Raw genomic sequence first — 144,179 nt, 5'->3', positions numbered from 1 at the left:
GAATGTGCCGTGACGTCACATCGGTCTGGATCTCACACATTTGGGGGAATCATTTTGTTCCGTTTGCTGTCCCGTGTATTTAGAAAACGTTACGTTTATAGTGTTAGTTCGATTAACATCGCTGAGGCCAATCCAAATTTCGGATGTAGCGGTTCTGAATGGATTCTTTGCCAAAAGTTAGCCGTGAGGTAAGAGACATTGCATTAATCCTTCCCGTTATTTTAGCGGCCGATGTGTGAGTCGCCGAAACTTTTTTGGTTTGCTTAAAAATGGCTGGTAACGAACTTTATAAGATATTTATGGATCACGTAGTTGCATGGGATTTAAATGTAGTACATTTCTTCCCTTTTAACGCTCTTCTCTTTAACATGGGCTTGCATGCGTTCTCCTTTTGTTCTTAAAAGGAGCTTGCCCTAACTTGAGATGTTTTGAAGGGGCAGTAATCTGAGAAGCAGGCTGTTGAAAAATGCTCAAGAGAGACTCCGAGTGCAGCACATGAAGCAGGAAATTTCTCGATGTTTATGGGTGAATCTCATTAAAAATGTATTGGTTACATTCAACCCCAAAATAAAAACAAAACAAAAGTACATTTTTGCTAAAAGAACATTTACCATATTTATAGGGTCATTAAGTATAGATGCGTTTGTGACAATTTTATTACAATGAAGTACTTTTAAACCACCAAATCATCATGATAGAAATGCAGAAATGAATAATTAAATAAAATAAAACATTTATAAATCGAATTTTCATTACTGCAATGTGAAAACGAAATATCAGTGTTTGTTGTACAGCCTTTGTTGTTCGCTGATTTCAATACAAAATCTTTGTTTTTAAGTGTAATTCGGATTTAAAAAATCCAGTATAGCCGAACATCTAATTAGATTTATAGGCTTAACTGTCTTTCAATAAAATATAGCATCAAAACAAAATGTAATTTTGCAGCCTTCGTGTTCCAATCTTTTTGAAGTGTAATTATACAAACTATATTTTGTACAAAATGCTGTTAATGCAGTCTGTTTATTTCGTTGCCAAACCGTTTAGGAGAAAATAATCACAAATGAAAAATATTTTAATTTAATCTCTTTGCTAATAAATGTCAGATTACATTTAATAGGTGTGTGCTTTGCATTAAAAAGGCCTTTAACATTCACGTGCACTTTCCTCCTTTCTGTTGTAGTGTGCTGTGCAAACTGGGACACGCGCTCTTGTTTCCATAGAAATGTACAGGACGCGCTGATACTGCTGTGCCGCGCGCCGCTCTGATCATTCATCAAGACTTGACAAAAACAGCAAGATGGTAAGGAGACAACCAACACCACGAATCAGCAAATTAAGGTGGAATTTACTATATGTCGTCGATTAAATCAAGTTGTTGTTGTTGTTTATTACCTGTTTTCTGAATGATTATAGTCATGTGAACATGTTGCTGTTGTTAGCTGGTAACCTTTAGCTGCAGTGGTGGAATCAATGACGAAAAATCTGGATGTTCTTGTGTGTGACCTTCAGAATTGAACTGGTTTGTTGGTTAAAGGGATATTTCACTGAAAAATGAAAATGTTTTTATCGTTTACTCACCCGTATGTTGTTAGAAACTCATATAATTTTATGTTTAGCAGAATGTTAGCCCCAGTCACTATTCATTTTCATTGCATCTTTTTTACTATAATGAAAGTGAATTGTGGTTAACTTAACGAAAGTCCCCTTTTGGGTTTGGAACAACATGAGGATGAGTAAATAATTGTAGAGATATATATTTTTGGGTGAACTATCCCTTTAAATGTCATGTCACTGGGATTCCCTGTAGAATTCAACTAGCTCTCTGTTTTCTCTGCAGCCGTTTTACGACAACATCTACTACCCATACCCGTCAGATCCCCCGGGAACTCATTCCTCAGCAGGGCTCCCGTCCCTCTTGAACTCTCCTCAGAGTCAGCCCTCATCCGGGAGCCAGAACAGACCAGTGACCACATCTGCCATGTCCGGACCTCTCACCTCCTCTGGAGTCGCAACCTCCATCAGCATCCCCCCACCCTTCAAATTCCGAGTCCGCCGTGAAAATGTTGACTGGCGTCGGATCAATGCTGTGGACGTGGACAGGGTCGCTTGCGAATTGGACTTCCATGCTTTACAGGAACACATCACTGCAGTGACATTCTGCAACGTGGAGGGCGAGCGCTGCCACCGCTGTCAGAGTCCCGTGGATCCGGCCCTGATTAAGCTCTTCCGGTTGGCCCAGCTCACAGTGGAATACCTGCTCCATTCCCAGGACTGCCTCAGCGTTAGCCTGCAGGCGGCCGAGGAGAGGCTGCTGGTGGAGGCGCGAGAGAGGGAGCAGATCTGCGTCCAGCTGCAGACAAAAACACAGGATGCCAAAGCCTTAAAGGAGGAACTAAAGCAGAGGAAGAAGATCATTGCCTCTCAGCAAGCCATGTTTAGTGCAGGGATCAGTGCCAATTACCACAAGGTCTGTGCAGCTCAATGCTGGAGTGTGAATGTGTGTATTAGCATTTTCATTGTCGCTTTCACCTCCCCCAGGGCAAGGCTCTGTTCCGCCAGTCTCACAGTTAATTTATTCCAGTATATGGAAGGGTAGTGTGTTTGTCACCTTTTGATGGTGTGAAGGACCAACAATAAGGCTGAATCGCAATTCGCATACTAGTATGCAAGAGGATTGGTGCATCCCAAATCATAGTACGTTAAAAATATTACACCAACAGTTCCTGGATTGAAGACTATTTCTGGTTGATTTTATTGCATCTGTGTGCATGCATTTGAGCTAATGTTGCACACAACTCCTTGCGCTACACAAGATAACTGTTTTGTTGTAATATAGTTAAATAACAATTTGCATACTAGCTTATTCTTTTTTATATAGTGCAAACAGTGCCTGACCACTTTTGCAGCCACCTTGGTTTCAGAAGTACACTCAATAAGCACTTTATTAGGAATACCTGTACACCTACTTATTCATGCGATTATCTAATCAGCCAATCGTGTGGCAAAAGTGCAGTGCATAAAATCATTCAGATACGGGTCAGGAGCTTCAGTTAATGTTACAATCAACCATCAAAATAGAGAAAAAAATGTGATCTCTGTACAATTGTAATGAGTAGAATATCATCTCAGAGTGCACAACACAGCGAACCTTGAGGCGGATGGGTTACAACAGCAGAAGACCATGCTGGGCACTTTATTAGGGCCATAGTGTTAATAATAAAGTGCTTAGTGAGTGTGCAGTATATGTAGTTGAGTGTGTAGTAAGACAGACTTGATTGCGTCATTCATAGTGCATTATGGGAGTGGGTGTCGCTGCAGTTTGTTTGCTGCGATTCTCTGATTGGTGAAACGTTTCTCTTCAGGATCATGGGTAGTATAGTTATTCACCAGAGTTTCCTCTATTAAACACGAATCTTCACTATAAAGTTGAAATAACGCAGACTGATGGACTAAGATGCATATACTGTTGAATAACATCCTCAGAGCTTATGGTAGGTCTGTCTTTAAAGGTTTATAGGTTATTGTTAAAAATCTATTTGCCTATGGAAAAAATTTATGGGAGTTTTACTTCCGGAACCAGACTGTTGCACTCTATATTATGCAAGTTGACCAGAACATGTCAAATCATAGTATGTTGAAATAGTGCCTGGGTGGCATATATTTTCTTTGTGGATTTTTGTAGTATGCATCCGTGTATATTTTGGACTAATGTTGCACACGACCCCTTGTGCTACACTACTTTATTGTGACAGTTTTCATTTTATGCTGTTGTAGTGGGTCCCAATACTAGTAATTTAGCTTAATGTATGCTGACTTAAATACCACATAAAATGGCTTGACGAGTGCAGTTTTCTTTCTTTCTCTAATGAAACAGGAAATTGGGGTGGGCTGCATTTCTATTTTTTTTTATGTTTTGTGACAACCATGATTTGCTACTTGCTGAGGGAGGGACATTCCGATTCATGAGAATATTTAATTGGACAAAAATATGTGTAGTGGAGCATGAGTCATCAATATTTTTGGTTTGTTTTCTTGGAAGAGAAAGACTAAATTGAAATCTGCTTAAAGTTAATGTTGTCAACTGTTAGGTGTAAACTAGCACATAGATGGCTTCAAAGCTAACAAACATGGACTAAAAGCTTCTAAACTCCGATTTTGATTGTTTGATCTTTTGAAGGATGTAATTGAGCATTTTCAGCATAATACACTGAAAACCTTAATGAGTGGACTACTCAATTGATTTAGTAAACTCGTTCCCTCAATTGAAGTATTTACATCTCCAAAGTTGTGCAATGAAGTTCACTTAGTTTGGTGATCATATAGAAAGAACTTAACTATTTAAGTTAAGGTAACTAGATGCAAGTAGACTTTCATCTATTTACATAATAACTTAATAATTTTTTAGTGTAATATATTTTATAGAATTGACTCAAATTTAGGTCATACAATAACAGCCTAAATAATGGTTCTAACTTTTTAGGTCAATCATTAAATAAACATATTTCTCCACAGAAATGCACAGACGCATGTACTTCAGTTGCACATGCACAAGGAGAACTGAGATAAACAGGGTCCAACTTGATCAAAGGGGGCCACAGATCACCCTAATAGTGACATCACACAAAACAGCTATTTGCAGCAAAACAACATTAACAATACTACAAGAGAGCTAAAACCTCTATGAATTCTTAATAACAACTATTTAAATGCCCCCAAATTTTTCATTTGACCAGGGAAGCATAATTAAATAATCCAAGAGCAAGGCATTGTGGGTATTTCTCTTAGCCTCAATTTAAAGGAACTTAGCTATTTGAGTTATGAGCCAAAAACTTGATATTTCAAGTAACGTTTAATTAAGACAACTTGATTCTTTTGAGCAATGACAACAAGGGTTTACAGTGCTTTTCGCACCTTGAAGAGTAGGCGAATTAGGATGCAGCCCAAACTAAATGTTGTCTAACACTTTTAAGTCCATAATCAGGCTTGCAGGCTGGGCCAGGATTAGCTAATCAGCAGGCACTTTGTTTTTCGGACATGGCATTCAGGATTCTGCGAATGGAGCAGATGGTGTCAGCTGGTGACAATGACTTCTACTCAACTTTAAAAGAGCTATAAGTGGAGGACACAAATCAAAGTGCCCATCCCCCTCATCCTGTTTCATTGAAATTAAACTGCATGTTGCATTCATTTGTGAAAATTCTCTCTCTGGAGAATGTTCAAGTCTTTCTCCCACTGTAATGATGATAAAGCTGTTTGCTTATTTGCAGTCATGTTGCCGTTGCACTTGATTGTGGCCAGCTGTTGCCAAGGCAACACTTGGTGTTTCATTGTTGCTAGGAGAAGGACAGGTACCTAACAGCAGCATCTAATTGAAAGTGCTGCACATGGTTTTCTATATCATTCAGGAGAATGGAGTGTTGTAATCTGATAGAGAGCTGTAAAGCATCTGAAATACTAAAAGATTACCTAAATGTAGTTGGGTGAATCTAATGAAGAAATGTTCACGTCATATTTCACCCCAAAATCAAAAGAAAAATAAGACATTATGTTGCATATAGAATATCAAGGATATTTTTGTACCATTGTAATTTTTTGCGTTGTGACATTAAACTCCCCCAAATTTGTATTACTGTAATGCAAAATCGTCAGCACTCTGACCCGAGCTTAGCTGGGATATGTGAAAACTAATACATTTCACTGTATATATGCAAAAAACTGTGTATAATGTCTGACGAAAATAAAGGATTCTACATCTCATTCTCATTACTATAAGGCCTTGTTCAGACTGCCACTAAAAATCTGATTTTTTTTGCATATCCAGATTGTAACCAGTTGAGTGTTTGATAGTATGGTCAGCAACAACCACATTGGGAGGTGGTTTCAAAGGCGATTGAAATCTGATTTTTTCAGACGCTCTGGCTGCTCAATTTGGATTTAAAATGGTATTTTGCGTCACTCTTAACACGACACACAATGATGACGTCAAAAACTGTGACTGCAGCACGGAACATCACAATATTTACCAGTCTCCTCCGTCACTGAGTTTTTCTTGTGTGACAGGGGAGTTCTGAACCACGACTGGACAGGACACTTATTTGGAGAGCGAGATGATGCACCTCCATTTTTCCTTCTTGCACATTCTTTTTTGAAAGGATCGTCATGTAACGCCTACGTCGTTACCAAAGCAACCCATGCAGATAGGTTGGTTATGTCTGAACGTGCAAATCTGATTTGATCACTTGTAATTAATAGTGCGGACAGTCTGCCTGAAAGATCTGATTTGAGAAAAAAATCAGATTTGCCTGCAGTCTGAACACAGCCTAATTAATGGTCGATATGGGATTTGTAATGGCCTATGTTGATACCAATATCTAAAGCAGGGTGGTTAATCTATATATTTTAGTGTGATACAATAAATCAAATAAATTTAGACAAAATTGCTGCATTTAAATGAACACAATATTTACACAAAATAAAAACATTTGAAAACAGATAATGTGCGCAGTCTATTGACAAGGCTGTTGGAACTGAATTTAGACAGAATGACAAATTATTTTGTCAGTCTCTAATTTCACTTTAGAAAAATCACAGCATTAAAATAAGACAAATACAACCAAGATGAATATTTACACTTTAAATAATATTTAATTTTAAATTGAAAATGTAATGTATTTATGTAAACTTATTTTATTTAATAAATGTATTTAAATTTTGCATAACAGTAGGCTACTGAGAGTTGGGAGAGAGAGGTTCAAATGTGCTTAATGGTCATGAAAATAATGTCACAATGCCAACAATCTTTTTAATGGTTTAATAAGTAGTCTTCATTTCATTATCCAAAACTTATATTTTTTCCTTTTGATTTTGTGGTGAAATATGATCCAAACATTTCTTGACAGCTTTCATGAAGTTCACCCCGTTCTGCAGTACTTCTTTCAACACCTGCTGAGGTTGCAGATTGACACCAATGAATCCCTGTTTGCTTGGATCCTTTTAACACATAATTGCATTTCACAGTTGATTTGGGAAGTTATGTTTGTGCAGCAATGCAATTATGTCACACTGTGAGTGCCTTAAGCAGGCAGTCTGTATCTTGTTGCACTTGTCACAGAAAAAACACAGAATGCGGGTTTGTATGGGTATAATTTGCAGTGCGGTTAAATTTGAATGAGCAAACCAGACGGGCATTTTTGCTGCTAAATGTGGTGTGTGATGTGCAGTGCTGTGGATTTTCTCTCCTCTGTCTGCGTTTCCATGAACTGGAGCGTGCAGCGAGAGGTAGAGCAGAGAAAAAGATGTAACATCATCCCTGCACCACCAGGTGTTTCCATGGCAACATGCCCACAGTGTCTCTTGGTATCATTTGTGAGTGAAAGCTGTGTTGAGCGCTGCCGGGACCTGTTTGTCACCTGAGCAGGCCTTGTGTTCACTCTTACCTTAAAAATAAGCACCATTAAAATAGTCTATAGGCCCATATTCGAAGTCTTCTGAAGCCATCCAATAACTTTGTGTGAGGAACATAGACAGTCATACAGGTTTTCAACAAGGGTGAGAATTTTAAGTTCATCATTGTCATGTTGAAAAGTGGGTGAAAATAAGGCACTCGCATCAGCAGAATGATTGCTCTTATTTTTTTGTCATTATTGGAGACTGACACGTCAGTCTCCATTCACTTTTTATGTATGGGTAAAACAGCATCTAATACAAGAAGAAAGAAAATCATATAGGTTTGAAATTACATGAGGATGAGTAAACAATGACAGATGAAACATAAATTAATAAAGCCCCTGATTTTGTTTCTTTTCAGTGCCAACATTGTGAGAAAGCCTTCATGAACGGCTCTTTCCTTCAAAGTCACATGCAACGCAGACATCCAACAGAGTTTGACATCAGTAAGTAAACTCTACGTGCTGAATCATTTCACAGCAAACTGTGAAAAATGTTTTGCTTGATTTGAGCATTTCAAACTTTCCAGAGCTCATAACAGATAATCAGAAAAAAATTCAAACAATGAAATTGCAAGATGAGATCAACAAACTGCAGGAGCAGCTGACACTGGTCACATCCCAAATGGAGATGCAGCAGAAAGACTACTCTGCCAAACAGGTTTGACATATCTCAACACGTTCTCACCAAACACATGTTGAATATACTCAGGCCAAAACCAACAAAGTGTTTATTATATTTATTTATCTAAACCATTGTTTTAAACTATCTTTCTTCTAGGAGAAAGAGCTCATTCAAAGGCAGGATGAGTTTAAAAGACAGTTAGAAATCTGGAAAGAAGATGAGAAAATACGGATGAACAACAAAATAGATGAAGTGAAACAAGCGTGTCAGCAGGACATGGATTCCATCCACCAAAGGAATAGAAATCTAGAAAATGTATGTTTTTATTTCAGACAAAGCTAATTTGTTTAAAGGGATAGTTCACCCAAACATGAAAGTTCTGTCAGCGTTAACTCACTTTCAAAACCTGTATGATTTTATTTTTAAGAATGTTCACGTGCTTAATGTGCATTGGGATGGTAGTTGTCAAGTTCCATAAATGACAAAAAAAGCACCATAAAGATACCTTTAATATAGTCCACAGGATTAGTGAATGACTGATAAGGGTTTTCTAGTGACAAATGCCAATACAGATATCCAAAGATCAAGCTGGCCAACAGCTGATATATTTAATAAAACTTAATGGTTGGATATAAGATGTACACAAAGTTGCTGAATTTAAATAAACACTTATTTTACACAATAATTACTAAAAATAACAAAATATACATATATTGAAACTATCCATTGACAAGGTACGTCTCCTGCACTATATTTCTAGAAATGCAGTCGTTATTTGCTGAAAAGTGTCCCCTCGGCCTTTGCTCTGAAATCTAATTTGTGCTTGCATACATTCAAACATGTTCCATGGATGAAAGAAGTTTGGTTTAGTATGACAAAAGGATTCCTTTAAATATCTTACATAATTTCATTATGGAAAAACTGAGATGTGAGATGATATTGAAATTGCTTTTGTATGGTACTTTTTTGCTTAAGGAGCTGATGAAATTGAAGCAGAAAAATATGCTGGAAATCGCACAGCCAGTACAGATACAACCCAGTGCACCAGCTAGCAGTGAACATTGGCAGGAAGTAGTTAAACTTCAACAAAAACTCCACAAACAAGTAAGAAATGCAACACTCAGATGGATAAAGACTAGGGATGTACTGATTCTGGTTTCGTAATCGGATCCGATACCACACTCATGTGCTTGTGCTCTAAAAAAAGCTTTGATACCAAAAACCAATAATATCTGATATACAAATACCAATACGTAAACATTCAGCGCAAAAAGTTTTATCTTTTAATGTCATAGTGTGATTACTAAACTGCAAAGACTACGATTTAATTTGATAAATATATAGTTTGCATGTTCTGCGTGCTTCAAATGTGAGCATTTGAATGTGTGTTTTTAGCAGATCACAGCAAGCAGAGTGTTAATTCACTTTGTAGCATGGGGCACATACAGACTACATTTTTATTTTATTTTATTGCAGCCTTTTGCGGTTTAATAATCCCATTGGTCATGTAGTGACCTGCTTTTGCAGAAGTGAAGCTACTGTCAAAAACACACAGAAACAGAAAGGGCTTCACTCCAAAATAAAAGCTTTTGCCAAAATAAAAGCTCAATTTAAATGGCAAAAAGTACATTTGCTTTAGCCATTACTGTGGCTAAATTGACAAGGAACAGATCTTCGATTGAACCATATATTCCATAGCAGCACAATAGTAATGACTTTATACATTTCTTACTGATAAAATTGAAATCATCAGAAACAAAATTGGAATTATGCAACTGTCAGCCACAGCACTTCAGAAGACAGTGACTCATATTATTCCCTAGGAGCAGCTTCAGTCCTTTGCAATCATAGGTCAGGAAGAGCTAACAACTTGTTAAAACATCAAAAGCAATGACATGTTTGCTAAACCCAGTACCTGCTAAGCTCCTAAAAGAGGTGTTTCCTGTAATCTCAGAATCTCTTCTATATATTATTAACTCCTTGTTATACGTAAGGCATGTCCAAAGAAACTTTAAGCTGGGAGTTATCAAACCCCTTATCAAGAACCACAGCTTGATCCTGGAGATTTGCCTAATTATAGACCGATCTCAAATCACCCACTTATGTCAAAAATACTAGAAAAGGTAGTATCCTCCTAACAATGTTAATTTTTACAGAGAAATGGTAAATGTGAAGAATGTTAGTCAGGATTTAGGCCCCGTCATAGTACAGAGACTGTACTTATCAAAGTTACAAATGACTTACTCTTATCATCTGATCGCGGCAGCATTTCTCTTCTAGTGCTTTTAGATCTTAGTGTTGCCTTCGACACCGTAGATCACAACATACTTTTTATATGATAGAAACATATCACCACTGTATAGTTATGTAATATTCACAATAATACTAATACTACTAATAATAATGATAAATAAATAGAAGTTGTATTATATTTAAGCAATACCACACATCTGTGATGCGCTGTTATGCAGCACTTTATTTGACAAAAATAGCTCCAATGTTGTATTTTGGATTGTGCTGAGGTTCTGTATAAAAGCACTTAATTTGATACAAATAATACAATATTATTTTGAAAATTAATTGTTCTATTTTTTTTAATGTTTACATTTTTTAAACATTCAAATTTTAATGAATTTATTTATTTAGACACCATTTTGATTATAAAATTGAAATAACCTTTTAATACAGAATTCAGAAAAAATAAAACAAAAAACAGGTATCAGTATTGGCAAGTACTGAAAAAGAAGTATTGGGAAATACACCCAAGGTGAGCTCTTTAGTATTCATAAGTATTCGTGCAAAACATCTACTCCATTTTAATATTAAGTAATTGACAGTATCTAAACCATGCGCAACTTTAGAGACAGAAATGTATAATTTATATGTAAATGATAGAGAAGCTTTGATAAAGAAAGACCTTAATGTCATTCACTTGGTATTTAAATGAAGTATAAATGTTGAATCATGAATTGATTCATCATGGCTTTTTATGAATACAGTTGAAATTGAGGCAGTTTTAAAGCTGATGCAGTAATGAGGGTTTTTGTTATTGTACAGGAAGTGAAGTGGGCGGGGAAAATGCAAAAAATGAAGGAGGACCATGACAGTGAAAAAAGTGTGGTAGGTGTTATAAGCATCTTATTGCTTTTTAATTATAGGGCTTAGCTCATATGTCAGTTTTTTTTATAAGTTTTTATCTCTGTCTTGTCCTTTAGCTTCAGGAGGAACTCGCCAAAGTGCGCTCTGCTGTGTCAGAAGGGAGGGAGGAATCACGGAGACAGGTGCAGGAGCTGAGTCACAGACTGCAGGAGCAGCAGCAAATTGTTGCCTCCCAAAGTAAAAAGGTCAGTACTGTAGCCCTGCACAGGAAGAGGCTCCATTATTCAGGAAATCCTGTATTAGTGCAGCCGTTCACAGCGTAATCTGGTGTTTGAGCTGAAGGAGAGTACAATCAGGAAATTTGAACAATTATCATCAAATTGATTATACTGTCATTACACAGGTTATCTTTCAAATGAACAATTTAAAAGCAAAGATGTTTTCAGATTTAAATTGGGGCTTAATGTGTTACTGACCAGAACTGCTGTTATAACAAATAACATACAGGTCTGTTTGTCTCACAGATGAAACAGCTCTCATCAAAGCCACCAACAATAACTGTTCAACGGGAAGGTATGTAGACATAAGCTCTTTTCTAAAACCTAGTGCCTACATAGCCATCTGTCTTTCAGGCAGTATCCTAACTGAAATCTAGTATAAGTATTATTATATTAGAAAGATAATTGATAGTTTTCATAATTTATTAATATACATACACGATATTTCTAAATGTATTTTTATTAATTTATTTTCATTTTAGTGGCTGCTGTCCCGGCTCCTGAGATTAAAGCTAAAGTAGTGGTCAGTGGTAAGTCATTTCCACATTACCTAGATCCTGTGAAGTCCATCACCTTTACCATTTTACCATTACGATTTCTATTTACTGTAGCTAGCTACCAAGAGTTGTTATTATCAAAGTTCCTGCATAACATGATAAATAACAGCGGCTGAGTTAATTCTCATCAATTGTCTTACAACATCTCCTTACTAGGTGTGACCTGATTGAGTGTCAAACAATAAATAACTTCTCTTCCTCAAGATTTTGTCCTAACTTGCCACCACCATTAACATGCATTGTTGCATGCATCGCATTGTTGTGTTGCGCTTGGTAACCCAACTCACTGTAAAATCGCATTAGTTCAAAATCCCAACGCAACTCATTTAAAAGGGTAGATCAAGTAGAAATAGCTACTTAAGGTAACATTTTCAGGTTACCACTCTTTACAGTCCAGTTCATCCGTAACCCCATCCTCTCTTCTTTTACCTTTTTGCGTTGTTTGTTAGAGCAGTACAACTTAGTCCATAAACTGGATCCTATAGTAGAGCTGTCTGAGGACGATAAAGGTAAAGCAGTAAAAGTGATGGATTTAGTGGTCTGTGGCATGCTTGCAACCTATCTGCATGGATTTGACACTCAGGTCTGTTGCTGTGTTTAGTCTGTGAGCATGTGTCCATGAGCCAGCAAGCTAAAGGCATGAGTTGCACTGCAGCCTTTGTATGCTGAATAAACGCCAAAGTTTGCGCATGCATGTAATCATTTGAGAGCTCAGGGTAAGAGGAAGAAAATCTAAATATGGTGCTAAAAGAAAAAAATGTTTTGAATGATTTTCCTTCTCTGCTGCTTTTGGGTTTTTGAAAAACATGAAAATGGGTCATTCTATAATTGCAATGTAATTTCCATCTGAATCTAGGCTTCTGGCAAACTAGCAACATATTTGTCACACTCATTATTCTCACATGCAAATGAGCTTCTGATTTGTCACAAATGTTTGCCAGAAGTTTGCAGCTCTTCACCGGTAGTGTTGAACCTGTAGCAAACCTTTGGGAACAATGGATAATTTGCTGCAAAGCCCATTTTCATGTGAAAATAATCAGTGGCGAATTTGTGGCAAGTTTGCAGAAAATTTGCCATGAATTCTACATTTTTGTAAGTGATCATAAAAAGTACATTGAAACTTAAGCCACACTTAAATGTCTGAATGTAATTTTATTAGGTAACAAAATATCAAAGGCACCTGCAAACAAATGATGCTAGACCTTTTCGCAGTTAACTTCTCTTTTCTGCTGCATTTTTGCAGTAGAACGGCAACTTTGTCAGTCATCCATAAGTAAAAATCCAATTACCAGTAATTTCTCCCATAGAGGAACTGACCTACTCTAAGTTTTGAGGTTTTTCATTGATGTCAATCAACTTTAAAAAAAAAATTAAAACTTAGGCTTACTAGCGGAATTTGAAGTGAATAAACTCACTTGATAATCCTGCACAAAATATCCACCAATCAGTGAAATGCTGTAGATAAATAGTGGGCCCAAAGAGCACAGCAGAGATCACCCAGTCCCACTGTGAATAATGTGATCGAGTCGATCTTCCTACACTCTTAAACTTCTTATACACCCATCAGCCCAATATTAAAACCACCTGCCTAAAATTATGTAGTTCCCCCTCATGCTTCCAAAACAGCACCAACCCACATCTCAGAATAGCATTCTGAGATGATATTCTTCTCTCCACAATTGTACAGAGCGGTTATCTGCGTTACCGTAGACTTTGTCAGTTCGAACCAGTCTGGCCATTCTCTGTTGACCTCTCTCATTAACAAGGCATTTCTGTCTGCTGTGGTCTCCCATTCACCGCTATAGATGTTTACGTCCGCATTCCAAATCCGTTAGATACCTTGAAGTTTGGCTTTTTCCATCTGAAAAAAGTGACATCATCCGCCACTGCAATTGTAGATTGACCAAAAGTTTATTCCACAAGTGCTAGTTGCCATGGTGTGTCTGATTGTCATTCATCTTATGTTTTTAGATTCTTCTAGCTTCTCTGAAAGTAACCCGGAGGGCCATTCATGGCAACAAGGGGTGGAGGAGCTGTTGAAGAACCCGGGTTTGAGGAGAGACATGCGTCTGGCAGCTCAGCAGAGCCTTGATGATAGACTACTGAGCTTGGGCATCAAGGTAGTGTGTGTCAAACCACAGGCTCTATATGATAAAGGTGCTGAAAGTGATTTTTTTCTGTAATAGTATGCAGAAAATTTTCCTTCTCCCTGAAATACATTACTGAAATAAGTGTCCTGAGATATCTCACCAGTCTCTGTGACTTTCCTAGACTGGGTAAACGGCAAACAAAAATGATTTGATCAGCTAATCAGAAGACTTACGAATAATTGTACGCGTTCTCATAGTTGAAGCAGATCATTCAAGTTTAATGCCATATTCAGATTCCTAACAGTTGTCAGCTGAGGGCACTATTTTAATACTGTTGTATTTGACAACCTAAGGAGACGTACTGATGCTCTACTGTTCGGTAACAGCCTCAACGCTATCTTTGGAGGGCGGTGTTTTGGAAAGAGGGGGTGTGTCTAATTCAACAGCTCAGTCTCATAGAAGTTCCAGAACGGCTAAAATCACTTACAACACCTTTAAATATATGCTCATTCTACAGTTGCACAGCAATGGATGCATGACACTTTAACCTCCATTTCTCTGTGATGTTCAGGGAGTCAGTGGTCTCTCTAATGGGGTGTTTAAGAACGCCATGTCTCAGATTATCACTGACCGTCAGAAGAGACATGAAGAGGATCCAGCATATCGGAGGGCACAGAAAGACATCAACCGTAAACTGGAACAGAAAGTGAAGGAGTGGAACACAGAGCAACCAGCTAAAGCCAAACAACAAGATCAAGGTCAGGATTTAGCTCTACAGTTTCAAGGCTGAGAAGAAGGGATTAAATATAACCATTCCAAACCAAATATGACATACTAATAACTGTCAGCACACTACTTGAAAGTGACTACAGCTCCGTTGCAAAACTAAGAAACATTTGAGGTATCATAGATGCTTCAGACGTGAAAGCTGTTTTAAACAGTAAGCACATTATTATGCTGCTGAAGGGTCTGTTCACACTGGGCGCGTTTTTGCGTCCATCTGCGCTGCTTTTTAATATTTTTTTCTATTTAAACGTTCAAGGTGGATGACTTTGACCGTTGTGCTGCATCCCACTCTTTTTGCAGTGTCTCACAATAGAGTACCGTGTCTTTAAACACAGTGTCAAGTTAAAAAAACTTCATTATATTAGTCATTAGACACTTGCATTCTGTTGTATTTGTTGTGGTGCATCTAGATATATATCTTCAGAATGCATGTGGATGCACTTGTTCCATGGAATTAAAGTGCACTCTTTCACCCAATATTTCTGTGATGCTCTTACTATTATTATTTATTTATTTTATGTGCTAATTAGAGTATAAAGTTTTCTAAAGTTTCTCTTATTTCTCATTGTCTTGCAGTTGTTCAGTCCAGACCCAGATCCAGCAGTTTTCCTTCTACAGTGACTCGTGTGGTGTCAGGCCCTGCTCCCAAACATCAGCACACTCCACAACCAGCTTCACGCAGCAGAACAAGCACCCTGCCTAAGACCTCCACACCTCTACAACATTGCAAGTATGGACAAACAGGAATGTGGGTGCTTGAATGTATTAGAAAGTTTTGATTTTAATTCCAATAAATTACTTAAAGACAACATGTATATACAAGTTAAGCTTAATTAACAGAATTTTGGCATAATGTTGATTACCATAAAAAAATTATTTCAACTCATCCCTCCTTCTCTTTAAAAAAGAAAAGCAAAAATCAGGGAGTCGCGTGGTGCCATGCGAGGTTTGGACATTTGAACAGTGAGCTCTGTGCACTTTGCTAGTTTTTACACCTTTAATGATATAAACCGGTGAGATTCGATACACCCTGAGTCTTAATTGTTCAACATAACATAATATGTCAAAGACTTCAAAATCGTCAGACTCTGGAGACATTAAAAGACACTTACGTTCTCAAGCGGACGCCCCTGAGCAGCAGGCCACAAGCCCGGGAGACAATTTGGCCAGTGAAGTGAAGAAAATTTGCAGAGAATTGTTGAACGCATCGGCAATGGTGACAAAGTTCTTTGCTGACTTGGAGGATCTTGCTGTAATACGTCAATCGATCACTGCCACGGAGACAAATTTCACTCAGGTGGTTACAAGAGTGGGGGATGTCGAGAAACGGAACGATTATCGGAGTCATCTGAGAGAGAATTAGCTGCTAATTCGCTAGCGGCCAAGGTGGATTTGGAGCGCATTTGGGAGAAGCTGGAAGATTAGGAGAACCGTAACGCTCCTGGACGAGTCTGCTCGGGAAGACATAACAGGCCATAAGCTGGAAATCGAGCGAGCTCACAGGGTTCCGACTCAGCGATCCGCTGAGGGAGACAAGCCCCGAACCATTCTGGCCAAATTTCTGAGATCATCCAATAAAGATCTCGTGTTACACGAGGCAAGGAGTAAAGGAAGGCTTTCTTGGAAGAATCACAGCATTTTGTTGTTACCAGAATTTGCGAGTTCGACGAGAGAAATGTGATCAATTCAAGGAATGCAAGAAACATCAACAGAAGGTCGTTTTTGCACTGATGTTACTGGCAAAATTGAGAATAGATGCTAATGATGGCCGCAAAATATTTACATATGTCCCCAGCAAGCGATGTCCTTTATAAAGTCAATGGACTGATTAATTTATTTTGTGGTACTCACGTTGCTGCCAAGTATGCCTGACTCACTGAAGATTCACCACCCGAGGAAACTGAGTGCCTTTTTTGTTTCTTTTTGTGCTGGTTCTGCCTAGCGGCTGTAGTTTTTTGTGTGTAGTAGCACTCCTTTGGGACAGTGTTGTGGATGAATCTGCATGTTCTTTGTGCTTATGCCTCCTATTGGTTGAAGTTTGTTTTGTGATTTTCTGTTGTGTAATTCTGTCTCACAAAATAACACCGGACTTGAGCAATCCGACAGCACAGTTGCCGGGGGGGGGCTCTCGTAGGCGTAGATGGACTGTTTGAGTTTAGAGGGATAGTGCTGTGGTGCATGGGGTTAATGCTCACGTTATTCTTTTTTTCTGTTTGTTTGTTTGTTTGGTTCGGGGGGAAGTTTGGGGTTTGATTGTTGCACTAATGTTGGAATGTGGTCTTTATAATTTTATTTTTGACACAATCTATTTTTCTAATATGTCAAAATGTCAGATGGTAATATGAGTGTATTGTCTCTAAATACAGATATAATACTATTTTGTCATGGAAATTTTGGCTATTCAGGGCAAGGCAGTCATACTTTTGTGTTGGGGGACAAAGCAGGGAAGCTTTTGGCTAGATATATAAAGCAGAGAGAGTCTTTTTCTACCATTCCCTCAGTGAAATCTGCTGGTAGTAAAATATTTATCTCGACAATTGATAATAATCCCTTTAAAGAATTATATCTTGATCTCTATTGTTCCACGTCTTCGTCTACTGATAAAGATATTACCAACTTTATGGAACCATTAGAACTCCCTAAACTGATGACTGCACAAAAAATTATCTTGATTCTTAGATAACCTTGGAGGAGCTTGGCAAGATAATTAAGGTCTTGCCTACAGGAAAGGCTCCGGGGCCAGAAGTCATTGCCGCTGAATTTTTTAGATCTTGTGCAACAGAATTGGCTCCACATTTGTTAGAAGTTTATATGGAATCATTAAAGAATGGAAAGCTTCCTCCAACCATGACATCAGTCTGATTCTTAAAAAAGACCAAGATCCAAGTGAGTGTAAAAGTTACCGATCAATTTCCCTGATCCAGCTAGATAAATTCTGGCTAACAGATTAAGTAAAGTTATGACATCGCTTATACATATAGATCAGGTGGGGTTTATTCGGGGCCATAGCTCTTCTGATAACATTAGGTGTTTCATCAATATCATGTGGTAAGTGGTGAATGATCAGACTCCGGTCGCTGCCATCTCACTTGATGCTGAAAAGGCATTTGACATGATAGAATAAGATTATCTTTTTAAGATTTTGGAAATATATTGGATTAAGTAACTTTATAAATTACATCCAGTAGCGGTGGTACAAACAAATGGATTAATTTCATTATTCATTATTTTACTCTGAAAAGGGACACCTGGCAGGGTTGCCCTCTTTCCCCATTACTGTTCTGTCTTGCCCTGGAATCCTTAGCAACCACAATAATTAAGGAAGATGATTTTCCAGGGGTGATGTTGGGAGGTATGGCGAATAAACCTTTGCTCTACGCAGATGCTATTTTATTATTCATCTCTGACCCCACTAGATCTATGCCTTGCCTCTACAGAATTATTAATTCCTTTTGTAAATTCTCAGGATACAGAGTCAATTGGTCTAAATTCAAAGCTTTGTCTCTGACAACGTACTGTCCAGCAACAACTTTTCAGCCTGGCGTCTTCCAGTGTCCCAAACTAGGCATAAAGTATTTGGGCATTTTATTCCCAGCAAATTTGTGTGATTTAGTTTATTAATTTTGACCCCTTAATAAAAAGGTTTTCGAGCGATGTGGGCAGGTGGGCTTCATTACATTTAAATATGATTGGGACGGTTAATGTTATCAAAACTAATTGTATTCCAAATTCAACTACCTACTACAGTCTATCCCTGTAGATGTCCCCCTCTCTTATTTCAAGCAATTTGATAGCATAAAGAAGTCCTTCATTTGGAATGGTAAGCATCTCAGATTATATTTCAGAAAGTTACATAGACCGATTGACAAAGGTGGGGTAGGCCTTCCCATGATTTTGTTTTATTATTATGCATTCGGTCTCAGACATTTGGCTCATTAGTCTCTTCAGTCTGAGAGAGCCCCTTCCTGGTTTTGTATTGAACAGGATGTTCCTGCCCCTATTTTGCCATTGCAGAGCCTTTCTATCAAGCTAATCGGAGAAGTTAAGTTGCACCCCGTTATCTGGCAATTAGTCCCCTTTCTGCTGTTAAGACTGGATTGTGAGGGAGGTTAATATGCTCGGTGACCTATATGAGAATGAAGTGTTGAGATACTTTGAAAATTTGGTTCAACATTTTGGAATTCCCAGATCTCAGTTCTTTAGGTATTTACAGCTGTGCCACATGCACTGTACTATTTTTGGGAGTAGCATACACCCCCCTAAAGTGGCAGGGAGTGGGAGTCTGGGAGTGGTGATAACTGCTTTTGGAAAAGGTCACGAGGCATCAGTGTATTACTCCCTGCTAATTCAGTGTCTGGGGATCGAGCTTTAATTTTAATCAAGAGATAATGGGAGAAAGATTTAAACCTGGTACTAGAAAAGGGAGTGTGGGCTAGGATTAAAAAAAAAAGTAAAGTCTCTATCTAGAGATGCAAATAAAAAATTTTAATTGGAAAAAAAGCAAAAACCAAGGTTACTGTTTACATTAAGTGAATGGGGCCCATTTTTGAAGGGTTTAAAGGAAGAAATGTGAAGCTTATAATTTTATAAAAGTACTTACATTAAGTCTTCGTTTAAAACTTGTGTAGTATTAAAGCTTTAAAGTTGTTTAAATCGTTAGTTTTATAGTCATTTTAGGTATTTGGGTTTGGCATTACATTGTCATTTAACAAATTGTAAAATTGGATATAAATGTACACTGAAAATGTAAACGATTTTATCACAGTAAAATCATGTTAACACACATTGCTTATGTCTTCCATTGTAAGTGCCACACTGTAGCCTAGATTTTTCCTTTTCTTTCCTTTGTTTTAGAGGTAATCAATATTATGTCACAAATTATGTTTATTTGTTTATTGAGCCTAGCTTGTATTTAAATGATTCCATTAATGATGTGCTTTCCCCCCCAAGAACCCCTCCATTCAGCTCTGATGAAGAATCATCTGAGGAGGAGTCTGAGGAAGAGGCCCCTGAAATGCAGAAGAAACCTGCCGTGGTCAACAGCACCCCAGTCAAAGCCCATACACCAAATCAGCGCTCGGCCCCTCTCACTCCTGCTGTGCGCTCTGCAGCTCCTGTGATAAGCACGGACCAAACAAACGTGACTGCTCTGAGCGAGAGTGATAGTGAGTGGAGCGATGGCAGTGAGATGGAGGAGCTCAACATCTCACAGCTGCACAAACACAGAGACCAGAATGGAAACGTGAAAAAGATCACGCACAGTAAGTCTCTGATCTGAGAAACCTGCTTTTGGACTTTAAAATTGAAGTGTGTAATTTCTGTGCCACTAGCAGCACAAAACAGAATAAAAAAAATTATGACAGTATACATTTTTTTTTGCTTCACCAAAATGTACATCATGACAGCATGCCAAATTTCTGTAAATAGCAAATCAACTATTGTTTTTTTGTTTTGTTTTTTTGTAGGTAATGTTAAAGCTCTTGGCAAAAGCCTGGAAAGACAGCTGGCGGTGCGAGGCCCAAACAAGCCAGCAGGGAGTGTTAATACATTTCTGGGACAGCCAGCAGTTGTTAAGAATCTAAAGCAAGATGTAAAGAAAGAAGCAAAGGTAAAAAGTGTTTCTTTTTATGCATTTTTTTAAAGGGCATTTTTAGATGAAAATTTTATGTGATGTACCATTTGAAAACAACATGATCTTTTAACGGTACAGCAGTTTGGATGAGCAGACTGTAATTCCCTTAAGACAGCTAATCTCACTGATTACACAGGCTCAGTCTCAGGTCTGAAAGGTGATGTCAGTAAACTGTTATTCAGCAGTGATGTCATCATTCAGGGTGTGTCTCAATCAGCTCCCTATTTCAGTAGTCAAGTGAGTTGGCCATTTCTAGGTGTGTCCCATTTGCAAATCATTCCAGTGCACTGAAACATTTGCTTACAAAAAAGTTCCCAGAATGCACTGTAAAATCCAGGGAGAATCGTTGCTCAAGATGTTCCCTTACTGTCAAGGTTCTGCCCTTAGTTTTTTTCCCCTTTGTGGCAGAGCTCTGACATGTATTATGGCTTTTCCACTGCACAGTACAACTCGACTCAACTCGACTCTGCTTGCTTTTTTGGGGTTTTCCACTGTTGATAGTACCAAGCGAGGCGAGCCAATACTAAATGTGACGTCAAAACCCTGCAGATCACTTATTGTTCAGGGAGAATCGTCACTACCAGCGTCACTGGATTTCTGACACGTGACATCAACCCGCTACTTTTAAAGTTAGCAACAGCGATAACAGTATAATTTGTACATTCGACTTTTGAATTGTGAAAAGAGAAATGGCTATGCGCAAAACCACGCTGTGGTCAATAAACGAGGTGCAGACGGTCCACTCGTTAGCGATGAGCGAAACTAAAAAGTCTCTCAGGAAGTGTCTCAGCTGTTGGCTGCCAAGGCTACCACCGGACCTACCAACAGTGTAGGGAAAAGTAAAAAAAAAAATTCAAAGTGAATACAGAACCATCAAGGAAATTTGGAAGTGGTTCGACCAAATGGACGCTATCTAAACCGGCAAGCAATGGGAGGGAGAGTGCCCTGGACTGGCTTTGATCCACGATGGAGGATGGTATGTTTTGTTATGTTAACTCTATACTCCGCTTGAAAGCTTCACTTTATTTAGTTGACCAGCTACTGGAAGCTTGCTTCTAAAACAACCAGGCCAATTTATCTGTTACACTTGTGTAAAATCACCATGCAACAACTGCATTATGCAGCACAATGAGCTAGTAGCAAACAGCTAGCAGTTGTGTTATTGTTTTGGTCAGTTTGTGTTGTGTTTAAAATTATGTCACAGCAGTCAAGGCGGCAACTATGACGATCAGACTATAATCCCACCCACGTTGAGATGACACTAAACTGCAGTGGAAATACAAGCTCAGAAACGTAAAGCGAGTAGAGCTGAGGCGAGTCAAACTGTAACGTGCAGTGGAAAAGTGCCATATGTGATCCATGTCTGTTTAATGTCTTGTGTCTGGATACATTTGTTTATATATATATATATATATATATATATATATATATATATATTTATAAATAAAGAGCTAATTGCTACTCTGCATTTGAGTCCTGCCATTTCCTCAACCCAAACCTCACAAAATGAACTGGCCATTTTGGACAGAAGTGAAGAGCATCTTCCGGGGATCCATTAGAGAGTGTTCAACCCAGCTCACCCGGTTTCGTTCCCTCCATCAGGGGGAGGCGAACATGAGGGTATTTGCCGGCAAGTTCCTCAGAACAGCAGACGGGCTGAACTACAACGACACTGCTTCTCTAGGACCTTTTTAACACCTGCCTTGAAAGTCCTCTGGGTGCTTGGGATTTGGGAAGTCTGGGGGTCTTGTCGTTCGAGGGGTTTGTTAGTTACCTGTCCCATCAGGTTCATTGGGTCACACCCGATTACGGACAGCTCCCAAGGAGTGACAGTTCCACCGTTGCTCCCTCTGACGATGGGGTTCCCAGACCTCCGATGACTCCTAAGTTGAGGAGGAGAAGGAAGAAAGGCTCAGTTTTCTCTCAGATTTCAGTTTTCAGGTCTTTTCTTAGTTTTATAGATTGTCAATCAAATTAACGACGATACATTTAAATGCATTTACTTAATGCAAGGATTGGTATTTTTTTCTCGACCTTAATAGTTGATTGCCATTTAAAGTAACGTTTTAAATGCATTTAAATAAATGTACTTAAGAAATGTGGGTATTGGTGTTTTCCTTGATGTTTTATTGTTGATTGTCATAAAAATAATCCAATTTAAATACCTTTAGATAATATAATTAATAAATGTGAGTATTGGTATTTTCCTCAACTTTCATAGTTTACTGTCATTCATATTAACGTTTTAATAACACTGGAATTTGTATTTTCTTTGACATTTCAAATTAATTTTACATAATTACACACAATTAATATAATACATTTTGGTGTTTTCCTCTACTTTTTTAAATAGTTGATTGTCATTCAAATGAAAGAATATGCATTTAAATGGAGTGGTGGTGGTGTAGTGGGCTAAAGAACATAACTGTTAATCAGAAGGTTGCTGGCTTGATCCACACTGCCACCACCATTGTGTCCTTGAGCAAGGCAGGTTGCTCCGGGGGGATTGTCCCTGTAATAAGTGCACTGTAAGTCACTTTGGATAAAAGCGTCTGCCAAATGCATAAATGTAAATGTAAATAACAATACTTAAAAAATGTGAGTTTTGGTATTTTCCTCGACATTTCATGGTTGATTGTCATTCAAATTATTGACTTAAATATATTTCATTATATCTATTTTCCTCTTAGTCCATTTTATTTAAATGGCTTAATCCTTTGTCTACTTTGAGTATGAATTTAATTTGTTTAAATACCAATAATGTATTGCTTTATTAATGTATTACTTTTAATATATAATGATTATAGGAAAATATACACATGCAAAAAAGTTAGTTTGGTTTTATTCAAGACAAAAATATCATTTAAAGGAATGTTCTGGGTTCAATACAAGTTAAGCTCAATTGACAGCATTTGTGTCATAATGTTGATTACCACAAATTAATTTCGACTCATTCCTCCTTTTCTTTCAAAAATAGCTAAAACGAGGTTCCAGTGAGGCACTTATAATGGAAATGAATGAGGCCAATTTGTTATGTTAAAATATTCACTTTTTCAATGTATAACCACAGGATATAAAGGACATGTGTGTAAACATGATTTTAGTGTGAGAAAATCACTTACTAACCTCTTCTGTGTAAAGTTATAGCCAATTGTACAACTTTGTTACCATGATGATGTAATGTCAACAAACCCTAAAACGACTGTAAAAATACAATTTAAACAACGTTACAGCTCAAATAATACTTGAGTTTTAACAGAAGAATTAGTGTAAGTACTTTTATGAAATTAAAGCTTCTCATTTCTGCCTTTTAAATCCTCCTAACATTGGCCCCACTCTCTTCCATTTTAAGTGCCTCACTGTAACCTCCATTTGTTTTCTTTTTAAAGATAATGAGGAATGAGTCTTAATAAATGTTTGTGGTAATCAACAATATGCCACAAATGCTGTCGATTGAGCTCAACTTGTATTGAACCCGGAACATTCCTTTAACACTACATTATGTAACACCAACAAAATAATTGTTTAAGGACTAGATCAGATCGAAATAGCTCAGTCTCGTTCTACAATTAAACTTTAGTATGTGGATTGAATTTCAGACATTATTTTAGACTTTAAATGTTAAATATTGACACGCCATCTGAGAACAGAATAGATGTGACATTGTACACTTTAGCTTGATTACTAGATGATGACTGAACTCAACTATCAAAATTAATTACTTAAATTATTATTAATCATTAACATAACACATTTAGTCACTGAGCAGGGATGATGTCATCACTCAGTCTCAGATTAGCAACTTTAGTTTTTGAGCTAAAATTGTTAAAATATGATTGTTTCACTTTACTAAAGACCCACTCACTCACTTTGGGCAAACATCTGTCTTGCAGTACACAGATGAAGATGAGGATGATGACTGGGATATCTCTTCTCTGGAGGATGTGCCCGCTGTACCCAAACCCAGCCGAAGCCCCGCTCCAATCAAGAAGAGCCTGGACAAGAGTCTAGACACCAGCACTAGTGTGTGGGGCTCATCGACAGGCAAAGGGCAGAAACCAGGTACATAATTCTTTGTTTAGAAAACAAAGAAACAGGGCCATTTTGTGTGGAGTTTGCATGTTCTCCCCGTGTTTATGTGGGTTTCCTCTGGGTGCTCCACTTTCCCCACAGTCCAAAAACATGCAGGACTAGTGAATTGGAAATTCCAAATTGCCCATAGGTGTGAATGTGTATGTCTGTGTGTCTTAGCCCTGTGATGGACTGGACACCTGTCCAGGGTGTTTGCCTGCCTTCGACCCAAGAGAGCTGGGATAGGCTCCAGTAATACCCGTGACCCTACATAGGACAAGTGGCTATAGAAATGGATGATAGCTCATTGAACTATTTAGTGTGTACACTTAGATTGCTTGCAGACAAACAAGCTTCTGTGCTTTTCTCATTAGATCCATTTAATCTGGAAACCCACCATAATATTGTCTAATGCATGACACTATGCCTAAAACCCATGGTCATACAAATCAGTGAACAGAGCCTTTTTTCTTCTATGGTTTATGTTTTTAATACTATCTAAATGAAATTCTTTACACTTTAGCTTTATTTATACCCTCAGATTTCAGAATAGTGAAAAATATATTTTTTAGCTTATGTATTGGCTGTGATTCTGATTACATATCTTGGTTTTACCTTTTCAGGTCTCACAGATGCAGGCACCGGCAGCACGCTCAAGAGCAGTTTAGTGACTGTCAGTGACTGGGATGATTCAGATGAGATTTAATTACTTGACCAATAAGGGAATCTAGCAAAGCAATACCAAACACAAACAAGCTAATACACCTTAAAATTGTAAATAATTATAATATCCAATATCTCTTGTATCTCAGGCTAAGTGATTTTTCAGGGACATCAATACAAAAACAGCTTTTCATTCCTTACAAAATGTTTTGATACTGACAGTGTTATATGAAAAAATTAAGTTACAGGTTTTCTCAACAGCCAAGCAATTTTGCACTTTAAAATCATAGCCTCGTGTTTTGTCTGTTATTTGTGTTTTGATAGTTTATGTATTAAATGTCTCACTGCAATTAAAATATATAGCTTCAAATTGACAAGATTTTTATAATATGTAAAATATGGATTTATTAAATTCACATTTTCAATGTAAGATTTGTCTTTCCATTTAGAGTTCAAACACTCATTCCCAAACTTATTTTACACTCTTGGATTAGAGAAGGGCTCTTTTTTTATGACAAAGACATGTCAACAAGTGCCTTTTTTTACTTTTTTCTAAATTGTTTATTTTCATTTTGTATTACACATGGGGGGCCTGGGTAGCTCAGCAAGTAAGACGCTGACTACCACACCTGGAGTCACAAGTTCAAATCTGAGTGACTCCAGTCAGTGTTCCTAAGCATCCAATTGGCCCAGTTGATAGGGAGGGTAGAGTCATGTTGGGTTAACCTCCTCATGGTTACCATAATGTGGTACTCGCTGTTGGTGGGTCACATTGTAAGTTGTGTGTGATGCTGTGGAGAATAGTGTGAACCTTCACACACACTATGTCTCCGCGGTAACGCTCTCAACAAGCCACATGATGAGATGCAGACCTGGAGGCAAAAGAGATTCGTCCTCCGCCATCCGGATTGAGGCCAGTCACTACACCAACATGAAGACTTAGAGTGCATTTGAGAATTGGGCATTCCAAATTGGGGAGAAAAGGGAGGAAAAAAAACTTGTTTTACACAGCCGCGTCTATGGGGGGCCGAGTGAGTCTGACAGTTCTTAGAGATTTAATTTCTTGTGTTCCCTTGGTCCCTCTGCTCTCTCTTCTTTGTCTATTCTCTCTGTTTTGTTGGTATAAAGGAGGCATGATGATTATTGTGGGTCTGTGTGAGCCTGGCAGCATGTATGTATGTCTGTCTGGTATGTGCCGTCATGTAGGTTGTTGGTCTTCTGGGTTTCTTAGTAAACCTGAGTGATACCAAAGAAAACACAGATTCTTATATACTGCTAAAAAACGTCACATGGTCTTCTTTTATGATACTTTTGGTTCCTTTTTTAAGCTTTCAACTGCCTTTGTTTTGACAAGATGGACTGCGATACTCCCAAAATCTCCCATTGTGATCTGCATTAGAGTGAAAGTGATATGGGTTTGGAACGATATGAGGGTGAATAAATGAATTTTTATATGTGGGTGAACTATCCCTTTAATCAGTATTTTTGTTACTTTTCCTAATAAAACTATCTTGTTTTGTAATAAACATTTTTTTATTGATTCAAAGAAAAATAACACAACAGAGAAACACATACACACCAAATCAACATTTAATTTTTAACCCTCACTAATATCCCTCCCCAAACACTAACCCCAAAGAACACCTCTGTGGTCACATAAAATAATAAAAAAAACATAAAAAAATATATATATATATATATATCCCTTCCCCGAGAGTCCCCCAAAACTTCCAAATACCTACCCCACTTCCTGAAAAACAAGTTCCCAAACCCCAGCATTTTACCTGCTATCTCCTCAAAAGCTGCCATGCTCTCCATCTCTGCACACCACTCCGGAAATGTTGGCGCTGTGTCCGACTTCCAACCCCTTAAAATTATTTGTCTGCCAATCATGCTAGACAGAAACCAATTTTTTATATTTGTCCCAAAATACAAAGTCTGGGGCAAAGTAAAATTTGAGTGCCCAAAACGTCACACAAATAATTCTGAACCTTTAACCAAAAATCATGGATCTTAACACACCCCCAATAGACATGGGTTCTGTCTCCAACTTCTGATTGACATCGCCAGCAGGTGGGTGTGTCTTCAAGACTAAGCCTATATAATCTAGAGGGGGTCCAAAAAACTCTTATGTAAACTCTTTAATTTCATAAGGCGAACCCTCTCTAGATGCAGACTTGACATTTTTTAGAATCCTAATCCACACTCCTTCCTCCAATACCAAGTTCAAATCTTGATAGAAGTTAAAGCTCCATCCCCCAGACTCTTTTCCAAAACTTTTCCCAAAGTATCTGCTCCTTTAGGGGTGTATGCTACTCCCAATAACAGATCTGGGAATCCCAAAATGATGACCCAAATTCTCAAAAGATTTTAACACTCCACTCTCACACAGGTCGCCGTGTGTAGTAACCCCCCTCACAATTCACTCTGACCAACAGAAAGGGAATATGTTGATACATAATTTTGGGTTCAGTCATATGCTTGTGGCATCATTTAAATAAATGTCTGAATTAAATATGCTGGCCACTCTTGTCCAAATCACGTCCAAATGTGAGATAACTGGGTGTAACTTAACTTCTCTGGTTAGTTTGATAGAAAGGATTTGCAATGGCGAAATAGGGGCAAGAACTTCCTGTTCAATACAAAACCAAGGAGGGGCTCTCTCTCAGGTGGAAGTGACCAATGAGCCAAATGTCTGAGACTAAATGCATAATAATAAAACAAAATCTTGGGTAGGCCTAGCCAAGCTTTGTCAAACAGCCTATGTAACTTGTTGAAATGTAATCTGGGATGTTTACCATTCCAAATAAAGGACTTCGCTGTGCTATTAAATTGCTTTTTATAAGAGAGGGGGACATCTAAAGGGAGAGATTGTAGCAGGTAGTTTAATTTTGAAATACAATTAATTTTAATAACAAACCTTCCCAATCATAGATACATGTAATGAAGCAAGCAAATGGTTTTTTTTTCTGATTAGACTCACTAACAAGTGGCTTTATTGTGGCCACACAGCTTTTTAGTCCAAATCCTGTAAATTCTCATAGCATTCTGCATGTGGAAATGCTTACTTTCACTATTAAACATAGCCGTGAGTTCTACTGTTGATTTTATAATGATGTGACCACACTTCAAGGTTTTAATAATGTGTTGGACAGTTCTTAACCCAATTCTAGTGATTTCAGCAATCTCCTTGATGCAGGCCAATAATTTGCCCCTTCTGAAACACAGTAACATCTTTTCCACGACCACGGGATACGTCTTCCGTCATGGTTGTTTAAGAAATGAGAAGCTACACACAGCATTAGTTAGGGTTAACAGAATTGTTGCCAGCTGAAATATATTAATCACTGCAATAATGATCCAATCACAGGCTCCTCTGCTTATTTTAATCCAAATGGCGACCTTTTTTTGGCCAGGCAGTGTAGATTGGCGCCAAAGAAATTAAAATCTGCATCTCCTGCTTCCAATCACATGCTGGAGTGCCGTTTCACTGGCTGGAAGAGGAGACAGATAAAATATCTGTGTGGACAGCAGGGCCAGTGCTGGTGGAATTGATGCCTTACGCAGAGCTCTTTTAGTCATTCTAAAGGTATAAACTGAGACAAGATTTCGTGAAAATTTGAATTTACTTTGTAATAATTCACAATTAACATTTAAAATCGCGTGAAAATTTAAAAGTAGAGCAGATCAGTCAACGTATGTGATAAATTAAATATGTTAAATGTAGGGCTGAGAATATAACCGAAATATTTCAAAATATTGAACATGACAGTCTCATCACACGCGGCTGTGAACTTCCGCTCTCGTAAATGTCCCATTCAATAATCTCAATAAATTATACATTAATTCAAATTAAACCCAGTAATGTAACGACAGTAACGCCACACATTGTAAAGAAGTAATAGTAAAAAAAAAAAAATTTGAAATTTACTTTAGTGAGAGTAAAAAGTACCCACTTTTAAACCCACTCTAAATGTGACATTTTCCCAGAAATGTTACTCAAGTAAATGTAACGGAGTAAATGTAACGAGTTACTACCCACTTCTGATTGCCACCATGTGGTGCATGCTAGTGGTGCAAAAAAACACAAGATTACTAATTAATTTGGAAATGTCTATACTCTCTTCATATTTCTTGAGTGATGTAGTGTCCAAATATATCCCATTTGTGTTCCTTTAGTGTAATTATTGGGTAACAGGCACAAACACAATAAGCAATTGTAACGTAGTTTCATGGAAAAGAGGAGGCGAGAACCGGCTTGATAATATAAATAATAGTTTAATATAAAACTTAAAAGACACAAACACACACACATTACAGACATGTCTGTAAATTATCTCTCTCTCGTCACACCACCGTCTGCCATCGGCCTTTATCCCTCTCGGAGGCTTATTTAGCCTGATAAGGGAGCGGGTGTGAATAATCACAACCCGGCCCCGCCCTCTGCCCTGCCACATTCCTCCCTCATTCTCTCAGGCTGGGGAGCCCCCGGCCTGACGTACACCCCCCCCCCCTTTCCATGAGGGAGGGCGTGCCTTTCGCCCCGTCTGCCGACAGGTCATCCCCGTCTACCTGGATGAGGGAGGGGACAAGGGGAGGGAAACAGAAATAATTAAAATGGGGGGGTACTTCCTGTAATAGTGTAGACACCCCCCCAAAAAAAAAAAACACTGTAAAATTTAAACGAGAGGGAAAAGGCCAACGCAGAGTGGCAGTGAGAGAGAGAGAGAGAGAGAGAGAGATGAAAAAAAACTTACTCCCCAGCTTGTTCCTCGGCCATTCCTCCACCCTCAAACGGACTACAGCCGCTCCTCTCCGGGTGGATTGGAGGCAGTCCTCCAGCCCCTGGTGGCCAGAACACCCCGCCGTGTTCTTGGGGAAAAGAAGGGGTCTCCACCGCCCCTGGCTGCGGTTCTCCCACTCCAGGCGGTCGGCAGCAAGCCCCTCCCCACTCGCGGTCGGCGGTCTCAGACCCCGCCGTGTTTCAGCGGCTGGTAGGCGACTCCTCCACACCTGGCAGCGGCCATGACCACTCCAGATGGTCAGTTAGGAGCCCCTACTCCCCTCGCGGTCGGCGGCCGTCCTCTGCTTCCAGGCGGCTGGGCTCCTCGTCCCTCGGCAGATGGCCGCGGCTGCTCCGTTGGGGTGGACGGTAGAGGCGAGAACTCTACTACGGCGTATCCCTCCTCCTTCTCGGAATTCGGCACCAGTGTAACGTAATTTAGATGCAAAGGAGAAGGCGAGAACCGGCTTGACAATATAAATAATAGTTTTAATGATAAACTTAAAAAGACACAACCACACACATGACGATATGTCTGTAAACGATCTCTCTCTCTGCCGCACCACCGCCCGCAATCAGCCTTTATCCCTCTCGGAGGCTTAATTAGCCTGATAAGGGACCGGGTGTGTGTAATCACGACCCGGCCCCGCCCTCCGCCCTGCCACAGCAATACTTTTACATAATTTATTAACCCTCCTATTGCGTTTGGGTCCTTTTTGATCTGGTAAAGGCCAATCATAATTTTTTAATATCACATAAGAAATTATTTAAGAGATATAACCATTTTTTTTTTAAATTACATCTTTTGAGTTCCCGGGTCAATTGTGACATAGGCATCAATTGTGGCAGATATTTTCACACATTTATGAATTCAATTATTTTTTTTTTATATTTACTTACATTTAGCCTCTTTCCCATATTCTCACCCACAATTTTTGTCTCAAAATGGGACTGCTTCTTGTTTATAAACAAGCACACACATACACATACAGTCTCCTGCACACTCACACAAAACAGATGTAAGAAACATATACACTCACCTAAAGGATTATTAGGAACACCTGTTCAAGTTCTCATTAATGCAATTATCTAATCAACCAATCACATGGCAGTTGCTTCAATGAATTTAGGGGTGTGTTCCTGGTCAAGACAATCTCCTGAACTCCAAACTGAATGTCAGAATGGGAAAGAAAGGTGATTTAAGCAATTTTGAGCATGGCATGGTTGTTGGTGCCAGACGGGCCGGTCTGTGTATTTCACAATCTGCTCAGTTACTGGGATTTTCACGCACAACCATTTCTAGGGTTTACAAAGAATGGTGTGAAAAGGGAAAAACATCCAGTATGCGGCAGTCCTGTGGGCAAAAATGCCTTGTTGATGCTAGAGGTCAGAGGAGAATGGGCCGACTGATTCAAGCTGATAGAAGAGCAACTTTGCCTGAAATAACCACTCGTTACAACCGAGGTATGCAGCAAAGCATTTGTGAAGCCACAACACGCACAACCTTGAGGCGGATGGGCTACAACAGAAGACCCCACCGGGTACCACTCATCTCCACTACAAATAGGAAAAAGAGGCTACAATTTGCAAGAGCTCACCAAAATTGGACAGTTGAAGACTGGAAAAATGTTGCCTGGTCTGATGAGTCTCGATTTCTGTTGAGACATTCAGATGGTAGAGTCAGAATTTAGCGTAAACAGAATGAGAACATGGATCCATCATGCCTTGTTACCACTGTGCAGACTGGTGGTGGTGGTGTAATGGTGTGGGGGATGTTTTCTTGGCACACTTTAGGCCCCTTAGTGCCAATTGGGCATCGTTTAAATGCCACGGCCTACCTGAGCATTGTTTCTGACCATGTCCATCCCTTTATGGCCACCATGTACCCATCCTCTGATGGCTACTTCCAGCAGGATAATGCACCATGTCACAAAGCTTGAATCATTTCAAATTGGTTTCTTGAACATGACAATGAGTTCACTGTACTAAAATGGCCCCCACAGTCACCAGATCTCAACCCAAAAGAGCATCTTTGGGATGTTGTTGAACAGGAGCTTCATGCCCTGGATGTGCATCCCACAAATCTCCATCAACTGCAAGATGCTATCCTATCAATATGGGCCAACATTTCTAAAGAATGCTTTCAGCACCTTGTTGAATCAATGGCATGTAGAATTAAGGCAGTTCTGAAGGCGAAAGGGGGTCAAACACAGTATTAGTATGGTGTTCCTAATAATCCTTTAAGTGAGTGTATACTATATAAGGAAAAACTGCCTAAATGAAGGTGGTCTTGCCCATTGGATATGTTTGTATATTTGCCTCCTGTGTTTCTGACACTTACCTGCCTTGATTGTGAAATGAGGTTGCTCCTAATAAAATTCTCTGCACATGGATTCCACCTGATCTCCAGTGTCTTCTGAGGTACAGAATACTTCACCTCCTTCAACAGAGATCCAGCAGTTACATGTAGCTTTTGCTGAATAGGGTGGCCTCCTACAAAGCACCATCAACAACTGAGAAAACTTTCTGAGGTAATGGATGAAATATTTCCAGACCATCCTCTCAGCAAACCCCTCCTCCAACTGATCAAATCCCCCCTTCACAAACGCAATCGACCAACCACTCGCACCTTGCTCTGCCTGAGAAATATGATGGTTCCCCAGACAAGTGCAGTGGCTTTCCACTGCAGTGCTCAATCTACCTCGCACAACAAACTAACTCATTCCAAATTGAGGAATCTAAGGTCGCCTTCATGATTTCCCTATTGACGGCACAGCTCTAGAGTAGGCTACTGTAGTATGTGAAAAAAAATCCGCTTTTTGGAACTCTCTTGCTTTGTTCCAAGCCCAGGTCAAGGAAGTGTTTATCAGCCATAATCAGCCTCAGACAGGGTATATCTGCTGCTGCTTACTATGCTCTATCTTTCAGAACCCTAGCTGAACAAACTGGATGGATGGATGGATGGATAAGCCATTAATGTTGATCTTTTGATGAGTGTTAAATGCCTGCAGAGATGACTGTCTTTCACTTGACCAATACATTCAGCTGACCATTCGAATCAACTATTTGCTCAGAGCTCATCTACCTTCATTTGATCCTTGTCCATTCTCTGCAACAACTTGACTCCTGCTGAACCCATGCAAGTAGGCAAAGACAGACTCCCTCCAGATGAGAGGCTACGAAGAATTCAGCAAGGGTTATGTCTGTATTGTGGACAGTCAGGTCACCTCAATACAGACACCTTGCCTGCCCTGAAAAAATTCCACTCCCTCCTCCTGGGTGAGTACAATGGCCTGTTTGAATCTAGAAAATAGATAGCATACAGTACCTGTTCTTATTCATTCCCAATCCATGCAATCCTCTGTTTCAGCATTAACTGACTCTGGGGCCACTGGAAACTTCATTGACCATGCCCTGGTCACAAAACTCAGCATAAAAACCATCCCCTGCTCTTCACCCATTTTAGTTGCTGCCTTGGATGGCCACCATCTGGGCTCTGAGAGTATCAATGCCCTGTTCCTTCATTTACTCTCTGCAAAGTATTGTTTGCCTCTCATAGCTGCAATTCTGAGCGTTTCTCTTGTACATTGCCTGTTCAGTTATCTTGACCACATGCTCTCTCTTTGGATCTGTCTTGCCATCTGTCTTGCCCATTGGATTTGTTTGTTTGTCTTGCCCATTGGATTTGTTTGTTTCTGACCCTTGCCTGCCTTGACTGTGAATTTGAGTTTGCTCCTTCTAATAAAATTCTCTGCACATGGATTCTACCTGATCTCCAGTGTCTGATTTACAGCAACATAATCACACATTAATATTCAGCAGTTTATGCAATAAACAGAATAAATTGTTTTTAAAATATTGTATAACAAGTACAGATGTTGTGTTGTTTTGATGTTGTTTGGTTGGAAAAATATTATTTGGTTGCATAGATTTTGACTTCTGAGTTGTTTTTCAGCAGTAATGAGTAATTAATAAGGAAGTTAATAGGAGAATGACAAGAAATTCTCTAAGAGTTTCTCTAAACCCAGCTCAGACTCTTTTATTTTCTATAAAAGTAACAAAGGTTTCTGCCACACAGCAAATTAGCTTCACATTAATAATTATCTCTGAGTCCGAAGTCTGCACTCTCTGGCTCAGTCTCTCTCTCTGGATGTCACTTGACCACGCCCCTGCTGCCACATAAATTTAATGCAATGTTATATTCAAATGAAATTTCATATAAACTTTGACAAAATATATATTTTCACATGTATCACACTGGTTTAGCTACAGTTAATGTGTATTTTAAAATGTTAAAGAACTTCTAAAAAAATTATATATAATAATATTTTTCAGTTAACATGCCAAAAATATGGTCAGGTGATGCCATGCAAGAAACAGATGTGTGAGCGTTGAGCTCTGCACAATTTGCTATATTTTTTATTATTCTAATGTTATAATCTGGTGAAATTCGATACACCCAGTTACACATTTGCTCTTTGAGGTAAAATATGGCAAAGAAGTCAAAATCCCCAGCCTCTGGAGACATTTAAAGACACTGTATATGTTCAGGATTAAAGCCCCAAGACCTACAGACCGATTTGATTTGGATGGCGCAGCAGGAGAGGAGATCCAGCGTCAACTGTCCAGCATATCGGTAATGCTGATGAAGGTTCTTGCTGACTTGAAGGATCTTGCTGTAATATGTTGATCGATTACGGTGATGGAAATAAAATTAGAGTTAGTTACAAGAGTGGCAGAAATGTTGAGAAATGAATTAATTATCTGCAGTCATTGGAGAGGGAATTATCCACTAATCCACCCGCAACCAAAGTTGATTTGGAACATGTTCTTGAAAAGCTTGAAGATCTTGAGAATAGAATCCACAGGAATAACGGCCGAATTGTTGGAATTCCTGAGCATGAGGAGTGTAGAGATATGGTGAAATTCCTAGACGAGCTTTTCCTGAGTCAGCTCAAAATAGGACACAAGCTGGAAATTGAGCAAGCTCACAGAGCTCGGAGATCTACTGAGGGAGAAAGGTCCCAATCAATCCTGGCCAAATTTCTGAGATCATCTGATAAATATCTTGTGTTGTGCCAGGCAAGGAGCAAAGGAAAGCTTTCTTGGAAGAATCATAATTTTTTCTTTTTCCCGGACTTTGCAAGTTCGACAAGAGAGAAAGGGATCGGTTCAGGGAATGAAAGAAACTCTTGCATCAATGTAAGATCGCTTTTGCATTGATGTTTCCGGCCAAGCTGAGAATAGAAGCGAAGGATGGTTGCAAGGTATTTACATGTCCTAATCAGGCAAGGTCTTTTATAGAATCAATGGGTGAGTAAACCATTGGATATTTCTTATGTGAGTGGGTCGACTTGCTGTACTTACTCTGGCTTTTGAGGAAGCTGGGCATAATTTTTGTTTCTTTTTGCATTGGCTCCGCTTAGCTGGCATTTCCTTAAAGAAACTTTTGCATTGACAGAAGATCACTTTTTCACTGAAGTTCCTGGCCAGTTTGAGTGTGGACACTAAATATGCAAAATATCTACATGCTCACACAATGGATGTCTTTTATAAAGCTGACGGACTGAGTAAGCCAAGGTATATACTTTTATGCAGCCTCTGAGTGAATTGACTTCACCATCCTGGGGACCGGGATGCCTGTTTTGTTTCTTTTTGTGTTGGTTCCGCCTAGCAGCTGGAGCTGGTTCTGTTGAATAACACTGCTTCGGAACAGCTGTGGATGAATCTGTTCGTTCTTCATGCTTCTGCCTCCAGCTGGCTGAAGTTTGTTTTGTGGAGTATTTTTATGGGACATTGGAATGATTACGTCATCTGCTGAACTCATAACAGCTGGCTCACTGAACATTTGTTTGTCTTTGTCAGGAAACTGAATGGTTTTATATCGGCTGGAATTTGTTTTGTGGAGGATCACACCTTTGAGACAGTTCTTTGAATGAATCTACACATTCTTTGACTATGTATTTTGGGTGATGGGGTGGTCATCGACGTTGAGAATGGGCACACCCCCACAGAGTTGGATCCTAACAAGCGCTATGATCGCCAGACAGGTTATTTTAAGGGGTTGGAGGTCGGATGGAGTGCCCAAATTTCATGAGTGGTGCTCGGAGATGGGGAGAGTGGTGACCTTTGAGGAAGGGATGGCTGGGAAATTTTTTATAGGAAATGGGGCAGATATTTGGCCTTTTTGGAAGGCTTTTAGGAAGGGGTAGTGGAGAGTGATCTCTAGATTTAAACGTGTGTGCAATTTGATTGTTTTTTGAAAGTATGCTTTTTATTGATTTATTTATTTTTGTGTTTTTTTTTTATATTTATGATCACTGGGTTTTCAGCTGAATGCTCGCCTCCACATTCCCCCACCGCCCGACTCAGTCTGGGTAAAATATCCAGCCTGCCCACTCCAACCCCCTTTCTGGAGAGGAAGTCCACAACAGCCATCTGCACCCCCGGCCTGTGGACCACCTCGAACTTAAACAGCTGGCGTGCTACATACCAATGGGTGATCCGGGCGTTGCCATCCTTCATGGGATGGAGCCATTGAGCAGTTTATCAATATGAAGCACTGGATAATCATCAAATTTCGATACCATGTTAACTTTTCTATAATCCATACAGAACCAGAGCGAGCAGTTGCTCTTTGGTAACAACACCACCGGGCTGGCCCAGTCACTGTGGGATTATTTTATTACCCCCATATCGAGCATAGCCTTTAATTCTTCCAGTACTACCTGTTTTACATACCACTACCCCTGGGGTTGTCTCGATGTGGTGTTTTATGAGATTAGTGCAGCCAGGGAGAGGCGAGAACATGTCAGAGAAATTCTTTTGTATTTGGACATGGTGGGGAGTTGAGAGAGTGGTTTGATGTGGGTAAAATTAACCATGCTTTTACTATGCTTTTTTTAGTAGCCTTGCTTTTTGGCAATTTTTTAATGCAGTTAACCATGGTGTTACTTCAGTAATATGGTGTTAATATAGTAACCATGTTTAATTTAGTGGTTATTGTGATTTTACTACAAAATTCCATGGTGATGCTATGGTTACTGTAGTAAAACCATGGTTAGTTTTTGAAATGTAAGGTTAGGGTTAGGTTTAGGGTTAGGGTTTGGTGTAGGGTGTCCATGGGACTCTAAATAAACACAATAAGCATGCTGCTGTGATGCCCCTATACTGTATGTTAATATTTCATTTGGGGTGTAAATAGCATATAACACTATTTGCACAACATTAAACCACCTGCTTAATATTGTGTAGGCCCCCCTCATGCCACCAAAAGAGCACCAACCCACATCTCAGAATAGCATTCTGAGATGATATTCTTCTCACCACAATTGTACAGAGCGGTTATCAGAGTTACCATAGACTTTGTCAGTTTGAAACAGTCTGGCAATTTTCTGTTGACCTCTCTCATCAACAAGGCGTTTCCCTCCACAGAACTGCTTCTCCCTTCTGATTTTTGTTTTTGGCATTCTGAGTAAATTCTAGAGACTTTTGTGCTTGAAAATCCCAGGAGATCAGCAGTTACAGAAATACTCAAACCAGCCCGTCTGGCACCAACAATCCAAACAATCCAATCCACTGTCCAAATCACTGAGATCATATTTTTCCCCATTCTGATGGTTGATGTGAACATTAACTGAAGCTCCGGACCCGTATCTGCATGATTTTATGCACTGCACTGCTGTCACACAATTGGCTGTTTAGATAATCACATTTATTGTTGGTGCCAGACAGACTGGGATGATTATTTCTTTAACTGCTGATCTCCTGGGATTTTCATGAACAACAGTCTCTAGAATTTACTCAGAATGGTGCCAAAAACTAAAAACAGTGAGTTGCAGTTCTGTGGACGGAAACTTGTAAATGAGAGAGATCAACAGAGAATGGCCAGACAGGTTTGAACTGACAAAGTCTACAGTAACTCAGATAACCGCTCTGTACAATTGTGGTGAGAACAATAGCATTCTGAGATGCGGGTTGGCACTGTTTTGGCGGCACAAGGGGGACCTACACAATATTAGACAGGTGGTTTTAATGTTGTGGCTGATCGGTGTATATTGCCTATGTTTTTATTAACCCTACTCCCTAAACCAAACCCCATCCCTAAACCTAACCGTCAGTGTAGCATGTTGATTTCCCTTGCTCCTGTTCCGAACATCAGCTGTCTAATTTCAAAACAATATTGTCCTCATAAATATAAAACATCGTATATCATGTGAGTTGTGGATACATTAGGATATTTGTAGAGCTGCAGAAACAGTGAAAGTGATACTGTTTATGTATAAACAACATTCAGCAATATCAGTGATTCGGAAAAGGAGACAAGGAGAGTGAACTAGCACTTTATAAAAACTAAAAGATGAGTCAACTGCACAGAAAATCCAGATGTCAGTCAGATAACAATTGACACTCCTATACAGCTCAAAAAGCAGGAACCTAAATGGAAAACAGTCAAGTATTTTACCACTAGAGCACCTATGATAGTGATGATAGGACACTTTTACAACTTGTTTAGATATCCTTACCAGCATTACACTGGAGAAGATCAAGTCAAGTCCCCTATATAGGATGGGATTTTGTATTATTATTATTATTATTATTTTATTTAGACTTCACAACACATAAGAAGTCATAAGAATGTAAAGGAACGTAAAATCAAAGGGTAAAATATGGTGCAAGTCCTATCATACTGAACTTTCAGATGTCATCAATGCCTTTATGGTCATCTTTTATTACGTCAACCACATAAAGCAGTGTAAAATCATACAAAAATATTCTTCAATGTCAACGCCAGACTCTCAAAATCCATGCTTGACCAAAATATCCTTAAAATCAAACATTGAAATGTATTACAGTAATATTGCCATGAATGGTTTAGGCATAACAATATGCAAAATATGAACATGTCATAAGCTGAATAGGAAAACTGACTATTTTGTTAATACATAAAAAAATCACCAATGTGTTACCAGCCTAACGCATAGAACAAACTATTAAAAGTATAAAGATTAGCCATATTACCAAGTTAAAGCTGAAGTATGTTACTATTTCTGTGTTAAATACTTTCTCCTATCCCAGCTTAATATGCAGAGACAACTATAATTAAGCCACGCTTAGATCAATTTTATCAAAAAACTATAAGCACCGTGCTCCTGTGTTACTTAGAAAATTTGTTTTGAGTGACCCGCTTAGACACGCCTCAACAACGTTAGTCAACCAATGGTGTGAGTTTGGGGTGGGACTATCCCTTTGTTTGACCAATGGCAGATGGGGGGCATATTCAAAAAGCTATTTGAAACAGAAGTAAAAATCCCATTAATTTATCTCATAGACAAATTGATATAACAGACCTACCTTGAGCTCAAGCCATTGGTCTGCATTATTTTAACTTCATTATTTAAAAATCGAGTTTGATAGTGGAATTAATGGCAAACAACTACATTACCCATGGTACAGCAGAGAATGATCCACCAATCAGAGAGTTATGGCCAACGAAATCCGCGAAACATGCCTCGGAACGACCACCCACTTCCATGATGCACTGTGAATGGCCTAATCAAGTCGGTTTCCCTTCACCCTTAAACTACTTATATATTTGTACATATCGGAATATTTTGCAATAAATGTCAAATATTACAATCAACAACTAAAATCAATAGTTGTAGCGTTTTTTATTTAATTATATCAGTCAATGTGCTTCACGGGATTGTAGTTTGTGCCCTCATGAAAGACAGTAAGTACACAGCCTTGTACCTTTGTCTTTAAGTCCATATGTTTATGTTGTGATTCTGGTTGGTTTGGTTCATGCTCACAACTCTTTTATGAAGGTATAAAAGTCTATGGAAGAAAATACTTCCTAGAACCTAGACAGCTGAAAAAGTGGGTGGACACTGTTCCACTCTATTATGTTCGGTGGCGTTAGCAGTGCAAAAATTATATACTTAGTGTAAAAAGATCAGATTTACAAACATTCTGAATCATAAACATCTCTAAGACATCTGCTGAATGATTTATTGATATCCGAGAGGAAAAGTCAAACAACCTAAAAAATATGTTTTCAAGATGTAAACACTCACATCAAATAGACATCTGGGTGATGTACCCAGTGTGCTCTCAGGGTTGATTTGAGCTTGTTTGCCGTTTGCTTGACATCAACATCAAAAGACATGAAGCTTTTGTCCTCCTTTTAAAGTTGGAAAGCCTGTTTATTTTACTGCTTGATCATATAGTTATTTTATTGGTAGCATTTAGCATCTCTGATAGCACACGTACGTATCGGCCAGAAGTCTATTTGACGTGTGTGTTTACATCTGGAAAATGTTTTTTAACGTTGTTTGCTCATCTGCAATACATCTATATGACGCATGTCAATTACTTTGTCTCGAATGTCAATAAGACCTTTCAGCAGATGTCTTTAAGACGTTTATGATTTAGAATGTTTGTAAATCTGATCTTTTTTAGATGTTACTTAGATTGTGATGCTTTTCAGATGAAAAGATCTGAAACAGAGATATCGGAGACGCACGTGTGCTATTTGGGATCTGATCCCACCAGTTGAGGACCACTGTTATAACCTTTCTGTCCCTTAGCAAGGCTCTGAAGAAATGTCATATTTGCTTCAGAATTTTTTTTTTTAAATAAGATGGATTGAATGCACAGCGCCACTCAAACATCAAGTTAGCAAGCTAATTTACAAGCATGAATCCAGCACACTGTTTCCATTAGGGGGAGTTCTGCTTATCCCCAACATCATTGTTTTTGTCAATTTCATGTAATCACTCTGTGTTTCCAGATCCTGTGGCCCGTATTAGATATCTCAGAGGTAGGAGTTCTTGCTGAAGTGATGTGTAGTGACTCCAGAAGACACTTTCCTGCTGTTTACATCTGATCTGCTCAACCTTGAGGACCATGAAGAGCGCAACGATTGAGACACTTCAGATTTCACAGAGCTTCTTGATTTCTCAGAGGGTCTGAATCTTGAGGAACGTCCAGTTCTTATGATATGTCTGTTCTTAGATGGAACATTTGACACAGCTGATAGTTCAGACTTTGACGAGAGTTCCGATATTGTTGATTCTTTGGACTTTGAGGAAAGTTCAGAGACAATGGAAATATTTGTGTGGGATGAATGTAAGGCTTTGCCCTCCTCGGCAGGAACTGGTGCACTGAAGACAATTTTTTTAATTAAGCATATTGTCTAAATTGTTGCACCAGAAGTTTCCATTATTCTTATACTGATTACTCACCTGCTGTTCACCGGAGACCAGGTCTTGCAAACTGAAACTAGGAAGAAAAATCCACCAGTAATCTGAAAAGCACATCCTGACCATCCAAGGAACAATGGCTTTCCCAAGTCAAAGCTGAAACATTTTCATATTCCCAGTTATTTTATGACATGATAAACAATTGATAATAAAATTATTCAGTGTTTGCATAAAACATGCAGTTGAGGTCCATGCTTAATGTTCTTACTGCAATCCATCAAATTTGGGATCGAAGAACTCTACAGAGACATAATGAGCATATACTGCATAACCAGAGGAAGCCAGCATACCTTAAAGAGTAAAACAGACATATATGTAAATCTAATTTATGATGGTTCTGAAAGAGATGATGCGAGTTTTGATTAAATCTACCACTTATGACATGACAGAAACCTCCGATGAACACAGATCGGTGTTTTTCTTTGTCTTTGCCTCCGATATAAGTGCATTCCATTCCCACAAGACTCAGGATGATCCCCAGCATTCCGACAGCCATCCCGGACATCAACAAAGCCCGCACAATCTGGAGGTAACCTGAATATTCAAAATCCAAAGAACCTGTAATTACTCGTTATATGTAAAAACAACATTAATTTAATACTGTGTGTGAGTTGCAATGGAGGAGTTGGGTGGAACAAAGTTCATTGCAGGCACATTGCATTGCAGTTGATATTGAAACATCCAGAGGACAGGTGGGAAATCAAAAAGGGAACAGAGAACAGATACCTTGATCCTCTGCACTACACACATCCTTGACATTCCCGTCTTGGCTGTCGGCTCTTCGAGTGGAGACTCAAATCACCTGCTCGTCTTTGTATGGCAACGTGATCAATTGAACACCTCCCTCACCGATTAGTGACATTGGCCTCTAATGTGCAAAGGTAATGCATGGTCTACTCTAGACATTCTCACATGCTTCCACTACCTCATTCAACTGAACTATCGTCCCTACACAGAAAATACTCCAAACTCATCTCATTTCAATGAGCTTTTTGATGTTCTCAATTTTCCTCTTTTTCTCTCCGCTGATCTTAAAAATCTACCATCTTTTTTCCTCTTCCACTCTTTCGGCCTCCGCATCAAGATAAATAAAGAAGGTGCTGGTAATTGTGCGAGAGCAATTCTCAGCACTGCCACAAATCCATAAATTAAAATTATGTCATTGTTTACTCAGACCATATTGTTCCAAACCTATACAACCTTTTCTTTTTGTAAAACACAAATAGTAAGTTTCTTTTAGAGTATCCTTAGCCAATCTTTATTTTATACAATAAAAGTTAATGAGAGCTGGGGCTGTCAAACAAAAAGCACCAGAATGTATAAAAGGATAGATTTTATTTTATGTTAACACAAAAGTAGTAGATGAGGTAGATCCTTTACCTGATTGGCTCCTAAACTATGGAATAGTCTTCTTAACATTGTTCGAGACTCAGACACACTCTCTCAGTTTAAGTCTAGACTGAAGACTCATCTCTTCATACAGGCATACACCTAATTTATCCTTCAACTCAAAGTCATGATGCATTAGTCAGGTCTGCCAGAACTTTGCAAAATTTCATATTCTACACTCACTGAGCACTTTAATAGGAAGACTTGTAAACTACTTATTCATGCAATTATATAATCAGCAGATCGTGTGGCAATGCATAAAATCATGCAGATATGGGTCAGAAGCTTCAGTTAACGTCCAAATCAACCATCAGAATGGGGAAAAATGTGATCTCAGGGATTTCGACTGTGGCATGATGTCATTGGTGCCAGACAGGCTGGTTAGAGTATTTCTGTAACTGTTGATCTATTGGTATTTTTATGTACAACAATCTCTAAATTTTACTCAGAATTGTGCAAAAAACTAAAAACATCTAGTGAGCTGCAGTTCTGTGGACGGAAATGCCTTGTTGATAAGAGAGGTCAATGGAGAATGCCCAGAATGGTTCAAGCTGACATAAAGGCTACAGTAACTCAGATAACCTCTCTGTACAATTGTAGGGAGCAGAATAGGATCTCAGGAGTCACAACATGTCGAACCTTGTGGCAGATGGGCTACATCAGGCACTTTACTAGGACCATACTGTTCCTAATAAAGGGCTCAGGGAGTGTATAACTCTACTTTAAAGTGAATGGCATCTACGCTAATATTATTCTATTTTGTTTCCCTGTCTCAACCTCGGGATACACATCCTTATGTTACCAGAGCCTGCCAGATGCAGTTTCAGTCCTGCCTGATGTCCGACTCCCACTGCTACCTGTCGATGTAATGATGACTACTAACTGTGGTCTGAGCCAGCCAGACATCACTTCAGTCTACTACAATGGACTTCACAGAGGACAAACTGATGCCAACTCCAACCGTAAGACATGCCTGCACCTCAGACTTAGGATGGACTTCACTGGAAATGAACTACCACAAGCTTCCAGCCGGACTGCGATGTACTTCACTGACCTCTGCCTGCATCCTCTTTGTCAAAGCATGGACTACATACACAAATGCATTTGTGTGCACTTCCGCAGTTAATTTAGGATGGACTTCAAAGACACTTGGTCAGTAATCTTACAGTTCATACAAAATTGTTTAGTTTAAGCATTTTCCACCAACATCTACTCAGTTTACTAATTAAAACCATGAATTGTACCATACAAAACTATTATTTGCATTAGAATGTATTCATGCTGTTTAGACAGAGGGGAACTGCCGGTGAGCCTGGTTTCTCCCAAGGTTATTTTTATTCAATCACTTTATTCACTGAACCTGAATACATTACATATATTACAGCTTCATTTACTGTTGCAGTATGTTTTTTGTAAAACTGCTTTGAAATTAGGTTTCATTGTGAAAAGCGTTATACAAATAAAAATGATTTAACTTGACTAGTTTTCTGCACTTTGTATGATATTAGTTAATAGATCAAAATGATTCATGCCATTGATTTTTAAAACATCCTTAATATACAAAATTTTTCACAACTGCAGTACTATATACAGTATATTATATCAACTTGAAAAATATGTTTGAAGAATGTGATTAATTTGTGTTGTACATGTACATAAAAGAGCAGTCTAAATATCACATCATGCCCATACCTTCCACAGACCAGAGCACTGGGAAGTCGTAGCAGTTGGATGTGTTAGAGGAGTCTGTGAAGCAGGCTCTCCACAGGCTGGACCAGTACCAGGCCACTCTGATGATGGCACTCCCTCCTTGCCCTCCGATAGAAGTGACCTTCCAGCCCTCCATGGCCATGGAACAAGCGACAAAGATCCAGCCCAGCACAGTCAACAGAAAGCCCCATATCTGCATAACACGAATTCTCATCTTTGCTCTGGCCAAACTTCTAGGCTGTCTATTTACCAGTATATGTGGGCAACGGACTCCCAGTATCTCTCTTTATTTGGCTTTCCTGCCTTTACAGTTTTAACATATCAGTTCTTGATCCATTCCATTTTTCCTCCTTATAGGATTTCGTAAACTGTTCTACAAGCCACACATAACGGCCACTAAACGCATTTCCTCTTCTTTTTGCTGATGTGAATGTATGGATCTCCATGTTCCCATAGACTTGTTTTTATGTCAAGTGGAAAAGAGTAAAAATGCTTACCTCAATTTTTCCAACTCAAATTTCATATAAGGGTATTTGTTCCATTAGTGGAAAAACTGCTTTTCTTTCTTTTTTTAAAGAAAAAAAGTGGAATCATTCTAGTTTTAAATTAAACAGTGTTTAAACTCTTTAATTATCTTTTCCCTTTTTTTCAGAGTGTTGAAAGGTAACATTTTCCAGTCTGTCAAAGTTGATTTAAATCATTAACTTGTTCAATGAGCTTAATATCTTTTCAATCAACTTGAACTTCAACTATTCATATTATAATTTTATTTAATTGCTAACTATAGAAGTAATAAAGGCTATTCCAATTGTCATAAGTAAAATAGATCAGATCAGAGAAGTTGATCAGAGACCAACTTTGGATTCCTCTGTCATATTCAGACTTAATATTATCAAGGAGACACACAAGGCTCAACACTTTACATGCAAATCACAATAATGGTGTCAATAGTCAAATGCGTAAAAAGATGAGCTTTGAATTATTGCTACATGACAAATAACTGAAAGTGACAACATATACAACCAATAGCAAATATAATAGCAGCAAACAATAAAAAATAAAAAAAGACAGTAAAACTTCAAGTTGCATAATTTATTCATACTGCATTGCATGCTAGGTATCAGAATACGTGTGCATGATGTGCGTATTTCTCTTGACTCATATTTTTGATTTCAGCTGAATCGTTCAATAACTTCTCACAGCCAAAAATAACTTGGATAATTTAGTTATCTCAACAAGATCAATTTAGGGCAGTTATTATAACTCTACATTTTAAGTTATGATAGCTCAAAGGCTAAATCATTTTAACAGCTTGGCGAGAATTTTAGAGAACAATTAAGATATCCAAAAAAGTTTATATTTGGTTATCATGGAAGTTAGAAGCACATATCTGCGGGGCCACAGTGTGACAGTTTGAAGATCAGAAATGTTATTCATTTTCAGTTAAGTTCATAGGTAATTAACTGCTAGCTAACTTGTGTTTGCAAGTTTAAGGCTTATCCAGCTTTTACCCAAAAGTGAAAAAAAAGAACATTAGCATCGGACACAATGTATAAAATCCACAATATTACACACACTGTACCAATATTTAAAATTAAACAGTTTAAATGAAACATGTTTAATTTTTTAAGGTTTCAAGTGAAGAATTGCCCATTAGCATCCCAGTTAGTTGCAGGCCATCTAGTTTTAAACTCCTTGATCATCAGGAATTTGGTCAATTTTGAAGTAATACAGTAGTGGGAGTTAGTTGATATGTTTATAGGTGCTGGTCAAATATAGACTAATAGAGTCATATAATAATGGGGTAATATAGAAAGAGAATATAGATAAGGTCTTTCTTATTACATCCATCTGAGTGTATGAAGATCAGTGCTTTCTTCATTGTTTTAAGTGATGAAGCCAGGACGGGGATGTTGAATTACACATTTGTTTGCTAGAAGAAACTCAGCAATTACCAGAACAACACTTTAAAAATAGCACCAAAGAATCTTTAGAGGCAGCAGCAATCAAATCCAAGGATATTCTCTCTTGTTTGTCTGAAAAAAGATAATGGTGCCCTCTTGTGGTCAAAATGGATACTACTGGTTTGAAGCTGGCTATGTCCTATTTATTTGTGGTGCTCTTAAAGGCATAGTTGACCCAAAAATGAAAATGCATGCTGCCTATGTGCTTTTTGGAGATTCAAAGTTCAAAGACCAACAGAGCTGAGATATTCTTCTTTGTTTGTGTTCAGCAGAAGAAAGAAAGTCGTACATATCTGGGATGATAGGGTGAGTAAATGTGGAGAACAGATCTTATCAGCGCCATCTTTGATTTTTGACGGGAATTACAACCAGGTTGTGAGGGATATACAGTTTCTTCAATGGGTTGTACAGTTGTTTAAAATGTTTTTTGGATCATTCTGTTGTCAAAACATTTAAAAAATCTTTACAAGACATTTCAGTTGACAAAAAACTCCAAACAACCTGTGTTGTGGGGGAAAAAGTGATCTAGGGGCTTTTTGATAGCTTTGTCTTTGAAGAGCCTATCCTCACAGATGGTGCTGATAAGATCTGTTGCCTTAAAATGGATTGTTTACCTGAAGGGATGGGCTTTTTTTACATTGTGAGATTATTTTAATTACAGTAAAAGTTTAAATGTTTTACTTAAATATTGTCATATTAATTTATCATTGTAGATCTCTCTTGGTACTGCTTTTCATTTTCATTGATTTTAATTAAAAAAAAATTACAACAGCATCTTGTTTTAATGTGATAAAGTAAAAAATGACTTCAATAAGAATCATTGAAAACAAGAGAAAAGTAATGAAATATCCTGATGCGTTACAGTAATAAGAATTGAGTGGTAAAATGTGCTGAAGTGTCATGAAAATAAGTTACAATGCAGTAAAAAAAATTTACTGGTCCTAAATGTAGCCTTCATTCTCTTTATGCAAAATATGATGTAATTTATGTCTTTATTGATTTGGGGTCAAATATAAATACCCTTAGGTAAAATAAAGGGTAAAATAATACCCTTACAAAAATCGAGAGTTCATGGCAAATTAGCCACTGATCCTTTTCACATGCAAATGAGCTTTGCGGCAAACTGTCCATTGCTGCCAAAGGTTTGTCGGAGGTTCGCCACTACCGGCTAAAATTTGCCAACATTTGCGGCAAGTCAAAAGCTCATTTTTATGTGAAAATAACAACCGGTAAATTTGCAGAAGGTTTGCAGTAGATTTAGATTTAGATTTTTTAGATTTAGTGCAAGTGTTAACAGTTGTGCTTGAAATTAACAGTTTAATATATTCAGATGTAATATGTTGGATGTGCCTTATGTGTAACCTCTGAAATGTAGTTTTATAATATTGTGGAGCTTGTTCATTCTCTTCAAACTGAGTTTCAAAAATAGGGCTGCTCGAAGTTTTAAGGAGGAGCAAATGCTAAAAGAGCATTAAAAAAACGGTACTAACATTATTGGACCTCAGGGAAGATAATACTTTTTTTTTTAAAGACCATTTCGTGACCCCTTTAAGATTACTTGTAGATTTCATGCTTGAACATTTAAAAACACTAATTCCAAAACAATATGTCAATGTCCTTTTGTTAATTGTCTCCAGGTTTGTAATATAAAGCCCACCCACATTTTGAAGCTCAGTCCAAAACTGAAGATTATGCTCTTTTTTTATGTCACAAAATACTTTAAAACCTTCTTACAAAATGAGCACAGAGACATTGAACACTTGTTTTAAGGAAGTATCTGACAGAACTAGAGTACTCTGCCAACCAGCAGCAGCCCACAGACTTGAAAGCTCTGAAAACTGTGGTCAGAGTGTAGGGTTTCACTGATCAGGAGGTGAGGAGAGACTCCATCTCCGGAGCAATATGTGATTTCCGACTCAATTTCCGGAATTGAGACACCATGATCCTGTGGTCAGTGAAGCACAACTGTGGTCCCTGTCTTCTCCGGTAAAGTTTGTCAACAGTTCACCAAACTTAGGGTTAGTTCATAGTGCCAAGAGATGATATTTGGCAATTTGGTTCATGTTGTCAGACTCGGAAAGCTTTCTTGAGGTTTCTGATGGGTAATATAGTGGTGAAATAGAGTGAACTGAAATAATGCAGATCAAAAACCTTCAGTACATAAAGTCATATCTCATCAAAATAACTTTGTGCATTAAAATGCAGTGTTTAAAAGTTCCTTGTGGATTTACCCAGGTAGAAGATATGTTTCAGAAGTTTGCCTATGTGAAATAATCGTGCTATGAAACGATGAAAGCAGCTTAATGTAATGAGATCTTCGGTTCTTCTTTTGAAGATTTGTTTGATAGTAGACTGTACACAGTGAATAGGCTTCATTTGTTATCATTTCCAGGTGTTTTGAGGAACCTTAAATCAAACATATGCATTCCTCCCAAACTGTCTGCCAGAGAAGATCTGTTCTGAAGGATCTTTCTGAAGAGCCTCAGAATTCTTATTGGTCTTGGCAACCTTGTTTCGTGTTGATATGATGGATGTCTCACCATTGTAGGAGTACTCCCTGTCAGAGAAGACAGAGTAATTGCTCAACCTGTAAGAACAACTGCTAAAAAAATAAAATAATAATAATAAAAACAACAACAGGTAGATACTGTAAGAATAAGACTTTCACCTGATTTTGAATCCCTCAGTCATGGAAAAGCAAAAGATGAAGCCTCCAACAATGCCAAGAACAGATCCAGACCAGCCAATAAACAATGCCGCCCCAAGTTCAAACCTAAACACAGAAAGAAACAAATAATTTTGTTATTAGGTGGTCTGCATTAGCACACTGAAACTTGCAGCAACAATTGTACAAATTTGATGGAATTTCTTACTTCTGTTTTACAAATAAGGGGTCAAAGAACTCTGATCTTATTCTGTGTGCATATAGAGAACAGGCCGTCATGGAGCAGATTCCTGCAGAGAGGGTTGGGTGCATATTTACAGGGTACAGCCATGCAGTCAAGTGGGGATTTATCATGATACATCAAATGCAAAGTCTGATACCGCTGAGAATAAAGTGTAGCCCACTTAGGCAGGCGATCCTGGCTTTGGTGGTCTCTGAACCCCCTATCTTGGTACACTTCATGCCCACTAGAGCCAGGATAGCTCCAAAGAATCCCAGACACACAGCTGAGATCATCAGCCCACGACACACCTGGATATAAGCTGAAGGAACAGGAGAGAAGGAGTAATACAAGTCATAGGAAAAATTCATGATTGATTACTTTGAGGGTCTTTCTTAGGAATCAACATAACATGGGAAATCGACCTTTCTAGCTTTCAAATGTACCCCGAAATCAACCCCATACTACCAAATTACTTACAAATAGTTTTACATTATTTTAATGGTTGTCACCCTTCACTCTAATGATGCTAACATGGGTTCTGGTCTTGTGGGAACCAGGACGTTATTGTTTTTACATAAATTCAGAGGTTGCATTTCAGCTCTAAAATTATATTTTTACTCCACTGACGTTTAGGTTTATGGTTGGGTAAAATATGCATTCCTATTGACTGTATTACATAATTTACAACTAAAAATACAACTTGCTATTGGGGCCACACTGCAGACATTTCACATGGAAACTGGAGCTCACATGTGGCCATACGTTCAACAATACTTCCAGCTGTGGGTACAGTGGGGACAGTGAATTGCCAAATTCACAGTGCGATCAGTCTGGAATGTGCCATTTGAGAGCTTTGTGTGATTGTTTAGCACGTCATTCCTTTAAAACCAAATGTTACATTTTTAAATATTAAAAAAATATTTCAAATAGTTTTCCATATTTTCTGGTACTTAGTCCATAGCGACTTATTTACATAATTGATATGCAATTGAAAACATCAATCATAGAGTCAGAAGAAGCTTTTTTATGTAGCCTATACAAAGTATTTTATGCAACCAGTTTAAATGTTCTCTCTATCATTACAATTTTGTATGAACAAACTTTAGACCACTGTCAAATTCAGCTCTTCACCTCCACATATAACACTAACATTTCATCAGACTCTTAGTAAAAAGCACAGTCAGTGAACCGGATAATTAGTGCATTGATAGTGGTTAAAGTTAATGAATACATTAGAATAGAATATACAGTAATACAATATTTATTACAAAACAATAAGCATATTGTTTTACTCAGACTAAAAACCATTTATTTGTCAGGCTACAGCATAAAGTTACATATCCTATAAACAGATGTGGCTTATTTGTTATTTTGTGTGTGTGTGTGTGTGTGTGTGAGAGAGAGAGAGAGAGAGAGAGAGAGAGAGAGAGAGAGAGAGATATACAGTTTTGCAAATAGAGTTTTTATTTTGCACACGCGTCAGATTTCGTGCAAACATGCCAACGTGCTTACATGACGTGAGGCTGTGTTAACTCGTCTCTCTCGTGGGTGTGCATAGGAGATCTGGGCAGAAGCGAAGATTAAGAACATTTTTAAAAGTTTTAAATATTGATCCGTTTCTCTCACACACCTATCGTATCGTAATTAAGCCACTCGGGGTGTATGGATTACTTTTATGCTGCCTTTATGTGCTTTTTGGACCTTCAAAGTTCTGATCACAGTTCGCGTGCATTGTATGGACCTACAGAGCTGAGATATTCTTCTAAAAATCTTAGTTTGTGTTCTGCAGAAGAAAGAAACTCATACACATCTATTCCCTTTAAAGGAATAGTTCACCCAAAAATTCACATTCTCTCATATTCACATAAAACAATAAAAATAGCCAGCTTACAACCATAATCATAAGTCCGACCTAGGCCTAATATTTTATTATAATATTGCAGTAGGTCTGTCTTCAGTGCCCAGTTTTTATTAGCTATTGGCCTCCTTGATATTGCGTGAGATTTATCTAGTCAGTGCAGCTCATTGTTGCTGCCACATCTGTTATACCGATAAAAAATACCAATACCGATTTTTATTTTATTTTGTATTACAAATTGTCTTTTCAGCGTTGCAGGCATCTTACTGATAAAAGATGTATACGACATATCCTGGATTAAGATGGAATTAACATGTTGCAGATTTGTCAGGATAGATGGCTTATGATCAAATGTCTTCCTTATCTGAGAAGTAGCTAACGTTAGCCATGACACAAAACATTTTACATCTTATCTTAATGCTCAAGGGGCCTGTTAATTTTTTTACATTTATGTTAATTAGATAATTAATTGTATTAACAATTAACTGTTTTAATTCAGAAAAAATCAGTTAATTAGTTGCCTATAGTAGTTTATTATTCATCTGCATTTCTCCATTAAAATTACATATAAAAGAGGGTTGACTCAAAACAGGTTTTGAAAAATATATTTTTTTTTTTTATAAATTTCGATACACAGAGATGAAACCAGAATTTCCTTAGTTATCTGATAAATTGAAGGCATATAAAGGCAAGGTGCCCTCAGGCAACCAATGTGTCTGTGTGTTCCCACTGAGCTTTCTGCACTGATGGATGTTTGTGTGTATGTCATCCAAATATAATTATGTCAATGCATGCTAGAGTTGTTAAACCCTCTACTTACTACTTGCCTTTATATTCATTATCTGCAGGTTGTAACAGACGTAATGAGTCGAGATAATTAAGTCAAATCATTGGCAAGTCACAGACTTTCCTAGTTGCACTCTTAAATCTGTGTCATGTAAGATGCATTATGCAACATTTTGGCATAATAAGATCCCTGTTTTAAATGGTCAAGTGAGCTATTTGGCTTCAACTTGTTTGTGTTGTGGTAGTTCCTGCCAAAACAGCATTAGGGCAATCCAATACCATGCTACTCTTTTCCGAACAATTAGATCTGCACTTTTCTGGAGGTAAGGAGCCAATGGATGCCCTGCAATATCATTCTCTTGCTCACTCACTCACATAGCCTACACACACACACACACACACACACACACACACACACACACACACACACACACACACACACACACACACACGTTTTTGTATAATGTTGAGGACTTTTTAACGGCTTATATTGTTTATATACTGATCTAATTATATTTTCTATCCCCTAACCATTCCCTTACCCTGAAACCTAACCACAACTTTCTGCATTTCTTTAAAATACAATGTATTATTTTTATTCCTCATGGGGACCAGCCAATGTCTCTATAGAAATCATAATTATATTTATATATATAATTAAAGATAAATGAATAATATATATAGTAAATATAGTATCATATATATATATATATCATATGAGCTATATATATATATATATATATATATATATATATATAGTATATATCTATAGACTACAGTATATCTGCTATAGACTTACAGCACTTGTGAAAATAGTGAGTATGTCTTCAAAAATAATGCCATAAATAGTTTTCATTTATAAATGAACATCATACAAAGTCTAGTAAACATAAAAAGATAAATCAATATTTGGTGTGACCATCTTTGTCTTTAAAACTTCTCCAATTCTCCTAGGTACACCTGGACACAGTTTTTCTTGGTTTTTGGCAGATAGGATGTTCCAAGCTTCTTGGAGAAATTCCACAGTTCTTCTATCTATTTAGGCTCTCTCAGTTGTTTCCATCTCTTCATGTAATCCCAGACTGACTCGATGTTCAGTGGGGGGCACTGTGGGGGCAGTACCATCTCTTGCAGAGTGTTATTGATGTTAGAGATGTTAGAGATAATTTCTGTAACTGCTATATATATATATATATATATATATATATATATATATATATATATATATATATATATATATATATATATATATATATATTTATTATAATATTTATAAAGCTAATTAAGATCACTATAGACTTGCACTAAAGCACATCTTAATCATGCCGTTAAAAGAAAACGTACTACACTTCACAAATTAAAAAACAGTATTTGCATTATTTATTACTCGATTTTACAATTGAGAGCGTCCCCAAAGGGAGGTTTTGTCAGATTTTGATAACTTTTGTCCAATTTTGTCCATAAACTATACCTATTGATGTACACATACACAAACACCTTCTCCCATTTAGCAGTAAATTTAGATAAACAAAAAAAGTCTACATATAAAGTACCATCCAGTGCGAGCATAGAAGGAAAATCCTTGCAATTGGAAACTCCAGTGGAATCCGTAACACACGTCTTCCAGAGATTGGACCAAAAGGTTGCCGTGGTGATGACTGTCCCATCAACGGATGACACTTTCCAGTAGTCAGTTGGGAGCGTGGAGGAGATCAAAACCCAGCCAGATATGGTAAACAGGAAAGCAACAATCTCTGTCATCATACTGGCCATTTCCCCTAGTGCTATCAAAGTTAGTGGAAAGTCTGCTCAGAGTCAATAATTTCATAAGAGGTGCTCAGTCTGGAGTGATTTGTCTATTGCTGGGTCTTCCCCCCAGAATATATTTATATTCAGCGGGGAGGGCTCTGGCTACTAACCTTTTCAACAGCTGACCAATAGCCTTTTGTTATCACATTAACTACCCACAACACCACACACACTCGCATACACTCACATCCAAACATCACTCTGCAAGAATCATTTTGAGTGAGCCTGCAAAGATGCTGGAGGTCAGGAGGTGAGTACATTAAAGATGAGTACAATTGGAAGGGACTGATATGTCAACACCTTCAGTGGCTGTTGAGGAAATTAGCATTCAGATTTTTTTTATTATTTTGATGTTAGAGATAATATGTAGCATCTTCTAAAACTGTCAGTGTGCATCTAGGATTCATTTGTTGAACCCAGGTTCTACAGTGAGAATACTATGCCATCTATGTAAGTATGTGAATGCACTGTTCCTTAAGAGGATTATTTCTTTCCCCATCAAAATTATTGTGTAATGCTGTATAAGGACTTGTCAAATTAGTGCCAAACCATGTATTTACCATATTGTTTGCTACTTTTAAAATGCCTTGGAATGTCATGGAAATTTCTTATTGAATATGTATTTTTCAAGTTACTTGTATGCTTACTCCCAAATATTTATAGCTAGAAATTGCAATTTGTGCATTCTCTATAAAAAGGTGTTATATAAAGTATAATAATACAATTATTTTACAAAATTTTTATTCCAAACCCAGACTTTTAATCTTAAAGCATGAAAAACCATCATAAAACTACTGTTACATTTTTAGACCTATGTTAAACTAAACAAAGAGTAAATATTAACATTTTAATATTTATTGTGTGAAATTTATTTATTTTGTGTTTTTCTTCAGGAGTTAGTTTACTTGGTGACATAATGAGACCAAAGAGTGGTGAGGACAATGTGTGAGATAAAATATGAGACATGTGATGTGTGAAGAAAGCAAAAACAAAAATGTAAGTAAAGATTGCTTGTGAAAATATATATTTTTTTTATTGTGTGGAAGTTTCAATCAAGCTGTTATTTTGTCAATGTATGCATAACGTGTGAAATTAATTTTATAAAATGCTTTCAATGAAATTTACCCAATAATGACAAATGACAGAATGACAAAAATGACAGGGATGCGTGTATTTCCACTAGGGATCGGACGATATATCGAATTTCGATATACACCGATGAGTCAAAACAATATGACCACTCACAGGTTAAGCAAATAATGTTAATTGTCTCCCAACAAGGCTATATGTCAAGGTCTTGGTAGATTAGATGGTAAGAGAACAATCAGTTCTCGTAGTCAATGTGCTGAATGCAGGACAAATGGACAGGAGTAAAGACCTTTGACAAGGGCCAAATTGTTTTGGCCAGATGACTGGGTCAGAACATCGCTGAAACGGCAAGGCTTGTGGGGTGCTCCCGGTCAGCAGTGGTGAGTACCTACCAACAGAGGTCAGAAAAGGGACAAACCACAACCGGCAACAGGGTGTTGGGCACCAAGTGTCATTGATGCACAAGGGCATTGAAAGCTATCCTGTCTGGTCTGAACCAACAAAAAGGTCTACTGTGGCACGTAACAGAAAAGTTTAAAGACAGTTATGGGAGGAATATGTCACAACACAGTGCAATCCCTGCTGCATATGGGGCAGTGTATCCGCAGATCGTTCAGAGTGTCCATGATGAAGGTCGCCTGGTCCGATTTGTCCGGTTTTCTTTTACATCACGTGGACGGCCATTTACATGTGCGCCATTTACCTGGGGAAGTCATGGAACCAGGATGCACTGTGGGAAGACGATAAGCCGGTGGAGGAAGTGTGATGCTCTGGGCAATGTTCTGCTGGGAAACCCTGGGTTCGGCCATTCATGTGGACGTCAATTTGACACGTGCCACCTACCTAAACATTTGTTGCACACCAGGTACACTCCTTCATGACAATGGTATTCCCTGATGGCAGTGGCCTCTTTCATTATGGCAATGCGCTCTCCCACACTGCACACATTGTTCGGTAATGGTTTGCGGAACATGATGAAGAGTTCAAGGTGTTGCCCTGGACTCCGATTCTCCAGATCTCAATCTGAATGAGCACCTGTGGGATGTGCTGGACCAACAAGTCTGATCCACGGCGGCTCCACCTCATAACTTACATGACTTGAAGGATTTGCTGCTAATGTCATACCATAGGACACCTTTAGGGGTCTTGTAGAGTCCATGCCTCCCAGGTCGGCGCAGTTTTGGCGGCACGCGGAGGACCAACAGCATATTAGGCAGGTGGTCATAATGTTTTGGCTAATCAGTGCATCGCGAACCAAAAAAATCACAAACCATATCGAGGTAAATCTCGATATTTCTAAATGTCCATGTGATCATAAATTCTATGACCATCAAATGTAACGGATCGCGTCATTCTGTTCTGGGGTTTGGTCAGACGGGACCGTGGCATTACGCTTACATCTGGCTGCAGGCACTCACGTCAATAACGTATGCGCGCATGGGTCGCGAGCGGTCTGCATGTTGTGCTGATGTTCCTTCAATTTGGTCTTCGTTATTGGGTTCGTGTGTAGCCGAACTCTCACACAAGTTTCCTGTGTCGTTTTGTCGGCTGTTGCGTGCATCGCGTGGCGTTTCCCTCGCAATGTACGCTCAGGTTTTGCTTTGGGTTAGAATGTGTGGCTATGGCGGGAACTCCGTGCCAAAACCAAACGTCCGATCGATCGATCAACCGACCGAAGGTGTTATCCTTTGAGCGTCATATGGAGCTTTTCCACTGCATGGTACAACTCGTCTCAACTCGACTCTGCTCGCTTTTTGAGGTTTTTCCACTGTGGATAGTACCTGATACCTGATACTTTTTTTAGTACAGCTTCCGTCTAGGTTCCAAGAGAGCCTAGCCCATACTAAATGTGACATCAAAACTCTCTAATCACTGATTGGTCAGGGAGAATCGCCACTACCAGTGTCACTGGATTTCCAATACGCGACATCAACACGCTAGTTTTAAAGTTAGCAACAGCGATAACAGATTTGTTCACGAGACTTTTGAATTGTGAAAAAAATAAATGGCTGTTTTGCGCAAGACCACACCGTGGTAAATAAACGAGGTGCAAACGGTCCACTTGTTAGCGATGAGTGAAATTAAAATGTCTCTCAGGAAGTGTATCAGCTGTTGGCCGCACACGGCTACCACTGGACCGTGTAGGGAAAAGTAAAAAAACTTAAATGTGACTAAAGAACCATCAAGGAAAATTGGAAGTGTTTCGACCAAATGGACGCTATCTAAACCGGCAAGCAATGGGAGGGAGAGTGCCCTGGACTGGCACTGATCCACGATGGAGGATGGTATGTTTTGTTATGTTAACTCTATACTCCGCTTGAAAGCTTCACTTTATTTAGTTGACCAGCTACTGGAAGCTTGCTTCTAAAACAACCAGGCCAATTTAACTGTTACACTTGTGTAAAATCACCATGCAACAACTGCTTTATGCAGCACAATGAGCTAGTAGAAAACAGCTACCGGTTGTGTTATTGTTTTGGTCAGTTTGTGTTGCGTTTAAGATGATGTCACAGCAGTCAAGGTGGCGCAACTATGACGATCAGACTATAATCCCACCCACATTGAGATGACACTAAACTGCATTGGAAATACAAGCTCAGAAAGGTAAAGCGAGTAGAGTTTAGGCGAGTCAAACAGTAACGTGCAGTGGAAAAGTTCCATTACACGGCAGGTGACCCACGTGACGACCTGATGTGACGTCAACATCTTGAAATTAGCTTATTTTTAACCAGGTAAGGGTCCAAGTTCTTGTTTAAAGACTATAAATGGACAAAACGGTCACTAGATGTAGATAATTTATACCTAAAACAATACTCGTTGAAGTTGTTCTGAGTGATGAGCTGATAGCTATAAAAAAGCTACCACCTGTCTATCATGACTTTCTCTGATTATTTTGAAAGAAACTTACATACCACATTCCATGACAAGGATATAAAGTTCTGTTTTCATTTTTCAAAGGCTGTGTGTGTGTGTGTTTGTGCTTGAGAGTGTGTGTGTTACTTAAAGAGAGCAAACATACTGTAGATACATGCATACCTACAGTGAGGAAAATAAGTATTTGAACACCCTGCTATTTTGCAAGTTCTCCCACTTGGAAATCATGGAGGGGTCTGAAATTATCATCGTAGGTGCATGTCCACTGTGAGAGACATAATCTAAAAAAAAAAATCCAGAAATCACAATGTATGATTTTTTAACTATTTATTTGTATGATACAGCTGCAAATAAGTATTTGAACACCTGTCTATCAGCTAGAATTCTGACCCTCAAAGACCTGTTAGTCTGCCTTTAAAATGTCCACCTCCACTCCATTTATTATCCTAAATTAGATGCACCTGTTTGAGGTCGTTAGTTGCATAAAGACACCTGTCCACCCCATACAATCAGTAAGAATCCAACTACTAACATGGCCAAGACCAAAGAGCTGTCCAAAGACACTAGATACAAAATTGTACACCTCCACAAGGCTGGAAAGGGCTACGGGGAAATTGCCAAGCAGCTTGGTGAAAAAAGGTCCACTGTTGGAGCAATCATTAGAAAATGGAAGAAGCTAAACATGACTGTCAATCTCCCTCGGACTGGGGCTCCATGCAAGATCTCACCTCGTGGGGTCTCAATGATCCTAAGGAAGGTGAGAAATCAGCCCAGAACTACAGGGGAGGAGCTGGTCAATGAACTGAAAAGAGCTGGGACCACCGTTTCCAAGGTTACTGTTGGTAATACACTAAGACGTCATGGTTTGAAATCATGCATGGCACGGAAGGTTCCCCTGCTTAAACCAGCACATGTCAAGGCCCGTCTTAAGTTTGCCAATGACCATTTGGATGATCCAGAGGAGTCATGGGAGAAAGTCATGTGGTCAGATGAGACCAAAATAGAACTTTTGGTCATAATTCCACTAACCGTGTTTGGAGGAAGAAGAATGATGAGTACCATCCCAAGAACACCATCCCTACTGTGAAGCATGGGGGTGGTAGCATCATGCTTTGGGGGTGTTTTTCTGCACATGGGACAGGGCTGACTGCACTGTATTAAGGAGAGGATGACCGGGGCCATGTATTGCGAGATTTTGGGGAACAACCTCCTTCCCTCAGTTAGAGCATTGAAGATGGGTCAAGGCTGGGTCTTCCAACATGACAATGACCCGAAGCACACAGCCAGGATAACCAAGGAGTGGCTCTGTAAGAAGCATATCAAGGTTCTGGCGTGGCCTAGCCAGTCTCCAGACCTAAACCCAATAGAGAATCTTTGGAGGGAGCTCAAACTCCGTGTTTCTCAGCGACAGCCCAGAAACCTGACTGATCTAGAGAAGATCTGTGTGGAGGAGTGGGCCAAAATCCCTCCTGCAGTGCGTGCAAACCTGGTGAAAAACTACAGGAAACGTTTAATTGCAAACAAAGGCTACTGTACCAAATATTAACATTGATTTTCTCAGGTGTTCAAATACTTATTTGCAGCTGTATCATACAAATAAATAGTTAAAAAATCATACATTGTGATTTCTGGATTTTTTTTTAGATTATGTCTCTCACAGTGGACATGAACCTACGATGACAATTTCAGACCCCTCCATGATTTCCAAGTGGGAGAACTTGCAAAATAGCAGGGTGTTCAAATACTTATTTTCCTCACTGTACATACAAAGTCTTAATTCATGTCTTTCTATTTTTACATATTATTTTTTATCATCAATTTTCTTCCCAATAATAAACGTTTCTATTATTGTTTACATTTGGACAGTGGCGAATTCTCAAGGTCAGCAAAGCCTTCTCTGCTGACCTAACATGCCAAGTAAATAAATATTTTTCATCCTTTCATTCTCAATCACCTTTTTGCCTTTGTATTTTTAATCGCTTTCCACTCTTAAGTAATCTACAAACAAATAGAGAAAAACGAAATGTTTGTCCAGTCATAATATATTCCTTGATACTCACAAGCAAAGTGTGACAACTGTTTCACAAATCACATGCCCAAAGCAGTGCGTGAGTCTGAGCTACACCCCTACACCCCGTCAGGCCTTCAGAAATTCTTCAGAATCCCTCAACAAATGAATGGGCAACTAAATTGTTTTGGAAACGGTGATTTTACACAAGTGTAACAGTTAAATTGGCCTGGTTGTTTTAGAAGCAAGCTGTAACGTATGTAGATGGCAATGGCAATAATGAAGATGCAAACGAAGACTAATGATTAAGCAGAATCCATGTGCAGTTTATTTTACAAACGTGATGTCCAAAAAACCATAACTCCAAACGTGAACAAAACAAAAACATGAACTTGATTGAACTAGACTAGAACAAAACATAACCATGAACTTGACTTGGCTTAACTATGTACTTGGCATGAACAATAGTAAGACGTTACACAAACAACATCATTACTAGACAAGAGACAATGGCAAACATGACGTGGAACTCTGGCTCGCCGTCTGCCTCCCCCACAGTGAACGTGGAACCAGTGATCTGTAGTGCGAGGTCAATATATTGAGCCAGGTTGAGGGAACTGCGACCTCTAGGCATTAAGGAAGAAACTGACTCAATCAGTCCAAAACAAAAAATGTCTTTGAGGGCCACTTCGTTAAAGTCCACTAGGCCTGACAGAGCACAAAAATCCTCCATGTAATTCTCCAGAGGTTGATTCCCCTGACGAAGATGCAGGAGCCGATCTGCTGGGTCCATAATGGGATGTCTATTATTCTGTAGATGTTACACAAGCTTCCAGTAGCTGGTCAACTAAATAAAGTGAAGCTTTCAAGCAGAGTATAGAGTTAACATAACAAAACATACCATCCTCCATCGTGGATCAACACCAGTCCAGGGCACTCTCCCTCCCATTGCTCGCCGGTTTAGATAGCGTCCATTTGGTCAAACCACTTCCAATTTTCCTTGATGGTTCTGTAGTCACTTTAAAAAAATGTTTTACTTTTCCCTACACTGTTGGTAGGTCCGGTGGTAGCCGTGTGCGGCCAACAGCTGATACACTTCCTGAGAGACTTTTTTGTTTCGTTCATCACTCATTCATAAAACTAGCGGGTTGATGTCGTGTGTCAGAAATTCAGTGATGCTGGTAGTGATGATTCTCCCTGGCCAATCAGTGATCTGCAGGATTTTGAAGTCACATTTAGCATCGGCTCGGCTCGCTTGGACCCTCGACCGAGGTGGAACTAAAAAAGTATCAGGTACCAGGTACTATCCACAGTGGAAAACCCCCAAAAGGTGAGCAGAGTTGAGTTGAGTCAAGTTGTACCGTGCAGTGGAAAAGCCGCATAAGTGATGTAATTTGAAAGCAAAGACTGCAAGATCTTGCTAACAGTCGGCTGTTATTACTGCCACTATCCCCATTGAGAAAGAGATCCTTATGGATTTAAAAACACGAGATGTTCTGCATGACCGTGTGATTGCTTAATTTATTAAACCGGAAAGGAGGACTGATTTTAATTTCAAGTAAATTGGTTAGTGCTTTTTGCATTGTTATAGCAACATCAGGAGTTTTCTATGTGTAAGTTAGGCTGCTTGAGCAATCAGTGTCGGATCAAGTTTTGAAAAGTTGTGCTGTGCTTCATTCAACTCGGAAAGTCGGATTTGACAATTTCCTGCTTTGGAAAAGTGCAATGGAATGCATCTTAAAGTCAGAATTACAACTTCTTAGAAATTAGAATTAGAAATTCTCAACTCCGATTTCGACGAGAAGCAGGAGCATGGTGTCACACAAACATGTCAACACTCAGGGAGATATACAAAATAAGTGATAAAGATTCACTTTTGTAATTTTGATAAATGAGTTTGTTTCCATGTTTCCATATTTCCAGTTTTAAAGGCAAAGGATGGTCACACCAAATATTGATGTAGCCTTTTTATGTTTACTGCACTTTGTATGAAGTTAATTGATAAATAAAAGCTATTTATGACATTAAACACCACCCTTTACAGCATTTTCCAGAAATGCCTAAAACTTTTACACAGTACTGGACATTAAACTTTTCATAAACAGTTTAAAGCAGTTCAGAAAATTTTCAGGATTAATATCAAAGCTAGTACATTGACAATAAAAGCTCTACATTGTACAATTGTACAATAATGTAATTCTTAACTACAGTACATCAAACATATAAGGTAAAACACACAACGTACCAGTTACGTAATTTTTAGGCAACGTAACTGCAACATCACAGGCTCGTAATTTCGTAATTTCCTTTCACTTCACCTTCCAATTCCACTTTTTTACGTTCTCTAATGTGATCCCCAAAAAAAGTCAGTCCAGTCGCAACACAGGAACATTTCTATGACAGATTTGTGTTTTATCAGTTTAATAATTGATACAGTATGATTCAAAGTTCAACAACCACATCAGATTGTAAAATTAAATATTTACCTTCTAGTTGAAGTTCTGTTAATATTTTGTATCTGTGATTATTTAGCAGCTTTAATCACCTGCATGTATCACAGATACATGCAGGTGATTTGCTGTGTCTTTACAGTGCCGGGTATAAACCATATAGGTGATTCACAAACTTTCTTGTGTGTGTCAGGGCTGAGAAATATTTATTAAGTCAAGTCAAGTCATTTTTATTTGTTTAGCACTTTTCAAATTACAATGTCTCAAAGCATCTTTACATAAAATTATGATGTAACAATGGGAGCTTTAATTTCAAAAAGTCTTAAAGGCATCTTTATGCTTTTCGGATGAATAGTGTCTTTATCCGTTGATTCTTCATTTTATTGAAAATGTGACTTGTCTTTAGGCCCCAAAAACAAATCTTTTTTTGAAATGCCTATGGAGAAAATGAATGGGGGATATCTCGTGCTTTTCCTTGGATGTTTGAGCCGGGATGTCCGGAGCGCTCGTTGCCGTGGTTCACTTGTTTAGACCTCTCGAGCTTAGATGATAAAAATGCACTTTTTATTAGTTTGTAGTTATGTATTTGTTATTATGTATTTATATGTTGTTATTTACTTTTAATATATATATATTTACATTTATACAAAAATATATAAATTTGTATTTATTTATTTATTTATTTTACATTTATTTGTAAGTTAAAGCAACTTACAAGTGAGGAACATTGCAAAAACAATTTATCCTAAGAAGGCAATAATATAATATTTGGTTTAATAGAAAGCTTCAAATATTTTCCTTCTTTATAAACTGACTGAAGTTTTATTCATTTTGTTTGTGTGTGTATTTATATCATGTCCAACAGTTCTATAAAGATGAAGCAGATAGACTAAATAAGAATGGCATTCCTCATTTCTTTCACATATGAACAAATATGGACATTATAACTGAAATATACATAAATTAATTGGAATTTAATCAAGAGCTGATGAATCATAACTGAATTTAATCATGATATTGTGATGTATCGTGATATATTGAATTGTGACATATGGTGATACGTATCGTATTGTGAGGTGCCTGGCGATACCTAGCCCTAATGAAGAGACTGAATATATAAAGAATGATGGATTTATAGGCATCAATTTGAGATGTATAATTCTAAATCGCTGCATGTTTCTCTGTCAGGCATCCTAATCCGCCTCCTTGTTTGCTCATTATTGTTTCATTTGTCACACCTGCCTTGTCTGTTTACCTGCTTGATTTCACTCCCTATATTAGGCTCCTCGTGTTTGCTGTCCGTTGTCAGTTCGTCTTGTTTTCAGTTGTGTTCATGTACCTGTCCTGTCTTGTCCCATTCTGTTCTGTTCTGCCCTGCCTGGTCCAGTCGGTCCTGTTCCCAGCCTGGATTTCCCTTTGTCCCCTTTGGGGTTGTTTATGTTTTTATTCCCCCTTGTGGTAGTTTGTTTTATTAAAGCATTTTGGTTTTTGAACTGCGTTTGTGTCCTTACCTCTGCCCCCAACTCGTGACAGTCAAACATCATAATCTCTCTCTGCTTTTTGTTTTTGTTTAATACTCCTACTGCACTTTATTTTTATGCTGTTAACAGGGGTCACACAAGGTCCTTAAAGTGCTTGAATTTAGTTTTCAGAAATGTCAGTACTGGAATACCTGGAAAATCTCCTTGTTTTGGACATTTTTTTTCCATATAATGTGTGTCCATCAAATATGAAATCCACAAACTCGAAATGTATTGAATAATGTCTTTAATATTCCTTTCTGTTCTTTTCCTTTCTGGCAGATAAAAAATACAAATATTATTTCTAATCAGACATTAACCGAGAGACTTCTCTTGTTAACTGTAACACAGTGTGCTAGACCATGCTCGCTGAACTCTGAAAGTGATGGTACCATTTTAGTAATTGTTATAGACTGTGGGAGGAGAGGCAGGGTCCTCCTCGACGACGCCCACAGTGAACGGCGAGCCACAGGCCAGCAGAGTCTCCTCCACGAATTCGAGGAGAGTCGAGCCACGCGTCGCCGGTGGCAACATATCGTATATTGCACAGAATCGTGGGATAACCACATTGTCCCATTCCTAATTTCCACTGTTAAACAAATTAAATAAGTTATCCAGAGTGTGAATACTGTGTGTTATAAGGCATTTTATTTTCTAAAAGTCCACAAGGACATAATTGCCCATAGTTGTTGAAACACCCCTTAATAATTATAATAAATTAAAGAATAAACCTTTAATAATTTGATTTGCACATTAAAGGAGGGATTAAATTGTGGAAGCACTCAAAAGAGAGAGTACAGTGTCTAGAGTTTCAGAAAAGTTTCCTGTGTTCACCAGAAGCTTCGAATAACAACGTCACTTCAGTAAAAGGTAAATGGTGTTCCTCTTCAATGCTGTCTGTAAAGACTATTTGAGTTTAAATGTGTTTGTATATGTGAGTGCAAGTGTATGTTTGTGTTACCAGATGGACTAGTCGATGGAGGTCAAATCAGTCTTCCTTCCTCAGCTTCAGACCCTGAAGGAGCTACAGAAAATAACCCGACCTGACCAAAACATTTAGGCTTCTTCATTCAACAGCTGCAAAGCTCAGCCAAGACCACATACATTACAATTATGTAATGTTTGAAGGTAGTATATGTTACAGGGACATCTCATTTACAGTTTTTCTCAAATGCTAAAACACAAAAGCCAATCCTCTAAACCAAATGACCAGTTGTCTAAACACATTTACTAAATCTAGCCATCATTTTCCAATATCATAAACACATTTCACATGAAGACACAATTCACAAAACACAATCCTCCGTTCTCATAAATCTTAACACATTTTTTCCTTGCTAAAACACAAGTTGCAAAAGAACTCTGCTCATATTCTCAAATGAAAGCTCATGTGATGCAAAATGCTTGCCACAGTCAGCAATATTTGAACACAATGAACACACCTGGCGTCATTCATTACACACAACGACTCAAAATTGAAGACACTTGTTGCTAATGCTGTGACCACATGTATAAAAGCAAGTTCAGAGTGCACAGTTTGCTGAAGATTCCAAACAAACACAATGGATGAAGGCAGAGTCAGGGGAAGAGGAATTCGAGTCAGAGGAGGGAGAAGAGCAGGCCAACGAGGAAGAGGAGGAGGCCAACAAGGGAGAGGAGGAGACCAACAAGGGAGAGGAGAAGGTCCAGAAGGGAGAGCAAGACAACCTCGCAGCATCATTACGGACGAGATGCGAGCAACAGTCATTGACCATGTCATTGTCCATGGCATGACAATGGCTGAAGCAGGACTAAGAGTCAGTCCAAACCTGAGTAGGTTCACTGTGGCCACCATTATCAGGGCATTCAGACAACACAACAGGTATTCTACTCTATTGCTTTCTTTGTCACAATACAATTTTACAAGCCTGTGAAGTAGTCTATTGGTTTCAAATCAGTTGTTACTGTATTGTAAAACATGTCAATTGACAATACATGTTTCTTTCTTTAGAGTTGAAAGAATGCCACATAGAGGTGGTAGGGTTGCCATATTTACAGTGGCACAAGAAACCCTCATTGTGGATATGGTTCGTGAGAACAACCTCATCAGAATCCGGGAGATCAGAGACAAAGTAATTGCCGATAATGTCAACTTTGAGAGCATTGATGATGTCAGCTTGGCCACAATAGACCGAGTTCTTCGGCGCCAAAAGATGCGGATGAAACAGGTCTATAGGGTTCCCTTTGAGCGCAACTCTGCGCGACACAAAGACCTACGTTACGAGTATTTGCAAGTATACATCCATGTTCACAGTACAGTTAGTGGACATACTGTGTTGCTCAGTGGCCTACATTACTTCTGGACAATACTGTGCTACCTGATTGACTGTTGTTCTGAACACCTGTGCACTTTCACATTTTCACAGAGGATATTACAGTTGGACGTGATGGCCAGACCTCATGAGTACCTCTTCCTGGATGAGGCTGGCTTCAACCTGCAGAAACGAAGGCAAAGAGGCCGTAACATCATTGGCCAAAGAGCCATCACTGAGGTTCCTGGCCAACGGGGGGGGTAATATTACTCTTTGTGCGGCCATGGGTTTTGAGGGGCTGTCCTTGGGTCTTACAACACCCAACGTCTCCTCACCTTCCTAGAGGAGCTAAAAGACATCCTCCTGGACCGCCAACAACACCATCCTGGGCCCGCACATCACATTTATGTGATCATTTGGGACAATGTACGCTTCCACAGAACAAACCAAATCAGAGAGTGGTTCACCACCAACAGTAACCACTTTTCGTGGAGATGGAAGGTTTATGACAGACAACCATACACTAGAGAACCTCCTAAGGGCAATGGAGCTGGCCTGTGTTGACATCCCTGTGGAGGCCTTCCAAGGATGGATTCGCCATTCCAGGGCGTTTTTCCCGCGGTGCCTGGCGAGAGACAATATAGCCTGCGATGTGGATGAGGTGATGTGGCCCGATGCAGCTCAGCGACATGATGCCGCACAGTGATTGTGGTGTGTGTGTGGTGTGAATAAAGTAAATAAAAAAACTTCACACCCTGATCATGTTTTCAAGAGTACTGTTGTGTGCAATAGATTCTGTTTTTGCATTGAGTTGTGTTACAGTAGTGTACATGCAGAATTTACTATAGATTTATACTCTTCATATGAAACTCACAAATCTAAATGCCTAATCCTCTGCAGAGATCTAAGAAGATCCATTACTGTAAAGTTTCTAAAAATATGCATTGGCAGTTATGAAACAAAGAACCTGTGTTTTCAATTGTTTTGCTGTAGTGTGTAATGATGTGTATAGTGTTTACATTTTTGAAAGCTTCGAGCTGCTCTTTTGGTGTGAAAGTTTGAGTTTTGAAGTGAGAAGGCGTGGTTGTGTTTATGTAGCTTTAGAAAAGGGTGTTGTGTTTAGACATTGGGGAACATGGAGGAAACGTTTGTGAAATGTGTTTTAGCATTTGAGAAAAACTGTAATAACTTATTATTAACTTTAGGCCATTAGAACAACCTCATTAACCCTAAGACCAATAGTAATAGTGATGCTGGTCCCACTTTATATTAGGTGTCTTTAACTACTATTTACTAACATTAAAATTAATATATTACAATGTATTTAATGTGTAACTACATGTTGTTCTGCAAAATTCTCAAAAGATCCACATTTGCTGCTACTGAGTTTGAGGTACAGGTAGGTTTATAGGTAGAGGTAGGGTTTAGGGTAAGGGTTGGGATAGGGTTAGGTTTAGGGGTAAGGTTAACAATGTAATAAAAGATGTAATTAAATGCAGGTACTTTAAATGTAAGTACAATACAACAAAACGTATGTACATTATAAGGACAGTGTATCAAATGCTTATGTACATAGTAGTCAAAGACACCTAATATAAAGTGGTTATGTGATGCTTGCCTATAAGCTCATAACCGAAGAACAACATTGTTGTCTCAGGAACATAATAAAACCTATACAAAATGAATATGTAACAAAATAGCTATATAAAAAGCAAAATCATTCATAACTTATAAATCACTCATCAACTAAACATGCTAGTGACATCCCTGCTCTTGTTCCCATTGGGATAGATAACACCATAGAACCTTCAATTGTTTTTCAGGTGAGCTGTTGCTGAGTGATACAAGGCCAGCGAGAACAAACAAAATATCTGCTGTCATAGCAACCATGTAGCTTCCCTAGAGGAGACCCCTGTTCCCAGTTTAAAAAAAACACATATAGGCTATCATATTTCCCAAGCAATGATATTGCTCTGTAAATAACATCTGTGGTATTATTCTTGGCATATAAAAGAGAGGAAGAGACTAAATTAGATCATTCAGGAAGTTCAAAAGTCACAAACCTTACATAATGATCATGTAGCATTATGATTCATCAACGAAAACTTGGAAGACCCAGTTGAGTCACATACATCTATCATTAGATAGTTTATATTGGCAAGATAAGTTCAGTTATTAGAGCCAAGAGTGTCCTTAAGTTGAGGTTAATTGAGGTTAACAGATTTACCTATGAGAAATACTCATTCTGAGTTGTTCATGGCAAAGTTCACAAAACATATTACACATAATTTTGAGTTAAATACTGTGACAAAGAATATATTTAAGAATTCTGTAATTCATCCAAAAATGGGATAGTTCACCCAATTTTTTTTAATTCTCTCATCATTTACTGGCTCTCATGCCATCCTAGATGTGTGTGACTTTCTTTCTTCTGAACACAAATATTTTTTGAAGAATATCTCAGCTCTGTAGATCCATAAATTGCAAGTGAATGGTGGCCAGAACTTTGAAGCTCAAAAAAAGCATATAAAAGCAGCATACAAGTAATCCATACGACTCCAATGATTTAATCCATGTCATCAGAAGCAATATGATAGGTGTGGGTGAGAGAGAGATCAATATTAATTTTTATTATCAATCTCCACTTTCACATTCTTCTTTTGTTTTTGGATAGTTGCATTCTTGCATATCAACACCTACTGCGCAGGGAGAAGAATTTATGGTCAAACCCAACTTAAATATTGATCTGTTTCTTACCAAATCTATCATATTAGTTCTAAAGATATTGATTTAACAACTAGAGTCTTATGGATTACTTTATGCTGAACTTTATATGATTTTTGGACCTTTACCATTCACTTGCATTGAGTACACCTATGGAGATGAAATATTCTCCTAAAAATCTTCGTTTGAGTTTAGCAGAAGAAAGTCATACACATCTGGGATGGCATGAGGGTGAGTACATGATGAGAGAATTTTCATTTTTGAGTTAACTATTCCTTTAAGATACTAGAGGCCACGCTATATTGTGAATATGGTCACAACTAAGGGATGTTGTTGCACGGCTCTAGCATAACTTGAGTACCTTATTGCTAAAATGGCTACAACATAATATAAATGTATAAATATTATTACATTCATGTTATTGAAACAATGCAAGATCTCATGTCACTGTGAATGAGCTCTCACACAAAAAAAATTACTTACATTTTGGGGTTGCTTCTCATCGAAACCTTACATATGCCTACAGAAGACTTGGAATATGACATATGAGTCACATAGACTACTTTTGGGCTCTTTTTAAGTTGCAGTAGCCAGGGGAACAGGCTGTCTGTTCAATTTGGGGTGTAATAAGATTCCAAAGTAAATAGTTATTGTAATCGAATTACTTATACAGAAAATAATAGTATTTACAGTATGTTTTTTTTGACAGCAAAAACTATAGCTTTTAGAAAAAAAAAAGCTCTACCAAGTGGATACATTTGGAAATGCCATCTTCGAATTGAAATGTGGATGGGAAAGATGGAGATATCTGAAATCTATGACCTATTTATTGTCATGTGACGCAGTCATGTGATCTATTCAACTCAAAACAATCAAGATGGCAGCCCACATTTTTGCACCGTTATTGTGCCTGTTAATTCATTTTGGGAGCATTGTTAAAGATAATTGTTACTTTGTATAATGTTACTTCACAATGCATTCCTTCATGGCAATGCAAAGTTTACTCAGAATTGCTGTTTGCCAACAAAACACAAGGACAATTGCTGTTCAGCCCATACATGTAATGACGTGATTTTTTGCATGTGCAGTAAGGGGATTTAAGCGTTTTCAAATGTTTTAGAGTGGATGAGCAACTTTGGGAAAACGCTTGAAAACTTCAGTGTGGACAGAGAGCATTTCAAAAATGAAAATGCTGTTTTCAAATGTATATGGATTAATGTGGACATTGCCTGTGACTTCAGAAGGGAGTGTGACAATGAATAAAAAATAACTATAGATGTGATTTTAAACACATTGAGCGGAAAAACAAAAACATTTATTTTAGAAAGTAACTTAAAAGAAAAGTAATTAGTTATGTGATTTCTTTATTGATAAAGTAGTCAGCAAACTAATCTGATTGCAGTTTGAGAGAAGTAATTTGTCAATTGTAGTGGATTACTTTTTTGAGTAACTGGCCCAAATCATGTACCCTATAATCCAATTAGCATCCAGGACTGGAACTATCCATTTTATAACAGAAAATATGGCATACGTTTTATTATCTGACCTGGAATAAAAACATTATTGTCTATAACATTAAGAGGGAACTTTGCTGTATTTTGAGTCAAATGCTGCCTTAAATAATTGTTTTCTACTGGCAATCAATCCCCAGTATTATTTCTAATCATTGGATTCCATTGTAGATGGCCATTGGTCCATTTATTGCTTTTTGCTTAGTCATATTTCCACCAGAAAAAAATGTAATCCCTTTTTGGAGTTTGGCTTTTAGAGTAAAGTTCACATCTAAGAAGTTTAACAAAGTAATAATGACTCAACAGTCTGGTTTTCTTTGAGATACCTTTGGCACGAAAGTCGATCTTTCTTCAGAATTATTATACAGATGTAATACCTCCTTACATACAGTTGGACTTTGTCTTATGGGCTACAGATAAGAGCCTCGCTTCTCATGTGTGTGTGTGTGTGTGTATATTTTTATGCTACAATGTGGGGACCAAATGTTCCCACAAGGATAGTAAAACCTGAGATCACCTACATTGTAAAGCCCAGCCAGCGGTCCCCACGAGGGAAATGGCTTAGTAAACATACTAAACCATGTTTTTTTTTTTTTAAAATGTAAAAATGCAAAAGGTTTTCTGTGAGGGTTAGGTTTAGGGGATATAAATTATCATCAGATCTGTATAAAATTCATGAAAGTCTATGGAGAGTCCCCACAATGATATAAAAACAAATTTGTGTGTGTGTGTGTGTGTGTGTGTGTGTGTGTGTGTGTGTGTGTGTGTGTGTGTGTGTGTGTGTGTGTGTGTGTGTGTGTGTGTGTGTGTGTGTGTGTAAATATGTCTGTCAGCATAGCCTTTTCAGTGTGTAGTGGCCACCTGCTCTGTCTCATTTTGGGTCTTTCATCTTGTGTACTTTCAGTGCTATATCTTATTGGAAATCAAAGAGAAAGAGAGAGAGATGAAGAGAAGGGTATGAGGAAGAGAGAGAAGGAAAAGGGGGAAGTTTTGCATGTGCTGAATGTACTTTCTTAAAGCCTTTATTCATAATTTTACCAGGGTTTGGGCTACAGTGGCAAAAATGTCCCTTATATTTAAATGTTGGGGGAAAATGCCTATGTATCAACATTCCTCTGTAGTTTATCCGTTACCTTGAATTTAATATGTTGTTAGCACTTTACGATATTTTAATTAAAAGATTCAATTGAAAAATTCTACATAAATGGAATGTGCTTTTGTATGGTTAAGACAAAATTGCCCCACGACGGTGAAAATGCCACTGAAAATCAATGTCATGGGCAAATATTGCGCATTAAAAAAATAAAATAAAAAAAAAGGTACATTTCTGACGCTGCTAATTGGCCTACCTCACATATTCATGATAATTTCCTTAGTTTGGGACACTAATTTTAAAACGAAATTCTATCAAGTTTAAAGGGAAGGCTTGTTTTGTGTTACTTTTTATGTTCTCACTCTGTTTAGACACTAATTGAAGATGATTGCTTCCAGCAGACTGCATGAGTGAGTTATATATGCAGAGCTAATAAAGAACAGATGGCAGACAAGAAGGACTCGTCATCCAGAAACATCTACGACGTACAATATACAATAACGCTACAAATGTAATTCTTTCGCTCTCGTGTGTCATAATGGTCGACCACAGTCTTATTTACATAAAAGGTAATATATATATAAAGTTTTATATTTAAGTTTTATCAACACTTCTTTCACGTCACAGTCAATTAATCTGAAAACCTGTGTTTTTTTTTTCTTCTCTAATTTCTTATGCACGTGCCAACTCAAGCCTTTCAACAGCGCAAGAAGTTCTTGCACATGAATATGAATTACGTGCCGTGACGTTCACTCAGTCGGATTTACTGATTGGCTGAATGGAAAAAGTTTGTAAATGAGCTTGCGAAAATAAGGGTCGTTCACACTGAACACAGTTTTGCTTCTTTCTGCGCTATTTTCACATTGTTTTTCTAAGTAAACATGTGATAAACGGGCGTCTTTGACCGTTGCCACGAGTCCAAATGTTTCAGCGTGTTTTTAGACGCTATGTCAGGTCAAACCTAAGAGAACGTCAACTTTTAATAGCGCGTCTTGAGACCAAATAGGCAGACCGGAGTCCTTCAAATGAGGGCGGAAACTCAAAAGAGGCGCCACTTCCACTCACGGTTAAGGTTATGCAAAGAGTTCTGGTAGAAGTTCCTGCCTTTTTTTTTTTACGCTCTGCCTGCAGCTATCTTTCTCCTCGTGACGCCAACGTTGTTATTTGCGTTGCGTCTAGCTTTTTATTGGCGCAAAAACGCGTTCTGTGTGAACGCCCCCAGAATTAGTCTACTTTACTGGACTCTCAAGGATTAACCAAGCAACGGTATTATGATCTAATTAATATTCATTAGTTAAACCTTAGTCGTAGTAATCTCTTGGCCAAATTGTCGTATCTTGACGTTAGATGTAGATTAAGTACCTCCACGCCCTTCTTATTTGCCCCCGTAGAGCCAATCAAAGTGACCTTAGGAGTTTCCGAGCCAATGACTTCTCAGTCGGAGGTATCAGAGGCGGGGCTAAGGCTCTACCAGCGTTGGAGGAAATGAGGGACTTATCTCCGCCTGTAGTTGATGACATGTGCATGTTACAAAGTTATACAACAGTTTATAAGGTAAATTTATCACACGGATCGCAGGTTATGCGAGAGGTACCAGTATCTGAACTGCGGGGAGGCTGGAGACCGACATGGAGCCAATAAACAAAGATGCCAAAACCAACCCGGCTGCCACGGCGAATTTATTATCACAGATATTTTTCTGGTGAGTATTTATTTGTCACGAGCCTTTAATTTACCTCGCCAAATCAATAAAAACTACGAAATAGCCTATAAGATCAATCTAACTGAATCTTTTATTTGAAAACCCTTGTGGAAACTAAAACCAAAAGCCTTCACCGCAGAATTCAAATCATGCGCTTTTTCATTTCCAAGTGGGTATTGTGTAAAACTAAAGATGTGATCTATTCAGCGTTATTTAGAGTGTTTTAAGTGTCTTTCCGTCAGTCGCGTGACTGCTCCAGGGCTTGTTTCTTTTTCTTTTTTAATTTGTGAAAGCTGGTCCAGCTGGCCACCCACTGCTCTTCCTTCCTCACAGCTTCTACATCAGTCTGGTGTTTTCCAGTAATGACGCTTTTTTAAACAATGAAAGCTTTCCTGTCCCGGCAATGGCAGATGAAAGCCCTATGTCAAAAGTGGGTTTTTAGCTTTGTTTTCAAATCCTTGACTCTTAAGAACACCCTGTACAAAACGAATCGAGACGAACATACGTTACTGTCATCGTAAAGAGATTGCCTGTCTGCAAAACATGTAGCCTATATTTGCTTGTTTGGTTTATTACTGTGGTCACTGCTGTGAAACACCATAAGCTTCTGTTATCAGTCATCAATAATTCAGCATCCTTTGGCATGCACATTTAAACAAACATCAAGTCATAATTTATTGTAGGGTTGTCATTTTCTGATCGATTTCTTTATTCCATGGAACACAAAAGAAAACGTCTGGCATCTTTTTGTAGTTTCAGGGACTGAAGCTTTCAAGCTTCAAAAATGATGCAAAATCACCATAAAAGTATCGTAAGAATGGTTCATATGACGTGTACTAGGCTTATTCCAAGTCTTCTGAAGCCAAATGATAGCTTCTTGTGAGATACATACAAAATATAGATTTTCCAATTTGAACAATCTCGATATCGATTCTTAAATGCCAAGATCGATCTTTTACTCTATGCACAACCCTCTACTATAATAAGAAATCAGGAATAGGACATAGGAAATTGCTCGCATTAGCAACCAAATGTCACACTATGTGACTAAAATGTGTTACTATTGGCTGGTAAATGTTTAGATTTCACTTACCAGTGATTGTGTAGTATATTGGTGGAGTACTCAGCTGCGAGATCCTTTCACTGCATGTTGAGAGTAAAAGTTGTTCCGTGTTATGCATGTGTGTCCGAAGACGAGATCCAAGCGACCCATTTGTCACTGAATAATGTCTCTTATAATACCCCTTCGGTTCTCTTTAGTCAGTTGTTGATCAAAAACAACAACAAAGAAATATTTAATTATAATCACGCTTAGGACAGATGAGATAAAGCTGTTGATTCTCTCTCGTTAACATGCGCTAAGACGCTGTTTACAGAAATGCCGTCTTAAAGAGACTGTACCAGTTTTTAACACGTGTTGCTTTGTTGAGCATTTCAATTTCTCCCATTCATTTTAATAGAAGTGGCCCATCTTCTGCAACAGTTTATTAAAGCAGTCCGTTTTCTGTCAGACACCCCAATATAAAAAAAATGTAGTCTATGAGTCTTATTCACCATTCACTCTATGTACAATTGGTTTGATTCTGTATTTTATTTAGTAAATGCGATTGCTAACGTGGACATGCCAGCCATGGTTGCTGGACTACAGCATCAGTGGGGATTTCTTTAAGACTGCAAGGGAAGCTCAGCTTCCCCTATAATGTCAAAAAAATAATGGTCAAATATGTACTATTGTGTAAACAATTTATTGACTAAAAATGCGTTAGAACACGTTCATCTCGAAGACGAGTTCGTTCAGAATCAGCTACATTACATATAGCAGGTCGGCTGACTCGATTTACTTCTCATACATTCCCATAGCGTCAGTGCATTTCCCTGTTGAAGCCGAGCGTCCATTGACTTCAATGGGGCTGCTCTGAACAGTTTTTTTCAGTGCTCTGAAAATAGATGGTTATTGGATAAATGCTGCGATTATGTCCTGCCCAAGGACGCTCAGCGTCTCTGGGGGTGAATGAGGAGTGGGCTGGCCCGACTCGGGCTTCAGCGTGATGATTGGAGGATCTGTCGAAAGACTGCATCTCCTTTTGATTGACAGCTGAATCTGTACTATAAGAAGTCACTGAAGCTATTTCAAGCTCAGTCCCATCGCAGATTTCTCAAGTGTAGTCGAAAGACAAACTGCTGCAACCTATTTCTTTATATTTGTTTGGCTGAAATTGCTAGTCAATTTGCATAATACATTTACACAATTATACACCACATTCCTTGTTTCAGTTTTACCAAGTTTAATATATTTTGTTTTAGAGCGTTCGCTCGTTCGTTCATTCATTCATTCATACAGTAGGCTAGGCTAGCGTCGTGACGGGTGAAACTGCGCACGATGGCAGACGGTGCTAATATTGTCGACCTGATTTTGGCGAAGCCATTTGAAAGTCTTCCTTACGAGGAAAAAATTAGAATTAAACAGCAGGGCAGATCAACACCTAAGACTGATTTAGTGCAAAAAATAGGGAAAAATAACAGGTCTTTTCAGCTCTCCTGGTATGTGGAAGTGGAAGTGCTGTGACAAATAAAATGTACTGCTGGCCATGCCTCTTGATGAAACCATCTCACGGATGTGTTGTTTGGTCAAAAGTGGGGTTTGGAGATCTGTCTAACTTTGACAGGACATATAAAAGACATGAAAAGAGCAATGAACATGTGAGTGCATGTGCAAGATTAAGTTGCATGGGCAGGATCAGGGTTGAGCATGCAATCAATGAAGGTGCTCGCATTCAAGTGACTAAACATAATGAAACAGTCAAACAAAACAGGGCCTTCCTAAACCGCCTTATTGATGTAACATCCTTGCTTGGCCGACAGGAGCTGTCATTTAGGGGACATGATGAGAGTAGTGAATCATCCAACAAGGGCCAAGTAACACAATGGGCCAAGGTCGTTTAAGCAGCCTAGCTCTGCTGGCCATTGAGAAGACACTGGTCAAGTCACTGGAAAAGACGCCTAGTTGGTACGACAGAGTCACAGTGCATTTTCTCGAAAAGGAACGTAGGGCAGAATTTACTTTTAAATAAGTTTATAATGTAGGCCGAAAATGAGCTTCCCCTCTTTGAAAGACCAGCAGCCACCACTGTACAGCATGTACTGTTATTTCCATCTCCCTAATATATTAATAATTTCTTCATGTGTAAATGACAAAAATTTGATGACTAAACAGAAACCAGATCTACCATTTAAAAAAAAAAAAAAAAAAATCTTTTTACATTATTTTTTACAAATTTTTATGAAATTGAGTAAATATAATTGCTAAAAAAAAAAAAAAAGTAGTACAATTTATTTTTAGCAATAATATATTTGTTATTTACTATGTTAAATTATGTGATGTATCGGCCTATCAGCCACCCTGTTCTCTGGACATCAGCCATTAAAAAACCCCATGTCGGTCGACCACTAATAGCTGCTAAGGATAGCAAGGTGTGAGTTTTTGACGGTTAGATTACCGTTTGAGAAACAAATTGTGGTTAAATGGTTTTACGATTAATTAATGCAAAAAATGCATATCATATAACATTATGGGGGATTTGTGGATGCTAAGGACAGCCCTGCAATAAGTATACGGTTAAATACCCCCAAAATTGTAATTTTACCGGAGTGCTTCAAAAGTGTATATGTAACATTATTGTAAGTGTGCAACATGTAGTTCACAGTTTTTTTGTTTTTTCTTCTGCAACAGTTTATTAAAGCAGTCAATTTTCTGTCAGACACCCCAATATAAAGAATTGGCCTCAGACTGTATAAAAGTACTGTCCACAGCATCTCAAAAATAAACCGTTGGACTCTGCATAATAACGGAAACATTGCTTACAAGTCAGATCATGACTAAAATTGACATTTATTGTTGAATGCAGTGAATATACAAAAGCATTTTTTTAAATAACGAGGACGAATTTGACGCAATTTTTCAAATTTTACTCGCTGATAGTAACCACACACAATGCACTTTGCGCTGTCAGCACGCTTACACATTACAAAAATGTCATCTTTTAATTCATCACTTAAAAATCACCACAGCTAGAAATATTTAAGTAGCTAGTTTGTTGTTGGATGACTAGTGGAGAGCATCCTGGTCCCATTTGTAGGATGTTTATCTTTCTAGGACTTCTTTCTGCTTGTTTCACATCTTTCAGTTATTTAAATGCTCCCAAACAGCCAATTTAAGTCACTTTTTCTGATGGATATGAGTCTGATTGATCGAATTCTTCTGTTATATTTTGGAATTCTCTTCAGTTTCAAGTGAATTGAACGTTCACGTTCAGTCCGCATCACCTGGCCATTTTAGCACCACGTGACCACCGTCCATATCCATAGCAACTGCTCCGGTACCCACACTGACTCAAGAGTTTTCACATTTAGGCTTACAAAATCTTATGAAAAGCTTGTTTATTTTATACATTAGATATACGTGTAAATAAAGCATTTCACGTTTTTTAACCATGGCTTCTAAATTCTTACGGTTAAATTAACTGTGACATTTTTATAGTAACAATAGTAAAACTGTATAATTACAGTATCCCTAATAGCTATTTCTCTTATTAACATGCAAAGGAAATGTAGTTTGTTACATTTTGATCTGTTCCTCACACAAAGCTCTCATATGTCTTCAGAAGACTTGGAATATAGCACAGGAGTCATACGAGTATTTTTGTCTTGTTTTCCTGTAAAAATATCAAAACATTCTTAAAACAAGAAATTTCTTTAATTGAATTTTAGTAATGTTTATGCATATAACAAGAAAACAACAACAAGCATAAACCCCACATAATTGTGTTGAATTTCTTTAATACAAGGCTTAGGCTAATATCTTTTTCATTCTGCTTCTCTTTGCTTTATCTTATTTTAAGGATGTTTAAATATTCTTTTACCGGAAAATATGACAAAAATACTCATTTAAAAATATTTGACAAAAGCAACCACAAAATTTCTCATTGTGCGTTCCATGGAAGAAAGAGAGTCAGATGGGTTTTAAATTACAGGGTGAGTGAGTACATTTTGACAGAATGTTCATTTTTTGGGTGAACTGTTACTTTAAAGCTTAAAATTCTTGATCAAGTCCTCTCATCTTATCTCCTTTGATATGTCTTTGATATCAGGTGGCTGAACCCTCTTTTCCGTATTGGATCTAAGAGAAGACTTGAAGAAGATGACATGTACACGGTGCTTCCCGAGGATCGCTCTAAGAAACTTGGGGAGGAGCTGCAGAGGTGAGTGAGCCTCAGGGAATAAACTGTGACTCAACAAAAAACTGTTTTACACAACTCAGACTTTGCAGGCTGCGTGATTCCCATTAAGTTATGGGAAGGTGAATGTACTTGCCAATTTATTTATTCATTGAGTGAATTATGTGATGTTAGGTTCTTGTGAACGTCAGGAGTCAGAGTTAAAGTATGCATGCAGCAAGGAATGTAAATTGATCTTGTTTATTTTGTTGGCTGGATTTATTCACAATTCCTGACTTTCCCGCAGTGTCACTAGTGAAATTGGATCTGTTTGTTCAGACAATGTGGTCTATAGTATTTCTATTAAATATCTACAAAGTCCCTTTAAGTCAAATCAGGTCACTCTGCGGCCTTATTCGTAACTGCTCCTGGCATACTGCTGACAAAAATCTCAAACGGCATCACACTTCAAAATGCAATTTTTCCAGTTACAGTTATCAAAGGTGATTAATTGCAATAGCAAAATGCAGTTGACACAAAGAAATTAATTCAACTCCTTATCTATAACTAACATGTTTTCAATTTCTGGGTTGTCATTCAGATTTCTTTTTTCTTAATCTAAAAAAATGCGTGTCACTAAAAATTTACTGTCTGGAAACAGTAAAAATAATATCAAAGTCTCATTAAAAGCAGATATTCTTTAAAAAAAAAAAAAAAAAGAAACATTGGCATGAGTAGTGCAAAATAAAATGTTATTGTTATTTCTTGGAAAAAGCAGCAGTGCATTTTTTTTAAATATTGTTAAGATTTGAAAAGCTTTGTCCACCAAATCAATGACCGGGTGTAACCAACAGGTAAGTTACCTGACCAAAAAAAGAAAACTATTGTAGACTCATGTATTTCAAGGTGTAAGGAATGTATTTTAATACCTTTTACTTAAAGGGATTGTTCACCCCAAAATTAAGTTTCTCACCATTTACTTACCCTGATGCTATCCCAGATGTGTATGACTTTCTGTCTTCTGCTGAACACAAATGAACATTTTTAGAAAAATATTTCAGCACTGTAGTTCCATATAATGCAAGTGAATGGTGAATAAAACTTTGAAGGTCCAAAAAAAAAAAAACAAAGGCAGTATTAATGTAATGTATTTGGCTCCATTGATTAAATCCATGTCTTCAGAAGTGATACGATTGGTGTGGGTGAGAAACAGAGCAATATTTAAGTCCTTTTTTTTTTTTTTTTTACTATAAACCACTTTCACATTCTTCTTTTGTTTTTGGCGATTCACATTCTTTGTGCATATCGCCACCTAATGGGCAGGGAGGGGAATTTATAGTAAAAAGGACTCACAAATTGATCTGTTTCTTACCCACACCTATCATATAGCTTCTGTTTGACTGAAAATGGAAGTATTGTACATTCTGAAAATGTTTTTCAAAAATGTATGAAACTAAATTGGAACGTAAATATTACATTTCTGCTAACATGACACATATGTTTTTAACTTTATTTTTAATAGATTTAGCATTTGTATCACCTTGGACGACCTTATTTGACCCTTTAGGGAGAGCAAATGAGATGTATACAAATTGCTGAAATTTTGGGCAGATATCAGTCTACCATTAGTCACAGCACTTAAGATATCATATTTGTTCTTTTAATATTGCTTTGGTGGTTATTTGAATTTCTGTCTGAACAATATATACTGTAACAAAGTTTACTGCTTAATTCTGAGATGTTACTTTTCCAGTAAGATTAGCCTATCATGTTGTTTAAATTTCATTTAAATATTTTTAACCTTGAGCTTTTATTACATCGGAAGGGATAAGCAGATAAACTAATGGTCCGCTTACTCTGTGTGGAATTGAGGAAACCATCACAAGTCTCGCAAAGTTTCATTACCAACTGTAGAAGAAGCATTCATAACAAAACACTTCCATGGTCAGACAGATTCTCCAGCTTTTAATCAGGCACTTTAAAATGGATCAGTGCTGGTTCATTTAGCACAGTGCTCTGGGCTAATTTATGAGGCTTTTACTGCAATCCACATTGTGGTGGGAGCTTGGGCCAAGGCATAAACACAAATGTTCTGCCTTGAAGTAAACTGTTATTTGCAGATGTAGAATTTACTGCTGAGGGAGCTGGATGTTGTGCTGCACTTGAAGACATCCACTGAAGATGCTCAACAGCTTTTTCTGGTGGAACACTTTTGGGCTGTGTCCACAGAACACGCTTTTGTGCTTGCCAGCAGTGCATTTTGAATAGTTTTGTTATTAATAATTTTACTATTAATTGTTAATACATTTTTCAGTTTTAATTTCTTAAGGCTTTTGAAAGTATGGCGCCGAGCTTGCCAGGATGTCTGTGTTTGAGTGTTTGTTTGTAGGCTAATTCACATAGTGTAATACGCTTCTCATTCAACATCTGGTAAAATGCTTGTCCAGTGTCGTTCTCAATGCATGTTATAGGCAGACCAAACTATTGGTTATTACATCTGAGATGAAATTGTCTGGAGCGACCATATATTGCACTGAGCAGCGCATCACAAGCCTCTGCACCAGGGGCGAGGCCAGAAATCTCAGAATGAGTGGACTTTGGTGAAACAGGGTGGACCTCTATTCTGTGCCTATTTTCATCATGAATATAAGGAAGCGCGCACCTTTCCTCAGCCTTAATGAGTCAATATTCGCCATTTACCTATGTTGCATAATAACATGTACAATAACAATAGTTGTTTTACATTTATTAATTTTATTATTAGAAATTTACATTTTAATAGGTCTTTTTCTTTATTATTGTTTCTTTATTAGTTTTCATTATAACAACTACAGAATTCAAAACCATTAAAATATATTGCAATTAACCGTATCAGAGAGAAAAATAAAAAAAACATTAAAACAGAAAGGGGAAACATAAAAATAACCAAACATAGGTGGTCAGTGTATTAACCCTCTGGGGTCGACGAACGCGCCCTGCTGGATATTTTCGTCATTACAGCGGAAACAGCTTAAAATACTTATACCCAAAAATAACTTATTTTTGGGTATACAGCTAAGTGTAAGACATCATTAGAAACTACACTCTACTTTTATTTGTGTACGCTTACAATAACCACAAAATCTTGTGCTTTTGTAAAATAAAGAAAATAAAAAGGATGAGCTTTCAGCTGTCTCTGTGTTCACGAGCATATTTCTGAAACCCGTCACAAAAAAGATCTGAAACTCCGTAAATACTTATCACACAAACATGAAACATATGTCTAGAGAAAGCTTAAAATGTCTAATTTTAAATAAAACAATTCAAATTTAAAACAAATATTCTCCTGCAATGCAATCTGTTTGAAACAAAGCGATGTACAGTTTTTTGCCGGTCCATCTCATTATCTGTAATGTGATCACACCCACCAGCAGAGCGCACCATTCATATGCTAATGTGCTGAGGCGATCAATGCAAATGGTGCACGCCCCGACAGTGAGGTTTAATGTAAACACAACACAACTCAACTTTTCTGCGTGTTTGTAATGATACACAGGTGATCAAACTCCTGGATATTACGGAAGAGTTAACATTTTCCTCAGAAGAAGAGCGGGACGCCGATGAACATTTGTATTTTGAAGGGAGACTTGATCCAGCCGAGGATACAATTTCGGACGAGTAAGTCATTTAGTTTTCATTAGCTGACATTAGTGCTGCACGATAAATCATATCGCAATCGTGATGTCAGCCTGTGCGATTATATGACGGCAAAATGCTGCGATTATATTAAATAAATAAGTGCATGTGTGGACATGACAGCCCATTCTCTCTGAGAGCTGTTTGCCCATTTTCTACACCGCTAATTAAGAATGACCAGTCAGTCTCAGTTTAGGGAGTGGCATGTGTAGTCATGTCATGTGAGTTTCCGGTGTGCAGCGTGGAAATCAGGTGAAAATGGATGCCGATCAGACGACACTAAACTGGTGGCCAGAAAAAATAACACAGATCATAACTTGGTGATATAGCTTCATATAATATGGGAGTGTACCATGTAAATAAACACAAACTCCAAAACTCTCATTCTCGGTGCGGTCAGAGCCACTTCAACCAGTCGTGGAAGACACAATCTGAGTGGGAGTCGAGACCGGGAGAGCTTTAAAGTTCTGCCGGGTGATGCACACTCTAACACGGAGTCGCTCGTCTCTCACCCCCTCAACGTGTAGCATCATTGATGAGATCATCATGATAAGGTCAATCTTATGTGAAAAATGACAACAACAATAAAGTGTGTGTGTGTGTGTGTGTGTGTGTGTGTGTGTGTGTGTGTGTGTGTGTGTGTGTGTGTGTGTGTGTGTGTGTGTGTGTGTGTGTATATGTATATGTATATGTATGTATATATATATATATATATATATATATATATATATATATATATTAGGTTTTGGTTAGACAAGATTGGCAAATGCTTATCAATAATACTCCTATGGCTAAAATGTTTACAGTGTTCAGTGGCTAAAATAACAATATGACTAAATGTCAACAGTTTTCATTGACTAAAACTACATTAGAAAGCCCAGTAAGCCAAACAAAGCACAATTACAGATGTGTTTGCAAGTGTCATATGACAAGTCTTCACAGAGATATAAAGAGACACGATGCACTGTTAGGAAAGTGGGATTTCAGAAAATGATCCACACACTGAACAAGAGGTACCAGTGATAAGTAGAACTTTTTAGAAAGAGGATTTGGAAATACCAGTTGGTCATTAAAAAAAAACAACAACAACAGTTTTATATAACAACTACCTTTGCAGTAGGGCTCCACCCAAGGATTATTAATTTTATCGATTAATCTAACGACTGATTTGCAGATTTTTCTTATTTTGTTGTTGGATTGCTAAATGTAGATTACTTCAATTTTATTTTGGAGAGATTTTAAGAAAGAATGTGTTCAATTCGAGTAAAAGGAATGTGCAATATACATTTAGCAATCCAACAACAAAATAAATTAAACAAAATGTAAAATTCAAGTCACTTTCAGGAGGAATATCAAAACATTGTGCCACCTTGAGTTTAGCAGTCCAACATAAAATTATTTTACAGTAAAATTAGTGCAATTTGAGAAACACTTAAATGTTTTTCTAACAGGAAAAACTAAAACTTGTTCATTCTTAATCAACTCTCTGTAAAATAAACATTTGTAACAAAACAATTCACAAGGTAGGAACCTAATAATGAAAATTAGGGGTCACGATTGTGAAATTTGTCTGACAATTAATTGTCAAACAAATAATTGTGATTTTATACGATTACTGTTTTAGGACTATTATGATAAATTGTCTGAATAAAGGTGTTTCACAGATATGATGATTGATTACCATACAAACTCACTATGTTTGCTTCATGCACACAACAAAGTCATTTATACAAATTTAGCTTGGGTCATATAATAAAATAAGGGTATATGATTTCCTTTTCAGGCTTCAAAAACGTATGAATGACAGTCAAATAAAATAATTACAATTATATTTTAATTATCAAAATATGTCTAAATAACTAAAATCTCTCTTATTTGTCCGATTTACGTTTGATCCATTGGATCCATTTCAATGTTTTGTTTTGTTTTTTTTTTTTTTAACCCAGTTAACCTGTATAGCTATAATATTATGCAATAGTAAAATATATCTGCCTTAAATTCTTCACTTCTACACATTATTTTAAGGCTCTCTGATTAACTCACAATCCCTTATTTCTCATGAGGGAAGACTTTGAGATTCTGTTTCTTGCATTGTATCATCTCTGCAGAAATAGAGCAGGGCATCTCCTCTCTCTCACTGCCTAGTAATAAACCCACAATGACCACGGATATTTGACATTACATGGCCGTAAAGTTAAACTGGAGCACTTTGCGCTCACAAAACAAATCAGTTTATACCATGTTTATATTTTCATTGGAGTTTTGCGCACGCCTCTGTAGGTGGCGTGCACATCAGTGCGCATGAGAAGTGGTTCATCTTTACACGCTCTCAAGAGAGCTGCTGTTGTGACGTCCGCGGTGCGGTTCCCGGTGATGCTCTGTTCTGTTACCACTTAATGTGTTAGAAGACTTGTTTCCATTCTTCAAGTATTCTTTGTGGTTTTTTTTATGTGGCCGTGTTCCCTTTAAGTATCTATATTTTCAGTAAGGACTTATGTCATGTGACCGTTAATCAGGAAGTAAGCAAGTATTGCAGAGTGCAGTATGTTTATTGTATCTGGGCTAATCCTGTGATATCTGCATACATCTTATGTCTGTTGTAGCATCGTGTGTATGTATTGATTGTTTTAACAATATTTACGATTGTAGATCATTATTTGGGGACTATGTTACGTTTCATAAGTTAACCTTTTAGAAGTCTGTTATTTACTATCTGCATCGCTGTTGTTGATGTTCATATCCTTATGTGCTAATGGATGTGCTGTTTCTAGATCATTGAAAGTTCATATTACAAGTACAGATAAATAAGTGATTTGATAATTGTCTTCAGGTTAAAATATAATGTCATATTACATACAGAAATGTCTACTAAATATTTAAAACTTGTAATGATACAAACTCAGGGATCTAATTAATATAATTTGAGTTAAATGTATTTCTGTGCATGTTAAAGGGTTTCAGTTTCACTCTTTCCTTGCAATGTCAATAAACCTGTGGACAAGGAGCTAACTGTCTTCAGAGTCTTGATGTTAGGAAGAATTTACCTGGCTGTCAAGTTATATACAGAACATATAGCGAGGACAGCACATGCTCAACTGAATGAGACACAAGTGCTTTTTCCTCCACGCTCATGAGACCTCATGCAGGGAAATGCTTGGCTGAATCCAGCTTCTTAGTCAACTGCTTTTTATTCTGTAAAGGGGCCTCGGCCACTACACAACTCTATCACTGGCGAGTGAAATGTTAAAATGTACTTGCCAGTGGCTAATAACAGACGTTTTTTGGTCGCATAGTGCGAAATTTACTCGCGGTGCAGAAATGGCCATATTTTCCAAAATGATCAGCACCTATGGACCGGACAGCTCCCGTATCGAAGCAATTAAGTTCAACTTTATAATGTCGAAAAATAACAAACGATGTCAGTTAAGATGATTGTAAATGCTTGTTACAATGTTATCGAGAAACCGATTCGAAGTTCGAATCTTTAAGATCTGACAACTCTCTTTTGGCTGATGTTCTGTGCTTCACGGAGTTGCTGCCATGTTGCAAAAAATTTATTTTGAATAGTAGTCTCTGTAAAATAAGAGGTCTGATGAAAAACAAGAGTGAATCAGATGTTCTATTTAAAAGCTGTCCTATAGAGTTGTGGAATGTTACATTCAAATGGAGGCTAAAGATTAGACAAGTATAGAAGAGAAACTTCTTGTTCAAGAACTATTTCTGAGGTTGTAGCTACTGAATTATGACATGTATGACAGTTCCCAATATCCTTACATCCTGAGATGGTCTGAGATCATATTGAGCATTATCATAGATGACACTATTCCTGCAAATTGTTCCCAGATTACGAACAGGGAAGAAACGGTGAGAACTCCTCATATGCGCATGTTCCGCGAGCCACAGCGTGAGCGCCATCATACCAATAAACTTCTAAACATCCAGGGTGTACTGAGTAACTCCAGCCAGGTCTCCTTTAGTTAAGATTTCATTTATTTATTTTTTATTAATATTTTCCACCAAATCTAATTGTAACAACACCCCCCACCCCCCCCAAATACATTTATTGTCTTTGTTGAACATTTACTTAGTAAAACAAGTTCCTATGTATCTGTAATGTAAAATAGCTAAAACGTACACATTTTCAAAGTGATACAAGCCAAAATAAAATGCAATTAAAAATCAGTTTGTTGTTACTTTTTAGTAATTTTGCCAATAAAAGTCAACAATCTCTCTGATGAGAGATGCCACAGGGAGATTCAGACTGATGCTTTTTCTTTGCATCCTCTTTCCAGATTTTTGGCTGATGTGTTACTTTGATTGCTATTTGGTGCCATCAGGGTTGATTCTCAGAATGAACCTGCAAGCACAAGAAAAAATACATTATTTATCAAACCAGTGTTTCTCCATCTGTCATAACTCCGTAATGTATGCACTTTGGGGCCAATAATAGCCATATATACTGAATACCTACAGGTAAAGAGCATAATTAGTTGATGATCCATGACATTCAAATCACCATTACAACAAAATATATATACTTATGCTGCAACCGTCATTTGGAAAAAATATATATAAAAAGATTTATAGACTCTCTAATTAACCTAACATACATGTGGGAAAAAGTATAGCAATGGGAGGAAACTCAAAGAAAGGCCCTAGCTGGCCAGCACATGCATACACAGGATGTTCTTACTTCGAGGCAACAATTCTTACCACTGAGCTGCCCTTTTTCAGCCTAGACAGGTTGGCATTACAACAAAATCGCTGTCCATTTTCCCATCAATACACTTCACATCCCTCATCTACTACATTGATGGTTAATATCAAAATGAGAATCAACTTTAATGGCCAAGTATTTGTACACATACAAGGAATTTGACCAGTTTTTTTTCATTGCTCTCAATGTGCTTACACAGGATTTACATTATATTTGATCAATAAAATGTATATCAAAGTGGATTGACCCCAACCCAAATTAGGAATATAAATTCTGCGCAATTTGTTGTCACACTGTCATTTAACAATTGCTGTTATATTGCTTTTGAAGTATTTAATGATGTACGAACCTCCGAATAAACTCCAGTGTACTGGCTGCTTCTTCCTGGTACTGCACATTGAATACATGGTAGCAGCCAAACAGGACAGCAAATGCTGATGAACAATCTGTTAGCTCCTGCGGCTGGATGATGACTCTTAGCATCCATGTTTTTGCTTGGAGAACAGAATCTCCTGTAACAAACACCATCACAGCAGCTTTTTAATATCGTCACAGGCTATGTTCAGCCTATGCGTAAGAACTTAAAGCTGGTGTTGTACAGACCCACCATCTGATCATAATCTCAGCCATGGTTTCAATTAATTAAATTATTTTCATAGCCTTACCAAGTGAAATCACCTTGGGATGCTGAGAACAGTGAAGCTTCTCTCTACATCTGCTGGAGTTGCAGTGACCTAAGTGCAGCAATTAACAAAAAGTAGGAAGAAATTCATTAAATATATAGAGAACATAATTGTGTCTTTCTTTACAATACTTTCTAATAGGCTCCTCTATAGACGTTATGCTTATATGTCACTATGTGTTATATCTTGTGATACAACCCCTTGACCAGCTCACGTATACTCAAGTATATCTTGCAATTCACAATTAAATTATATTACAGGTTTATTACCTGTAAAGATTGATTTTTGAGTGATGCAAATAAAATGGACCCTCAAATGCATGACACATACAAAACAGGAATAGTCTTTGAAATGTCAAACTTTGATCCTAATTGCAATCAATATTCAATAGAAACAGCTGTTCAAATTAGTATATATACTTACATCAGCCAAAAGAAAGAGTGAATCCTCCCTCTCTCTGAAGTACGTTATTGTGGTAATCATAGATGAAAACTGCAAGGTCAAGTTGGCAAATCTAGAATTACGACGGAAACACTAGAAAAGACAAAATACACCTCCGATCTGGGATTCAAACACGATCCAGACTACAACCTTGAAAACAAAAAAAAAGATGCACTTGAAAACACTGTCTCATAAAATAATAATAATAATAAAATCGTAACTTGAACATCGGTGTTGCCTAACACTCTTTAGTATTTCACATTATTTACGTTGAGGTAAACACTCCTCCTCCTGGTTAGCTAACGTTAAAGCGACAGAGGAACTCACAAAAGTTGCGTTTCTCTGTTTAACTAAGGGTTTATTCAGCTAATTTAATTGATATTAACATATTCACAAGTTGATAATATCACCGTTATGACGGCAATCACCGACAACAAAAAACGGGCGCCAAAAGACAAAAAGTTACTGTTAATAAAACTTTCTTTAATCAGGTGACGCACGTTAGTATGCTGTTAACATTACAAATCAATTAATTTGAAAATGTCTCTTTTATATAATTAAATATAATAATACAAACAATATACTAACCTTTTCAATGAATCACCGTTGTAAAATGTCATTCCCAGTTTGTGTTCCTTTATCTCACTTTCACCAAACAGTATGGAAAAAAATATTTGAAAAGAAATCTCTCTTGCCATTGGTCAGTTTTTTGTGGGCAGGTTCACTACTGTAAATGGATTTACAGTACAGAAAATTACTGTAGATTTACAGTAATGACCATATATTTTCCCATAATCCTTTGCTATTTACAGTAATGTACTGTATACACATTTTACAGTATCTTGCTGTACGTATTACAGTAAAATACTGTTCAAATTACAAAAATCATTTACAGTATAGTGTTAACTTAAATGATAGCTGTTGACTCATGAAACAGCAGCAAAGATTAATGGATCCCCTGGGTATTATGTAGAGCATTAATAAAAAATAAAAAGCAGCAAAGATTAGCTTACTGCCTTGCAGTTACAACACAGGTTTCAAATGATCAAATGTTGATCTGATAAAGTAAGCACATCAGAAATCGGATGACTGATAAACATTTATTTCATGCATCATGCCTGTTTACCAATTACTAAGTAATTCTGGAGTTTGCATCAGGGTAGAACAAGTAACTTATGCTAGAGAGGTGGTGGCTCTCATTCAGCCATGATCCCACATTGGCACTATTTCACAGCGGACCCTTCCTTTTCTAAATGTGAACTGTGAGCTACGTTGTGATTGGTCAAGAAGGAGTTTGATTACATAAAGGCTTGATTGCTTTTCCCGAGTACCCCGGATATCTTTGTAAAATGTCCCCAAATCTGAATATAAAACCTGAATTAGTGTATTAAATGCAATCAGAATTTTTGCCACGTACATTTGAATTTCAGGTTTGATGTAATTCAAGTTCAAGTCCTAAATTTCAAGTTCAAGTCCCAATGGTATTTCATTCCATAAAAAACTACTTGCCAGGCAGCAGCTTTTTTTATTCAGAAAATTGAGTGAAGTTATAAAGAAACTCATCGCTTAAATTATTTCCTTAAAATAATTCACTTCCAAAAAAATATGTCCATTGTGAACACTCAGTGTAGCTACAAATGAAGCACTCCCCACAAAGAGGTCACTACCAAGACATCAGATCATCTTCCTATTGGTCAACGTTGCAAATTCACATGTCAAAGTTCACCAGACTTGAACCCCACATGAAATTTGCATAGGGAAATTCTTCACCACCGGAAGACCATCAGGCAAAATTCCTGAACACACGGATTCCCGTTGAGATGACCATTTGAGATGACTTTAGTAGTTTTCCTGATTTGACTTATACGTTTAAAAAAAAAATCTGCTTTTACTTAAAAAAAAAAATCTGTTTGTTCTTGTAGCAATGTACACTCACCTAAAGGATTATTAGGAACACCATACTAATACTGTGTTTGAACCCCTTTCGCCTTCAGAACTGCCTTAATTCTACGTGGCATTGATTCAACAAGGTGCTGAAAGCATTCTTTAGAAATGTTGGCCCATATTGATAGGATAGCATCTTGCAGTTGATGGAGATTTGTGGGATGCACATCCAGGGCACGAAGCTCCCGTTCCACCACATCCCAAAGATGCTCTATTGGGTTGAGATCTGGTGACTGTGGGGGCCATTTTTGTACAGTGAACTCATTGTCATGTTCAAGAAACCAATTTGAAATGATTCGAGCTTTGTGACATGGTGCATTATCCTGCTGGAAGTAGCCATCAGAGGATGGGTACATGGTGGCCATAAAGGGATGGACATGGTCAGAAACAATGCTCAGGTAGGCCGTGGCATATAAACGATGCACAATTGGCACTAAGGGGCTTAAAGTGTGCCAAGAAAACATCCCCCACACCATTACACCACCACCAGCAGCCTGCACAGTGGTAACAAGGCATGATGGATCCATGTTCTCATTCTGTTTATGCCAAATTCTGACTCTACCATCTGAATGTCTCAACAGAAATCGAGACTCATCAGACCAGACAACATTTTTCCAGTCTTCAACTGTCCAATTTTGGTGAGCTCTTGCAAATTGTAGCCTCTTTTTCCTATTTGTAGTGGAGATGAGTGGTACCCAGTGGGATCTTCTGCTGTTGAAGCCCATCCGCCTCAAGGTTGTGCGTGTTGTGGCTTCACAAATGCTTTGCTGCATACCTCGGTTGTAACGAGTGGTTATTTCAGGCAAAGTTGCTCTTCTATCAGCTTGAATCAGTCGGCCCATTCTCCTCTGACCTCTAGCATCAACAAGGCATTTTCAGCCCACAGGACTGCCGCATACTGGATGTTTTTCCCTTTTCACACCATTCTTTGTAAACCCTAGAAATGGTTGTGCGTGAAAATCCCAGTAACTGAGCAGATTGTGAAATACTCAGACCGGCCCGTCTGGCACCAACAACCATGCCACGCTCAAAATTGCTTAAATCACCTTTCTTTCCCATTCTGACATTCAGTTTGGAGTTCAGGAGATTGTCTTGACCAAGACCACACCCCTAAATGCATTGAAGCAACTGCCATGTGATTGGTTGATTAGATAATTGCATTAATGAGAAATTGAACAGGTGTTCCTAATAATCCTTTAGGTGAGTATATGTTTTGTAAGGAATAGGAAGGATGTATACTGCATATTACATGTTTTCTATGTGTCCTGAATGCTATATATATTCATATGATATGTAGATGAGTTGTGTAATATGCACCCGTAACCTGTCACCATGTGGCCCTTGTGGACTGAACCTTATTTGAAGGCAGAATTTCTCATCTTACATGCTGTGTTAAAAGAATTGAAGTAGGTGTGTTTCTACTTCTGCCAATTTTTTTTTCTCACAGATACTGGGACCAAGAAGTGGAGAAAGCAACCAATGATCTCAGGACACCCAAACTCAGTAAAGCCATTATCAGGTGTTACTGGAAGCCTTATGCAGTACTGGGAGTATTTACCTTTATAGAGGTATGTTCTGATTATGACATAACTTTGTCTGATTCAGTTTTTATTACACAGAATTAAGGCAGTGAAGCCCTAATCTAGGCAACTAGAAATCTGTTGTTTGTGCATTCACACTTCATTTAGTTTAATTTGTAAACCAAAACTACTGGCATCTCTGTAGAATGACACAGTAGACCCTATAAATTCTGTTGATGATTCACTATCTTATGTGAGTCACCTCCTGAAGTGTTGTTTAAACAAAAGTATCACACGGGAATCACGTTTATGTGTGTTGATAGAAAATGTATAAAGATTTAGTTTGAAGCACATCCAGTTGCATCTTTGAGAATTAATGGTTAGATATTCACTGTTTCAGGGGCACAGAAACAATTAATGTAGAAATGTGTAAGTTATTCTCATTGCTATGCTTATGCACTTTTCACCTCACTTTAATGTGACATTTTTCCATATCAAATGTTTGCTGCAAATGTTGACAAGTGTGTCACTTGCTTTTAGGAATGTTTTAGATCTAATCCATTGAACCTCATATTGTCTTACAGGCACAACATGTCAAATAATTTATCATTGTTACTCTGTCATTTTCTCCCTTGCATAGGAGACTATTAAAGTGGTGCAGCCAGTGTTTTTGGGAAAACTTATTCAGTATTTTGAGAACTATAAACCTGAAGACATGCCAGCATTATACGAGGCTTATGGGTACGCAGTGGGCATCTCTCTCTCGACCCTGGCTCTGGCTTTACTGCACCACCTCTACTTTTACCACGTCCTGAGGGCTGGAATGAAAATCCGCATTGCAATGTGTCACATGATCTACAAGAAGGTGAAACTTTCCAAAACAAATAAGCCTTTAGCAAAAAAGTTATTTGGTGGTACTGTTTTAGAATGATTTTATCAGAAGGTAATGTTATGGTACTTTAATATATATCATGTAGGGAGGTTAATGAATAATAGATTATGGATTATTTGTCATTAATAATTTGATCGATTAGTCTTATTGATTAATAAATTTGAGCACAAATGCCTTCAGTAATCATGCCAGCAGTCTAATCCAGTGTTACGCTGCTAGAGGGTGCACTACCATTTGCGTGCTGCATGTCATGTCCTACTACATGCTACAAAAAAAATGCTCGCAATGCTTAGCGACATGCTAAAACCTGCTAGCAAAACCTAGCTATATGCTAAAACATGTTAGCGATTCCTAGCTTGATGTTAAAACATGCTAGCAACCCCTAGCTCGTAAAGAGGAAGCATTTGTCAATGTAATTATGGAGTGTTTCTTTATAGATTAACTATACACAGTGCCGGTCCTAGCCTATTGCGTGGGGGCCACTGTCAGATTTTCAACACTACTAATAATGTCTTTGTCAGTGTGGGGGGCCCCTGGCGGATCAGGGGCCATAATAAGTCAAAATAATTTTTAGTGGTAATCAGCATTTAAGCTTAACTTGTCTTGAACCCAGAATATTTTGTTGATATTCCGTCAAATTTAGATTTTCTATCATTAACGTTAACAATTGTTTATTAAGAAAATATCTTAAAATTTGCAACCCTAATATCACAGTACTGATTGATTACATGATTCATAAACCATGTTATTTACATGGTAGTACAGCATTCTGTAAAGAATACCATAGGATTATCATGGTACATTTTCAAAAAGCCTTTATTTTGAAGTGTACCTCATTTCACCTCATTTGATTTTTGTGTGTCTGTAGATATATAAGCAACAGAAGTCATTTGTTTGTTTATTTATTAATTTTTATCTCCCTATGCTATGAAAATATCTCCCACAAACAGTTTTTAAATGTTTTCTTTTTTTAGGCACTGTGTCTTAGTTCCTCTGCTATGGGCCACACCACCACAGGGCAGATTGTTAACCTCTTGTCCAATGATGTCAACAAGTTTGATGAGGTACTTCTGACAAACTTCTTTTGTCTTCCTCTTTAAGAGTCATGGGCACAGTTTGTCCATTTCCTTTGATTTAATCGGATCTCTTGTGGATTGTGCTTGTTTGAACTGTGAACTGTTTTGTGTTGTTCACTTTCAAGTTAAATCAGAACCTTTCTGGTTGTGAGCCAGAGGGTGTATATTTGGCAGCGAAAGTGATTTACTGTAAAGGGTTTTTGTTACTGGGGTAACAAATTGGCCCACATTCAGAACCTCAGAAAAGGATGCAAGCAGGTCACTGTAACCTTGCCATTGGTGGTCTAACTTTTTATGGAGATTATGGAGAAATTAACACTACTAGCAATACAGTTTTAAACTGGTCTCAATATAAATTTTTTCTGATTCATTCTGAAAAAATAAGCCAAATTTCATAATCGTGAAAGCGCTGTCATTTTAAGGCATTCCTATGAAATCCATGAGCCTCCACACAGTTTCTGTGTGTATTTGAAAATAGTGTTTCTAATATATTTTTAATTCTCCATAGAAATAGAGTGAGCAGGTCATCTCCTTCTGTGCGTCATTAACCTTTTATGACCGTAATAACCTAAATTGTATTGCCATTGCGCAAATGCTTAAATAAAGTAAAAACCTGAGTTCTTCACGAAAAGCCTCGTTTATATGTTTGAGTGTAGTTCATTGCGCTCCAGAAGCATTTATAATTGACACTTTCTTCAGGAAGTTCTCTTAAGTGTGGGTTACCCACACAAAGCTGTAGACATACATGTACATGGCATTTCTTTGGGTATATTTGGTTGGAATTTAAAGTGCGCAACAAATAATTGTGATTAGTTCAAATAATCGTGACTGGGTTTCCTACGCCCTTTATAACTCTACTGTTAACCTTTTGTCAAGCTTGTGAAGTCACCGGTTTTTAATGATTTTCTATTGCGATTACTTAAACCGTGTCCAGGTTTCACACTCACCATTACATGATGGATAATTGTGTCATTTGTTGGCTGTGTGCCATGTAATAAAACTTTCACAGATCTAGTGCTGCTTCATAAACCATACACTGATGACAGATGAACATGTTCAGACCGATCAGCTGACGTAAACCACGTTCATTCAAGTCAAGCAGTTATTCTTTCTAATCTAGGTAAGAATGTCTTTGTTCCCTATCTACCCACAGAGGCGTTGCTGTGTTTACTTAGGAAACTTCAGACGGACTATGAAGAATTGGAGGAAGTGCAGGTTTTGTTTTGAAACATTTAGACAAAAGTAGAATACTGAAATTCAAGCTCTTTGTTATGTGATTATTCTAAACATTTATCGCAGGGGCTGTTTGAAATGCGAGTTACAACAAGATTTCTACATTTTCAAGTGAGTGGAAATGAGTGGAGCATGCCTGTACAAAAGTCATCGCCACAGTGCAAGGGTGTTCTGGGTTGTTGTCTGAGCATTGCTAGGTGGTTGCTTGATGTTTATGGTTGTTGCTACAGTAGGTGGTTGCTTACTGGTTTAAGTCTCTTATATTAAGGTCCCTATATATGTCTCAGGTTCCTCCAGTGTAGTTCAATGGGATATTTTTATCATCCTCCACGTGAAATTGTAAGGTATCATTGACATCTGTAATGAGCAATAGTAACAGTGATGCTTGCTTGCCTTGGCAAGCACTACTATGTACAGTACACAGAATTCTCCATAAATTGATCAAATTGCCACCACACTGCGAAATGTTATGAATGTTAAATACTGAATTTTAGCATTTTAGGGAAGGAGATCTGCATGTGGGCTGAAAATGTGAATGCTATGCAATCTACAATTCAAGCTAAAGAATAGTGTGCTGTTTATTTTCCAGGTGACTATTTTTCTACACTTCCTGTGGGTGGGGCCTCTGCAAGCTGCAGCTGTGGTTGGTCTGCTTTGGTATGAAATCGGACCATCATGTCTTGCGGGAATGGCAGTTTTGCTCTTTCTTATGCCACTTCAGACCATGTTTGGAAAACTGTTTTCAAAGTTCAGGTACATTTATCCTCACTAGTTTGCTCTTATCTGGAATATTAAATGAATGTAGGAAGTTTATAGTTTAAAACCAAAAATAACAATGTTGTTTGTCAAATGTCAGTTTCGATTGTGCTGAAGTACCGCTCAAGCTCACCTGTAAAAAAACAAATTTGCTCAAATCCCACTCCAACATGAAATTACTCTTTCCAAGCACGTATACAGGGGGGTAGCTTCAGTGGCCGAACAACTGCCCCTTTGCCCACATGTGCTGAGGTGCCCCTCTGGGTGAAATATAGGATATTTGCCGACATTTATTGAATTATCAAATGCTTAGTAATGAACGCATCTCGCTGTTTATTTTGTACTAGTTTACAATCGGTTCTACCAGACCTTCGTTATCATTTGTAATCAGTCAAAGATTTCTGTGTTAGCACATATGCCATTGGCATTTTTCAGTTCTAAATGACCTTAATTTTATTTGATAGTCCCATACGCACAAATTCACGTTTTTCAGATTAAACTGGATCTGAGTGACACAACTGACCCAGAAAAACACAATAGTTTCAACTTTAAAGTTTGTTTGATTCTTTTATGACAATAATGAAAACTTAGACAGGTACCAGGAAAAATATTACAGGTAAAAGTGAAATTCATAATTGTTGTTCAGTTGTCTCCACGGAATGATTATTAGGCTACTGTAGCATCAAAAGATCATGTGTTGTGCATGCGCTCTTTATATGTAAACTACTTTTCAGGGTTTAACTGGATATACCAAATGCAAATATTCATCTTGCATAAAGTGAAATTTCACTTTATGAAGGAAGAATATTTTTCATCAGTGACGCTCCGCACAATGTTCTGCACTTTTGCGAATGCTCTCATTAAAAACAAAGCTGTCTAATCACCATAATGAATCAATTATTTACGTCTATGACTTGATTAGAATGGGAGCATTTTAGTTTTGTCATGTTGCTCATTTGCAGTGTATTTAACATCTACATTCAAAGTTAGCAGTGCAATATGCAATGAATTGAAAATAATTACAAAGTGCTTTTTGCTCTTGTTCTATAGCTTCTTTTCAAGTGTCAGGTGATGTTTCTTCAGTATTCATTTTCGTGCGCCACCGTGAACATAGCAAGAACATAAAGCAAGCACCCGAGCATTCAGATGGTTTAAAACTTGCACATTAGGATCAGTTATCATAACTGATATGACGGAGGACTAATTTAAGTGGCTCTGATTGGCCATTGCTATTTCAGTGCTCAACGGACATGTTAGTGATTGGTGAGAATACTCAACCACTACAAAAACACATTGTAAATAGAAACCATTGACGCAAAAGGAGCAGACTTAAATTAAGCACTGTAACCATCAGTTTACTTGATTACGATTTCTCTTCAATGGTAAAGATTGATAAAAAGTTATTTATATGCAATATTTGAGAAATATGTCAGAAACCATTTATTTCTTTTCATTTAAATGCATTCAACATAGATTGACTGCTAGCTAACTTGTTGTGTTTGCAAGTCTGTGGATGATCCATCTTTTTCTCCAAAAATGGAAAAATGTCATCAGTCACGATTGTCATCAAACACAATATTAAAACAAATTCACTTGAAAGTTGATCAAAGTCACAATCATGTTATAAAAATGATATCATAGATTAAACTTCTTTCTTTCATTCTTTCTTTCTCTTTTCTTTTAGGGGTAAGACCGCTGTATTCACTGACACTAGGATACGCACCATGAATGAGGTTGTATCTGGTATACGTATCATTAAGATGTATGCATGGGAGAAGCCATTCGCAGCGCTGGTTAATGATGTACGAAGGTAAACGACACTCTTTAGGTTTATTTTCATCTGATTGCACTTGTCACTTTGACACAGTCAGCATAATGCTTTACTGACGTTGATATATTAGCCAAAGTTTTATGGGCAATATGTATTTCTATTGACATGGAGCTTAAAAGTGTTGGTTTTAAAGACCTATAAAATGTCTGTTCAGCTCTTGTGTAGTAATTAATTAATAATCAATTGGGTTTATAATGCCCACTGCTGATATCTAGAGAAAAGGTAGGCTGATGTGTATGATATAATTGAATGATGGGAAAGGGGATGTAAACAAAATTACTGGTTTTAATGAAACACTTATTTTACACTATATTAACTGAAAATTGTTAACCAGAAAATATGCATTATCCATTGACAAGGATAATGAGTAATTGTCTTTACTGTTATTAAACCAAAAAAAAAATGTAACCATACAATGCAGGAAATGTTTCATAATCTGTGGTTCTGTATGCAATCAGTCTTTTAAACTTCCCCAGAATTAACTTTCCAAGGTTGATTTGTACAATAAAGTACTGTGCTGGGCCTTCCAATACTATGACATAAAATAAACTGATTCTTGAGTTTGAACTTCATAAATAACTATATTTTTTTTACTTTCAGAAAGGAGATTTCGAAAATCATGAGTAGCTCATACCTTCGTGGATTGAACATGGCCTCGTTCTTTGCTGCAAGTAAAATCATCGTGTTCGTGACATTCACCATGTACGTGCTGGTGGGCAATACCATCACAGCCAGTCGGGTGTTTGTAGCCGTGTCGCTGTACAGCGCCGTCCGCCTCACCGTTACATTGTTTTTTCCTTCTGCTATTGAGAAAGCAGCCGAGGCAGCCATCAGTATACGTAGAATCAAGGTACAAGCTTCATCATTATCTTGTGATAGTTGCAGGTCTTCCACAATCATGGAAAACCTGGAAAAAAAAAAAAAAATTGCAAAAGAGTCCAATCTCTTTAAAACTATGTATGTATATATAATATGTGTGTGTGTGTGTGTATATATATATATATATATATATATATATATATATATATATATATATATATATAGGGCTGTCAATCGCTAACATTTTTTTAATCAAATTAATTGCATGGTAATTAATGGTAACAAAATATATATATATATATATATATATATAATTGTTAAATATGTATATATATGTATAAAATATTCAGATAATTAAAATGAATTCAGTTCCTGTAGCAGAACAGTTAATCACTGATAAGACATTACAAAAAGCGGCTTTAGAATACAATGTATTGTTTACTACCATATTATTGATCATAAGACAATCATTGGCATACAGTTCACAGCAATCCATTAAACAAGTGAATTTGTCCATCAGTTGGAGATTTATTATGAGGGCTTGTTTAACGACCCTTCAATTTACACCTGCATCAGACATGCTTGTGTAGCGTCTCGGGTGCGTTGCATCATAAACATAAAATGTTTAGGTCACTGTGTCAAGTTAAATATAGTTTAATACTCAATCTGTAAACACATCTTGAGATCACTTAGTTCGGATTTGCGCTCCAAGTGTTTTGAATGCAAGAACTTAACTCATGTCTGTGTTGTTGCTGCTGAAGGTTGTTTTCTTCACTGTATAAACTGCATGTTTTCATACAGCTGAAGTTTCACTTACTGCCCTCTGGAGTAAACAGGTGGTACTACAAGCTTGAATTTCTCAGGAATCTTCTTTATACGGGGGCATGCGATTTAATTGCGTAATTTTTTTTTTTTCGCGTTATTTTTTATCAAAAAATACATTTATTTGTATATATACCGTAATTTCCGGACTATAAGCCGCAACTTTTTTCCCACGCTTTGAACCTCGCGGCTTATACAATGACGCGGCTAATATATGGCTTTTTCCGCTTTCAAATTTTGTGCTGAAAAAAAAAACATTCTGTGACGTGCTCAGTTTTTTACGGCGTGAAGCTTTCATTAGACCAATGAAATTGCCGAGCGGGTTAAGGTCAAAACAACTTTTTTTGTTTACTGTTTAGATTAAATCGAAGGCTCAAACTTCCCATCATTCTGATTACGGTAGTAATTTTGTCACCCTCACCATGGCAAAGACATGGAGAAACGCATAGGATGCTGCTTTCAAGTTGAAGGCGATTGATCTGGCTGTTGAAAAGGAAATAGAGCTGCTGCACGGGAGCTTGGTCTTAATGAGTCTATGATAAGACGTTGGAAACAGCAGCGTGAGGAATTGACTCAGTGCAAAAAGACAACTAAATCTGAGGCTATTCAACTCCGACACCGAAGGAGATGACTTCAGTGGTTTCAGTGCACAGGACGAGGAAGATAGTGACCAATGACTTTTTTTTGGTAGGCTACTATTTACTGCAAATGTTTTATTACAAGCCGTGTGTGGCAGCGGGGGCGTGGTCAAGCGCCCGTCCGGGAGAGAAAAGCTGTAAGGGCGCTTACACCTGCGCTAAATTATGTCTAACACCAGTGTCTAATTTCAAGTGCCCTGCTTCATGTGTCCTTCTTGGGAAAACTGTCACACGGGCACCAGTGTGACAGTTTTCAGCAGGGCACTTGACGTTCCAGGTAAGGCTTTTAATGGCCACAGCAATGTTTACAATCAATTTTATAAAGTTTCTCAATTCTTCTATGCGCCAACACTAGACTGACGTGTGTCACTCTCTCAGCTCTGTGGCTGCTGCCTTTTTATGCCGCTCTCCCCATGCTTACTGAAATTAGACACCGGTGTTAGACATAATTTAGCTCAGGTATAAGCGCCCTTACCGCTTTTCTCTCCCAGACGGGCCCTTGACCACGCCCCCGCTGCCACACCGTGTTTCGTTAAAGCCTATTTATTTTTGTTACAAGCCGTGTTTCGTTAAAGCCTGCGGCTTATAGACAGGTGCGGCTTATTTATGTTCAAAATAATATTTTATTTAAAAATCAGTGGATGCGGCTTATATTCAGGTGCGCTCAGTAGTCCGGAAATTACGGTATATACACTCACCTAAAGGATTATTAGGAACACCATACTAATACTGTGTTTGACCCCCTTTCGCCTTCAGAACTGCCTTAATTCTACGTGGCATTGATTCAACAAGGTGCTGAAAGCATTCTTTAGAAATGTTGGCCCATATTGATAGGATAGCATCTTGCAGTTGATGGAGATTTGTGGGATGCACATCCAGGGCACGAAGCTCCCGTTCCACCACATCCCAAAGATGCTCTATTGGATTGAGATCTGGTGACTGTGGGGGCCATTTTTGTACAGTGAACTCATTGTCATGTTCAAGAAACCAATTTGAAATGATTTGAGCTTTGTGACATGGTGCATTATCCTGCTGGAAGTAGCCATCAGAGGATGGGTACATGGTGGCCATAAAGGGATGGACATGGTCAGAAACAATGCTCAGGTAGGCCGTGGCATTTAAACGATGCCCAATTGGCACTAAGTGGCCTAAAGTGTGCCAAGAAAACATCCCCCACACCATTACACCACCACCAGCAGCCTGCACAGTGGTAACAAGGCATGATGGATCCATGTTCTCATTCTGTTTATGCCAAATTCTGACTCTACCATCTGAATGTCTCGACAGAAATCGAGACTCATCAGACCAGGCAACATTTTTCCAGTCTTCAACTGTCCAATTTTGGTGAGCTCTTCCAAATTGTAGCCTCTTTTTCCTATTTGTAGTGGAGATGAGTGGTACCCGGTGGGGTCTTCTGCTGTTGTAGCCCATCCGCCTCAAGGTTGTGCGTGTTGTGGCTTCACAAATGCTTTGCTGCATACCTCGGTTGTAACGAGTGGTTATTTCAGGCAAAGTTGCTCTTCTATCAGCTTGAATCAGTCGGCCCATTCTCCTCTGACCTCTAGCATCAACAAGGCATTTTCAGCCCACAGGACTGCCGCATACTGGATGTTTTTCCTTTTCACACCATTCTTTGTAAACCCTAGAAATGGTTGTAGCGTGAAAATCCCAGTAACTGAGCAGATTGTGAAATACTCAGACCGGCCCGTCTGGCACCAACAACCATGCCACCCTCAAAATTGCTTAAATCACCTTTCTTTCCCATTCTGACATTCAGTTTGGAGTTCAGGAGATTGCCTTGACCAGGACCACACCCCTAAATGCATTGAAGCAACTGCCATGTGATTGGTTGATTAGATAATTGCATTAATGATAAATTGAACAGGTGTTCCTAATAATCCTTTAGGTGAGTGTATATATGTATGTATATGTGTGTGTATATATTTTAATACAAAAATAAAGTTTTTGGAATTCTCTATCCTTCTCATTGAGCTGTGAGTTTGTTTACATGTACAAATAATTAAAAAACTAAACAACTGAGATCATATAAGACAAGAAGTCTGTGTTTACAATATAATTTTAGATAATCTTTTTTTTTTTCTCCAGTTTTGAAGTCAAAACAGAAACAAATACAAGACATATGCACAATGAATAAGCTTACAGAGCGCAGATTAACGTGTTTACATGCTAAACAAAATCAGATTAATAGGCGAAAAACTAGGTGTGCCAATCATGTTTTTCTTAAACTGATGACCTCAAATAAATTGAGTTTTTTTTTTTATTGTAAATTTATTGGTAAACATGAAATGGCATTCGTAATCCATTTTACTTGTCACTATCACATTTTAATGTAAAAATATATATTTTTTTAAATAGTTGAGGGAAGGGGTTGAATAAAATAAAATAAAAAATATTTGCTTTGGAATAACATGCACCAATGAATTATTCACAATAAAGTTGAAACCTAATGACTGCAGTCTATATAATTGAAAAGGATTAAAATATAATTTCTAGTATTCATGAACAACTAGAAAAGCCATGATCAGAATCATGTCAATTCATTGGTGAAAAGGTTTGCGCATTAGAAACAGTGGTGCTCCCGTATGGACCCAGGATTAAGTCTTATTTTTCCACTGTCCTCTGAAGTAAAGGCAGAAAGCTCATAAATGGAAAGGAACAATCTTATTAAATATACTGTAAATAACTATGAAATGGTCATGATAAGCTCCTTGTGAGGTGTTTTTTCCCTTGTCTCCTGTCTTTTCCTGTCTTCCAGTAATGTTCTTTTCATAATGCTTAGATTTGCCATGACTAAGCACTTCAATAATTCTCTGGCACATGCTGTGCAGTAGAGCTTCAGGTGTCATTTTCAGAGTTAATTTTAGCTCTGCTCTAAAGTTCTCAGCTGATGTTGCACAAGACTGACATGAATCTGCAGTTTTTATAATCATGGGGTGTGCCAAGCCAATTTGGCCGTGCTAGTTGACAAATCCTTATTTGTGTTAACTGATGTAACTCCAGAGATTTGCAATACACTGTCTTTATTTTGTTCATACTTGTGATTGTGTTTATGCATTGTAAGCGTCTGTGCGGTCTCTCTGTCTTTTGCAGAAGTTCCTCTTACTGGATGAGTTTGTGAAAACCTCTGTTCCACTTTCTCACGAGGAGGAGAAGAAAGAGGTGTCTGTGGAGATACAGGACCTCATATGCTATTGGGACAAGGTGAGATAAGAGACAAGCCACTGAAATGTACACATACCACTTCCAAATGTATGGGTCTGAAATATCCTCTGTGGGAGGAAAAAAGGAAATGTAAAATTTAGCCTTGTTTTTTAAAATGGTTGTAAAAAAGATTGTAATGTATCCCCCTCCCCCCAACAGACTCTTGATGCTCCAACACTCCAAAATGTGTCTTTTACTGTAAAGCCAGGAAAACTTCTGGCTGTCATTGGTCCTGTGGGTGCTGGCAAGGTCAGTCCCCATAATTTCTCCCTCTGCTTTCAGTATTGCCAAGCTTGCCAATTAAATTAATACAAAAACAGCTTTCATACCAACCAAAATAGGTTTTTTTTTCTTCTTCTTCATCCTCTAGTCCTCTCTGCTCAGCACTGTCCTCGGGGAGCTTCCAGCTGAAAAGGGTGTTGTAAAGATCAAAGGTGAGCTCACCTATGCTTCACAGCAACCCTGGGTCTTTCCAGGCACCATTCGGAGCAACATACTGTTCGGGAAGGAGCTGCAGCCACAACGATATGAGAAGGTCATCAGAGCATGTGCACTCAAGCGGGTGAGAAACCTTTGTGTCAGTGAACTCATTACACATACTACAATGGGGAAATTCACTAAGAATGAAAATGTAAAACAAAATGTAACTCTTTTCAATAAAATGTAGATTACCACCTGCTTTCTTTAGGCGGTAATTGTGCTATTTGCCCAGCGCAAGAAACATTGCACTGAATTTTTGTGAAAAAAAGCACAACCTACATTGAGTTTAATTCAGCCGTCATATTTTTATGCACATGTCTTTTTGAGGTGAATTTTTTTTGCTGACTTTGATAAAGTATAAGTAACAATTATGTGGATTATCTTGTGACACTCTTGACTCCAGAGAAACTTTACAGCTGCATTGAAATCCAGCATTAGTTGCCCCTGGGTCAGATTTGACCCGAACATAAAAGTTGGAGACAAAAAGTTTGGCATTCCATAAATATACATTTCAATGTCAATGTTGAGGATAACCCAAAGGCATTTAGACCCAATTTAAGATTAAGATGTTTTTCCAATGTTTTTAACTCTTAAATGGGTCAAAATGACCCGAGTTTAACATGAGGATTAAATTTGACATCTTTCAGATTTGAAACATTTATATTAATATTTTCACTTTATCCATTTTTGATCATAATATTTAATAATGTAATGTATAATAGTTGTATTGTATCATATTATTTATTATACTGTGCATAAATGTATAATGCAATAATATTTTTGTAACAATTTCTTAAATCATCGTTTGCATGGTGATTGGACTGTCACATTTTGGCATCTTTCAGATTTGACAATTTATAGTAAGATATTCACTCTCCTTTTTTGTCATAGTATTTAATAATTGTATAATATAATAATGTAATTGTATTATACTAAATCATATCATCTATTCTGTACATTAATGTATAGTATTGATAGATTTTCAGATTTGACAACTTGCAGTATATTGTTGTCATTGTATCTATTTTTAAAGTATATAATAATTGTATAATATAATGATGTAAAGTAATTTCATTATCATATCAATTAAAATATACATACATTATTAATATTTAGATTTATATAATTTCTGAGATTATCTTTCACAATGTTGATTGGGCTACCAAATTTAAAATCTTACAGATTTGACTACTTAATGAAGGCTAATAATGTAATTTTATCTATTCATTTTATGATAGTAATGTAATAACGTAATATAATACATTTATTATATTATATTATCAGTTGTTACATACATAGCTGTACATACATGTGTATTATTTCAAAAAAAAAAATTGTCATCTACATATGGCATACTGCACTGTTATTGTGAGCTGTAGTATACTAACAATGCAGCTCTCTGTGTGTGTGATGTAGGACATGGAGCTGCTCCCTGATGGGGATCTGACAGTGATCGGAGACAGAGGGGCAACTCTCAGTGGAGGCCAAAAAGCTAGAGTCAACCTGGCCAGGTATAAAATATTTAACCCTTAAATATATGGGAATTTCACGAAACACTCTTACATAATCTGGTCTTTAGAGTAACTAGCACTTATATCTATCACGCATGGATCTACAAAATTCCCAGATAGTGTACAGTTTTCTAACTATTTTCAAGACAATCAGAAAATAATAGAACAAATATGTATTTTGAAGTTTTATTTTTCATATATCAGAGTGAAAATGCAACAAATCAGGGCAAACCTATATATTTCATGAGAGGCAACTGGCTTTCAAACACATACTGAGCTACACATAACACATAAGTTACACATAATTATTTTCTCAGGCACTTATTGAGTCTAAATTGATGCACATCTTAATAATTTCAGTAGAACATCCAAATTACAATAGCCATATCATACTGTTCCTGTGTTGTACTTGTCAGGGATTAAAAACTAAATGTTTTTATTTCGGTTCGTTCTTGGCTAAAATGGTAATTTTTTCACGTCCTTTTCAAATGGTTACAGTTACAACAAAATAAAAGAATGGTTAATAACGTTTAAAATTTCATGTTAAAATGACAGTGCTCTCTGCTAAGGAGTGGTGAAATACCAATTGCAGCATTGTCATATCTTGCAAGAGAAGCAAGTAATCTGGTGTGGAAGAACAAGCTCAAAATATGCCACTCAAAATAAACAAAAATTTAGCAATTTATCACAATAGAAATCGTAAAAACCATACAGTTAATTAAAAGATAAGTACAATTTTAATGAAAGATCTGCTTCAGAGTCAAAACCTGGCAGCATCAAATCTGTATTAAAGCATCATATCTAACAATAATTCAGTGAAGACTTGGAAACAACTGATAATGTTTTATATCTAATGTTTTCCTTGTATCTGAACTAGCTGTGCATGTATATGTAGTCATTTTACATAGGTGTTACAAAGGTCATCATTCACAGAATGCAACAACAGAAAATTAGGCAAAGAAATGTGTGATGCAGCAGTTTTCTTCAGGTTCAAAGCACATGTTTCAACATGAAGTGTTGTAGTTCCAAAAATATACTGTGATAAACCCTTTGGCTTTTAGTTCTGTAAAAAAAAATATTGGAACAAAATTGATCCATTAACACTGGCTTCCATCATTTAGAAATAACGTTTTCACTCCGGGACAATTGAAAATCACTTTACCTGTTACATTCTGCAAAAAATTTTTTTTTGTTTTTGCTTTCATTTTCGTTCCTTGAACCATTTTAGTCCCTGGTAAATGAAACCCGACCCATATTCGAGACCGTGTGATTTTTATGCCTGAACCTGATCCGAAATCACTTGTTATCTAATTTCTTCTCCTATCAAGTCCTGCAACAGGCTTATTTTATGTAAGCATAGAGGCAATATTCATAACAGTATAGAAACAGTAAACAGCCCCTCAGTACACTAGAGCACAACAGGAAAAAAACTTTGACTTAACATTTAAGAGTAAGAGCAGAGCAATCTGGACTAATATGAAACAATGCAAAAGTCTTCTCTATGCAGCCTGAACTTGTTTAGAATGTTGAATCTTTGTGACAACTGCGCTAAAAACAATCTAGATGCAGCGTAAAGAATTAAACAGAACTCATGTGTCTCAACATGTTTTTTTTTTAAATGTTACGTTCTTTTGACATGACATGGTGCTTAAACTATGCTGGTTCTGCTCGAGGCGCTGAAGAAAAAGCAAGACGTGGTGAAAATGTCAAAGACATTTGTCCAGCATGTGTTTACATAGGAAAACAATGGGAAAACACAACAGACAAATGTAAAAACACATTTGGTGTGAACGGCCCCTAACTCCGCTCGCGTATCTGTGAGTGCACGTGCACAAACAAGTTCGGTTAGCCTGTTTGTTTTTTCATTAATTACATACCTGAATACAAAGTCCTACTTGAAAAACTGACCTGAACCAAGCCCGAAACACGTTAGGTTCTCGGGTCCCATCAGGCCTGGGTCGGGTTGCAGACCTCTAGTCGCTGGTACTTGCTATAGTTTACCTTTCATGTTGTTTCTTCAATAAAAACAGTCAAATGTAAATAATTTGAATGAAACATCAGCGCCACCTTCAGTAAGAAATTACATTTATAATGTGTACATGCATATGGAATAATGATAATTCACCATTGTTGTTTATTCATTGTTGCAAAGAAAATCAACAGGATAAAGTATTTAGAGTATTTGTAAGAATATTGTACTCATTTGTCTTGTAAAAGTATTTTTTTGTTTTTGAAATTTTGGCTTTTTTTGGTGTGTGTTACACTGTTTATAAGCGAGAGATTGATGAAGACTAAAGACGTGTGGGCATAACTCTACAAAATGGATGAGGTACAGGGGGTGGAATGAGCTCCCGGGTCACTAATGACCCAAAGTATTAGTTTATGGGTTAATAAGCAAACTACTGAATACTGATACAAGCGTAATTATTTGCTTCTTTGAAAACAAGTATGTGTTTAAGAGTTATACACGTATCCCTTTTGTGTGTGTTTAGGGCCGTGTATCAGGATGCTGATATTTACCTGTTGGATGATCCATTGAGTGCAGTAGATTCTGAAGTGAGCAGACACCTGTTTGAACAGTGAGTCAATCCTCCCATAAATCCCTTTTGTATACCGTAATGCATGAACCTTTACACTACAAATGTGATGTGGTCCCATGCATCTCTGACCACCTCCACATGTGTTTTGAATGGTCTGATAACAAAAACAAAAAAAAATTTTGGACCCGATTTACACCTTTATGTAGAACCGTTCACTTGTTATAGAATCACCCAATATAGATCTTAATACCAGGAGTAAACAGGTCCTAAAATTATGGTCTGATCTTTTTGTCTGATTGTCCTTGTAGGTGTATTTGTGGTATTCTGAAGCAGAAGCCCAGGATCCTGGTTACTCACCAGCTGCAATACCTGAAGTCTGCAGATCAGATCCTGGTTCTAAAGGAGGTGTGCCATAGGATTACATGCCAATTTAATCATCATTCGACCGGTGAATAAATGAGACCAAATGAAAAACAAACTAATTCCTTCCCACTCTGTCAGGGTCACATGGTGGCACATGGCACATACTCCGAGCTGCTGCGTTCAGGAGTGGATTTCACTTCTCTGCTAAAGAAAGATGAAGAAGAAGAGGCCGTGGGAGATAAAGGAGAGGCTCCTCGCTCCCCCCGCAGTCGAACCCTCTCCCAGAACTCTGTCCGCTCACAGACTTCATCAGTTCCCTCCGTTAAAGATGAATCTGATCAGCTGCCGGTATGTGTGCTCTTGACTCATGGCCTCATTGTAATATGATCAACACAATGTTCACATCCATGAATTAGATGGGTCAGTGGCTCCATCTATAGGACAGATGTGATTTGATAACTAGAATTTACATTAATTTCAGGTATTTCCTGCTCTTTCAATATGGAATAATAAAATTGCACACAAAATAAGCACTCCTGCACTGAATTATTTTCTTATGGATAGGCGGATCATGTGCATACCATGGCAGAGGAGACTCGCTCAGAGGGGACCATCGGCTTTCACCTGTATTGGAAATACTTCAGAGCTGGAGCCAGCTTCTTAATGCTGATCTTTCTCGTGATCCTCAACATCCTTGCACAGGTATGATATGCAGCATTCAAGAGATTTATACTGAAACCCTCTCACTTAGAGTTTAACAGTAATTCTGTTTTCTGCTCTGTAGGTTTCTTATGTTCTTCAGGACTGGTGGCTTGCATACTGGTGAGTGATCTATAATGTTATTTTCAATATAATGTAGGAATATAATGTTGTTGTCTTTCCACAGCTGATTAGATTGTAACGTATGAAAATGTATTATTATTATTATTATTATTATTAACTTACACATTTTAAATGATCAAAATATGTTGGTTGGGTGACTAAACTACATAACATGTTATTACATAGCTTTCTGAAATTCTTGATTCTGGTTGCTCATCCTAAAACTCCAGATTCTTTCATGTCTCCTTTCATACAAACACAAATGGTGCCATCGTGCATCTCTGTTATAGTTATAGATTGTATTGAAAATGAAATCGGAGGACTTCAGTATTTGTATTGGATGATTGTTTTGTAGACTGCAACGGATTATATAATAATTAAAGAACAGGTAAAAAATTTAAAACATTCATCTCAAATCACTATTTAATGTCCCCATAATTATTTGAAAAGCCGTGTATTAGTGCTATGAATGTACATTGCTTAAGTGTCGCACGTATTTGTTACTAACTACGTTTCCATCCAATAATTGTTTTGCTGAAAAAAAAAGATTTAGCACATAAAAATAAAGCAGTCGACAATAAAGGTCTCTAAAGTGTCGACATAATATTTTTCTGTTTAACTCTAGCGCATAAACTCTATGTTGATACTTCAGATGTAGCGAAAAACTGGTTTGGAAAAAATTTGTCGAAAATTGGCATTAACGCAAAAATATAGTGTCACATGACACAATTTTCCCCAATTTTTAGCCTTTGTTAATCCTGACGACATTCTTGAAAGCCAATTTATTGTACGTGATTATGGATTGATTTTAATGTCTTATAGATCCGATGCTGCAAACATGACACTTCCAGGAGTGCCAACACAAATATCTTGTATCATGTACATCGACAAGTGCACGGAGACCAAATTAATGGCCACTGTTTGTTATTAATTTAATCATGGTAGCCATCCGTTATTTACTGAAGTTTCTTTCCCACACCATTCAAAATAATAAACAGCAGTCATGGAATTAGCCCACAATACAAAAAACATATAATTTCTGTGCACAAAGAAGTTTTAAATTAAAAATAAATATGCAATACTAGGATTTTTGGAACACTAACTTATAGCCCAATTCTATAAAATTATTGTTTGGTTTACTTTTGATAAAATGCCGGCAAAATTCCCTGTTTTAAATTATTTAAAAATAAATTGCCAAACGAAAAAAGCATTCAATTCAAAAAATAAATTACCAAATGAAAATAAATTATATTTCTAGACCTATATATGCCTTTTCTTTACACAAACTTTAATTAGCTTTACCCTGTTCTGTAGACACTTGAAAATAGTGTATAAAATACCTTGCATGCTCTATAAATTGATGGATGGTTGTCATAAAGATGACTCGCCAGCAACCCGTTGCCCCATTTCGCAACTTCTTGAAAGGTTGGAAATTCTCTAGAGTGCTGTCATTGGCTTCCGCCATGTTTTCACTTAAAAAAAAAACAACAATAACAATGTTGCATGCTGCGCCAATACGTCAGACTCATGCTGATTTGATAACATTAGTTAACTTTAACTAACAATGAACAATACCTAATAAGCTTGTTTAATGTTCATTTCTACATATACTAGTTAATTTTTTTACATTAAAATTTTTATACATTTATATTAGTTAGTACAATATGAACAAACACTAAACATTGTATAGTATTGTCGTGGCTGTGGCTCAGGTGGTTGAGCGGGTTGTCCACTAATCCCAGGGTTGGTGGTTCGATTGCCAGCCCACACGACTCATGTCAAAAGTGTCCTTGGGCAAGACATTGAACCCCAAGTTGCTCCCAGTGGCAGACTAGAGACTTGCATGGCAGCTATGCCGTCATTGGTGTGTGAATGTATGAGTGAATGGGTGAATGAGACGCAGTGTAAAGCACTTTGAATACCGCTAAGGTCAAAAAGGCGCTATAAAAGTACAGACCATTTACCATTTATTGTATACTGTATTTTTATTAATTGAAATATAAAGATTTATTAATTGTAAAATGTTACCCAGTAATTATCATACTTGTAGTTTCCATGACCTCATATTTATTGAGACACCAGTTTATTTGTACTTCTAGAAAACAGTTTGCTCATCACGTTTTAAAGTTATGAAAATTTTCGCACCTGGGGACCCATTTTCATTATTATGTCTAGAGCCCCACAAACCCATGTGCCAGCTCTGTATGCCAATCCATGTTCAGTGGAATGTATTTATTGTTAGAACAATAAATAACTTATGGGAAATTGTTTCAGCATAGTTCATAAGCAAAACAGTGATCTGATGACTAAATAAGGTGCGTAAGTGACAAAGTATTGCCATCTGCCTAGAGTTTTTTGTTAAAATCATTATTATTTTAGCCAAAAATGTGATATCTGTTAGGGATGCAAATTTTGGCAAATTCTTTTAACCGATTAACCGGCAGTATTAAACCGTTATTAACCGTTAACGGTCAAGTCATAAATCAAGCAAGTGACCAAACAGGCATGATAAAGGCTAAACATGTTATGTCAGCAAGTCTATACTGGCTGAAAACAAAGTCTTTCTAGCAAGTCAGTCCACTTGGCGGCCATCTTAACTATGCTCTCATATGTAATCAAGTGGCATTCAAGAGCAGCTCCTATCCACTTGAATGGGGAAAGACTGAAATCTCCAAAACAGTTGGTCAAGATTACGATCAAAGAACATGTTTTGAATCAGCAGTAAAACCTGACAACACTGGAATTCATAAATTTAGCTTCTTTACCTCAGATTGCTCTAAAACAAAATACAATGCGCATTCTCAAGTTCTACAAGCGATGGCTGTATCTAAAGTGTGATTGGCACTTTTAACTGTAAGGCGGGTTTTTCTACATCTGTTGACTGTTAGGCGTTCTAAATTCTCCCTTTCATTTTAATAGAAGTGGCCTGTCTTTGCTGAAACAAAACAGGCTCACGTGACAGATGTTTATATTTAGATGTTTATAATAGTTATTACTTTAACATTTGAATGAACAAGTGTGTATCCATATATTTTGAAACTATTTTAGAATGGATCGTTTGCATGCCCAATTAACCTATGAGGTAATTACTTTTGGCAGTTTAACAACGGAAGGCTGAAATTAGTCTTGGCCTACCCACAAATTGTGCTGATGTGTAAACCTAATAATTTTTTTTTGAAAAATTCACATGTTAACATGAGCATGGTTAAGTCTGATACGCTGTCAGTTGACAGAAAGACCGGTGGTTAAAAATCTCCCACTCCGGAGACACGTCGCCTTTGCAACATGGATGAAATGCAGCCCGTTGAGGCTTGCAGATATTTGTTTGTTTTTTTATATGGTACTGCATTGTATACTTACTACTTCTAAACTTAAGACATATTTGCATAGGAACATGTCATGGACAAAATGGTCCCTCACAGCACTCTTTGTAGCTGCACGCATCATATTTCCTAAATGTTTCAGACTGAGAGGATTACAGATGTTTATGCGTTCATTAGCACCCTTGTGTGTACATAATGTGCACTACTTGAAAGCCCATCAAATCACCTCTCTTTATTGGTTTCTACTAAAACGACAATAGTAAAATTAACTGATAGTATTAGTCGAACAAAATGTTAATGGCGATTAGTCGGTTAAATGTATATATCCCTAATATCGGTGCATCCCTACTTTTTAGTCCATGTCCATTAGCAAACAGAACATTGACTAAAAGACACATAATGCCAGTTGTCAAAGACATAATGCCACATAAATTTAGTTGTCAAATGCTGGGGATGTGACACTAAAGGAACAGAAAGGATGTGAAGTATAATTTCTGATCAGCTGTAATGTTCCAATGGTCATCTGCTGCTCTAATATCATTATGACGATATGATTGACAGGGCTTCAGAACAGGAGAAGCTGAATAATAGCACTTTCAATAATGGCATCAGTGGTAACACTACTCAAGAACTCAACCTTGACTTCTATCTTAGTATCTACGCAGGTATGCTCATCGCCCTAACTTGACATGCACAACTTGTTTCTCAATATTTATGAAAAATGTTCTCACTTTAGTTGTCTTTATCATCAGGTTTAACAGGAGCGACCCTCATCTTTGGTTTTATGCGTGCTCTGATGTTATTTAATGTGTTTGTGAGCTCGGCCCAGACGTTACACACCCGCATGTTTACCTGCATCCTGAGAACCCCGGTCCGTTTCTTCGATATCAACCCTATTGGTAAGTATAACAGCCAAAGTTCTCAACATAATTCAGCTAGTTTGAATGCTGGTTTTGAAAGTTATGATAAGTGACCAATAGAGGGCAGCACATCCAATGAAATTTATTTCTTCTATCTCTCTGTCATCCATTGAGTCTTATGGTACTGGATGATTACCATATTGATATACCATGGTATTTACAGTATTTGAATTGGTAATAATACTTTGAAGGATACCATGGTATTTCTGTGGTCAATGTCCAAGAAAGGTATTACCATATTACCATGTTCAAAAAACATGGTAGTACCATGGTATTTTTTGTTACTTGTTTTGTTAGTGACTGTCTGCTTTTGAAGACTTCTTTGGTAAGGATTAGTGTGTAATCTCACCATGGTTTTACTTTGTAACTGTGTCCCAAAACATGGTAGTACCATGGTACTGTGTTCAAAACAATGGAAGTATCATAGAACATTTCACACACACAAGTTATATTTGAGTACTAAAAGTACTTTTTTGTTGGTGTCTATAGAGTTCTATTTGTACCATGATACAGTGCATCTGGAAAGTATTCACAGCGCTTCACTTTTTTCACATTTTGTTATGTTACAGCCGTATTCCAAAATAAATTAAATTAATTATTTTCCTAAAAATTCTACAAAAAAAACCTCATAATGACAACGTGAAAGAAGTTTGTTTGAAATCTTGAAGCTCAATTTGTTGAAGCACCTTTGGCACAAATTACAGTCTCAAGTCTTTTTGTGTATGAGGCTACAAGCTTGGCACACCTATTTTTGGGCAGTTTCTCCCATTTACAGGACCTCTCGAGCTCCATCAGGTTTGATGGGGAGCGTCGGTGCACAGCCATTTTCAGATCTCTCCAGAGATGTTCAATTTGGTTCAATTCTGGACACTGGCTGGGCCACTCAAGGACATTCACAGAGTTGAATTAACTGTGGGAGCTTATATAGACAGGTGTGTGCCTTTCCAAATCATGTCCAATCAACTGAATTTACCACAGGTGGACTCAAATCAAGTTGTAGAAACATCTCAAGGATGATCTGTGGAAACGGGATGCACATGACCTCAATTTTGAGCGTCTGTGAATACTTATGTGAATTTTTCGTTTTTTATTTTTAATATATTTGCAAAGATTTCAAACAAACGTCTTTCACATTGTCGTTATGGGGTATTTTTTTGTAGAATTTTGAGGAAAATAATGAATTTAATCCATTTTGGAATAAGGCTGTAACATAACAAAATGTGGAAAAAGTGAAGCGCTGTGAATACTTTCCGGATGAACTGTACTTCGGATTTTTTGGACATGGTAAAATGGCACTTCTGGTTTGTTTTTTAAAATTTTTTATGTACATCTGAAATGATTTTGGGCAAGTATTATTGTTATTGAATCCTATTACTTCTTATGTATAATCATTACTTTTTATCATGTGCTGTTCAAATCCTTTCTTAGTGTGCGTCTGAGTAAACAACTACTGTAAATGATGCTTACTATGCTGAGTGAAATGCAATCACATTCTCATCAGGTCACTTTGGCAGTTTTAAAGAGATTGTTCACACAAAAATGTAAGTTCTCATAATTTTCTCACCCTCATGCCATACCAGATGTGTATGACTTCTGCTGAACACAAACAAAGATTTTTAGAAGAATATCTCAGCTCTGTAGATCCAAAAATACAAGTGAATGGTAGCCAGAACATGGAAGTTCCAAAAAGCATATAAAGGCAGCATAAAGTAATCCACATGACTCCAGTGGTTAAAGCTACACTATGTAACTTTTGTCCCTCTAGTGGTTAATAAGTTGTGCTTCGGCTCTGCTCCTCTGCACGGATGAATGTGGTTCGAGGCACCAGTGTACATATGGATACGGGACCTTATACAGATCTTATCAGAGCAAATGGACAAATAAATAAAGAAAAGAAAGGAAAAGGTGGATATCCGAAAATATGTAATCTGAGCAGATAAGTGCCATATCGTATGCTGTTGTGTTTTGAAATAAATGACGTTCCAAATGTTAGGCAACATTCGTTAGACATAATGATTGCTAGTCTGATAAGATTAAAGGTTTAACTGCAGTATATTCTGGCCAAATAAACCATGGTGGTATCTAATTTATAGATTGTTATTGTTACCAACCAGTGGTCAACATTATTTCAAGACTCACATGTCCTTGGCAAGCCTAGGACTAGAAAAAGGCAATCTCTGGGTCACTTTTAAATCCTTTCAGATCTCGAAGTTGTCTTCACCTCTGAAAAGCCAAGCCGATGTTGATTTGGGTTTTATTACGGACACTGTCGCTTTCCCTTTTTGCTTGTAGACTCTGCTCTGTTCGGGGTTTCTTTGTTTTTACATCTGGTTATTCCCCGGAGGTTTGCCGTTTTAACTTGATCCATGGTCAATTTTCTCCTTCGTTGTGACCGCAAACTTTCAGCTTCATGCTACTCCCACACCATACACATGCTACAGTAGCCGGAACGTATTTCCTCTGTGTACGGATATGATGTCAGCACGCATGGGCGAATGACGTATCTATGCAATTTCATGCGAAATCCGTCCCGACAGCTCTAAAATATTAATCATTATTATAGGTTTATCAAAGTGTATTTGGGTAAAGACATGGTTTGGAAGATGGATTTTTGTTGCACTCTCTCATTAATAACATTGTTATTTTTTAACAAAAAAAGTTACATAGTATAGATTTAAATCAGTATATTTTAGTCGTTTTTTTTACTATAAATTCTGCCCAGTAGGTGGTGATGTGCAATTTTAATGTGAAGTGGAGATTTATAGTAAAAAGGACTTCAATATTGATCTGTTTCTCACCCACACCTATCATATCTGTTCTTAAGATATGGATTTAACCACTGGAGTCATATGGATTACTTTTATGCTGCCTTTGTGTGCTTTTTGGACCTTCAGAATTCTGGCCACCATTCACTTGTATTGTATGGACCTACAGAGCTGAGACATTCTTAAAAAATCCTTGATTGTGTTTAGCAGAAGAACGAAAGTCATTCACATTTGGGATGGCATAAGGGTGAGTATATGATGAAATAATTTACATTTTTAGGTGTAATATGCCTTTAAAGTGTTTGAAAGAGATTTCTAGGCTTTCGCAGTAGATGAGCGGAGAGAAATAGGAAGCAGGATGATGTGCTCTCATGTGTTCTTTTGTCTAGATATCAGTGTTTACTCTACAGTGTTGAGTAAATACAGTGTTGAGTAAATAGCAGCCTTTGAGGCTGAATTGGTCATGTTTGGATTAAAACTATGAATGCAGGCATGTAAAGGGCTGTTCAGACAGAACACATACTATAAAAAGGTATACTCGCAGTGAATGTAATGTAATGTAGGTGTCTCTGGATGCATTTTTAAAAGTTGACTTTTAACTTGAAACAACTACCAATGTGAGATGCTTAAAAAACAGCAAGATGTGGCATAACAACCAAAGACGGACATAAAACGCATTCAGTGTGAACAGCCACTAAGGAGGCAAATCTTTAGCCAAATTGTTTATTTGGTCATTTGTTTTTATCTGTGGATAATGAGGCTTTAGGACTCTGAACTCACGCCTTTTATTGGCTTCATAACCATCTGATAGGTTTTGTTGTTGAACATTATTTGACATAACATTTCACCTATATATGATTAATGAAAAAGCTCTTATTTGGAACAAAATGCCATCAAAATGTAACATGATAACTTTGAAAGAGCAGATTTTGATGGAGCAAGTCCAATGTTAGTGAGGTTACAGGAATGTTCAGGCTTCAATAATTTAATTTCATCCCTCAGTTTGAACAGTAATGCAAATGCAATGCACTTGGTGCGGCTGTGGCTCTGCTTGTAGAAAGTGCTCCAATATCATCTGATGAACAAATGTCATTACATAAACATTCAGCAGACAAATTAAAATCACATTATGTCCTAGTGAGATTATTAAACCACAAAGGCTGTGTTTAATAAGTAAATATATCAAATGCACACGTAGCTCCAGCGTGGCAGTGAATGGCGCTGCTCTGTTTACACACACACTCACGGCTATTTTTAGCCTTCACGTGGTACAAAATATTTGAGTGCTCCTCACATACAACATCTCAGATGTAGATCAATAGTTCGGTTCACTTATAATATGCGTTTAGAATGGCATTTTACCAGAATTTGAAAAAGAAACTAATTAAACTACTGTGAACTTGCCTACAAACAGACATACTTACAGGACTTCCTGGAGAGTTCAGAATGTCAAAATAAAAGTGTGTGGGTTTAAAAGTTAAAGGTGCACGATTGAGATATATTACTATTATAATATATTATTATTTGTTTACAAATGATAATAATATTTAAGTTGAATGGGTTCCAAAAAATTTACGAAAAGTGAGCTGCAGCTGCATTATACAGTATAATAGTTAACAATAAAGTTTTTTTTTTTAATAAGCTATACATTTATATTGAAATAATGTGTAGTTTTTTTACACATAAAAGATCACACCCAATTAGTTCCACACAATAATGTAAAGATATTCTAAACTGATTATGCAAAAAACAATACTGGTATCGGATCGTGATTTTACTAATAAAAAAAAAAATCAATGGTAAAGTATTATATTTAAGCAATGTCACACATCTGTGATGCTCTGTTATGTAGCACTTTATTTGATTAAATATGACCCCAATGTTGCAATATTTTGGATGTTGCTGTGAGGTTCTGTGTAGAAGCACTTTTTAAAAAAAATAATACAATATTATGTGGAAAAATAATTGTTATATTTTCATTTGATGAAAGTTTTAATGAATTCATTTATTTAAACCCCATTTTCATGCCAAAATGTAAATACCGGAAGTTTTATGGAAGTTTTAGAAAAAATAAAACATAAAATGGTATCGGTACTCGTACGCGTTCTCAAGTAGCAACGCTACTACTGTTCTAAGCAGATAAACTTCTGGCTATATGTTACTGCCATAATTCCTGTGGGTGGATTTTTCCAATGACTGGCGACCTGTCCAGGGTGTCCCCTGCCTTTCGCCCAATGTTAGCTGGGATAGGCTCCAGCCCCCCGCGACCCTGTACACAGGATAAGTGGTTGACGATGGATGGATGGATGGATGGATTTTTCCAATATGAAAAGAATTCGGTCTCATTCTTGTATACTTGCACGTATCGTGCTATGGTTACAGGGTTTTACGACTTTATATAGTCATGACAAGAGTTGAAAAGTTGGATACTTTTCCAGCTGCACAACAAAGGTAAGTGAGTTTATTCCACTAGTAACAAGCTAACACGTAATGTTTGCATTTTGTGGCTATAGTTTTAAAAAAAGAGTATAGTTTAATGTTTATTGCGGTAAAATGGGATAACCCATAGATTTCTATTGTAAGTGCATTATTGATTCATGTTTTTCATTAACATTCATGAACAATCATGATAAGATTTTTGTTTGCTTTTTCAAACTGAGAGATGCATGCCACAGATTTTCAACTTGTATAGAACTGGAAACATTCCTTTTTAATACTGTAGAAAAATAATATCTTGAGTTTTGATAAAGACACAATGTAATTTTAGGATTGCTGATATTCACTCTTGCTATAGTGTCTGGACTTAGTGAGGCGACACCCTCATCTTCTAAAGAGCAAACAACGGACCATGGTTCCGTGTGTTGTTCTCCACTGTGGGCTGCTTATCGGGGTGTTACTGCTGATAATGTGAGCAAAAGAGCGTTTGCACGTCTCAACAGTCTAATAGCTAGTTTTATGGCCGTTGAAGAGTCAGTTGAGGCCCTTCTCCATGGCACTGTTATCAGAAGTGCACTCACATGAGCCAGAATTACAACGAAAGGTGCTCAGGCTGAAATCAAATACTTTGTGGAAAAGCGGGGGGTTTATGGTTGGAATAAGTGATGTGGATTGACTTTGTGACAGGATGTTGCACCTTAAAACAACCTGGCCTTCAACCATCAGATCCTACTCTCCACCCTCTCTACTCTGGGCATCACAGGAACTGTGCTTGACTGGTTTATTTCCTATCTCAAGGGTGGGTCCTTCAAGGTATCCTGAATAGGTGAGGTGTCCAAGTCATATCAGCTACTTACTGGGGTACCTCAGGGCTCAGTGCTTGGGCCACTTCTCTATATACACAACATCACTGGGACCCATCATTCAGGCACATGGTTTCTCTTGCCACTGCTACACTGATGACTTGTCTTTCCAGCCCAACAATGACACCATGGTGACTGCTCGAATCTCTGCCTGTTTGGCATACATCTCGGCCTGGAACACCACCTGCAGCTTAACCCAGGCAAGACTGAACTCCTTGTCTTTCCAGCCAACCCTGCTGTTGAACACATCACCGTGCAGCTGGGTTCAACTACAGTAGCACAACGGTCAGAAATCTAGGGGTAACCATTGATGACCAAAACAATTCACAAACCACATCTCAAAGGCAGCACGATCATGTTGATTTACACTCTACAATATCAGGAAGATAAGACCCTTCCTCTCTGAACATGCCACACATCTTCTTGTTCAGTCACTTGTCATAACTAGACTGGACTACTGTAACGCTCTCATTGCAGGCCTCCCTGCATGCACAATTAGACCCCTGCAAATGATCCAGAGCGCAGCAGGTCTTTAATGAACCAATGAGAGTGCATGTTACACCACTCCTTGTCTCTTCGATGGCTGATGCACATATCAAATACAAGGCTCTGATGCTGGCATACAGAACAGTCACTGGGTCTGCTTCAGCATACCTAAAATCATTTCTGCAGAGCTACGTTCCCATCAGAAGACTGTGGTTAGCTAAAGAACGGTGCCTTGTTGTACCAACACAAAGAGGCACCAAAACACTTTCCCGGACTTCGGTTTCATCATACCATATTGGTGGAATGACCTTCCAAACTCCATCCGTGAAGCTGACTCATTTTCTGTTTTCAAAAAACAGCTAAAAACAAATCTTTTCAATGACCACTTAACCAAAAAATTATTGTCGCACTTTACCATTATTGGACAGAATAGTATATTATTCAAGACAGATTAGTCAACATGATTTTTTGATTTTGGGCCTTATATCTCAACGTGATTAGCCATAAACATATCTGACCAATAGACATACAGTGTCAAGTTTACATTATTGGTGTTTAATTTATCATTTATTATACTTCAATTCCTTCAAAACATGGGCTAAAAAGCCTTTATGGGTGTTATTATTATAATTGGTTAGATAAAAAGTTAATTTGTGGTTGTTATTGATATGAAATAACACAATGTAAAACTTAACACAAAATGTCACTATCAGCAATTGAGCTTTTTGTTTTAAAGGAATATTCTAGAAAAAATACAGCTTTAAAAAACAAAATAAGACTGCATTTGTGGCATACTGTCTATTACCACAGAAAATTATTTCTGTTCTTACCAATTTGTAAAAATAATTAAATAAATAAATACTGTGAAATATGTATAGCACAGAATAAATATCTTAATTATGAACACGGTTACGAAAGTATAAACATTCTCTTAACAAACAATAACTTTCCTATGATATTCTTTTAAATGTCTGTAAAGCACCAGTTACATTGAGCAAGTGCCACCCACAGGAATTACATTGGGAATGCAAAAACTGAAGTTCAGCCACATAAAAAAAGTTGTCCCATTTCAAACGTATACATTTTAGACCAACCTAAACACAGCTCATAAATATAGCAAATGTCTGCTTTTAAACGCCCCATAGACTTCCATTGTCAGATAATTACTTGACATGAATTTTTCAATGTTTTTATAAACCGTTGATGTAATTTTTGTGGTAATTGATGGCTTTTCACAGATGCTGGTAAATAAAGCTGTATTTTGTGGTACCGTATTTAACCAGTAACATTCCTTTTTAAATCTAAAGTGTTTTATTCTAACTCCAAAGGAGACAGGGTTCCCATTGATCCTGAAAGTCTTAAAATGTCTTAAATTCAGTTTTCCAAAATCTATCATCATAAAAAGTCTTTATCATTTAAAGAGGTCTTAAATTTGGGGGGGGGGGGACAGGAATCGTAAAAATGACCTAATGTGATTATCATACTTCAAAAGAATATGATTCAGTTAAATAAATGCATGCGCTGTGTCCTTCAGAGTGAAAACATGGAACTGTTTTCTCCAATCACATGTGGGCTTGTGAGTGTTTTCAGCTGTTGCAGAGCAGTTCACAATCATTAAGCCATATCGGAAATTTATGACAAGTGATCACTAATGATCAACTGTTGATGATGATGATATAGTGTTGAGGAAATATGACAACTTATACTTTTAATTGTTTATATTGTAACACATTTTAGATTATTGTAGGAATGCACATTTTATTTCCCTTATGAATGAGCAGCTAGACACAGGGAAGCGCTTACATTTTCAAAATAAGAGCCCCCTGTGTAATTTAGCCTTTAAAGTCCCTGTGAAATCTAAATTAAAGTTTTGCTGCTTTTAGTCTATATTCTCTTTAAGGTCATCAATAGGCTAGTGTACTTCAAAATGCTGACATAATTCATTTTCAGAAGATATAAGCAATAAAAATCAGCAGTCTCTTTCTTCCAGCTTGACCGACTGAGGCACAGTTATGATGAAACTTTTGAAACATTGTCTAATCACAGACAGATTTTCAGAAAAGAATCACTTAAAATTAGATTTGGCGTACCATTATCAACTTTCAGCCTTCTGAAGCTCTCACAGTGGAGGGGAATTGTCTTCATATGGAATAGGGCATTGGAATAAGATGCGCTGATGCAGAAGATGAAGTTTATATTTTTCTGCAGACAGGGTTCTTGGTTATAACACGAAAGGAAGTGTTCTTTTTGCTTGGTGTAATATAATTCAAAACATGGACAAATTATTACAGACTTCCAACTTTAAAAAATATTGGTAGATTAATTGCCTTTCAACACATCATCGAATTGGCCTGATGATGATATTGGTCGACCTCTAAATTGTATTTATTTATATAATGGTACATAAGCCAGTTTTAATATGATATATTTGTGGAAAACATTCAAGTATTTAGATTGTGATTTTAGTGGGTTTGTTTTTGTGTGGGGATATAGAATTAATTGTATCTGTTCAGGTCCTGAAAAAGGTCTTAAACATTCTTACATTTGATTTAAAACTCTGCAGCAACCCTGGGAGACCAATCTAGTTGCATCTGCATAGATGCTCAGGATACAGATTTATATAATAATGGTTTTCCCTTCTGATTTCAGGAAGAATTCTCAACCGGTTCTCCAAAGACATTGGCCAGCTTGATTCTTTACTTCCTTGGACATTTGTGGATTTCATCCAGGTAAGTTTTATAGTTCGGTGTCTGTAAAACACCATGAAATATGTACATTGCCGACTTGGTTATATTAGAATACCCATCAGTTATGGGAATAGGCATTATTCCCTCTAGTCAACCAAGTGTTGTAGATCAACAGCACATTGTGGCTTTTCCCCTGACAAATGACAATGTGGTCAATATGTGGATGACAGGCATCACTTTATGCTTTCAAAGTGCTATTGTTTGAAACTTGACAGATTGAATAGACATATAATAGTCTTTCATTTAAGGAGCTTTTCATTGTGTGGGGCCGAATGGTTGTTCTTGTTCTCTCTCAGAAAGTGAAAACACAAGTCTGTAGTCACTCATTTTTCCCACAGTCCTCTCTCAATATGGACTTCCTTTGGTGTGAAAGCAAAAACCTGTACGTATTTTAGAAGGTTTCCTTAAGATTCTGGCTATGTTCAGAATAGTATACTGCTATGCTACTTTTACTATTTCTGCAGTATTGCTGCCTTCAAGTCATGTTGGAATTATTGTATTTACAAGATGAACGAATGTGATCACCACCACAATGTTGGAATTACCAGTGGGAAATTTGGGATTTTCTTTAAGCCCTGACTTTGCAAGTTGATGGTGTGCCAATTAAATAATCATGGCGGAAGCCTGCTGTTATTAGTCATAAATATGTTATAATGGTGGATGTTGACTACAGTATAGTTTCTATGTATTTTTTACTGATTAGTCGTTAACCAATATGGATGATCTTCAATGGACAGTTATGATACCGATATTTAAAGAGCAGGGATGGTCGATAGCCAATACATATCCCAATATATGTGTAAGTTAATGATAACACATGTTCCATTCATATACCAATTTGATATGGGTATACTGGTAGATATAATTGGCAAGAAATCGAGGTAGACCGATATATCGATTCTACCAATTAATCTGTGCTGATAGTTGCTTTTTGGAACTATCGGTTATCGGCAAAAATCTGTGCTGATAGTTGCATTTTTTTTTTTCAAAAGTAGACTAAACAATAATTTAATAGAATTGGGCTGTAAGTGTTCCAAAAAGAAAAAGCATGCTAAAGATTATCACCTAGTATTGTGTATTTATTCTTAATTTAAAACCTCTTTAAGCACAGAAATTATATGTTTTTTTGTACTCTAGGCTAATTCCATGACTGCCCTCTATTATTTTGAATGGTGTAGAAAAAGCAACTTTAATAAATAAACGGATGGATACTGCGATTTTAAATTAGTCGCAAACAGTGGCCATTAATTTGTTCAATGTGCACGAGATATTTGTGTTGGCACTCCTGGAAGTGTCACGTTTGCAGATCGGCTCTATATGCCATAAAGATCAATCCATAATCACCTACAATAAATTGGATTTCAATACTGTCGTCATGATTAACACGGGCTATTAACGATTGGGGCAAACTCTGTCATGTGACACTACATTTTTGCATTAATGCCAATTTTATCGACAAAAAGTGTTTCCAAACCATTTTTCGCTAAATTTGATGTATTGACATAGTTTATGCACTTGAGTTACACTGAAAAATATTATGTTGACATTTGTGACATTTTAGCGATGTGCGTTTCCATCAGTTTTATTTTGATGCGCTAAAACTTTTTTCGCAAAAAATCCTTGGATGGAAACGTAGTTATTGACAGCCCTATTTTTATCCTCACTTATTTTGTTTTTTGATTAGATCAAGTGTTCTAAGGTGTAGCTTGTGTTTTTGCACCCCGGCATAGTAAGGAAAGATTATGGTTACACTTTCTTTTTACAGTGTAATTACACAAGTAATTGCTGATTATTAATAACTAACCACATGTACTTACTATAGGGTAAGGGTTTGGTTTAGGGTTAGTTGCTTGTTATTACACATAACAACTGACTGTTATTACTATAGTATAGTAATATGTATAGATGTAATATGTGTAACAAGGACACATTAAAATAAAGTGTTACAAAAACTAAGAAAATGTTAACATTCTATGAATGGATTGGAAAAATTATCATCCGATTAATTGGTTACCTACATTTTCAACCAACTTAGTTATTGTATCGGCAAAATCCACTAATGGTCAATCTCTAGAAAGAACCGATATAATAAGTACCACAACTGTCAGACAAGTGGAAAGAGTTTATCAGTTGATGCTGAAAATCATTATATCGGCAAATTTAATTGGCCTGGTAGATATATCGGTCCATCATTAGTATTGATGAAGAATAACCATCACGCTTGACTGAAATACTATTCACTTAGCGGTTTCATGAGGTGACCGGCATGCACGACAAAACTTCATTTTCTATCATTCTCTGTGACCGCACCAAAATGATAAGATGCATAAATGAAGTATCAATAACACACCTAATGCAATTTAAACACTAGGGGAAAGAACTTTTTTAATATAGTGTGCAGTATGCGGTGTGGACTGCACAGTAAACATTATATGAGTATTCCATTCTGAACATAACCATCCTGTTGTCTGATGCTGGAAGCAAAGCAGTGACTGTTATTTTAGGTCTTCTTAGCGAGTCCAAACTCATGAGCAACAGGGATTATCAGCACTGAAATGCTTTGACCAGTTTGTAATCCACAAAATCTGTGGTCATTTCCACAGTTACCTTCTGATGTTAGCATGGTTACAGATAAGAGAAGAGAATTATGGGTCATTTAAATGAGATCTCACTCAGAAAGTGCCAAGTCATGCTGTCATGGCAGGCCCACTGTTTTTCTTCAGTGCTGTTTGATAAATGCTTGTGGTTTAAAGGAGCAACAAAGGCCATAAAGTGGTTTAGTGACCCAACAATCAACCACTGTGACGCAGTGCTTTTATGGCTTGCCTCTTTTCAGAAATACACTTTGTGCATCTCTTTCATTTCGGAGTATGACTATATTCAGAATTTCATACTAACATACTACATATACTATGTAAGTATTTAATAGTAGTATTTTGCAGTGTACTGTATAGTGTATACACTCACTGAGCACTTTTAGGAACTATTAGGAACACCTGTACACTTACATATTCATGCGATTATCTAATCAGCCAATTGTGTGTCAGCAGTGCAATGAATATAATAATATAGATATGGCTCAGGGGCTTCATTTAATGTTCACATCAACCATCAAAATGGGGAAAAATGTGATCTCTTGTGATTCAGACTGTGGCTGATGATTGTTGTGCCAGACGGGCTGGTTTGAGTATTTCTGTAACTGCTGATCTCCTGGGATTTTCATGCACAACAGTGTCTAGTTTTTACTCGGAAAAAAACATCCAGTTAGTGGCAGTTCTGCAGATGAAAGTGAGAGAGGTCAACAGAGAATGGCCAGATTTGTTTGAGCGGACAGAAAGGCTACGGTAACTCAGGTGCACATTTTTTATATGCATAGAATACCAAGATGACTTACTACATTTGCTAAATTGTGAAGGTGCACATTTTTTATATGCATAGAATACCAAGATGACCTACTACTACAAGATGTCTCATTTGGCTACACTTTCATCTAATGTCATACTACTGGGAGATTTCAATATCCACATGGACAACTTCAATAACACTCTCACTAAAGATTTTTCCTCATGTACTGACAGTCTTGGATTTCAACAGTTTGTCAATTTTCCCACACACAACAAAGGACATATTCTGGATTTAATTTGCTGTTCAGGAATAACACCTATGGACTGCAAAACAGATCACCTCCCTTACACGGATCATCTGCTTCTTTCATTTAATGTTAATTTGTCTTTCACTAAATCCAATCCATCACGTACTATTCATTTCCGTAAAATCAAGGACATTAACTTGGACAATTTCATAACTCATATTAATAATCTTCCCAGTGCAGATAGCCTTTCTACGACAGATGAGTTTCTCACACATTACAATACACACCTCCAAAACATTCTCAACATTCTGGCTCCACTCAAAACTCGATCTGTCACCTTCACTCACACATCACCCTGGTTCACTCCTACCCTCAGAAAAGACAAAGCTATAGGCCGCCGGCTGGAAAGACTCTACAGGAAAACTGGACTCACCATACACAAAGACATGTACACAACTCACATTCTCAAATACAAAGACTCCATCTCTAAAGCCAAAACATCCTACTACTCTTGGTTAATCAGCTCCAATGAAGGTAATTCAAAGGCTCTTTTCTCCCTCATTTCCAATATCACAAAACCACCTGATTCTCTTCCATACCATCTCTATTCTTCTGATTTTTGCAATAAACTGGCATCTTTTTTCACCACAAAAATTCAACACATTCACCAGCAACTTTGTCCATCAGTCCTAAACCCACTCATTCCACCATCATTTAATCCAGCCCATCCATTATCAACATTTACTATTCCCTCTGTACAGCAGATTTCTACTCTCATTCAAAAATCAAAAACCCCGTCCTGCCAACTAGATCCTATCCCCTCTTCTCTTGTTAAAGCTTCCATTCCTGCTCTTTCCCCTCTCATCACTAATATTATTCATGCCTCCCTCACTTCTGGTACTGTACCCCCCTCTCTGAAAACTGCTGCTGTCATTCCCATACTCAAGAAACCCGGCTCTGATCCAACTGACCTCAATAATTTCCGCCCCATCTCGAACCTTCCATACATCTCCAAACTTCTTGAAAAAACTGTTGCTGATCAGCTCCATATTCACCTTTCCTCCAATAATCTTTATGAAATTTTTCAATCTGGCTTTCGTTCTCTCCATAGTACCGAAACGGCCCTTCTTAAAATTACCAATGATCTCCTCCTTTCTGCTGACTCTGGTTCACTAACCATCCTCCTTCTGCTTGATCTCAGTGCAGCCTTTGACACCATTTCACACTCAATCCTTCTAGACAGACTTTCCTCCATTGGCATCACTGGTACTCCCCTCACCTGGTTCCGTTCTTACCTCTCTGACCGCTCCCAGTTTATTCAGCTAAAGTCCTTCAGCTCTTATCCCTTCCCTGTCACCTCTGGTGTTCCGCAGGGTTCTGTTCTTGGCCCTATGCTTTTTCTGATCCATCTTCTCCCCCTTGGTCACATCTTTAGGAAACACAACATTCATTTTCACTGCTATGCGGATGACACCCAGCTCTACATCTCCAGTAAACCCAACAGTATACTTCCTCCCTCCTCCCTAACCAACTGCCTTCATGAAATAAAGTCCTGGTTCACATCAAACTTTCTAAAACTTAATAGCAATAAAACTGAACTTCTACTCACTGGTACCAAATCCACCTTAGGTAAAATAAACAATTTCACAATTTTCATCGATGGCTCCTCCATTTCCCCCTCACCTCAGGTAAAGAGTCTGGGTGTCATCCTAGACAGCACCCTCAGCTTCAATGCACACAATAATAACATTACTCGTTCAGCCTATTTCTACCTCAGAAACATCCACCGTCTTCGCCCTGCTCTCACTCCTCTCTCCACTGCCGTTTCTTGTTCACAGCCTTGTCACTTCCCGAATCGATTACTGTAATTCTCTTTTGTTTGGTCTCCCTCAAAAAACCCTCCATAAACTCCAACTTGTTCAGAATGCTGCTGCACGTATCATCACTAACACACCCGCCCTGAAGCACATCACCCCAGTTCTTCAACAGCTCCACTGGCTACCCATCTCATATCGTATCCATTACAAAATCCTGCTCCTCACTTTCAAAGCCATCCATAACCTCGCCCCTTCATATCTGGCTGACCTCATTCATATTGCCACACCAGTCCGTTCTCTCCGTTCCTCCTCTTCTCTCCATCTCACTGTCACGCCCGCCTGCCTTATCACAATGGGGAGTAGGGCCTTCAGCAGCTCTGCTCCCCAGCTCTGGAATACTCTCCCCCCTGACTTCCGCAACTCTGATTCTCTCAAACACTTCCAATCCAGACTCAAAACTCATCTGTTTAGACAAGCCTACTAATTGTGACTACTATTGTATTATCCTCCTGTATTGTTTTTAACTGATGTATTTTAACATGTTTTTATGCTAGTTTTTAACATAATTAGTTTTAGTTTGTTTTAATGTACCCTTTTTGTTGTTGTAATGCGACCTTGAGTGTCCAGAAAGGCGCCAAATAAATAAAATGTATTATTATTATTATTACTACATTTGCTAAATTGTGAAGTTACAACAGAGTTACATTTGGTTGTAAATGGAATATAACCATTTTAAAGATAACTGTCTGGACACCACTCACTGAATTAAATATGCAATCATATGACAACAATGTAGCTTACTACTGCTGAAAAATTCTGAAATAACAAATAATCAATTCTGGGTTTCTTTTCACTGCAGGTGTTTCTGCAGGTCATCGGTGTCATCGCTGTGGCAGCGTCAATAATACCTTGGATTCTGATTCCTGTGCTGCCCCTGCTGATAGGCTTCCTGTTCCTGCGACGCTACTTCCTGCGAACCTCGCGAGATGTCAAGCGCCTTGAATCCACCAGTACGTGTCTCCATTTTTACACATGTATTAGTGCCCAATTTCCAATGCTATCTTTTTCCTTGTGGTGGCGCTGCGACTCGCCTCAACCGGGTGGCAAAGGATGAATCTCAGTTGCCTCCACTTCTGAGACTGTCAGCCCACACATCTTATCACGTGGCTCACATTATTCAACGTGGCATCCATACACAACACACCACGCGCCCCACCGAGAGCGAGTGCCACCTTACAGCGACCATGAGGAGGGTAACCCATGTGATTCTACCCACCCTAGCATCCGGGCCAATTGGTTGCATTTAGAGCCTGGCTGGAGTCACTCAGCACATCATTGATTCAAACTCGTGACTCCAGGGGTGGTAGTCAGCGTCTTTGCTTGCTGAGCTACCAGGCCCCCTATAAAAATATTTTTTAAACAACTGAAACCACACGTTTGCAAAAATCACGGATTTTAGACTTGGTAGTGAATGAGACCCGTCTCTTGTATTTTTAGCTATTCTGTTGTTGATAAATGTGTTTATTTGCGTTCCTACAGCTCGAAGTCCTGTGTTTTCCCATCTGTCGTCTTCACTGCAAGGCCTGTGGACCATTCGCGCTTTTAAAGCGGTGGAACGGTTTCAGCAGACGTTTGATGCCCATCAGGATCTGCACTCAGGTCAGTAAATGAGTCATCCAATTAAATGACTCCGATTTGCTGTTGATTGTATACACACATGGTTTTAAATGTTACGTGTACTCCTACAGAGGCCTGGTTCCTGTTCTTGACCACTTCACGCTGGTTGGCTGTGCGTTTGGATGGAATGTGTTCAGTGTTTGTGAGCATCACAGCCTTTGGATGTCTTCTGTTAAAAGACAGTAAATATCCACCTCAAACATGCATCATACTACACATAATAACACATTGGTAGTGCTTGGGGACATAAAGATCATCTCTGTTTCAAATCCAAGTGTTTTGTAGATTCCCGGATTAGAGTAGTTGAATCTGTTTTTCTGAGATCAGTATGTGAATAGTTTTCTGAATGTGTCTGCTTCTTACAGGTATGGAGGCAGGTGCTGTGGGTTTGGCCTTGTCCTATGCAGTCACACTGATGGGAATGTTCCAATGGGGTGTTAGACAGAGTGCCGAGGTGGAGAACTTGGTAAGAATCTCATAACTTTGAGGTACTTATATATTCGTCCCAAAGTTTAACCTTAGGATTTGTTCAAAGCATTAGGCTGAAATGGTTGAAAATCTCTAAGAGGCCGATCAGACTGTGAATGCATTCTTATGTTCAAAGAAATTGAAATAGCACAACAAATGGCACAATATGCACATGAACAATATACAGTTCTTTACATTTGAAACAGTGTCTTAAAAATGTGCTGCTCCTTCACGAGATGCTGAAAAAACAGTGAGACGTGGCACAATGGACAAAAATGGACATCAAGGGCATGTTTACTTAGAAAAACTATTCTACATGTTTCATGTGAATGGCCCCTAAAACTTGCAATGAAGAAGGGACATGAGCCATATCTAGAGATCAGCAATTACCTAGCAACTTGCCAAAACATCCTAGCAACACTCTATAAACCACTAAGAACCTCCTAGTAATAGGTTAAAAACCACATAGCAATGCCCTGGTAACAAACCACAAGACCCTATCATCATGGCGCAACTTCTGCACAGGCAGACATCACTTTTTTCAGAAAATTATTATAAAATATATATTTTTTTTTTAATGTTGTTTGGTTCCTCTAGTTGCACAGAAATTACACACTTCACCCTAGTGGTTTCTGGGACATGATTTAGACCATTCTACTATGTCTTGCTCGTTAGATGTAGCATAGCGAGGCAAACTTTTCATGGTTTCATTGGATTTTGAGTCATTTTCATTTAATTGATTTCTTTTTTGGTATGTTTTTCTAGATGACTTCAGTGGAGAGAGTGGTGGAGTACACAGAGCTAGAGAGTGAAGCACCTTGGGAAACCCAAAAACAGCCTCCTCCAGATTGGCCAAATCGGGGCCTGATAACCTTTGATCGGGTCAACTTCTCCTACAGTGCTGATGGACCTATAGTCCTCAAGAACTTTACAGCCATGTTCAGACCCAGAGAGAAGGTGAGTCAAGCACAACATGGTGAAAATGGAAAACCTGGAAATGTTCAATTGTAAAATTGTGATTGTCTGGCCTGGAAAATTCATGGGAATTAATACAATCTTAATTCGTGAAGATTTCTAGAGTGAATGTTTTTTTTCTTTCTAGTTATGCTGTGCTCTTAATACAGTTTATAGGTTAGAAATTGCTTCTCAAGAGTGTAATCTATAAAATATTTGGTCCCACTTTATATTAGGTGTCGTTAACTTCTATATACTAACTTTAAATATGTACAATACAAATCTCAAATCTACTGAAGTTGAGGTACAGGTAGGATTAGGAATAGGATTAGGGGTTGGGGTTTAGTGTAAGGGAAGGGTTAGGGTTGAGATTAACAGTTAAACTACAGATTAAATTAACTGCAGGTACTTTAAATATAAGTACAATGTAGCAACATGTATGTAAATAATAAGTACATGGTATTCAAATGCTTAAGTATATAGTAGTTAAAGACACCTATTATTAACTGAGGTTGAGGTATAGATTGGTTTAGGTTTTAGATTAGGGGTAAGGGTTGGGGTGAGATATGGGTAATGTTAACAGTGTAACTTCAAATGTAATTAAATGCAGGTACTTTAAAAGAAAGTACAATGCAGCAACACATACAGTATGTACATAATAAGAACATTGTGCACTCACTGAGAACATTATTAGGAACACTATGGTCCTATTAAAGTTTCCAACATGGTCTTCTGCTGTTGTAGCCCATCCATCTTAAGGTTCGATGTGTTGTGCATTCTGAGATGCTATTCTGCTCACCGCAGTTGGACAGAGTAGTTATCCTAGTTACCGTAGACTTTCTGTCAGCTCGAGCCAGTCTGGCCATTCTCCGTTGACCTCTCACATCTCTTAATCTGTCTGCAGAACTGCAGCTCACTGGATGTTTTTTGTTTTTGGCACAATTCTGCGTAAACTCTTGAGACTGCTGTATATGAAAATCCCATGAGATCAGCTTTTACAGAAATATTCAAACCAGTCCGTCATGCACCAACAATAATACCACAATTGAAATCACTAAGATCAAATTTTTTCTCCCATTTTGATGGTTGATGTGAACAAACTGAAGCTCCAGATCCGTATATGCCTGATTTTATGCATTGCACTGCTGCCACATGATTGGCTGATTAGATAATCGCATGAATAAGTAGGTGAACAGGTGTTCCTAATAAGTGCTCAGTGAGTGTACTAGATGCTTAAGTACATGGTAGTTAAGGACACTTAATATAAAGTGGGCCCAAATGTTTTAATTTCCTTATCCAAATATCATGAACAACTGGAGAAGTAATGGAAAAGTCAAGAAAATGATAGGAATCAATCATCTGTTTCTTCATAGAAATGAAACGAGATATTTTCTTTTGCATTGATCAGGTTGGAATTGTTGGACGCACCGGTGCAGGGAAAAGTTCCCTGATATCAGCGCTGTTCCGTCTGACAGAGCCAGAAGGGAAGATCTTCGTGGATGGAGTGTTGACCTCTGAGATCGGCCTTCATGACCTCCGTCAGAAGATGTCCATCATACCACAGGATCCTGTTCTGTTCACTGGAACCATGAGGAAGAACCTGGACCCCTTTAGCCAGCACTCAGACCAGGAACTATGGAGCTCTCTGGAGGAGGTATACACACACACAAACACACACACTCTCACTGTAATAGAAATAGGTTTATAGGTTCACCATGTGGTCAGCCTTGAAATCCAAGGGGAAGGTCATGCCCATGAACCACCTGATGTATATTGCACACAAAACTGGAAAGCACTTTCTCGATCTGGCAAGCGTTAATCCGATTGTCTGATTTTATGCATTATTTTTCCTTACTCCGGAGTAAGGGCACAGGTTTCTTTGCCAGTCTGCTTGGAAACAAAGTCATATTTACAAGGTACCAGGTTGATATGAGTGCTTATGCGGATGAAACAATTTCACTGGGTTTTTCAAAGTTTGTGATAGTGGCGTCAAATCTTTGAAAAATAATAAAAGTTTTGTTTGAAAATCTTTGTAGCAAGTTAACTACATAAACTCTAAAGTTCTTGCTGTGAGATGTTACCCCACACTTCAACTAAGGCACTTGCAATTTCCCAGAAATTTCTGGGGGGAATTGCTCTAGCCCTCACCCTATGATCCAACAGGTCCCAGACATTCTTAATTGGATTGCGATCCGGACTCTTTACATTCCTGTCTTGCAGGAAATCACGCATGTCAGTATTAGCCTGCAGCAAGGGTACCACATGTGGGAGGAGGATGTTGTTGCCATCCTGTACCTGTCCCGCAGGTGTGATATTCGGATGTACCGATTCTGTGCAGGTGTTGTTACACGTGGTCTTCCACTGCGAGGATGATCAGCTGTCCTTCATGTCTCCCTATAGTGCTGTCTTAGGTGTCTCACATTACAGACATTGCAATGTATTGCCCTGGCCACATCTGCAGTCCTCATGCCTCCATGCAGCATGCATAAGGAATTTTTTGAATTTAAGTGTGTAGTCAACGCATGTTAGTAATGGACAGTTTTCTGCTGTGTTTACAAACTCAATTGGAAAGCAACTCTTTGTTGTCACAGCTATAGTAAGGGTGGCCCATCTACCTCCACCTCTATGAAACGGCATACTTCTAATTCATTTAGCAGCTTGGCACAGCAATTGTTGTAGATTGAGTAAACCATGACATTGGTTTGCTTGGAAACATAATTAGTTCGTCAAATACAGTATTCATGCACATGCTGAATTGGATCTTCAAAACAATTCTAATCTTTCCTTTACCATGATATTCTGTATTGCTAGATAATTGAGGTTTATTTCACATGAAGCAGTTCTCTAATAAAGGTAATAACTGTCTTTCAGAATTAACGTGAATCGTAGACGATCTCCAAAGATTATTGATATGAGGGACAATAATAATCTGTTCTTAACAGTAGAAGTCCGTTCACTTGAATTCTGACGTTTGTTTTTAGGCAAAGCAATTATATTATAGTACTAATGAATTACTCTGACATTTTCCAGTTGCAAATGTTATTCCAGAGCTGGAGGAGGCAGCATACTATCATGCTGATCCACGTCGATAAATGGCAGTACAGCGTCTAACGCCACTGTCGTATAGGTGCTGAAAGTACACGAAGAAGATACTAATGCTAATGCTAGCTAGAGCTTTTTAAGTTTAATATAGGCTACCATTTAAAAAAAAAATGTTTTTTAGGGTTGGGCGCTGTCCCCTAAATTGGCAGTTGACGATGTTTACAGTAAAACATCGCGATGGACGATGATATCGTCGGCGGGGGGGATTATATAATTTCATATAATTTTCAAAAATTATATGAAAAATTATAATTTTGTTATTTTACTAACCCAACTAATGACTCGTCGGCGCTTTATCAGTAGGTTACACGACACGTGAAGCATTTTTTTTTAGCTTTCACTTAAGAAGAGTTGTGCACTTTTTATTTTAATATATCTCTTTACATAAATACTATTTTCCACTTAAAAACTATAATTTCGTTATTTTACTCACTGATGAGCAAAAGGTCGAGGCAGAAATGACCATGTACCTGCAGGAAATGGCCATTGATGGGGAAGTGGACCCGCTGACTTGGTGGAAAACGAACGACAAAAGGTTTCCGTTCATGGCAAGATTAGCACGGAAATATCTGTGCATATGTGCTACCAGTACTCCATCAGAGCGGGTCTTCAGCACAGCGGGTAGTGTAGTTACTCCAATCCGCAGCTTATTAAAACCAGATAAAGTGAATATGTTGGTATTTCTGGCCAGAAACATCGAAATTTAAACATGGTCTATGGTGAATGATATTAGAATTCTTTACGCATTTTTCGCCATCCGTTGCGGAGCTATTCGATTTTGCATATTATTTTTTAAGTGTTCATTTGTGTAGTTCATATGACCACTTTACAATATTTCAATAACATAATTTATTTTGTAGCCTGTGCTGAAGTTAATTGTGCTGCTAATTATAAGTGAAATGTTAATGCCGAGTTTCGGTCTGAGTGTTGTACCCGTTTTCTTGTTTTATTTGTTGTTCTTCTATGTTTTAATAAATGTGTGTTATTCATATTCACCTTGTTTCTTTCATTTGATTTGACATTATGGATTTATGGCCAAGGAAATTTTTCTTTAAAAGTATTAACCAGACAAAAGTTATTTGACGTTCAGCTGGTCTGGGTTTATCTTAAACTGCTGCTTCAGTGTATACAAGAGCTATGTGACAATGAGCAAGATTTTCTGAGACACTACAACTACTAATAATTAATTAATAAAGGCTATTTTCTTGTAGCCTACAACATAAAATATTTTAATCTAAATGTACAGTGTAAGACATGTAAAAAAAAGACAAGAAGCTAACAATGTCAAGATCAATATTTGTGTAGCCTGCCTGACACGGTATTTTCACAGACTAACACGTCACGTCTCTGGCATATACTACAGTATTTAAAATAGCATATATGCATTAGTTATATTCTCAATTTAATTTACAGAGCAATCCCTGCAAAGTTTTTAGGTTAACTATAGAAGAGACTAGGATTAGTGAGTCACACTAGCAAGACTCGCAAAAGGGGGCGTGGCATCACGATGGTGGCTCTACATCGTGATGTTGGTCAGCCATCACGATGGACGATGATATAAACCCTAATATTTTTACTATTGTCAGAGTAATTGCCTTTCAACACATAATTGAACCAGCACAATCCAATATCGGTTGACCTCTAATTTGTATCTATTTATGTAATGGCACTTAAACCAATTTGAATGTGATATAATACTCAAAACATATCTATAGTATTTTAAACTTGCATATAGCCTACGCTGTTTTACTGATAAGCATTAAGTGTTAAATGTGTGCCCTTGCCTGTTTAAGTGAGATTGTGTTGGTTTGGTTTGGTATGGGGATACAGTATTTATTTGTTCAGGTCTTGAAAAAAAGTCTTAAATTTGATTTTAAAAACTCTGCAGCAACCCTGTGTTAATGCCAGGTATAAACAGGCCACAGATCCATATTGAGATGCAAACCTTAACCACACTAGACTTGTATTACGATTATAAAAGTAGATGCAGGTCATTCAAATGTGGGCTCAACGTCCAGCTAATAGATTGACTGTGTTTCACATGACCATTTGCTCAAAGGTCCAGCTGAAGACCGTTGTAGAGGAACTGCCAAGTAAACTCGAGACCGAACTGGCTGAATCTGGATCAAACTTCAGCGTGGGTCAACGGCAACTCGTCTGTCTTGCTAGAGCCATTCTGAGGAAGAACCGCATTCTCATCATTGATGAGGCCACGGCAAATGTAGATCATCGGTGAGAAATGTTTTCGAACATTTTAGAAGTTACGTTTTACTGTCTCTGAGATTTATGTCAGCTGTTAAACTGAAATCCATTCTGAGTGCTATATAATAAAATGTGTTTTACAGGACAGACGAGCTTATCCAGAAGACCATCCGTGAGAAGTTTAAGGAGTGCACTGTCCTCACCATTGCACACAGACTCAACACGATCATAGACAGTGACCGTATCCTGGTGAGTGCCAGTGACATAACAAAAGAACACTTGTAACATGAAATATGTTACAACATGAAACGTCACTCACATTTGCAACCCATTTTACTTCTGCAGTCTGATGAATTTCTGTGTTAAACTGGTTTTAGAAAATGTACGATGGGGCTTAAATATATCTATCAAGATTTTATTGGATATTCTATAGTGGGCATTGTATACCAGGAGATTGGAGGGGAGGGGTTTTTGTGATGTCATCTGATAAGGAATGTCATTTCAAAGGCAGAGCAATAATGTCTCCAATGAATCATGCACAAGACCAGCTGTGTGTGTTTAAGTAAATAGCATTAATTTTGATGTTTATTTTAAACTAGGGCTGTCGATTTAATGTTTATTTAGTGTAATTTAATTATATAAAATGTATGCATAAAATATTAACACAATTAATCATGCCTCCAGACTGTAGTAAGGAATTTTCACTTTCACGTTTTTAAGAGTCTCATTCAGTAGGTTGCAGTAAGCGCAGCTCGATCCACGTCCACACTAATAGGTTTTCTTTTGAAAATGCATTTTTTTTCTAAATTTTTGATGGTGGCATTTTTTAAAAACGTTCTCCCATGTGGTTAAATTTGAAAGCGCAGTCAGTGCTGGCATTAGCTACCAAATTTTGTGCAATGCGACTAAAATGTTTATTTGCAACTGGCTGGTTAATGTTAAGATTTCACTTCACTTTCAGTTTTTTTCTGACATTTAATAATAGAAAACATTACCTGTTTTAGGCCAGCTAGGATCACTATTTTAAGAATGTGAAATGTCAGAATAATAATAGAGATAAGTATTTATTTCAGCTTTTATTTCTTTCATCACATTATCAATGAGTCAGAAGTTTACATACACTTTGTTAGTATTTGGTAGAATTGCCTTTAAATTGTTTAACTTGGGTCAAATGTTTTGGGGAACCTTCTACAAGCTTCTCACAATCAGTTTAATTTTGGTTCATTCCTCTAGACAGAATTAAACATCATGTAATAAATTACATTACAAATTTTAAACGATTGACAGACCTATTTTAAACGCTGCTGTTATCCATCTTTGAGTGAAGAGCACCAAAGTTTTTGGACATGGTATCATAATAAAGCCATGTGTTTTTTTTTTTGGACATTTACCATGGTAAAACTATTCTTTTAAGTACTTTGGAGTGCTAGCTATATACCAATGGTTCATGAAAATGGTACAATTTCAGTACCAATAATTTTTTTGTATGTGGTCATTTTTCCCTACACATTCTAAACAGCAATCATATTTGATTATTTTAATGTACTTTTAAATGTTTAACTTGCTGTCTCATCACAACAGTCTCATTGCTCGTCAGTTCAAAAAAGGGACACACTAATCAACACACGTATTCGAACACACCCATGTTACGTTATGATGTCCTCACCTTTACTTTTAATTTATTACAGGACATGTGATAATGTTGATAATAATGACGATAATACTTGATATGATTGAATAAGCAGCTCAATCCATTCCATCACTTGAAATACACATACAGACATATCTTTTGGACTCATTGACGCATTACCACTTTTTCTCACAGGTTCTGGATGCAGGTCGCATCCACGAGTACGACAATCCCCATGTTCTCCTAAAGAACCAGAATGGGATCTTTTATAAGATGGTCCAGCAGACCGGAAAAGCAGAAGCGGCCTCGCTGGTCCAGACCGCCAAACAGGTGAGCAAAGATCTCAAATGTAGTGACCCCCTGCTTTAGCGTAATACTGATGTGAATCTTCCATCCATGTCATGCGGTCTGATCAGTGAATACGTGCCACATGTACCTGTGCCAGATAGCCACAATACATATCCTTTGAAAGAGCCCAGGCCTTTGTGCTGTCAGTCAGTATTAGTTTCCCCCTCCTCAACGGCATGTTGTTCTTACTTCAGATCAGGTTCCTCTCCGCCTCCTTCAACCGGTGAGCTCATACTGCAAGCCGGCCCCTCTGGAGCTGACCACCGGGGCTTTCAAGCACTCATCTACCTGATATTAGACCACTCTGCCTTTGTGTACTTTGAATACCAGCTCAATCGAGAGTATATCTGATAGTGTGGCCAACTGTTTTTTTTTGTTGTTTTTTTTGCTATGCTTTGTGTTGTTGGGACTTTTCTTCGTCTATCTGCGGGGGGTAGGGTGGGAGTGATGAACACCAGGTGGTTTTCTTCTTTTGTCTTTACGCTCATTGTTCGCCATGGGTGCTTTTAAATACAATAAGAGGTTTTTATTACTCCATAACAGTGTTATTAAATAAGAGGGGATTTTTACTTCCATTCAGCCGTCTGTGTTCTGTCCCCTGTGTTAAGAAAAGCATTGTTGTGATGCCTTTCATCCCTTTCCAGGTCTCATTAAAGGGTCATATATACATCAGGGGGTTTCAACTGGTTTTGCTTTAGGATACATATTTTACAGTGGACGTAAAGTAACATTTTTTTATTTTCTGAGTCCGTCCTCTACACTGTGAGTGAATGACTCGCATATGCAACCAAATTTCACGCTGTTAACCCATGCAATGTTTACAAATGTTTAACGTGTTAATTTTTTTTAATCACGATTCATGCATTTACTTTTAATACAGTATAAAACAACATAAACACTGATTGGAAGGGCGGAACCTTTGCTATGTGTCCACCCACAGTCATTTCACTGACGGACACACCACAAACACACACACACACACACACACACACAGCAGCAATCCAGTGATGGGAAATTAAGCTCTTAACACCATTTGTTGTACAAAACAAGCCTAGATGGAACTTGTGACAGAAATCAAGTATTTTTCAGCCTTTTAATTACCACAGAAGCACACCAAGTCTTAACTATCACCAAAATGCAGAATGAGATGTTTTTGTCTGCAAACGCTTTTCATGTAGTGTTCAAAGCGTCACTTGATGCTGGCATTGATACCCTGACACAAATCATGAACACAGCTTCACAATTGCTGCCGGCTGATTAATATTGTGGAGTATGAGAGTTTAGATGATTTAATGCCTATTGCAATGACTATGCAACCTATAGGGACTAGTTCTTACAATTAGCCAAACTCCTTAGATTTTGGGAAACATTTAATGTTAATTGAATTGTGCTATTTTAGTGCATTTCTATCTTTATACTGTGGAAGGCTTTGTTTGAAAAATGTTACAATATTTTTACAAAATGTTTTGTTTTCTTTCCTAATGAGGAAATAAATGCATTTTGGAAGGAAAATAAAAATATTTAGAGTCAAACTTCAGCAATTAATCATGATTAACTACGTAAAGAATGTGTGACTGACAATACTTGTTTTTTACATAATTCTTTTGAAATCGTAGCAAATAAATGTTATATGTGGAATTCTATTTTCATTATTGGGTTCCAACCTTGTTAAGAATATGTATGAAATGTTAAACATTGACTAGCTTGTATCAATATAAAAATGCAATTTCCTGACATATCAATTGATAGAATGGGCATTTTTACATTTCATATATTTTAAAAGCTTAAATGTCATTTAAAATGAAGAAACGCGAAATATGAAATAAAGTATACCCTCACATACTATAGTACATGAAGTCATGTATATAAATACTGTATATATGTGAAGATTTTTCCCAGTTTGCTTAATATCTTTTTCAGTTGCATTATACTTACATATTGAAAAAAAGTAAAAAAAAAAAATCCAACTTGTCCACAGAGGGTTGTGTAAAGTCATTTGGATATTTTTTCTGGGGCTTAAATGTAAAAATGTGGTGTAAAAATTGGTGTTACCGTTCAGTAAAAAAAAAGTAAGCGGTGAAACTAATTTGAATAATATTTTTGAAAAATCAAAGTCAGGTGGTAACAATAGAGTACATCCTGAAAAACTTATTGATATTTGTTACTCAAAAACTGAATGATATTTGTAGAAAAAAAGAAAGAAAAAAAAAAATATTTATATATATTATATAATTTTTTTAATACGTTTGAAATCTTTTGAAATGAATGATCAAATTGTGTACACTCAATGTGTATTCAAGGTACAAGGAAAGGTTTTTTTTTTATTTATTATTATTATTATAATTTTTTAATACCTTTTTACTTTTTGATTATACCACTTTGTCGATTTCGTCAATCACCTATTTTTGTAGAAAATGCTTAAAAGTTTTTCAAAAATATATCATACTAACATGGACACAAATAAAAAGCGTCTTAAAACTTAATTAAAAAAAATATATTTTTATCACATCGGTCAACCTTTTTGGTCAATGAACTATCTGTCTAATTTGACTGCTGTCTACCGAGTGACCGATGAAATTGCACTAGAAGACATTTTGCTCTGACACAACTTTTGATGTCCTTAACAAAAAAGAATACAGGAATCCTGTTTATTTTGCTTCACTTTGCATAATTTGTGCATCATTTATGAGCTTTGTGACCCATTTTTGGGTCTCGACCCACCGGTTGACAACCACTGATATGCATCACACTAACTGCTCCTTTTAACACATACTGTAACTTCTCTCTTTTTGTTTGCAGGCGTACATGAACCGCAGTCCATCCCACCTGCCCAACGGCTTTGCCACCACAGAAGATGGCAGTCTGGTGATCTTTGAGACGGCGCTATAACAGCCCTGCTCCCACCAAGTGCCAGATCTACATGGGGCACAGCTGCTTCTAGCTACCCAAAGCACTCTCCTTCTGAAGAGGGCACCAGGACAGAAGTTCGGCCCCCCCTCCCACAGACACCATTACGAGATCTCTGCTCAGCCAGGCTGAGAGTTGTTGGAGCCTGTACACACGTACACTTAATAGATGTGTGCTAATGTCGGATAAAAATGCCAATGACTCCAGAGAGGAAAGGGTGATTGCAACAATCACAAGAGGATGCAACAATTATGCATCAACTTTATACACCAGCATTCTGATTTATCCAATAAAATAGTGATAGACTAGGTAACTTAAGATGACTTGATTGCATCCTGCAAATTATGATTGGTTTTCATACATGCCTTAATATAAAGTATATTACCAGGACTGAAAGATATTCGTAAAGTCTTGTATGGGACAAAGAGGTTGCTCAATCTAAACACCGTGCTATTAGCTACACCAGTGGCTACTTATATTTAGTTATACAGGTGCCTTTACTTTGTAATTTGTGGTTTCACAAACTGCATAAACTGGCTGGATTCTGACAGCAACCATAAGACCTTATAATTACGACTGCCTTGAGACAAGCCAGGTTTATAAGGAAGATCTCATTGTTTTTTATATTCTTAATTATTCTTAAATATTCTTCTTAAAAATACTTAATTATTTAAAAGATTCAAAGTAGCTTTGAGAGAGTGTATAAAAACATACATTTGCTGAGGGCATTCTGTTAATGCTGCATTATTTTGAATGTGGAAACTTATTATTACTAGTCTTGACATGCAGTTCCTGTGCAATACAAACAAGACTGGGCATTGCTTTAGTGTTTAATGTAGACTCTACATGTAATGCTGTCCCTTCAACGTTTTAAAAATATATTTATACTTTTGTTTTTGTAAATTTGAAAGTGTGAGAATGAAAGGGATGTAGAGTTGAATGATGCCAGTAGAGTTTCTCTCTACTGTTGATCCGATTTATGCCTTAATGTCTCTTATGTATTTTCATAAATGACTGAACATATTTTTTGTTTCATCTGTACAAAGATAAAAAAGTTGCAATATCTGCCAAAAAAAAACTATTTTTTTATGATATGCAGGTCAGTTTAACACCTCAATTTAAGTTTGGTCTTGCAAGTTAAATGTTTGTTGTCATATATAACAAGTAGGGAAAATATTATATCATACTTATAGCTGTCTAGTTTTGAAACATAAAATGTATTTACCCTCTCACTTTGTGTTCCATTTTAAGTTAGTTTCCACTGGTTTGAATGATCAGTATTTAATGTTCAAAGATCTGTTCTTACTGCAAAAGTATGTTTGCTATTTGCATTCATGTTCAAAAGAATTATTGTGTAATTGTCATATGTGTAGTTGTCATATTTCGATTCAATTACTTGTTTTCATTATTAAAAATGTCTATTATTAAAAATATAACTATATGATTATCATCCCACAGTGCATATAGTATGTTATTGAACACATGGTTGTGCTTAAAAATGTATAAATATCATTGCATTAGACAACAAAATATCTAACCAAATGCAAACAAATATGATAGAACTGTTCTCAGAACTGAGAATGAATCGATGCCATGCATTTTAAAATAATTTTGTGCTCATTGTATTTTCATATGGGTTGATTATGGCTGGGAAAACCCGCTGCATTCCAATAATCCAGAGAAGAACAACCTCGGGCATTGAACTTTGTCACTTTACGTCTTCTTCCATAATGGCTTAAAAATTTGGTGCCGGGGGTGACGGCAGGTATTTGTTTACAGTCTGTCATCCATGTCCCATGGTGTTTTGAGACCATGTTATGTTAGGGCATAAAGGAATTAACCTGAAGGCACAATCCTGGATTGACCGAGAACAAGAGGCAATGTGTTAGGCAAGCAGGCATCGAATCACAGCCTCTTGTCCTTGCCATTTATGGCTTTGTCTGTAATCGTAACCATCATCTCTGTGGTGTAAGTGATACTGTAGGCTTTTCTCTTCCTAGATGGACATACAAAAGTGTGAGATCTTTGCAGTAGAGGATCCCATTGTGTTCGGTTCAAAGGTGTGCACAAGAAGGAATGCTTGCCTTTGCTTTTCCATTGAAAAAGCACTTTCAATACACTCTGGTAATGTACAAAAATTGAGAGGAGATATGAAAGGATAGCCAGATCCATTATTATGAGATATGTGGTATGCTTCCCTTGCAGCGATGATCTCATGCCAAAACAAAACGCACTCAAATATGGTGATACTGTAAGTAGGCCAGAGTTACTTTAAACTGATGATTATTATGTCTGTCCTTGTTTTACATCATTAGTAGAATTAACAATACTATACATTTGACATTTTTTGATAGAACTGTTTTGCACAGTTGTCCCAAAAATTGTTTGGACTCACTCTAATGGTGTTTTTAAAGATTTCTTGTTTCGGTGGCATACCCAAAATTAAAGGCTTATAACTTGACAAGACAAAAAGCAATAAGGGTGTTTTTTCACTTTTCTTTTATGGTATATAGATTATGATAACTTATGAGACTCCCAGCCTAAGAAACTGGTAAAAAAATAAATAAAAATCACACAAAATCTTGAGCCAAAATGTACTTTTTTTTCTGATTTGAAATTATATATCTCAGAGTAAAAATAAAGTAGCTCTTAAAAAGGGAGTAAAATTTTGTGTTGATATGACAAAGCAATCAAATGGTTTAGCATTACAAAAATTATTAATCCTAGTGTCCAAAAATTCAAATTGTACATAAGAACTTATTACACTTGCAAATACAACAATGACTAAAGGTATGCTCTCTCTCCAAAGCATGCAGGCATGAGGAACGAGATCTAATTTAGTTCCATTCTGTGTCATTTGAGCCATCATTGAGTCTCTGTTATGTACATGGCACCATCTCTTGTTGGCCATATGTAATTAGAGTTAACGATCCTCTCTGCCCATATGTGGATGACTTCCACCTCTGGTTGTAGCAATTTAAATCCTAATATGATTGGTTTAGCGCTCCATGACGCTGGACAATGTACTATATCATTTCCAATGAAGTCATCTGATCCAGGAAATCTAAAGAGTTTTTAGCCAGATAGCACATTATGTGCTTTGAGCACATTGTTCTTAGTGTGGATTATCTAATGATCTATACATTGGATGATGTTGTGTGTGGGCTGCTTTTATACATAATTACCTCCACTAAGTAATGTAAAAAATAATAATAACGTAAAAGTAAATTGTAGAGACTGTTGTACATGAAAATTCCAGGTGATCAACAGTTACAAAAATACTCAAACCGGCACACCTGGCACCAACAATTATGCTATGGTCCAAATTACATAAAACATCCTGTGAGGGGCAGTTCAGCAGATGGAAATGCTTCATAATGAGCGAGGTCAACAGAGAATGGCCAGACATGTTCGAAATGACAAAGTCTACGGTAACTCGGATAACTGCTCTTTACAATTGTAGGGAGAAGAACATCATCTCTGAATGCTATTCTGAGATTCAGGTTGGCACTGTTTTGGTGGCACAAGGGGGACCTACACAATATTAGGCAGGTGGTTTTAATGTTATGTCTGATCGATGAATGTTCCTTTTATTTTTCATGAAGTTATAAGTGAAAATGCGGCATATGAGCAACACATGTTCACATGAAACATGTATGTCAAAGATATGTACTTATCTATTATTTGCTCTTTTTTTATATCTGTGAGTAAAACAAATACTCTGGTTGTTTTCTACTCTTTGAGAGTTTTCCAACTACACATGACACATGGCTATTTGATCAGTT

At 37.6% G+C, this 144,179-nt stretch overlaps 5 protein-coding genes across 8 annotated transcripts; 3 read left to right on the top strand and 2 right to left on the bottom strand.

Annotated features, from left to right (window-relative positions):
- The first annotated feature begins 28 nt into the window (after positions 1 to 28).
- Positions 29 to 26,742, top strand: LOC127646254 (cilium assembly protein DZIP1-like). Of its 2 annotated transcripts, XM_052129751.1 has the most exons (19): positions 29 to 188; positions 1,181 to 1,300; positions 1,838 to 2,467; positions 7,808 to 7,892; positions 7,976 to 8,106; positions 8,227 to 8,385; positions 9,046 to 9,174; positions 11,128 to 11,190; positions 11,286 to 11,414; positions 11,694 to 11,742; positions 11,930 to 11,977; positions 12,454 to 12,513; positions 13,976 to 14,124; positions 14,666 to 14,852; positions 15,457 to 15,610; positions 19,831 to 20,141; positions 20,346 to 20,488; positions 24,406 to 24,574; positions 25,207 to 26,742. In XM_052129751.1, the coding sequence occupies exons 2-19, from the start codon at positions 1,298 to 1,300 to the stop codon at positions 25,287 to 25,289; spliced, it is 2,682 nt and encodes an 893-aa protein (XP_051985711.1). In that variant the 5' UTR covers positions 29 to 188; positions 1,181 to 1,297; the 3' UTR covers positions 25,290 to 26,742. The 2 variants fall into 2 exon arrangements, with proteins under 2 accessions (XP_051985711.1, XP_051985712.1); XM_052129752.1 differs by lacking the exon at positions 12,454 to 12,513.
- An 11,619-nt stretch (positions 26,743 to 38,361) lies between these two features.
- LOC127646266 (claudin-10-like) lies at positions 38,362 to 44,915 on the bottom strand. 2 transcript variants are annotated; one of them, XM_052129770.1, is made up of 5 exons: positions 44,375 to 44,915; positions 41,666 to 41,827; positions 41,502 to 41,583; positions 41,276 to 41,389; positions 38,362 to 41,194 (listed from the first exon to the last, which is right to left on the bottom strand). In XM_052129770.1, exons 1-5 carry the CDS (start codon positions 44,604 to 44,606, stop codon positions 40,846 to 40,848), a joined length of 939 nt encoding a protein of 312 aa, XP_051985730.1. In that variant the 5' UTR covers positions 44,607 to 44,915; the 3' UTR covers positions 38,362 to 40,845. The 2 variants fall into 2 exon arrangements, with proteins under 2 accessions (XP_051985730.1, XP_051985731.1); XM_052129771.1 differs by having other exon boundaries at positions 41,687 to 41,827.
- Positions 44,916 to 47,285: 2,370 nt separating this feature from the next.
- cldn10a (claudin 10a) lies at positions 47,286 to 53,661 on the bottom strand. The gene is made up of 5 exons (XM_052129773.1): positions 53,442 to 53,661; positions 49,402 to 49,563; positions 49,230 to 49,311; positions 49,025 to 49,129; positions 47,286 to 48,913 (listed from the first exon to the last, which is right to left on the bottom strand). Exons 1-5 carry the CDS (start codon positions 53,659 to 53,661, stop codon positions 48,769 to 48,771), a joined length of 714 nt encoding a protein of 237 aa, XP_051985733.1. The 3' UTR covers positions 47,286 to 48,768.
- An 11,539-nt stretch (positions 53,662 to 65,200) lies between these two features.
- On the top strand, positions 65,201 to 66,193 carry LOC127646124 (uncharacterized). Its single transcript, XM_052129574.1, has 2 exons — positions 65,201 to 65,499; positions 65,629 to 66,193. The coding sequence occupies exons 1-2, from the start codon at positions 65,201 to 65,203 to the stop codon at positions 66,191 to 66,193; spliced, it is 864 nt and encodes a 287-aa protein (XP_051985534.1).
- A 6,579-nt stretch (positions 66,194 to 72,772) lies between these two features.
- abcc4 (ATP-binding cassette, sub-family C (CFTR/MRP), member 4) lies at positions 72,773 to 141,841 on the top strand. 2 transcript variants are annotated; one of them, XM_052129746.1, is made up of 30 exons: positions 72,773 to 72,959; positions 78,107 to 78,217; positions 91,080 to 91,200; positions 91,793 to 92,017; positions 93,019 to 93,108; positions 94,943 to 95,106; positions 96,794 to 96,919; positions 97,541 to 97,790; positions 102,331 to 102,441; positions 102,601 to 102,690; positions 102,812 to 103,003; positions 104,338 to 104,432; positions 106,925 to 107,011; positions 107,281 to 107,377; positions 107,474 to 107,683; positions 107,900 to 108,037; positions 108,120 to 108,157; positions 112,042 to 112,145; positions 112,233 to 112,379; positions 121,600 to 121,679; positions 127,966 to 128,116; positions 128,646 to 128,765; positions 128,855 to 128,965; positions 129,149 to 129,249; positions 130,017 to 130,208; positions 131,614 to 131,859; positions 135,367 to 135,539; positions 135,653 to 135,758; positions 137,335 to 137,469; positions 140,287 to 141,841. In XM_052129746.1, exons 1-30 carry the CDS (start codon positions 72,886 to 72,888, stop codon positions 140,374 to 140,376), a joined length of 3,975 nt encoding a protein of 1,324 aa, XP_051985706.1. In that variant the 5' UTR covers positions 72,773 to 72,885; the 3' UTR covers positions 140,377 to 141,841. The 2 variants fall into 2 exon arrangements, with proteins under 2 accessions (XP_051985706.1, XP_051985707.1); XM_052129747.1 differs by lacking the exons at positions 72,773 to 72,959; positions 78,107 to 78,217; positions 91,080 to 91,200; positions 91,793 to 92,017; positions 93,019 to 93,108 and adding an exon at positions 94,328 to 94,464.
- The last annotated feature ends 2,338 nt before the right edge of the window (positions 141,842 to 144,179 follow it).

This window comes from Xyrauchen texanus, chromosome 7 (assembly GCF_025860055.1).
Source record: "Xyrauchen texanus isolate HMW12.3.18 chromosome 7, RBS_HiC_50CHRs, whole genome shotgun sequence".
Taxonomy (NCBI): Eukaryota; Metazoa; Chordata; class Actinopteri; order Cypriniformes; family Catostomidae; genus Xyrauchen; species Xyrauchen texanus.
The sequence above is the reverse complement of the archived record's forward strand: the minus strand, read 5'-3'. Positions and strand labels throughout refer to the sequence as shown.

Bases quoted from the DNA above. Each gene is read 5' to 3' on its own strand.
- LOC127646124 (XM_052129574.1), top strand. From the start codon at position 65,201: ATGGATGAAGGCAGAGTCAGGGGAAGAGGAATTCGAGTCAGAGGAGGG. The intron at 65,500-65,628 runs GTATTCTACTCT...TTCTTTCTTTAG, and splicing joins GCATTCAGACAACACAACAG to AGTTGAAAGAATGCCACATA.
- LOC127646266 (XM_052129770.1), bottom strand. From the start codon at position 44,606: ATGAGAATTCGTGTTATGCAGATATGGGGCTTTCTGTTGACTGTGCTG. The intron at 41,828-44,374 runs GTATGGGCATGA...TTGAATATTCAG, and splicing joins AGTGCTCTGGTCTGTGGAAG to GTTACCTCCAGATTGTGCGG. The intron at 41,584-41,665 runs GTAGATTTAATC...TTACTCTTTAAG, and splicing joins TTTCTGTCATGTCATAAGTG to GTATGCTGGCTTCCTCTGGT.
- abcc4 (XM_052129746.1), top strand. From the start codon at position 72,886: ATGGAGCCAATAAACAAAGATGCCAAAACCAACCCGGCTGCCACGGCG. The intron at 128,966-129,148 runs GTAAATATCCAC...TGCTTCTTACAG, and splicing joins ATGTCTTCTGTTAAAAGACA to GTATGGAGGCAGGTGCTGTG. The intron at 130,209-131,613 runs GTGAGTCAAGCA...TGCATTGATCAG, and splicing joins TGTTCAGACCCAGAGAGAAG to GTTGGAATTGTTGGACGCAC.
- LOC127646254 (XM_052129751.1), top strand. The intron at 11,191-11,285 runs GTAGGTGTTATA...CTTGTCCTTTAG, and splicing joins ATGACAGTGAAAAAAGTGTG to CTTCAGGAGGAACTCGCCAA. The intron at 15,611-19,830 runs GTATGGACAAAC...TTCCCCCCCAAG, and splicing joins ACACCTCTACAACATTGCAA to AACCCCTCCATTCAGCTCTG.
- cldn10a (XM_052129773.1), bottom strand. From the start codon at position 53,661: ATGGCCAGTATGATGACAGAGATTGTTGCTTTCCTGTTTACCATATCT. The intron at 49,312-49,401 runs GTATCAGACTTT...CCCTCTCTGCAG, and splicing joins GCTACACTTTATTCTCAGCG to GAATCTGCTCCATGACGGCC. The intron at 49,130-49,229 runs GTAAGAAATTCC...TTCTGTGTTTAG, and splicing joins CCCTTATTTGTAAAACAGAA to GTTTGAACTTGGGGCGGCAT.